Source organism: Euprymna scolopes, chromosome 16 (assembly GCF_053919585.1).
Source record: "Euprymna scolopes isolate OS-2025 chromosome 16, ASM5391958v1, whole genome shotgun sequence".
Taxonomy (NCBI): domain Eukaryota; kingdom Metazoa; phylum Mollusca; class Cephalopoda; order Sepiida; family Sepiolidae; genus Euprymna; species Euprymna scolopes.
In genome coordinates, this window is record NC_136497.1 from 108,084,211 (window position 1) to 108,228,389 (window position 144,179).

The following is a 144,179-nucleotide window of genomic DNA, read 5'->3' on the forward strand; positions in this document are numbered from 1 at the left end:
ACAATAAAACGACTTAGTCACAGTCATGATTATTTTATGGGCAAATACTTAAAAATTGGAGACTTTTTAAAACCCAGTGGGCCACTTTCTTTTAAAATCTTTGTAAAAAAAAGAAATACACAAGTTTATTGCTTAATTACTGAGAAAAAAAAAAAAAAAAAACGAAGTTAGTCACTCACAACTTTCAGCCAAGAGTATTTTTTTAATCAAATTTTACAAGTGACCTTTTTTTTTTATTGAACATAATAGCAATGTAACACTAGAAAATCTTTTAAAAAAAGTAGTATAAATTCCTGAAGACTGAAGCAATATTTCCAATCCTGCGTGCCTCTTTTGAGGGAACTGGGTTTCCCCACATTCAAAACATTATTGTCTAACTGCTCTCATGGGGAGGAAAGTAAATAACTATTTAAAAAAATTATTTTCAGTAGTAATACACACGGACAGAAAAAACGCTTTGGATAATCACAGTTTTCAAGGTAGTTCTACTAAAATGGCCATATTTTTTAAACCAAAGCACTTCAAGTCTTCAAATTATTACTGTTTTGTTCGGAAATGAATATATTTTTAAATGAATTAATAAATATGAATGTATATTATATATTTTAAGAGTTTTAAGCAAATAAAGTGATAAAAATGTGAACGTCATAAAATGGCGTTTTCGGTAAGGTTTTGTAATGACCCCCTCTGATTTCTAAAGGCCCGTACCGTGATTGTATGAAGAATTTCGTCATGAAATTTGGGAAACAATCAGAAGAGGTGTTAATCTTAAAACTGTCAAGTGTCCGAAATATTTTTGACCATTTCTTTTTTTTTATTGTGTTAAAAATAAGACTTTAATATGACGAGTATTGAACATTTTAAAAAACAATTTCTTCAGACACCCACTAGTGAGTAAATCAATCTTTTTACTATCTTTATCAATTAAAAGTATTACTGTATGTTGAGTAGGACCGCAGTAATTGATAATAATTTAAAAGGACCTACCCCCCAAAAAAAAAAAAAAAAAAAAAAAACGTTTCTAATATTCGAATTTGGACAAATGAAGTTAATATTAGTAGCAGCAGCTGTAGTATTAGCACAGTATAAACAACACATATTTTTTAATTTTTATTCAAGAACGAATTAAGAAAAACATGAAAATATGAACATAAATGTAGTAACTTATCTTGCTTTTGATAACATTTATTTGTTATATATTTGTTTTTTTAACAACTTTTTTGAATCTATGTGTATAGTAATACAAACCCTAAGAATCTATATCAATATTCTTGAAATTTTAAAAGCAGTTAGAAAACACATCAAACTACAATTAAGAAGCTTTTTATTTTGTTATTTTTTTTCCTACTTATTAAGGTATTTTTTTACAACCTGCTCCAGCGTAGTATAAACGGCCTATGGAATAAACACCTTCAACTTCGAAAATAGAAATCAACAAATTTATGGAATTTTCTTTAAAATTTCGTAATTAAATTAAAACTAAATATAACTTTTGCTGATTAAATTAAATTAAACCTGTTGAATACACACGCACACACTATATATATATATGTATATACTTTCTGTAAGATATTTATTTGAAATTGAAACGGCATTTTGCATTTAAGACAACAAAACAAAAATGAAGTAACAGTTCGTATTCCAATCCACAGAGGTACGAAAAAGTTGTCAAAAACAAATTTTATCAAAGGCAAGATAAGTTACTTTTCTACCTAACGGGATACTTTTTATTTTTAAATTTTTTTTTTTAAATGTTTATTCGGTTCTACAAGTACTTTAACGGTGAATGCTCTGACGAACTGCAAGCACTTGTGCCCCCTCAACGTAAATACCCCCGACAAACCCGCCAAATCCCACCTCTTCAGAGTAGAGATCCCTAGATGTAAGAAATCCTTCTACTCCAGTAGTTTTTTTCCCCAGGATAGCTAGACTTTGGAATTCCTTTCCGGGTCCCTGCTTCCCCAACTGTACTGACATGCAGAAGTTCAAATGCAACGTGAACCGACATCTTGCTGCCCAACTCCCTACACAGTACTCCTGATGCCTATGTCCCTGATAGTAGCCCTCTACAATAAAGTGGCAATGTGCCTTGTTTGGGGTGAAAATGTAATTTAAAAAAAAAAAAAAAAAAAAAAAAAAAGTAGTGTTGAACGAGCGTTACTGAAGAACAAGAAAAGTGTCCGCAATGTCTCTTTACATTTTTGAAGTCTCAAAGATTTCAAAATAAGAAATGAAACAAGGTATGGCAAGGGTCTACTTCACAAGATTTCCAGCTACGGTATAACTGAAAATGTTTTCTCAATCATTAAATCATTTCTCTCCGATAAGCTCATAAGAGTAGTGGTCGATGGACAAAAATCAGAGGCCTGCAGTATTAATGCTGGAGTCCCTCAGGGGTCAATCCTGGGCCCAACTCTGGCAACACATCAAAGGTTGTAAATGACAAAGTTCTCTCTGATTCTCTCTCCTCTGATCTCGAGCGCGTGGTTCAGTGGGGGAAGACGTGGCTGATTACCTTTAATGCATCTAAAACCAAACTCCTATCCTTACATCATAAACGCTCTGATCCCCATCTGGCATCAATTGGGATGGATGGCTCTCGTCTGGGAGAGGTCTCGTGTTTTGACAAGCTTCTGGGTTTGACCTTTACTCCTGATCTGAAATAGAACACGTACATCCAGTCTGTTGCCAAGGTCGCTGGAAAGATGGTGGGATCCTTCTACCGCTCCAGAAGATATCTCACGACTGATGCAATTCTCTATCTATATAAAAGCCAAGTACGTCCAAGGATGGAATACTGCTGCCATATCTGGGCAGGAGCTGCTAAAAACAGCCTATCCTGCCTTGACAGAGTACAAAATAGACTTTGTGGCTTAGTGGGGGATGCCCTTTTCTCTACCTTACAACCTCTCTCCCACAGAAGAGACGTTGCGAGCCTATCCTTGTTTTATCGTTATTTCCATGGCAGGTGCTCATCTGAACTCCAATCTCTGGTCCCCCCCTCACCAATCTTTCACAAAAAATACCCGTCTAGCCGAATCCACTGTGAAAAATTTCCCCCCCTCTTTATATGTGTCTAAATAAAAATGTGGATTCCATGAACAAAGCTTCTTCCTTAGAACTGCACGCCTGTGGAACTCTGTTCCGTCTGCCTGCTTCCCACCTGACTACAACTTGGATGTGTTCAAGTCCAACGTTAACAAATTCCTAATGAACCGCCCCTTAAGTAAACACTTCATCAAATCTCCACACTAACGCAATGTACTTGCAATAACCCTTATCCCTGAGTGGCTTCCGGGCCTTGATAAGTGGTGATCACTGTGTAAAAAAAAAAAAGAAAAAAAGAAACCCACCCAGTAAATGTCACAGTAACATTTTAAATAAATGTTACTGTGACATTTATTGGGTGGATTTCATTTCTTACCCCTCCAACAAAATACTTCTGTAAGCCACATACAAGCATCTAAAACAAACAAATAGGTCCTTACTTAAAGAAAAATGCACATGATTTATCTCCCATAAAAATTAACTGTCCTAGAATGCTAGAATAGCCTGGAAATGATGAATTATTTTACATTAAATTTTTGTGAAACTAACCACGCCCCCCCCCACCTCTAATATTGTTTTTCTTGGTTTTGTTTCTGTCAAGTCTTCAGTATGTTCACACATAATTTTCCTTATTCCTACAATTAATTCAAAGTCCGAATGGCAACCCTCCCCATATTCTCATTGCATAGAAACCCTCTTGAAACCACACATAATTGTCTTAACAAAACAAAAAGCATACAGGATTTATTTCCCATAGAAAAAAAACAGTTAACTGCCCTAAAATGCTAGAATGACCTGTAATGGGGGATTATTTTACAGTAAATTCTAAAATAATTTGTTTATCTTTCATTAAAGTTTTTCAGGGAATTTCATACATAATTGCCTAAAAAGGTAGAATCATTTGGTTGGGGTTGGGTGGGGTTAAACAGAGGTTTTAATCTACAATAATACCAAAGAAATATTGCAATATATTCATTTTTAAATGGTCCTATGTCTAGAGTTAAGTTTCTTGTACATAAAGCACATTACAATTCAACTTTGAGTTCTCCAACTTCTTTTCTGTTTATGGATATATGGCATTTTTAAGGAATTGCAGCATATTTATGCACATTTACTGCAGATTAGTTGGAAACCATGCACTTTGGGAGATTTTCAGTTGCATATTCTGATTCCTTGTACAAAAATACACTTATATTGTAAATTTTATTGCTTAGTCTTGTGTTTTAACAAAGATATGACATTTTTACTAAAAAAGTAGTGTAAAAAATGTGACAAAATGCATATGGTCTTAAAGAGGGGAAAATATCCAAACGTGTGAGGCACAAAAATAGTCATAACTTCCTTAATTTTAATCAGATTTAAAAAATTTAAAAAGATTCTTTCTTAGCTCATCAAACTCTTTCTATGTATACCAACATTGAAATATTTTAAGCTATTTCAATTTTTCATCTGTATTGCTATTTTCAGTTTTTTTTCTTTTCTTTTTTTAATAACATTGCATAAAGTTCCGGTTTATGATAATGTGACTGATTTATTTCTCAAAATTAAAAAAGTCAATGTACACTGCTTATCCAACCTGCAAAGGGTGTTTATTCTGAAAGTCATGCAGAGGTTGAAAATAAAATGCCTTTCGGAATTACCACCCCCAACCTCCCCATGTTAAGAACGGCTTTCGGAATAAACACCCCTAATCTCCCCATGTTAAGAATGGCTTTCAAAATAAACACACTTTGCACGTTGGATAAGCAGCGCCCATTGACCCCCCCCCCCCAATAAAAGCAAAGGAAATCATTTTTTAAAATTTTCTCAAATATTTTTTAATTAAAATTATCGACTACTGTTAGTTTTTGTTTTTTAAATTAATTAAACAGTAGTAAAAAAGTTCAAACTAAATCTTAAATAAACAGAAGTGACTTTTTTCTTTAACATTTTTTTTTGAACACAACGTATACTCTAAAACTTTGAAACGAAAATTTATAACAAAATTTGAAATATCTCGCAACACAAATAGTTGTATTTCTATTTTGTTTACTTTCTAGCTTAAGAGAGAATATTAAAAAAAAAAACGGAATAAAAGTAGCACACAGAATTAGAAAAAATAATATTAAAAAAAAAAAAACAAATGTGAATACTTTTTATATGAATCTAAAAATATATTTGCAAAAAGTAACATTGATTGAAATTTGTAAATTCATTTTATTGTTAATTTTATTGTTTTTGCGCTGACAAAGTTCATATGAAAGTTGCTTTAATAGTAAAACAACAGCAGGAGCAAAAAATCGTACATAATTAGTCGTACAATTTTAGTTAACCCTTTTATGTACAATCAAAACCTAATACGACTAATTGTTCCATTCAGTGGCTGCTGATTCAAGCAACTTTACACATTGTTTCTATATGATAAACAGCAGGAGCAGTCAGTCATACAATGATCGGGAATAATTTCATCATACATATTTAGTAAAATCGATAAATTAGTTTTAAAAAGAAATCATAGAAAAGTGCAATCTTTTTTTTATTTTACAAAATTACAGAAAATGGAAAATGCTTTGAATGTAGAAACAAAATTTATTTTCTTTGGTGTCTGTTATGGCCTGATTTATGAAAACCACCTCGATGCCCTCCACCTCCACGACCACCTCCCCGGTGACCACTTCCCCCTCCAGCCACACGTTTCTGAAACTGTGGCATTTCTCTTGGTATCTCATATTCCCATGCTCTTCCTCCTCGATCCGGAACATTCCCAATCAGGATCTTGTTAATGTCACACTTGGTAACCTCCCGGTCACGACCACTGCTAGTCTTCTGTAAGCATAAAAGGTCATTCCTGCTAGCCAAAAGTGATGCAATTGTCACATTTGACTTTGTTTTTAAACAACTGCGGTTACGTGTATAGACTTTAAGTATGTCGTTTGTATGCGCTTTAGACCACATGAACGACTGTACAGTCACATCAATTCGTTTAAGAAGCATTTCACGCCGAATCTCATACTCCTTGCACAGATCCTCATTAATTTGCTGAATTTTTAACCATTGTCCGTCTGATAGTGAATGGCTTAAAGCTGCTTTCCCAATTTTATCTGGATACTTTCCAATAAATGAACAGATTTCCTTTTCCAAATCAGAAAACAAAGATTCAGCAGTAACATCAACCATAATATTATTAGCCAATCCAAGGACAGTAACAGCTTGCTTTAAGAAAAATGCAACTTCAGATTCATCATCTTTCTTTGTCTCTTGGCCAATAATGAATGGTGTTGGCTTGTTAACACATATTATTCTTGCACTGGATAATTCGGTGGTTAAGAATTCTAACAATAAAATTCGATTCTCACTTGTGTTCAGACGCTCTTCTATGGAACCTGAAATGAGGGTTTTATATGGACAGGCCAATTCTCGCAGGAATGCACTTACTTCCATCAGAAAGGAATCATTCTCTTCAGAGTTACTGACAGCATTTATGTGTTCTTCAAGATTTGCAGATTCTTGCAGTTCGTTACTGAGCCAAGACACAACCTGAAAAAGACAAACAATTGTTATAAACAATTTATATATTTATATTTTTCTGCAACACTTGATTCAAACAACATTCTGAATATTTTTAAGGCAGAAAAAATATAAGAACTATTATCTTTCAAACAAATTACACTGATACAAGATTTGGTTGGTATATTGTTATCTTTGTCTCTTAGTGTAGATCAGAATAACATCACTATATTTGAGTGTGGAAAAAGAAAGACATTTAAATTTAAAAAAAAAATCAAATCTAAGTTATAAAAAATCTAAAATTACATACTTGATCCATATTAAAATTGTTTTATGGTATACTGTAAAAAATGTACTTGCTTAGCCATTTGCACATTAATTACATTACAGCACACGGAAGGAAGGACCCCAAACAAAGATCAAGCGAAGAATATTCCAGGGAGCCAGCCTCTCACCGCTCCTTTTCTTCCTCACAATGGATCCACTAAGTAAGCTACTTAAGCGATCCAATGCTGGATACAATCTCAGCATGAGCAGAAAGAAGGAAGAAAATAAAAGAGTAAACCATCTACTCTTTATGGACGACTTGAAACTCTATGCAGAATCCGAGAAACAACTTGTCTTTCTGATAGGCATTGTTAAAAATTATACAGAGGACATCTGCATGGAGTTTGGATTTGACAAATGCGCTAAGTGCACCATAAAGAAAGGAAGAAAGACAGCATCAGAACATCTTAATCTTGACAATGGCTCTATTGAAGACCTTGAAGAGGATGATATCTGGGAGTAGAGGAGAATGAGACACTTGAACATGGAAAGATGAGAGAAAAAGTGCAGGGAGAATACTTCAAGCGACTTTAAAAAATTCTCTCATCAGAACTATCACCAAAAAACAAAATTACTGCCATCAATCCATTGGCAATACCCGTTGTCTCTTATGGATTTGGCATAATCAATTGACCAAAAAACTGCATCAATACCCCTGACGTAAAACTCAGAAAATGCTGCCCCTTCATAAAGTCATTTACAAACATCAGCGCATGGACAGGCTGTACTTACCATTTTTTTTTTTTTTTTTTTTAATTTTTTTTATTACATTTTCACCCCAAACAAGGCAAATTGCCACTTTGGTGTAGGGGGCTACTATCAGGGGCAACAACTACTGGGGTACTATGTAGGGATTTGGGCAGCAAGATGTCGGTTCACGTTACACTTGAACTTCTGCACGTCAGTACTGTTGGGGAAGCAGGGACCTGGAATGGAATTCCAGAATCTAGCGGTTCTGGGGAAGAAACTATTGGAGTAAAAAGATCTTTTACATCTAGGGATCTCTACAGTGTGAGGGTGGGATTTAGCAGCCTGTCGGGTTTGTCGAGGGTGCTCACGTCGTGGGGGCACAAGTGATTGCAGTTCGTCAGAGCATTCACCATTAAAATACTTGTAGAAAAGGCAGAGGGATGCAACATTTCGTCGATGGGACAGAGGCTGAAGCTTAGATGCCAGTTCAGGGCCTATCAGGTTTGTGACTCTCTTTTGAACCTTGTCAAGGAGCAGATGCACCAGCCCAGATGTGACAGCAATACTCCATACATGGGCGAATGGTGGCCTTATAGAGGTACAGGATACTTTCGGGTGTTAGTAGTTGTCTAGCACGGTAGAGAGAGCCCACCTTTCTTGCAGCGGCCCTGGCAATGCCTTCAATGTAATTGTTCCAACTCATGTTTCCTGTGAACGTTAGGCCAAGGAGTTTGAAAGATGTACTCTCAGATAAAGAGTCGTTGGCCATTGCTATAGGTGGTAGAGAGGGTTTCTTGTAATTATTGAATGAAACTAGTTTAGTCTTGGCAGCATTGAACGCGACCAACCACTTTTGTCCCCATTCCACCACAGATTGGAGGTCTTCCTCTAGTGTTTCTGCCATTTCTTTAGAAATGTGTTTATTCGTCTTCCTGTCGTGCCTGCCATAGAGTGTAGTGTCATCAGCATATATACCCATCTCAGAGGCAATTTTGTCGGGGAGGTCATTTATGAATATCAGGAACAATAGAGGTCCAAGGATAGAACCCTGGGGCACCCCCGCATTTATATCATATTGTTTAGATGTACGACCGTCAAGGACAACCTGGATTTTTCTCTTATCTAAGAAGGATTTAATTATGTTAAGTATTCTACCAGTGAGGCCTCACTGAAATAAACCACGCATACCGAGCTTCAGTGGTAAGCAGAGGCCAATATATCAAATGTTCTTCTGACCCCAAAATAAAAATGGTGAATGAACATCACACTAAATGTTTGCCCCAGCAGATGTCAACTACAAAGCTCGGTGAAAATTTCAGTGGTAGCACACTGGACAACACAATAGAAGAATATAACAACCCAGCAACCCTAATCACCCGAAACAAGAGAAAGGAGTATACAAAAAGGGAACTGAAGACAAGACTAGAAGGATGGCAACAACATAAGAGAGCAGGCAGGTTCATGGAAGAACTGAACCAGAGCTACATTGACAAGGAGGCTTCACTACAATGGCTTGAAAGTGACAAATTTCCATTTGATGAAGAACGATTAATTATAGCTGCACAAGACCAAGGCTTACTCACAAATGGATTTAAAAAAAATGGCTGATCTACAAAAAACAGACCAATGCAGATTCTGTCACTATGCTGTTGAAAGCCCAAGCCACCTAATGTTTGGATGCAAGATCCTTCTAGTTGATGGTCATTACACTGCTCGCCACAACAAAGTATGTAGATACTTATATTGGAAGATCTGTGGAGAGATGTAACTAGATAGGTCGAACATCTGGGAACATGAACCACCACCGATAGCATCAAATGGAAAAGTGACAGTGTTCTACGACAAAGACATACAGGCAAACGACTTTGGCCTTAATAGAGCAGAACGAAAAAAGATAACAAAATATCAGGACCTTAAAAATAATCTAAAAGCAACATAGTCTCTGAAAGAAATAAACATCATACCAGTTGTGACAGGAGCAACTGGCCTAATAAAAAAGAACCTTCAAAAATACTTAGAAGCAATTCCTGGAAAACCAAGCTGTAAGGAAATATAGATAGCAGCCATAAAGGGAACAGTGTCTATTCTTAAAAGAGCCCTCAGATATAAATTTAAACTGTAATAGAATCAAGTGTTAGTCCCATGAAATGAGCCCCTTGACCTCTTCAGACTAACAAAATAAAAAAAAGACACACACACAAACGCTACTACTTCATATATATATAGGTTTAATGTAGAGTAATCTAATGTAATAATTTAATGTAAAATAATTGGTTAAATTGTTTTCTTTTCTTCTTTGAAAATAAATCCTGTGCATTGAAAATAAAAATAATTTCTTTTTAAGACAATTATGTGTGATTTGAAGAGGAGAGGAAGACTTAACACTGACTTCAGGTTAGTGGTGGGGTTAGGGGACATTTTGTGTGAATGTCCTGAAAAGTTGTCAAATCCTTGTGTTTATTTAATGGGCACAAGGTATTTTTTCATGTTGTTTTTTAAACAATTACATGTGCTTTTAAGTTTGTATGATGGGGAGGCTTGCCACTCAGACTTAAAGGTATGGAACAGTTTTTATTTTGAAGTGGTATCATTCAGATTTAGGGTTAGTGGTAGAAGTAAAGGAAATTTTTTCAGGGTTGAGTTTGTCACTCAGATTTAAGGTTAATGGTATGATAGGTTCAAGAGAGGCATTTTTAGGAGGTGGTCTTGTCATTCGGACCTAGATTTAGTGGTAGTGTATTTTATATATATATATATATACTAACTTTTCAAATTGAAAAGATATCAAACAAATTTGGAGTACTAACTGCTCTAAAAGGTAAGAATGACTAAGAAATGGGTGATCAATATAAATTAAATTTCTATGCAAAAATGATCCCTTTCTATTCTAAATTATTTTTGTCATTTTTTGTTTTTTAGAGTATTCACACATTTTGGCCTAAAAGAGTGGAACTTTTTTTTTCTTTTTTTTTTATTGGTAGCTATAAAGTCATTTATTACTACAATTAAAGTTTGAAAGTATATTTGAAAATCAATATTTCTTGAAGTAGGTATCCCAAACCAAAATTTTATTTTCATTAAATCTAAAAAAAAAAAATTAATCTGGTCATATAGATTTTTGTAAACCATAAACAAAAGTACCAAATTTATTTTGGTAGCTCAATTAGCCATCAAGTTACGATCGTTCAAAATTTGTTGGAAAGTTGAAAATTTGCTATCATGGTCCAGAAACCAAATTTCATAGTATATAACTAAAAATGTACTAACAAGTGAAAAATCCTTATAAATGTAATGTCATCTTGTGGTAAATGAAAATTAATACTAATGAAAGCAATAATTATTAGATGAAACCAATCTTAAACACTGGGCAAAATCCCACTACCAACGGGAAAAAGTGTAAATATGACACAGAAATCCAACTTTGACTGTTCGTATCATTTTTACTTCAATAGCTAATTTATTGAATCTTCTTAGTAAGATTCATAACACATTAGAGATCAAGATAATTTTTTCTTTTAATTATAAATTGATAAAACCACTCAATTGTGGACCATGTAAAAGCAGACGAACAGACAATTTGGTAAAAAGGGCCAAAAAGGGTTAAAAAAAAAAAGAGTCAAAAGTATACGTCATTGAAATTGTTATAAAAATGTAACCATTGAAGGTAGGAGCTTGAAACTTTGCAAATTTACTCATTTTTGGGGTGAGGAATTCAAAAATGTTTGTCTTGTTTCTAATAACAAAGCTTTTTACCACAGAAATATTTTTACTTTGGGGAAGGACCGGCAACAATAAGATTTAGAAACTTGTTATACAAAAAGTCACAAGTCATTTTTTTTTTCAAGCATTGAAAAACTTTCAACTTAAAAGACAAGTAAACAAGTAAGATATTTTCTAGGCAGAGGTCTTACTACAATTCCTTTCCTTATTAATTTTCTGTCAGAATTCTTTCATAAGCTTCTGCTATATGGTAGATATATCAAGAACACTCCAAATCCTGCCATCATTTGAAACCGACATTACCTCAAAACCCCATCTGTAAACAAATGCTGACTCTACCTGTGCAATGTCATCTGACAAAGGCCATCGAAAAAAAATCTTTTCTACCTTTGATTTGCGAAAATATAAAGAAAATACAGTTTATCGCCGAAAATGGAGATGCCATTTTTTTCGTCCACCTATTATTAAAATCCGAGGGAGAAATCAGTATTTTAAACTATGCTATTCATAATATAATATTCATTAAAATTATTTATTTGTTCGGGGAAAAAACAAAAACAAAACAAACTATTTCATAAAAATCCAATGTTGCTTTCATTACAAAATTGTTTTATTAAAATTATATTTTCTTACACAAACTTTTCAATAAATGTTTTTACAATTATATTTTGATAAATTTTTATACAGTAAATGTTTTGGTTTTCAAATGGTGCCCGTTAGTTTAGACAATTATGAATATGTCATTTTTATTTTCTGTCTAATAATTCTTTTCATTTTCTGTTTTTAATAAAAAAGAAAAATATACATGTTTCATGAAAAACTTTCCCGTTTTCGTTAATTAAATCGAAACATTTTCAATTAAACAATTACGGATATATGTTCTCTTTCATTTTATTTACTTTTTTCATAGTTCTTTCCGGATGTAATTAATATGTAGTTTAAATTTTTTTGTTATTTATTTCTAACTTCGGTCATAGTTCAAAACACTAATTTCTCCCTTGGATTTTAGTGACAGGTGCGAAAAAAAAAAAAAATGGCATCTTCATTTTCAGTGATAAACTGTAGCGTCTTGGGAATTATTAAATAAAAAAAAAAAAATGATTTTTACAGTGAAATTATTTTTTCATTTATGCACCACATGCATATAAAAAATAATAACTGAAAATATTAAGTTAAGTAATGTACAGTGTAATTAAAAAATAATTTAACAAAATCCTCAAATTTATCAAAAACACAAAAACAACAAAAGAAATGCACATTTTTATGTGAAATTAATTTTTTTAGTTACACATGACTTGGTGCACGTAACTTAAAACTTAGCTATATTTTGTTAATTTTTTTTTTTTTAAAGTAATGTAACTGCGTACATTTTAACCCCCCCCCCCAAAAAAAAAAACCGTTACTGTGACGGAAAAATGTTTTCATTTTAAAAAATATGCCTCATTTTTTTGTTTACTTATTTAATTCTCTTATGTTCTGTCGGGCGTTTTTGATACATCTAACATTTTGTGAAATTATTTTTTATTGGACTTAATAAAAAAATGTTATATATATCAAAAATTGGAAAGCAAAGCAAGATTTAGAAAGGTAGCAAGTAATTTCCACTCCAAGTGCATCAGCAGCAGAGAAATAGTTTGTGCCAGGTGCGAAAACGCACATGGCACATAGAGAGTTCTCGACTGTCGCATCACCAAGGGAGGCAAACAAGTACCACTACTTTTGCTCTCCAGATTGCACTGGTCTCTGGTCTTTCAACTTAAGACAAGTAAACAAGTAAGGTATTTTCTAGGCAGAGGTCTTACTACAATTCCTTGCCTTATTAATTTTCTCTCAGAATTCTTTCATAAGCTTCTGCTATATGGTAGATATATCAAGAACACTCCAAATCATTAATTAAATAGAAACATTTTCAATTAAACAATTACGGATATATGTTCTCTTTCACTTTATTTATTTTTTCATAGTTCTTTCCGGAAGTAATTAATATCTAGTTTAATTTTTTTTGTTATTTATTTCTAACTTCAGTCATAGTTTAAAATACTGATTTCTCCCTAGCATTTTAACGACAGGCGTTTCATTTTCGGTGATAAATTGTAGAAGTACCGTCTCAGGAATTATTAAATAAACAAACAAAAAAAAAGAAAAAAAAGAAGATTTTTACAGTGAAATTAATTTTTTCATTTATGCGCCACGTGCACATAATTATATTTTCAGTTATTATTTTTTAAATAATGTACAGTGTAATTAAAAAATAATTTAACAAAATCTTCAAATTTATCAAAAACACATGCACATTTTTACATGAAATTCATTTATTTACATATGACTTGTTGCACGTAACTTAAACTTAGCTATATTTTGTTAATTTTTTTTTAAGTAATGTAACTATACAGTCTATTAAAAAAATAATTTAATAAAATGTTAGATATATCAAAAACGCCTACAGAACATAAGAGACATAAGTAAAGAAAAAAAAAAAGTGGCACATTTTTTAAAATGAAAAAAAAATTTTCCGTCACAATTAAAAATCTCTTTTTGTTTTAAAATGCACCCAGTTTAATTTTTAAAAGATAATTTAACAATGCTGAAGTTTATCCAACCGAAAGAAGATAAAGCAAAGAACATATAAAAGTTTGAAAAAAGATATAGAAAATAAACAACCAACATTATTTTTTAAATTGTCAATTTTCATTTCTTTTATTGACGCACTAAAAATATTATTATAAATAACTTTCTATAACTTTTAAATAAACAAAAACAAACTCAGCTAAGAATTTTGATATATCCATAGTGAAACAAGTTGTTTGTTTATGTTTTGGCTCGTTTGTGCTAACAGTTGATTTTTGTGATGATAATGCCAACTGACGAAGTATGAAGTAAGTTGATGTGTAGGTACATTCGCTTTTATTAGTGGCACTCCTTGATTCATGAGCATAGTAATATGACACCCACAGATTATTAAAGAGAAGATATTTCTCTACAAAACATTGCCATATTCAGAATTTTTTCAATTGAATTTCCTCTATTTCTTTCACTGAAGTTTTCAAGTTGGATTTTTTTGTGAAAAACAACTTAAAACCCTTTTTTAAATTCACCATATTGATAAGTTACCTTTTTCCTTTAAAATGGTACTATTTTTTTTATATATAGAGACTCACAATATTGCGTGCACCAAATTTGAAAAACACCAACATTTTTTTTGTGTAAAAAAATAAAGCCGTGTTCACCAAAATTCGTGACATAACTTGAAGTAGCCTGGAAAAAAAAACAAACAAACACAAGAAAAAGAATTTATAAGCAAAAAGATTAAATTTTATTTAAATCAAAACTTTATCCAAATAACGCAAAAAGTAAACAAGATATTACAAATAGAAATATGAACGTTAAGGGAAATTTAACTTTATTTACTAGTTTTTGCATCCTAAACTAGGCTAGTTTGGGATACCTACTTAAAGGAAATTTTATAAAAGAACAACAAACCATATTTTTCATACAATTTTTTTTTCTTTTCAAAATAAACATAGTTCACAAAACTAATAATGACTGCAGCTGCTTCAGCTGATGACTAGCTTATTATATGGGGTGTATCGATTAATAATAATTGGTAATCAACCAATTAATTACTTTTCTCTTTCCTATTAAATTTAAATAGCATTACAAGTTGATTTTTTTTCTCTTTAGATAATTGCTATTTTATCAACTTGCATAAAAAGAGCTATGTAAAAGATGCTTAAAACCGTTTGAATTATGTAAATACCATCAGTAGTTCAAAAGTTATGAGAAATTTAAGTGCCAAAATTTATGCTTTTCCATGGACATTTTTCTTTAGAAAAGGTGGGCTAAATGAATTACGGACCCCAACATTTCAAGAAATTCGGTAATTTCGCCACCATTTATTTATTTTTCCAGCTATTCTCATGAAACTTGACAGTCTTATGTAAAATTACATGCTCTTCCTGATTATGCAGTCAAATTTGATGTATATCTTTACCATAAGTCATGAATTATAAATTCAGATGTACAAACTTCAATTTTTTTTTTTTTTTTACTACATGATACAGTGCGTGTCTATTCATAAACAAAATGGAGTATTATATTGGTATTCAAATATAGCTTTATTGAGAGTAGGTATTTTCCTGCCTCCTCACTAAAGGAGAGCTTAATCTCGAGTGTAGCCATTGAATGCCAAAAGAGCATTCAATGGCCGGTATTTACTACTCCCCTCAAAGAAAAAAAAAAATTGAGTAGATATGAATTAATCTCAGAAATAAATCGAAAATTTTTCATATAGATTTTGGATTTCTGTAAAAGATGGAAATTCCCATGGTTGACCAGAACTTATGCATTTTGGGACCAGTCCAATTTTCAATTTTGTCAATCTGGCCCAAAATATACCCCTAGTTTCTGAGATGCAACCATAAATCATACTCTACATGAATCCTTGATGTAGCTATCACAGTACCAGGATACCAGGAATCCTGATAAGTAACAACTATATGTTCACCAGTGATGGTAATTTTCAGCATTTCTATTCTGTTGCTTTACTGAAAATTCAACTATGTTTCTACCTTAACATTTAAAATGATTACTTTTATAGGTTTTAGGGTATGCTGAAATTCAATATCATATTTGAATTTTATGTAAATAAGTATTAAGCAATGTCATTTCTTATGTTATCGCTGGTGGCCATCTTGAGACACACAAACTTAACCCTGAGAAACTATGTGCAAACACGCATACCAAGATGGCCTCCAGCAATAACATAAGAAATGACATTGCTTAATATCCGGAAAGCTAATTATTTGCGGAAAATTTAAATGCAATATTCGTTTTCAGCATACCCGAAAACCTTTAGGGGTAGTCATTTTAAAGAAAAATGTGAAGGTGGAAACAAGATAAAAATTTACAAAATGCATCAAACAGCCTAATTATTTTTATTATCTATATATTAATACGATAGCGTGTAACCCCACGTGTGTCTCCCTCGACAGATCGCCGGACTCCCAACGTCGTGTACCGTGGATTTTTCGTTCGACTGTTCTTCTTATGGCTGGATCGTCCTTTTTCCTTTGGTGACTGTCGATGAGAATACACGCGGTTCACAAAATAGAAATATGAACAAAGAAAGGAAAACACAACGCCAATGTTCACATATAAATTGACTGTTGGACTTGTGAGTGTGTGTGTGTCTCCCCCCCCCCCACCCGTTTTATCGAGGTTACATTTGTCTATCTCTGTTTCACAATCAACTCCAAAACTGTCCACGTCTAGTTCACAGTCAACGCTATAACTGTTCAACTATCACTGTCCAACTTCCAACCGCTGTCTAGCGAATCTAGATCTCAACTGTCACTGTCCAATTTCCATCAGCTGCAACGGGCATCTGTCAACTGACTGTTCAACTTCCATCTGCTCTCGAGCGCATCTCGATCTCAACTATCACGGTCCAATTTCCATCCGCTGCGACGGGCATCTAACTGTCAACTGTCTGTCCCCTCTACGTTGGTATCACTCATCGCCCACCCCACCCTGGCTACCAGAAGCTACCCTTCCCTGTTTTATCAGTAGGTTTCTATTGTTATGGCTGATATTTCCTCTTTCTTTGTTTTTCTAAGCCATTTCCTATCCCTTTGTCTATTGTAGGATATTTCCGATTTTTTTGTTTATTCTTCCCCCCTCTAAGCACTTAGTGGCTCAAATCCACCCCAGGGCCACTTTATAGTATCACAAGCGTGTGTGCTCTTTTGTGTGTCACACTTACATCCGGGTCGTTTAATTGTTATGCTCTTTTATTTCTTGTCATAAATAATTTTACCAAACATTCAAGTTTTGATTTTGGTTTTGACTCTGTTTGCACTTAAATTATCTATTTTTCATAAATAATTTTATCCAAAATCCTTTATACGTTTTGGTTTCGGTTACGGCTGAAGGTACTCAAGTTTATATATATATATATATATATATATATATATATATATATTTTTCATAAGTTTTTATTTCGGTTTCGATTCAAGCACCTAAGTCATATGGATATATTTTTTGTTATTTTTGAAATCGAAATTTTATAATATATAAAAATCGATAGAACATTAACTCTTTAGTATATACAAAATCTGCAAGCATTGTGTGCTCTTTTGTGTGTCACACTTACATCCGGGTCGTTTAATTGTTATGCTCTTTTATTTCTTGTCATAAATAATTTTACCAAACATTCAAGTTTTGATTTTGGTTTATCATATTTAAGCGTACTTTACGACCGGGCTTTGCCGGGCGTTTGTGCTAGAGTAGATTAACTTTTGCAGTTTTAACAAAAAAGCTACACTAGCGTCTCCAATTACACTGAACATCTATAGAATGCCAACATCAATGAGTCCCCTGTGGAATTTCTACAGGTTCCGCTAGTTATTATTGTTATTATTTAGGTATCCTTAGTTTAAAAAAAAAAAAAAGTTTGTTTTACAAATTCGAAAAAAATGGTCTTGACAATGAGTTAAAATTATAAAAAAATTATACAAAATACTTTTTTTTTTTAAATTTTTATTTTATTACATTTTCATTCCAAACAAAGCACATTGCTACTTTGGTGTAGGGGGCTACTATCAGGGGCAACAACTACTGGGGTACTATGTTGGGATTTTGGTAGCAAGATGTCGGTTCACGTTATACTTGAATTTCTGCATGTCAGTACAGTTGGAGAAGCAGGAACCTGGAATGGAATTCCAGAGTCTAGCGGTTCTGGGGAAGAAACTACTGGAGTAGAAAGATCTTTTACATCTAGGGATCTCCACTGTGTGGGGGTGGGATTTAGCTGTCTGTCGGGTTGTCAAGGGGGTCTACGTCGTGGGGGCACAAGTGTCTGCAGTTCGTCAGAGCATTCACCATTAAAATACTTGTAGAACAGGCAGAGGGATGCAACATTTCGTCGATTTAATTCAGTTTTATTTGATAATACTTTAAAAATGGTCCATCAATGCAATTTTGCTATTATAAATGATGTTCTTTTTTTCACACCTCAAAAATGGAGGCCGAAATTGAATTAGAAATAATTGTACTTTTACTTCCTATTGTCTTCTTATACTAGGAATGATGAAAACATCTTTTGTGACATTTTTACTGATTTTGTCAGTTTCAAAGTTGCCATGTTGTAATTTACACTTGTTTGTGCTTCTTCATCCTCAGCAGGGTATCCTGCTGATTCTGCTTCATTATCATCAGTGGAAAGTAGATGTAGAATCCAATTTTAAATATGTTTTCTATAACAATCTTTTAAAATTAATATTTGAATCATGGGTCTAGGGGAGTAGACATAAACAAGCATTTAGGTAGGATAAAGTGAAACACTACATAAGATTATTTCATTTTCTTGAGGATACAGCTTAAGTACATCGTATAGTATTCTACAATATGTATTGATTATGCATGCAATATTCCAGATCTGTATATTTTAACAGTTTTTCTGATGTGTGATTTTGAAATTATATGTTTATGACATTTGGTACTTTTTTTTTTCGCCATCAAAATTGAACATATCAGGATTTTTATTAATCTATAATGAAGTTGCAGTTGGACTTGTTTAAAAAAAATAAGCATAATATTAATTTTGTATAGAATTATATTGAATGTTCATATTTACTGTCATTTAATTCAGTTTTATTTGATAATACTTTAAAAATTGTCCATCAATGCAATTTTACTATTATAAATGATTCTCACATTTCACACCTCAAAAATGAAGGCCGAAATTGAATTAGAAATAATTGTACTTTTACTTCCTATTGTCTTCTGATACTAGGAATGATGAAAACATCTTTTGTGACATTTTTACTGATTTTGTCAGTTTCAAAGTTGCCATGTTGTAATTTACACTTGTTTGTGCTTCTTCATCCTCAGTAGGGTATCCTGTTGATTCTGCTTCATTATCATCAGTGGAAAGTAGATGTAGAATCCAATTTTGAATATGTTTTCTATAACAATCTTTTAAAATTAATATTTGAATCATGGGTCTGGGAAAGTAGACATACACAAGTCTTTATCATTTAGATAGGATGAGAATCTTATTTCTATGGATAACCTGAATTGTTTAACAACAGTGAGAAGGATTCCACTCAGAAATACTAGAATTAGAATGGATAGCTTTGACAGAAATAACCTCACAGTTAAATTTGTAGGTATCATTGATATGGTTTCTGTGACTTGCTTCTTTTGTGATTTCTTCAACTTCAGGAACTGGATTTTTTTTTTTAACAAGTCCCCATTGGTAAGTTGTTAACAGCACACATTACAAGAGCTTTCTGTTGTTCTTATTTGTTATTATTATTTGTTGAATTCCACCATGTGGTTACATCTTGAATAAGTTTGTTTTCCAAATTAAGCTAATCCTGTATTTCAGTTAATTTACTAATTGCTAATAGAAAGCGATTCCAGTGAGATACTGTATTTCTGTTAAATGATGTAATGGTTGTCTTCACAGCCTGAGTTACAATGTATGTTAGTTATTTGGAATCACATTTCCTGACACCAGCAACCATATTTGCTTCTGAATCCTGCAAGATTGAGAAAACTTTATTGAAGATTTTATACTCATCCAGAACACTGTGCAATTCTTCACTTATTCTTGCATCTGTGTGTGCATGAGGGAATGGAACAACTCTAAGCACAGCTCTGCACAGTTCAAAACATTTGAAAGCCAATGACCTGTCAAATACTGAAAGGAGCATTATTAGTTGTAGCTGTCCAAATGCATGTAGTTCCTGAAATGCTACTAATTTCAGCAAGAGACAGTTGAATTTTTGTTTTACTTTTGTAAATATATCAAAAATTATTTTTGCAACAAGCCTATTAAATCCAATATCAGATGTTACAGAATATGGTTGAATATCCACAGCAATCCTGTCAGATAATGGATCTCTTGTAAGCTGTGGTCATTAATATCCCAAACTTTCTTTTTGACCTATATTGATTCTATAGTAGTTTGGTGTTTCGTTGGAGGCTCGTAGTTGCTATCACTTGTGCCTGGAATGCCTTTCATAATGTTTCCTTTTCTTATCTGCAACCCAATCTCATCCCGGTTGGGCTATTAAAAAAATGCTCCACCAAGGTTGCTCCAGTTCTCTCCAAACTTTACAACAAATGCCTTAACGAATCTTGCTTTCCTGACTGCTGGAAAACTACTTCTGTGGTATGTCTTTTCAAGAATTCTGGCGAAAGAATTGACACATTAAATTATCGCCCTATTAGTCTCTTCCCGCTTTTTGCCAAAATATTTGAGCCCTTAATTAACCAAGCTCTAGTCCATCACCTTTCAGCTACTAAACTTTTGACCGACTAACAATAAGGATTTAGGCAAGCCTGTTTTACAGCAGATATCCTAAATGTAATCTCTGAACGTATATACCATATACTGGACAAAGCAGGGGAGGGTAGAGCAGTAACCCTAGAATATCTAAGGCTTTTGACAGGGTATGGCATGATGGTCTTCTCAGGAAAATAAGATTATACAGTATCACTGGACGAATACTTAACATAATTAAATCCTTCTTAAGTAAGAGAAGAATCCAGGTTGTCTTTGATGGTCGTACATCCAAACAATATGATATAAATGCAGGAGTACCTCAAAGGTCGATCCTTGAACCTTTATTATTCCTGATATTCATAAATGAATAATGATAAAATATTCTCTGAGAGGGATATATTTGCTGATGACACCATGCTGTACAACAGGCAAGAGGGGAAAACAAATGAACATATATCTAACGAAATGGCAGAAACCCTAAAGGAAGACCTCCAATCTGTAGTGGAATGGGGGACATAAATGGATGGTCACATTCAATGCTGCCAAGATTAAGCTGGTTTCCTTCAATAATTACAAGAAACCTTCTCAATCACTAATAGCAATGGCTAAAGATATATTACCTGAAAGTATTCCTTGATCTAAAGTTCACAGGGAACATGAATTGGAACAGATACATTGGGGGCATTGCCAAGGCTGGTGCAAGGAAAGTGGGCTCTCTCTACCGAGCGAGAAAGTTACTTACACCTGAAAGTATCCTGTACCTCTATAAGGCCACCATTCGTCCACGTATGGAGTATTGTTGACACATTTGGGCTGGTCCATCCGCTTTTAGTCTCTCACTCCTGAACAGAGTTCAAAAAAGAGTCGCCAACCTGATAGGTCTTGAATTGTCATCTAAAAATGTTGCATCCTTCTGCCTGTTCTACAAGTATTTTAGCGATGAATGCTCCGACGAATTACAAGCACTTGTATCCCCTTAACGTGAATACCTCGACAGGTAGCAAGAAGCCACTCCTACACAGTAGAGATCCATAGATCTAAGAAAGCCTTCTACTCCAATAGTTTCTTCCCCAGAACTGCTAGACTTTGGAACTCCCTTCCAGGATTCTGCTTTCCCAACTGTACTGACATGCAGAAGTTCAAGTATAATGTGAAGACATCTTGCTACTTAACTCCTGGGTTATTCCAGCCCAATTCATCCAGCCCCGACACACCTCCTCTTGGATTTTTTTCATATTTACACCATACAAACTTTGGGTTAAAACTAAGAGAAATCTGCAATTTCAGCCCAGTTGGATTTGAGGAACATATTTTTTTTCACAGTCGGTTTCGCCCTGGAAATCAAAAATTGCTATCTCATGACGTAGAATTTTCGACCCCCAGCGTTTTACAAAATTTGCATTTTTGTTGCAAAGAATAAAGCTCTGGAGCTAAATATTCACACAGATAAGGTTTTGAGGGCAAGGAATCCAGAAATCATGGTTAGAAAGATGGCAAATGAGAGGAAGTACCTTATTTTTACCATTTTAGGTGGTACCGCAGCACTTTTTTAGAGCTTGTTTGGGGCGATATTTTGTTGAGAAAAAAACATAACTGTGGTGCTTTGCCAGACTTCTCCTTTGGATTTTTAAAGTGACTTTAGGTTGGAAATTACAAAATTCAAATAAAACCTTTCGGCATATTTGACATTTCAAGACACTAAAGCCTCAAAATTGGCATTTTTATAAAAAGTTAAGGACTTTTTGGTGAATTTGGCAACAATCTAATCTTAAGCTATCATCAATATCTAGAGCTGAAAAAGGACTTGGATCGACCCATTAGAGCCCATTTTCATGATAGAATGTCAAATTACATCATATAAAAGGATATGCACCCCTACTTCACAGTCAAAATGGACAAAAAATAGTCGAAAATAAAAGATTTTTGACACACATATGGACATTTGGACAGCAATTTTAATTATGTACAAGTTTTGGACATTTGAGTTTTTCAAAAAAACAACTTTTGGCCATTATCTTTTGATTTGCAGATAGCAACAGCTTAAAATTTAGAGGAAAGATGTAAGGTAACATTCAGATATGAATGAAGTCACATTTTCATTTGAAGCATAACATTCTGCTCATTATCATGCTGACCCTCTCTTTCCTTTTCTCTTTTATGATCTAATTGAAAATGTGCAGTAGAATAGTACTGATCATGATAACAGTATTCTTTAATTTGTATGTGTTCATGAATTGTGACTAGGGGTAGTGTAGAGTCGACTCAGTTTACCAAAAAGTCAGTGGGAATAAGATATTGTGCTTTTTATTTATACCTTCAGGCACACATCATACAATCGTGCCGTGCAGTTCATAATTTTTGGACAGTTGGATCATGGTTTCTAAACCATTAAATCAGCAAATCCTTTCAATCAATGCATTTAAGCTGTTCAGAATCATGTCCACCTGAGTAATCAAGTTTGAGTGTCAGAGCAAATTCCTCTATGATATGATACCTGAATAATGTCCTATGCTTCTTTTTTCAAATGTTGATTTCAATGTTTTTTTTCTTGTTCAGTTTCACTCAAAAGACACTACATTGACTTCTGATTGTTTCATGTTGATTCAAATCGGTATACTTTTTCTTGATCAGTTTCACTCAAAATGGCATTACTTTAGTTGTGAAGTAGAGAATTCATGCTATGATTTTTTGCTGTTATGTTTTTGATTGATCAATTTTGTTCTGTTTCTGGTGATACATTTTCAACACAGTTTGTTCAGAGTTATTACCTGAGCGTGATGTTAAATACTGTCAAAGACAAACAGGGAAGTCAACATTTGTGGCTCTCAAAAACATGATATATATTTGTAAAGGGTAATCTTCAGCATAGAAACACTTTCACATGAAACCCTTTTTGATAAATGGGTGTGTCTCTTTAGCTAGTTATGATAGTCTCATAGTTATATTTCATCGCTGCTATGATTAATTTTCTTCTCTTTCAGGCTATTTACTTGTTGCATTGATCTAATAATGCATTCTTTAGTGTGAACTTCTAAGTTTGTCAATAATCCAAGTTTGTTTCCTGTCACTTTTTTATGGTTTCTTACTAAATTATTACCTCAAGGCATAATAATGGTTAAAATAGAATTTCTTATACCCCAGAATTGCAGTTCTGTAGCACCTTGAAATACATACAGTTGAATTTCACACTTTAGAAATTCTTTTTTCATTATCAAATTTGAATGGTCAGAAACTAAGAAGATAGATATTACTTTTTGCAAATTTCATTTCTTTGATTACAGTGCCTTTGTTTCTGATCAAGAATGTGCTACTGTTACATTATTTGTGTATTATACTGTCTGTAAATCTCTTAATGTTGCAGTTGAGTATTGCATATTCTGCTCATTGTGAATTATTATAATTTTTATTATCAGATTGTAATAATTATTCCAGAGCAATAAATTAAGAATGTCTTCTGAATCAAGGAAACGAGAGGGAGGATATACATCATCCATGACAAGTGCTCCTCGATGTTCGTTTGGATTACTAATGAAGAGTGCATGTCACCACAATCTGAAGCCATTTTCAACACCAATAACTGCATTAGAGCATGATGTAGGAACTGTGCTCAAATTAAGAGCTGGTGTCACACTCACTGATGAAACTGTTGCTAACATTTGCAGGTATCACGAACCTCATTTGGGGCATTACTTTGAGAAAAAATATACAAAGTGCTGCAACATCTTTTTGAAGCACAAAAAGAAGATAGAGGGTGATCGTGCTATCAAGTTAGACATGGCTGAGATGCTAAAGCAGAAGGGCTACCATGTTGTTCCTGGCTGGAAGCTTTGCCGTCACTGTGAAGCAGCTGCCAAGAAGTTAGAAGATCCAAGTGAAACAGAAGAAAGTGACAATCAAGACCTTGAAAATGAGTCACAAATTGAGCAAAAGAGAGAGAAACTGAATGACATTTTAATGATGTTTGATATATCCCCTATAAAAACCGGTAGAATGCAGAAGCACACAAAAATCAATATTGTCAGAGAGACATTAGAAAGAAGCTATGAAATGCAAGTAGAGGCAGCTGCCAAAGTCCTTAACATCTCTAGCCCTGAATTAGGAAGCCCTATTAGCAGCCAAACGAGTCAAATGGATTTAGTGGCAAAGGCAAAGGATGATGATCGTTGGATGCAATGAAGGCCAAACTTGAGAATAAAGAAATGAAAACCAGTGAGAGGATCCAGTTGATGACTTTAGCTCCGGAAAGTTGGTCTCGAAAAAAGGTGTCTGAATATTTCAATGTCTCTGAATATATAGTACGTGAAGCACGGCAACTGAAAAAGGATCGAGGTATTCTTTCATTGCCACAGAAGAAGGGGAGAGGTCTCTCAAAAGAGGTTATCAATTCTGTCTTGGCTTTCTATGAGGACGATGAACTCTCACGGTTAATGCCTCGAGCGAAAGATTTTGTGAGCATCGGTAACAAAGTTCATGTCCAGAAACAGCTCCTATTATGCAATCTTAAAGAGCTTTATGTAGCTTACAAAGAAAGCTATCCTGAACACAAAATAGGTCTTTCAAAGTTCTGTGAGCTCCGTCTAAAATGGTGTGTCACCATCTTGACATCAGGTTCTCATTCAGTTTGTGTTTGCACCCACCATCAAAACAGCAAATTGCTTGTTGACTGCTTTGTTTTAACTGTCAAGACTCAGCTCAGAAGGAAAGCTGAAGAATCCAGAGATGAGAGTGCTGCTAATGTACCAACTGAAAGTCCCAATTCTAATATCACTTAAATAGATTTGATGGCCTTGGTAGTTTGCGACACCGATAGTCTTGAATGTATGGTCCACCGTTGTCCTAAAGGCCCAGGTTTCCCTGCTCTAGAGAAGTATATCAGAGATAAATTTACTGAATTGGAAATTGACAGTGAGATGTCATATAATCGGTGGGAGAGTGTGGATAGGACAATGCTATGGACACAGATGGCTGATGTAGATGACTTCATAGAGATATTGGTATACAATGTTGATAATCTAACGACCCATTCCTTCACAGCAAAGCGCCAAGCTCAGTATCTAAAAAAGAGAAGAAATAACTGAGACCGAATGTATCCTTCTCCTGGACTTTGCGGAAAATTATCACTACGTGGTGCAAGATGAGATCCAGGGATATCACTAGAACAAAGACCAGTGTACCATGCATCCAGTGGTAATTTATTACAAAGATAACAATGGAAAACTTCAACAGATCTCATTATGCATCATTTCAGATGACCTTGAGCATGACACCTGTTTTGTGCATGAACTACAAAGAATGGTGATGTTGTACATCAAAGAGAAATTTCCCTGGATCAAGAGTGTAGAGTACTTCAGCGCTGGCTGCGCTGGCCAATATAAAAACTTCAAAGCATTTCTTAACCTTTGCCATCACTCATCAGATTTTGGAATTGATGCAACTTGGGCATTTTTTGCAACTAGCCATGGCAAATCACCCTGTGATGGAATTGGTGGGGCTGTCAAACGCAAAGTTCTCCGTGCCAGCTTGCAAAGGCCAATAAAAGACCAAATACTCACCTTTCATGCTGTTGCAGATTTTTGCAGATCATCGATCACTGGTATCATGTTTCTAAAGATCGGCAAAGAAGACATGGTTTCAGTTCGAGAGAAACTTCAAATGAGATATAAACTGGGAGATACTGTGCCTGGTACAAGGAGCTGTCACTATTTCAAACCAGCTTCTCAGTTTAATATTCAGGGCAAGCAATTGAGTGCTGACACAACGATCTTTATCGATCATTCTTTTCTGGACATGCCTGTGCCATTAGATGAAACTCTGGAGTTGCTCAAATGCAATGACTACATTACTTCCATTTTTGATGGATATTGGTGGTTAGCATTGATTGAGAGTGACAACAGGGAAGAGAAAGATCTTACTTGCAACTTCCTGCATCCACATGGACCATCACATAAATTCCACTGGCCAACTAATAGGGATCGAGGCTATATTCCACTGAGCAAGGTCGTTATGAGAGTGCAGACCCCAAGTATTTCAGTGAATGGTAGAACATATTTCATCACCGAGGAGGAGAAAAATAAGACTCAGGACTATTTTGACAGATTAAGTCGATAGTTGGAGTTATAACAAATGTCTGTTTTATATTTGTTTGACAGTTTTTCTTACGATAAACTAGATTATGCATCAGTCTTTTATTTTCGACTATTTTTTGTCCATATCCTTTTATATGATATAATTTGACATTCTATCATGAAAATGGGCTCTAATGGGTCGATCCAAGTCCTTTTTCAGCTCTAGATATTGATGATAGCTTAAGATTAGATTGTTGCCAAATTCACCAAAAAGTCCTTAACTTTTTATAAAAATGCCAATTTTGAGGCTTTAGTGTCTTGAAATGTCAAATATGCCGAAAGGTTTTATTTGAATTTTGTAATTTCCAACCTAAAGTCACTTTAAAAATCCAAAGGAGAAGTCTGGCAAAGCACCACAGTTATGTTTTTTTCTCAACAAAATATCGCCCCAAACAAGCTCTAAAAAAGTGCTGCGGTACCACCTAAAATGGTAAAAATAAGGTACTTCCTCTCATTTGCCATCTTTCTAACCATGATTTCTGGATTCCTTGCCCTCAAAACCTTATCTGTGTGAATATTTAGCTCCAGAGCTTTATTCTTTGCAACAAAAATGCAAATTTTGTAAAACGCTGGGGGTCGAAAATTCTACGTCATGAGATAGCAATTTTTGATTTCCAGGGCGAAACCGACTGTGAAAAAAAATATGTTCCTCAAATCCAACTGGGCTGAAATTGCAGATTTCTCTTAGTTTTAACCCAAAGTTTGTATGGTGTAAATATGAAAAAAATCCAAGAGGGGGTGTGTCGGGGCTGGATGAATTGGGCTGGAATAACCCTCCTTACTGCAACGTATGTCCCTGATAGTAGCCCCTACATTAAAGTAGCAACTGGGCCTTGTTTGGAGTGAATATGGAATACAAAAGACTTTTGCTTCTTTTGAATAAACCTTTCTAATAACAATACCACACCATTTTTTTTTTTTAGATCGAAAAAAACTCAAATCAGGCATTATTGAAAAGAGTATTAAAAAAACAAAGAAATAATATCTTTAGTTTTTTAAAATTGGCCCATTAGAACTGGAGTTATGGCCATTCAAAGTATCAAAAAATATGTGGTTCACTGGAAATTTTTCCCTAAGTCAGTCCTATAAAAATGCATATAAACTTGTGGCTGAATAAGAAATTTGCGCAATTTACAAATTCATCTTAAAAAAAAACTGTATCTTCAGATCTTTTTAAGATATTATGAAATTTTGAACATAATACCATGAAGGTCCATTTGGCTTTATTTACAACCATCTCACTTGGTAATTTACGGACTACATACTAATTAGCATATTTCAGCTTTATTTTAACAGTTTTAATTATAAACATCATAAAGACAGCTAAGAAAAATAATAAGGCTTTATCATCATAGAAAGTATCATTCTGATGGACATTATCATTTCCCATTATAACACTATGAAATCCAAGATGGCAACTGAGAAATCCAAAATGACCACCATGACATGATTCAAAGAAATTATTAACAAAATATGGCTATCAAATTAAAGGAAATTTTGGCATATCAAATTAAAGGAAATTTTGTACAGATCAAAATTGTTTTAAAGTAAATTTAACTAATTAGTATACAAAATAGCATAATTACATTTCATTTTAACGGCTTTAAGTAGAAGCATCATAAAAAGTTTTAAAAAATGGGAGGTAAGGCTTTATTATGCAAAATATTATTCTGAAAAATCCAAGATGGCAACTAGAAAATCCAAGATGGCTACCACGGCACGATTCAAAGAAATTATGAACAAAATATGGCTTGTAGCAAATCAAACGAAAGGAAATTTTGTTCATATTACTAAATAGGATAATTAAATTTCATTTTTAATAGCTTCAAATTACCGTGACAGTTATTGAGTGGTTTTCTACCACTAATTTGTATAATTTTTTTATGTGTAAGTCATTGTTGAGACTTCAAGAAACATTGCGACCAAGAACAACAACAAAAATGTTCATTGTCAGTTATTCTTTTTTAAAAAAATATTCTTTTCCTGTCCATAATTAAAAATGGTACAACAGCAGTTTATCAACAAAAAATAGAGACGCCATTTTTTTTCGACACCTGTCGTCAAAATAGGAGGGAGCAATCACTATTCTAAACTATGACTGAATTATGAAATAAATAAATTTTTTTAATTAAACTAATTACTACATGCCTCAGCGGTACCAAACTTAAGCACCATGAGAGTAAAAAAAAAAAACATGCAAAAATGGCAGAAAAGTTTGTTTGGTATAATGGTGTGAAGAACCATATTTTGCAGAGAATAGAATTCTCTTCTATTCTAGCGAGTTGTGGTGAAATCTATTTTCAAAGAACTCACAGTATATGCTTTAACATTGCTAATAACTCCTGCAAACAATACAACTGCTGAAAAAAGTTTTCTTTAGTCACTGCTATCAAAGTTTCATGATAAGATTCCAATGAAATTACTGGATGCTTTAATAAGAATTCGATCTTACCTTTTATATAACAAATTTGTTGCCTAAGACAACTAAAACGATAAAGTTGCACAACAGTGACCATCTTTATAGTAAAGTAACAAATGATGAAATGAAGCATTTAGATGACATTCTCTACTATTTTCCATAAATTATGTAATAACTATCACCATTCAAAGAACTTTAAACTCATTTTATTTCCTCCTGATGTTAGACATTATCAGGAAGAACTGTTTACTATCATTGACCAAATTTGAAATATCATTTAACATGTGCCTTTTACACAAAGATATTTTACACCATTTTAAAATATTTCATAATTTATTCTACATATTTTCAATTCTACATTTTTCATGTGTATATAAAACCCATCAGAACTAAAGTTTCTGAACAAGTTATATGTTTGTTAGCTTTTTACCACATTTCCCTCTGCTCTCACACTATTCTGATTGACCATCACGAACGTCTACATGCATGGCTGCATTTCAATTCAATGTTTTTTATCTTGTTTTGATGTGATTGATATCTTCTAAAAATAAATGAAACCTCATTCATGTACAAACTCAATTCACTTTTTTGTTCTCTAATTTTTTGTGTTTGTGGAATCAACGAAAAGTATTTTGAACACAGTTTTCAATTATATTGAAGACTAGCAGGGCTACCCAGCATTGTTCAGGACTGTATAAAACATTGATAAAAATGAACTTAATTTTGGAACAGACCTACTATTCTTAGGATAGAGGAATTTTTTATGTCTATATGGGTAATTCCATCTCAAATCATCCAGAAAAAAACATCTTTGACACCTTTACCTCTCAGATTTTTTCCAAACTTTCACCATATGTTGGTATCATAAAAACTAGGGAATCCTGAAAATTTGAGCTTTTAACTCTAAGTGGTTCCGGAAATATAGCAATTTTGGTATTTTACATATATTGCGTCGAGGTGCAAATTCACAAAATTATGAAATTACGTTTTTAGGCATAAATCAATCTCTAGACTAGGTAGAACCTTGAGAATTTGCATAAACAATGTTTTCCACACGAGAAATCCATAAAGCATGCTTAAAACCTCTAAAAATGGATTGTTTCTGAGTTATTGAACTTTTAAGCTGAGATTTGGGTATTGGTCTAAGGCGACGCCAAAAAACATGTGGCACTATTGGAAATTGAATTTTTTTTTGTTTCTAGACATTCTTGACAGTCTGAACTTAAATTCCTCCAAAAATGATGTTTGTTTTTTTCCTTGTTAGCTCACAATCGAACCTTAAAGATGGGCAGTTTTACGGGCCTCACTTCTAGACAGCAGTGACTTGACTTCACCACAAACGGGAAATCCTGAATTTTATTTTGACTTCCTGTTCATTTAAGAAGTGGTATTGCTGCTTTCTGGTGTTTCTTTAAGTTGGCTGAAACTATTTTGTTTGTTTTTTGTTTGATGCAAGTAGTCGGTAAAGCCAAGTAACCGGATAGTTCACAATCGAACCTCCAAAATTGGCCAATCACAGTGGACAATCCCAAATAATAAACTGCATGTGGTGAGGATACAATGTGCTTGTGGCATTTATAAACCCCTAAAAATTCTCATAGCCCCCTGTGATTAACCCATTTTTTAGGTTTAATTGTGAACTAGTGAAGAAAGAACAAAAGCCCATTTTTCTAGTAATCAATGTGGTGGGTACAGATACTAAGAAATGGTACCTATGATGAGTGGGTACATGGTTTGGATTTTTTGGAACAATAGTCCATTAAAGTCAAAAACTATCAACACAACACAACATCTTATGCATGTAAGGCAACATATGTTGTCACGGTTTTATCGTAATCCTTGTCAGAAATAGTAAAGCTCCTTCCGCTTGAGTTTGTTTTAGGTATGTGGATGCTACAAATGATGTTTTTGAAAGGAACAGGACACAGGTCAGCACTGCGAGGCCAGCTGAAAGTTTTACGTGGGCCATGGGAGTGCATGAACTGAACATCAACATCACCTTCAATGAGGTTTACTTTCTGCACCAATCCGACCCACCAGAACGAGTTGTACACACATGTTATGTACGTCAAAGGAACAACATCCCCAATGTCAACATGAATGGGGATTTTAAAGTCGTGAATGTCAACAAATGAATTGTCCTCACTACAAAGTTTGTGTCCGATCTTGCATCCTGATTGTGGAACAAAATAATGACTACTTCTTGTCCCGGGTACTGTTTTCACATCCATAAACCTCTTCTCCATTCTATCCCTCACTTCAACCATGTCTTCCTTGTCGATTCCAAAGAACACAATGGACTTCATTTCGGCTTGGCACACTTCCAGTATTGTTTTGTAAGTTAGAATCTGGTTGTTCAAGGGTCTTTGCAAGCTTCGCTTTGCTGCATGCCGTTTAACGGCACCACCAATATCATCACAAGGAGATTTCCCATGGCTGGTTGCAAAAAATATCCACTCAGCATCGATACCGTCATCATCTTTGTGAAAGCACAGATTAAGAAAGTTTTTAAAGTTCTTATATTGGCCACCACAACCATCTGAAACATAGTAGATTTTGTTGATACCAGTGAGATGTTGTTTAATGAAATCTGTCACCATGCTCTGTATTTTGTGAACAAAGCAAGTGTCGTGTGTATTGTCGTCAGAGATAAAACATAGCGAGTGATGCTGTAGAACTCCCACTTCGTCTTTGTAGTATATTACAAGAGGGTGAAGTGTGCAGTACTCTTTGCTCCAGTGAAAACTTTGTATCTCATCCTGAATGAGAAACCGATAGTTTTCAGCGAAATCCCCCAATACCATGACCTCAGTTTTTCCCAAATTTTCTTTTTTTGCCTTCACATAACGTGCTTGGGCTTTGGTGAGGTATGAGTGTCGCGTCATTTCATTAATCTTCTCCACAAGAAGCTCCTTGTAATCCCCATATGTTGTTGTGTTAACTGGGCAGCTCGATCAGTTGTCTGCCATTGGCAGTAGTGGAATTCGGATTCCATATCCAGGTGTGACAGTTCATCGTCCAGGAACTGTTCCAGAGCTGCACTCCCAGGACATGATTCACAACGATGCATCATACAGACCCTGTTATCTGTGTCACAAACTAATTTCTCAATCAAGTCTTTGTATGTGCATTTCCAGTCAATTGCATCAACAAGCAACACTGCATCTTGATGGGTGCTGCACACAAACTGAATGGTTCCCTGATGAACCAGCGAGGACACACCACTTTGGCCTAAGAGAGCAGAACTTGGAGAAGCCAATTTTCAAATTTGGATATTTTTCTTTGAATGCAGCAAACATTTCTGACAGGTTACAAAGAACCAGACGCTTTTGTTTGTGCACATTCCGTCTGACACTTACATAATCCTTTTTACCTGGCATCTGGCGACTGTATTCGTCATCTTCATAAAAACTCAGTACCAGGTCAAGAGTTTCCTGAGGAAAAGATTTTCCTTTCTTTGGATCTGGTGTTGCTATAATGCCACCGACATTTTTCAGATCCTGGGCCATCCGAATCAGGTACTCACTCACTCCAAATTGTTGAGCAGCAAATTCACGTGACCACTTGTCCGGTACCAGAGTCAATATTTGGATCTTCTGAGGGTACGTAGCTGTTTTCAGTTTTTCTCGCACCAAATCATGCAGTCGATCCAACTCTGCAGCCTTCCACTGGACATCATTTTTCTCAAAATCAGAATCAGATGTATCGAGCATATCCCCTTCAACATCGTAGGCTTCTGCCAGGGTGGATTTGTATGTGTTCATCACTTTCTTGAGTTTCTGTTTGGCAGTGCTCACACAACTATGTTGGGCCACACTATGAAGCTTCACTGGAGAGACACCAACCATTTCTAGACCAGTGTTGAGCTGTTTTCTTGGTGTTTTGTACATTTCAAATGGTTCATCAGCTGGAGCATCTTCATTAAAATCATTTTGAAAATGAACTACATCACCTGAGGAGCTTGTGTCAGAGGAACTTTCATTGATGAGATATTGGTAGGATTTGTCACATTGTCGGCAAAGCATGAACCCTGGCGTAACTGTAGTCTTTGGCTTCTAAATATTGCGCCATCTCAAGAGTGATTCGTTTTCTTCCCTGAACTTTACGCTTGTGTGTTTTCAAGATGCCACAGCACTTGATTGTACGGCGTTCAAATGCATTACCAAATACCTGTTCATGATGGAGACAGATGGTTGTTACATTTTCCTGCTTACGTAAACCAGCACGCCACAGGTAGGTTTTTCGGGTTTCATCATCAAATTTGTCCATATTTCTCAAGCCAGTGGACCGGGTGTAATGGAGCTCATGGCATGGTGAGCCCAAAAGTTCACCAAAGCTGCATTGTTCTGCTTTTTCTGTCATTGTATTTTTGATTTGGAAAAAACAGATGAGATGTAATTAAATTTTCATTTTCCAGGCATAATCATAATCATAGGACTTGTCAATGTAATGCCTTTTGAGAAGGAAGATGAAAACGTTTAGGGGACAAACCACATTTTGTCTGTTGTTGGAACTAATCAGTAGTGTGTGCCAGTTATCTGCCAAGTCTGAGGCAAGAACATTACTCCAATATTTCAAATAGAAAACAAAATATTTCCTTGTACTCAGGAGAGCTTAAAATTTTTCATTTGGGCTTCTTTTGACAACTGTGGTGTCCAGAATAGGAGGCACAATATCGAAGAATTGGAAAGCACTTAGTTCCGTCACATTTTTAAAACAACCAGCTCATATTAAGTAGTTTTATTTCTTGGACCGAGCCAATACTACTATTGCTCTCTCTTCTTCTTCACAAAAATACCAGCCTTGGGTTCTTATAAAAATGTTCTAATAAAAAGTATAACTCACTCTAGACATCATGATTAGTATTATTTTTCAAAGGAATAAGAACTCATATCTTGATGCATTTCAATATGATCTGTAAATAATTGAAGAACAGTTTTCATTTGCATTCTTTGATCAACTATAGTCAGAGAAATTAACTTTCTGGTACATCAATTAAATTTCACTGTAAAAATTTTAAATACACTTATCTTTTCAGTGACTGTTTTTTCTCAGTAATTTTCCAAATACTAAGTGAAAAAGGCATTTTAACCGTGATAATTTTTTAAATAAAACAAGCAAAGTGAAATTATTTAAACAATAAAAGGTTTGATAGAACAAAATGCCTTTTCTTAGAACAATAAACTTTTTCTTAGAAAGCTTCCAAGAAATATCTTTAAAATGAAAGTATTGCGAATCAAGTAATCCATTTCACTTCTTTTGAAGTTTTCTTTCTTTAGATTTTTATAAAAATTTGTTATATTTTTTAAGTTGCTTTTTAAACAGGCTTCATTAATAAAGTGTATTGTTATATTATCTATTTTCTATACTATTAAACCTTTGTTTCTTTAAATAAATTTACTTTGCTCGTTTATTAAATTGTTGAAGTTGTCAATGAAAGAAAAATTGTTCTTCAATGTTTCACAAACTGATACACAGTAATAATTAAGTTAGAGTTTCTAAAAATAGCACAAAGAGTTTTGTAGATATTAAATAAACATTAATTACTTTTTTAAACTAATTACCATTTATTTAATTGAAAGAAAGAAAGAAAAAATAAATATACATAATTTTATTGCATATAAAACCATTTAAACTGCTTTTTAACTTCTATGGTATTATTGATCGAAATATTTTCAATTAATTTTAAAAAGTATTAGATACTTTTTAAACTAAATTCATTTTTTACAAAACGTTCTACAAAAATGCCAAAAAAATGTGAATAGGATTTTTCTTGAAAAAACATTTATTTTTTAAAATAAACTCCCCAACCTTCATAAAAAAATTCAGTGGATAAGAATTAAAAAAAAAAAATCTTTCTTCAATTTATGTTCTTCACATGAGGTAAAAATAATGCATGTATTAGTTTTTTCATTTTAAAATAATTTTAATTTATGGTGGGGTGAGTAGAAAAACAATTTCAACCCTGAGAAAAAAAAACAGGGCAACGAGAGTCTTTTTCCAAGGAAAATCCTGTTTTTGGATCAAAGAAAAAGTGAAGAATATTGGTTCTACAGTTGACATTACAATTAAAGAACTGAAGTCAAGATTTCAAAATCTGTTGGGAACAAACAAATGTGCAAATACTGAAGATGTGGTGAAAAGCTTCATTAATGTGTTTATGTATAATCATGACACACGACCAGAATGTAAAAGAGAACTGATTCATTTTGTAAATTATGAAATACTAACGGATGAAAAAAACGCTTTGGATAATTACAGATTTCAAGGTAGTTCTACAAAAATAGCCATATTTTTCAAACCAAAGCACTTCAAGTCTTCAAATTACTACTGTTTTGCTCGGAAATGATTATACTTTCAAATGAATTAATAAATATGAATGTACTTTATATATTTTAAGAGTTTTAAGCAAATAAAGTGATAAAATGTGAACGTCATAAAATGGCGTTTTTGGTAAGGTTTTATAATGACCCTCCCTGTTTTCTAAAGGCCCGTACCATGATTGTATGAAGAATTTTGTTATGAAATTTGGAAACCAATCAGAAGAGGTGTTAACTGTCAAGTGTCCGAAATATTTTTGACCATTTCTTTTTTTGTTGTGTTAAAAATAAGACTTTAATATGACGAGTATTGAACATTTTGAAAAAAAATTACATCGGACACCTACTAGTAAATAAATCATTCTTTTTACTATCTTTATCAATTAGAAGTATTATTTTATGTTGAGTAGGACCGCGGTAATTGATAATAATTTAAAAGGACCTACCCGAAAAAAATGTTTATTTTTCGAGTTTGGTCAAATTAAGTTAGTATTAGTAGCAGCAGCAGCAGCACTGCAGCAGTTGTAGTATTAGTCATAGCACAGTATAAACAACACGCGTTCTTTAATTTTTATTCACGAACAAATTAAGAAAAGCATGAAAATATGAATATAAATGGTCTGATATGTTTAATTAGAGAATGTTATCAGAATAACATTAGTTTAGAACTATTCGGTTTTCAGAATGTATAATAACAACAATCCCAACCAATTCGGCATTATGAATCCATTATAATTTCTCACATTTCTGGTCAAATTTAAAAACATGGTTAAAAAAACAAAGTAAACTTTTGTAGATATATAGCTTGCATGCACTTTTATTCATTGCATTAGTTTTGAACAGCGAATTAAAACAATGTTTTACTGTGAACAGCCACAAATGTTTTTTTTCAAAATCAAAAGATGTATGAAAATCTCGTTTGTATTACTATACACATAGATTTGAAAAAGTTGTCAAAAAACAAATATATAACAAATAAATGTTATCAAAGGCAAGATAAGTTACTTTTCTACCTAACTGGATATGTTTTTAGTGTTTATATTTAATGTAACATGTTTATTTAGCTCGAAAAACATAGTTTACCAATGTATTCGAAAATTTAAAATGGCGGCCGACTCTCTCTTTGAGGCGGTAAGTTTGGGAAAATGGGTTATAAATAAAAAAAAAATAGACAAAATACTGTTAGAAACTCGCTCAATATATGTTACCGTAACATAGGCGGATATATATTCGGCGGGTTTTTAACAGTATTTTATCTAGTTTTTTATTTTTAACTCATTTTCCCAAACTTACTGTGTGAAAGAGATAGTCGGTCGCCATTTTTAACTTTCCAATACATCGGTAAGCACTGTATGGTTTTCGAGCTGAATAAACATGTTACATTAATGCTTTGCATAACATTTATTTGTTATAATTTTATTTTTTTATTTTTTGGGACAACTTTTTCGACCTCTGTGGCAAGTAATACAAACGTACAAATAGTGTTGACTGTTGAGCATTTCCTGAGAACAAGACAAATGTCAGTTAGTTGACACTTAAATATTTGAAGTCTTGGTAATGACTTAAAAATAAATAGTAAAACAAAATACTGTTAGCAACCCACCTACTAAATTTATGTGTGGCAAGTCTCCTCCTAAAACACTCTTTAACCCTAACAATAACACTAAGTTCGAGTGGCAACCCCCCCCCCAACAAAATACCTCTGTAAGCCACATACAAGCGTCTAAAACAAACAAAAAATGGATCCTTCCTTAAAGAAAAATGCACATAAAAAATAAATTGGTTAACTGCCCTAAAATGCTGGAAATGGTGAATTATTTTACATTACATTTTTGTGAAACTAACCCCCCCTCTAATATTGTTTTTGTTTCTGTCAAGTCTTCAGTATGTTCCCACATAATTTTCCTTAGCCCTACAATTAATTCAAAGTCCGAATGGCAACCCTCCCCATATTCTCATTGCATAGAAACCCTCTTAAAACCACACATAATTGTCTTTAAAAAAATACAACAAAAAGCATACAGGATTTATCTCCCATTAAAAAAAAACAGTTAACTGCCCTAAAACGCTAGAATGACCTGTAATGGGGAATTATTTTGCATTAAATTCTAAAATAATTTGTTTATCTTTCATTAAAGTTTTTCAGGGAATTTCATACATAATTGCCTAAAAAGGTAGAAACACATTTTGGAGGGGTGGTCAGAAGGGGTTGGGTGGGGTTAAACAAAATTATCTACAATAATACCAAAGAAATATTGCAATATATTCATTTTTAAATGGTCCTTATGTTTAGATTTAAGTTTTTTGTACGTAAAGCACATTACAATTCAACTTTGAGTTCTCCAACTTCTTTTCTATTTATGGATACATGGCATTTTTAAAGAATTGCAGCATATTTATGCACATTTACTGCAGATTATTTGGAAACCATGAACTTTTGGATATTTTTAGTTGCATATTCTGATTCCTTGTACAAAAATACACTTATACGTTAAATTTCATTGTTTAGTCTTGTGTTTTAACAAAGATATGACATTTTTACTGAAAAAGTAGTGTAAAAAATGTGACAAAACGCATATGGTCTTAAAGAGGGGAAAATATCCAAACGTGTGAGGCACAAAAATAGTCATAACTCCCTTAATTTTAACCAGATTTAAAAAATTTAAAAAGATTCTTTCTTAGCTCATCAAGCTCTTTCTATGTATACCAATATTGAAATACTTTAAGCTATTTCAATTTTTCTCATGTGTATTGCTAATGAAATACATTATTTTTTAATGGTTCGGAAAACTTCTGGTAGTTTCAGGATGCAAAGTTGTTCATACAGAATGGAAACACATTGAATTCTTTGTTGCAAATAATTTCAGGGACAAATTTGAATATAATTAAAGATTAATTCTCTTTTATTACTGAACATATGCCTTTCTTCCCTATGCGGTTACTTGGCTTTACCTGCTACTTGCATCCTTGCATCAAACAAAAAACAAACAAAATAGTTTCAGCCAACTTAAAGAAACACCAGAAAGCAGCAATACCACTTTAATGAACAGGAAGTCAAGATAAAATTCAGGATTTCCCGTTTGTGGTGAAGTCAAGTGACTCCTTGTACATTGCTGTCTGGAAGTGAGGCCCGTAAAACTGCCCATCTTTAAGGTTCGATTGTGAGCTAACAAGAACAGAATCAAACACCTTTTTTGGAGGAATTTAAGTTCAGACTATCAAGAATGTCTAGGAACAAAAAAAAAATCAATTTTCAATAGTGCCACATGTTTTTTTGGGTCGCCTTAGACCAATACCCAAATCTCAGATTAAAAGTTCAATAACTCAGAAACAATCCATTTTTAGAGGTTTTAAGCATGATTTTTTGATTCCTCGTGCGGAAAACATTGTTTCTGCAAATTCTCAAGGTTCTACCTAGTTTAGAAATTGATTAATGCCCCAAAACGTAATTTCATAATTTCGCGAATTTGCGCCTCAACGTGATATATGTAAAATACCAAAATTGCTATATTTCCGGAACCGCTTAGAGTTAAAAGCTCAAATTTTCAGGATTCCCTAGTTTTTACAATACCAGCGGGTTTAGGTCGAGGAAGAGGAGGTCCAGTGAGGGCAGGGTACAAAGTCGTAGCACCTCTCCTAAAACCAAACCTGGGTCTATTTGGACTTGTGGATGTGTGCAGAGTCCTGATGTCACGCCCAGAGTTTGCCAGCGGTCACCTGAATGCACCAGGGGATCACCACACTATTCAGTATTTCCATGGACACTTTGGTATTGACATTCAAGCCGATTTAAAAAATGTGAGGGGGTATGGAAACATGATCAAAGCCAGCTTGATACGTGTGTGTTGTGAGTGTTTCTGTTTGTGTATTATGATGATGGAATTTCCACGGGTTCTGCTAGAAAAATGAATGTCAAAGTTAGTAACATATCCAACAATTATGAAAAATGAAGTAGAAAATCAATTATTAATGCAAAAAGATTTCGAACAACATTTCAGATTATGAATATTAAACAGAATTAACAAATGGGACCTACTTAATTGGTATGTCGAAATTAGAAACATATCCAACAATTATGAAAAATGATAAAGTAGAAAATTAGTTATTAATGAAAATATTTTTCGAATGGAAGGCTAGGAGTTGTCCAGGATTGAATGAGATGGATGGAAATATATACTAGCAGAAAGCCCCGCGTCTCCCGGGATTGAATAAGACTGGTAGAAATATATACTATCAAAAGGACCAGTGTCGTCCAGGATTGAATAAGATCAGTGGAAATATAAACTCGCAAAAAGGTTGGCATCGCTCGGGATTGAATGAGATGGGTGGAAATACATACTAGCAGGAGAACCGACGTGGCTCGGGATTGAATGAGAAAAATGGAAAAATATACTAGCAGAAGGCCAGACGTTGGAGATTGAATGAGAAGGGTGGAAGTATATACTTGCAGAGGGCCTGATGAGGCTCAGGATTGAATGAGACGGGTAGAAATATATACTAGCAGAAGACCCGGCATCGTCCAAGATTGAATAAGACAGGTGGAAATATATGCTAGCAGAAGGCCCAGCATTGCCCGGGTTTTTAAGAGAGAGGGAAATATATAGTTGCAGAGGGTCCATCGAGGCCCAGGATTGAATGAAACGGATGGAAAAATATACTAGTAAAAGGTCTGGCATAGCCTGGGATTGAATGAAATGGGTGGAAATATATACTAGCTAAAGGCCTGGTATCGCCCGAGATTGAATGAGATAGGTGGAAATATATATATTAGCAGAAGGCGTCACCCAGGATTAAATGAGATGGGTGGAAATATATACTACCAGAAGGCCCGGTGTTTCCCGGGATTAAATAAGACGGATAGTAATATATACTACCAGAAAGGCAGGAGTCGACCGGGATTGAAAGAGACATATGGAAATATATACTAGCAGAAGGCTTGACGTCGCCCGGGATTGAAGGAGACAGGTTGAAATATATACTAGCAGAAGACCCAGCATCGCCCGGGATTAGAGGGGACAAATGGAAATATATAGCAGAAGGCCCGGCGTTGCCTGAAATTGTATGAGACAAGTGGAAATATATACTAGCAGAAGGCCCAGCATCGCCCGAGATGGAATGAGATAGATCGAATGCTATATTAGCAGAAGACTCAATGTTACTTGGGATTGAACGAGATAGTTGGAAATATATACTAGCAGAAGACGCGATATCGCGCAGGATTAAATGACGGTTGTAGAGTATAAAGTCAGTCCCGGAAATAGCTTAAACAATTTTCGATCTCAAAATTATTTTATTTCCTGTATATATTTAATAGTGTTTTTGTGTGTGGGGTGGGTATGAAATTAGTTCCAGAAATGACTGAAACAATTTACGATCTCAAAATTACTTTATTACTTGTATATTTTTTATAGTGGCTGGGATATGGAATCAGTACTGGAAATGGCTGAAACAGTTTACAATCTCAAAATTACTTTAATTCATATGTTGGTGTTCTTATTGGTGAACTAGGCCAGTTTTCGGAGGGGTGATCCATATTTTTAAACGATACTGGTTTCATCACGTTCTGACGCGTCTGTCAGAAGTTTTTGCGAGTCATACAAACACACATGCATACAAACAAACACACACGGTTGTAGTGGTGGCTAGAAAGAAGCATGATTATGTTGCTTTTTAACGGGCTCTGAAATTCTCTAGGGATTACCAAACCTTCTATTTTGGGGTGGGGCTGAAGGGAGTAATGTCTGTTTTGTGGTCACAAAGCAATCTCCCACAATGTCATATTCCAAAAATATAGAATACCTGTGGAATCATATCCAGAAATGACATCATTTCTCTTACTATTATGTTGCGTGTGGTGGAGAGGGAAGAACTACATTAATATTGAAATTCATGGTAAAGTTGCCTAATCATCATCAGTGTTATGAATTTATAGGAGTTTATGTAACTACTAAACTACCCGTGACTCGTTGGGTCAGTATGTTATATTAGCTATGGAATTAATGTATGAGCGTGACACTTGTGACATAAAGAAAATAGTTTTTGTCACATAACAGAAACATTTCTATGAAAATATATTAAAATGAAAAATGAATATAGATAGATTTCTATGAGTTGTTCTGTTTATAATTGTTTATTTTTGAAAAAAAAAAAAAACTTACAGCCATTGAATTATAAGTTGTTTGCCATACATGTGCTCTTAACAGATACCATAATACTTAAAGTTAAATTCAAATTTTAATATATCTTTTAATTTAAACGCAAAAAAAAAAACAATTGGGACGCTGAAAACATACACCATAAAATGATACGTTTTATTGTCGTGTTGATTATTTATTTGTAATGCAAATTAAAAAAATATATATTTTCGGGGTTATTTATTCATGTTGGTAGTGCAGAACAAAAATGGATGAATGTTTTTTAAGAAAGGTGTATTAAAAATGGAGAATAAATTAAAAAAAAAAAAAAAAAAGAGGAAGGCAGTGGGTAAATCGCCATTGTAAAATGCTCTTATGGTTGTCAAAGAGTTAAAGTAGATTTATTTGTAAGAAAGTTGCGTTAAAATAACTTAAACATAATACAAAAATGAACAATGTAAAAAAAAAAATGCAGAAAGTATTAACAATTATTTATTTGGATAATTTAAACGCGAAAAAAAGCAATTGGGATGCTGAAAACGTACACAGTAAAACAATATACGTTTTATTATCGCGTTGATTATTTGTTTATGTACGCATGCGCAACCGGAAGTCGTAAACTGAATGTTGGGTTACCCGTTACAAGGTCATTTGAGTTTTATAACTATATGGAAAAACTGCGGAGTCATATTCAAGAAATGATATCATTTCACTTTAAATGATGCGAAAGGAAAGATCAAAATAATGTAGAATTTTTTTAGTGAAGCAAGGGTTGCTTAATCACTAAGCTGCTCAAAGTATTTTTGTATTTATTTGTAAAACCTGCTGAGTAATCTTCCCAAAATTACGTCTTTTTTCCAAAAAAAAATTTGGTGTCGTTAGGTGGAAAAGAAAATGAAATTTTATAATGAAGCAGGGTTGTCTAATCACTAACTTTGTCAATGTATTTATGCATTAATCTAAAAATCATGCTGAGATCTTCCAAAAATGACACAATTTTTCTGAACATTATAGTGCCAATATTGAGGAAAGAAAGAAACCCAGTAAAGTTGAAATTTATGGTGAAGCAAGGGTTGCCTAATCATTAACCAATACAATGTATTAATTTGGAAATCCTATTGATCTATCTACTAAAAATGATTTCATTTTTCTTAAAATTATTGGTGGGAAGAGAAAGTATTTCATATATTTTGTAAAATACCTGTCAAGAGTATGTTAAATTGTTTCATATATGTATTTACATTACCTGTCTGAAGGAAGGTAAAATTATTTTGAATGTGTTGTACATTAACTGTCCTAGAGAAGGTAAATTACCTATTCTAGGGAAGGTACAATTATTTCATACGTGTAATACCCGTTCTAGGGTAGGTAAAGTATTCTTTTGCTTGAGATAGCAAATGATATATGGGTAATTCCATCTCAAATCATCCAGACCATGACACCCTTACCTCTCAGATTTTTTTTGCAATAATTTAGAGTTTATTTCCTGCTATAATTTTCAACACTATTGCTTTATTTTCTGCCAGACCTCTCCCATCACTTAAACATTTATTAGATATTACACAATTTTTTTTTTCTCAGGGTTGAAATTGTTTTTCTACTCATCCCACCATAAATTAAAATTATTTTAAAATGAAAAAACTAATACATGCATTATTTTTACCTCATGATGAATTCATAAATTGAAGAAAGATTTTTTTTTAATTCTTATCCTACAGCCACTGAATTTTTTATGAAAGTTGGGGAGTTTATTTAAAAAAATAAATAAATATGTTTTTTCAAGAAAAATCCTATTCATATTTTTGGGGGCATTTTTGTAGAACGTTTTGTAAAAAATGAATTTAGTTTAAAAAGTATCTAATACTTTTTAAAATTAATTGAAAATATTTCGATCAATAATACCATAGAAGTTAAAAAGCAGTTTAAATGGTTTTATATGCAATAAAATTATGTATATTTATTTTTTTCTTTCTTTCTTTCAATTAAATAAATGGTAATTAGTTTAAAAAAGTAATTAATGTTTATTTAATATCTACAAAACTCTTTGTGCTATTTTTAGAAACTCTAACTTAATTATTACTGTGTATCAGTTTGTGAAACATTGAAGAACAATTTTTCTTTCATTGACAACTTCAACAATTTAATAAACGAGCAAAGTAAATTTATTTAAAGAAACAAAGGTTTAATAGTATAGAAAATAGATAATATAACAATACACTTTATTAATGAAGCCTGTTTAAAAAGCAACTTAAAAAATATAACAAATTTTTATAAAAATCTAAAGAAAGAAAACTTCAAAAGAAGTGAAATGGATTACTTGATTCGCAATACTTTCATTTTAAAGATATTTCTTGGAAGCTTTCTAAGAAAAAGTTTATTGTTCTAAGAAAAGGCATTTTGTTCTATCAAACCTTTTATTGTTTAAATAATTTCACTTTGCTTGTTTTATTTAAAAAATTATCACGGTTAAAATGCCTTTTTCACTTAGTATTTGGAAAATTACTGAGAAAAAAACAGTCACTGAAAAGATAAGTGTATTTAAAATTTTTACAGTGAAATTTAATTGATGTACCAGAAAGTTAATTTCTCTGACTATAGTTGATCAAAGAATGCAAATGAAAACTGTTCTTCAATTATTTACAGATCATATTGAAATGCATCAAGATATGAGTTCTTATTCCTTTGAAAAATAATACTAATCATGATGTCTAGAGTGAGTTATACTTTTTATTAGAACATTTTTATAAGAACCCAAGGCTGGTATTTTTGTGAAGAAGAAGAGAGAGATAAAGAGAGAGCAATAGTAGTATTGGCTCGGTCCAAGAAATAAAACTACTTAATATGAGCTGGTTGTTTTAAAAATGTGACGGAACTAAGTGCTTTCCAATTCTTCGATATTGTGCCTCCTATTCTGGACACCACAGTTGTCAAAAGAAGCCCAAATGAAAAATTTTAAGCTCTCCTGAGTACAAGGAAATATTTTGTTTTCTATTTGAAATATTGGAGTAATGTTCTTGCCTCAGACTTGGCAGATAACTGGCACACACTACTGATTAGTTCCAACAACAGACAAAACGTGGTTTGTCCCCTAAACGTTTTCATCTTCCTTCTCAAAAGGCATTACATTGACAAGTCCTATGATTATGATTATGCCTGGAAAATGAAAATTTAATTACATCTCATCTGTTTTTTCCAAATCAAAAATACAATGACAGAAAAAGCAGGACAATGCAGCTTTGGTGAACTTTTGGGCTCACCATGCCATGAGCTCCATTACACCCGGTCCACTGGCTTGAGAAATATGGACAAATTTGATGATGAAACCCGAAAAACCTACCTGTGGCGTGCTGGTTTATGTAAGCAGGAAAATGTAACAACCATCTGTCTCCATCATGAACAGGTATTTGGTAATGCATTTGAACGCCATACAATCAAGTGCTGTGGCGTCTTGAAAACACACAAGCGTAAAGTTCAGGGAAGAAAACGAATCACTCTTGAGATGGCGCAATATTTAGAAGCCAAAGACTACAGTTACGCCAAGGTTCATGCTTTGCCGACAATGTGACAAATCCTACCAATATCTCATCAATGAAAGTTCCTCTGACACAAGCTCCTCAGGTGATGTAGTTCATTTTCAAAATGATTTTAATGAAGATTCTCCAGCTGATGAACCATTTGAAATGTACAAAACACCAAGAAAACAGCTCAACACTGGTCTAGAAATGGTTGGTGTCTCTCCAGTGAAGCTTCATAGTGTGGCCCAACATAGTTGTGTGAGCACTGCCAAACAGAAACTCAAGAAAGTGATGAACACATACAAATCCACCCTGGCAGAAGCCTACGATGTTGAAGGGGATATGCTCGATACATCTGATTCTGATTTTGAGAAAAATGATGTCCAGTGGAAGGCTGCAGAGTTGGATCGACTGCATGATTTGGTGCGAGAAAAACTGAAAACAGCTACGTACCCTCAGAAGATCCAAATATTGACTCTGGTACCGGACAAGTGGTCACGTGAATTTGCTGCTCAACAATTTGGAGTGAGTGAGTACCTGATTCGGATGGCCCAGGATCTGAAAAATGTCGGTGGCATTATAGCAACACCAGATCCAAAGAAAGGAAAATCTTTTCCTCAGGAAACTCTTGACCTGGTACTGAGTTTTTATGAAGATGACGAATACAGATGCCAGGTAAAAAGGATTATGTAAGTGTCAGACAGAATGTGCACAAACAAAAGCGTCTGGTTCTTTGTAACCTGTCAGAAATGTTTGCTGCATTCAAAGAAAAATATCCAAATTTGAAAATTGGCTTCTCCAAGTTCTGCTCTCTTAGGCCAAAATGGTGTGTCCTTGATGGTTCATCAGGGACCCATTCAGTTTGTGTGTGCAGCACCCATCAAAATGCAGTGTTGCTTGTTGATGCAATTGACTGGAAATGCACATACAAAGACTTGATTGAGAAATTAGTTTGTGACACAGATAACAGGGTCTGTATGATGCATCGTTGTGAATCATGTCCTGGGAGTGCAGCTCTGGAACAGTTCCTGGACGATGAACTGTCACACCTGGATATGGAATCCGAATTCCACTACTGCCAATGGCAGACAACTGATCGAGCTGCCCAGTTAACACAACAACATATGGGGATTACAAGGAGCTTCTTGTGGAGAAGATTAATGAAATGACATGACACTCATACCTCACCAAAGCCCAAGCACGTTATGTGAAGGCAAAAAAAGAAAATTTGGGAAAAACTGAGGTCATGGTATTGGGGGATTTCGCTGAAAACTATCGGTTTCTCATTCAGGATGAGATACAAAGTTTTCACTGGAGCAAAGAGTACTGCACACTTCACCCTCTTTTAATATATTACAAAGACGAAGTGGGAGTTCTACAGCATCACTCGCTATGTTTTATCTCTGACGACAATACACACGGCACTTGCTTTGTTCACAAAATACAGAGCATGGTGACAGATTTCATTAAACAACATCTCACTGGTATCAACAAAATCTATGTTTCAGATGGTTGTGGTGGCCAATATAAGAACTTTAAAAACTTTCTTAATCTGTGCTTCCAGAAAATTGATTACGGTATCGACACTGAGTGGATATTTTTTGCAACCAGCCATGGGAAATCCCCTTGTGATGGTATTGGTGGTGCCGTTAAACGGCATGCAGCAAAGCGAAGCTTGCAGAGACCCTTGAACAACCAGATTCTAACTTACAAAGCAATACTGGAAGTGTGCCAAGCCGAAATGAAGTCCATTGTGTTCTTTGGAATCGACAAGGAAGACATGGTTGAAGTGAGGGATAGAATGGAGAAGAGGTTTATGGATGTGAAAATAGTACCCGGGACGAGAAGTAGTCATTATTTTGTTCCACAATCAGGATGCAAGATCGGACACAAACTTTGTAGTGAGGACAATTCATTTGTTGACATTCACGACTTTAAAATCCCCATTCATGTTGACATTGGGGATGTTGCTCCTTTGATGTAAATAACATGTGTGTACAACTCGTTCTGGTGGGTCGGATTGGTGCAGAAAGTAAACCTCATTGAAGGTGATGTTGATGTTCAGTTCATGCACCCCCATGGTCCACGTAAAACTTTCAACTGGCCTCGCAGTGCTGACCTGTGTCCTGTTCCTTTCAAAAACATCATTTGTAGCATCCACGTACCTAAAACAAACTCAAGCGGAAGGAGCTTTACTATTTCTGACAAGGATTACGATAAAACCGTGACAGCATATGTTGCCTTACATGCATAAGATGTTGTGTTGTGTTGATAGTTTTTGACTTTAATGGACTATTGTTCCAAAAAAAACAAACCATGTACCCACTCATCATAGGTACCATTTCTTAGTATCTGTACCCACCACATTGATTACTAGAAAAATGGGCTTTTGTTCTTTCTTCACTAGTTCACAATTAAACCTAAAAAATGGGTTAATCACAGGGGCCATGAGAATTTTTAGGGGTTTATAAATGCCACAAGCACATTGTATCCTCACCACATGCAGTTTATTATTTGGGATTGTCCACTGTGATTGGCCAATTTTGGAGGTTCGATTGTGAACTATCCGACTACTTGCATCAAACAAAAAACAAACAAAATAGTTTCAGCCAACTTAAAGAAACACCAGAAAGCAGCAATACCACTTCTTAAATGAACAGGAAGTCAAAATAAAATTCAGGATTTCCCGTTTGTGGTGAAGTCAAGTGACTCCTTGTACACTTCTGTCTAGAAGTGAGGCCCGTAAAACTGCCCATCTTTAAGGTTCGATTGTGAGCTAACCGAGGAAAGAACCAAACATCATTTTCGGAGGAATTTAAGTTCAGACTGTCAAGAATGTCTAGAAACAAAAAAAAATTCAATTTCCAATAGTGCCACATGTTTTTTTGGGTCGCCTTAGACCAATACCCAAATCTCAGCTTAAAAGTTCAATAACTCAGAAACAATCCATTTTTAGAGGTTTTAAGCATGCTTTTTGGATTTCTCATGTGGAAAACCTTGTTTATGCAAATTTTCAAGGTTCTACCTAGTCTAGAAATTGATTTATGCCTAAAAACGTAATTTCATAATTTTGTGAATTTGCGCCTCGACGCGATATATGTAAAATACCAAAATTGCTATATTTCCGGAACTGCTTAGAGTTAAAAGCTCAAATTTTCAGGATTCCCTAGTTTTTATGATACCAACATATGGTGAAAGTTTGGAAAAAATCTGAGAGGTAAGGGTGTCAAAGATGTTTTTTCTGGATGATTTGAGATGGAATTACTCGCATGGTATCATACAGTAGGTGTCTATTCATGAACAAAACTAAGTATTATAGTGGTATTTAAATATAGCTTTATTGAGAGCAGGCATTTTCCTGCCTCCTCACGAAAGGAGAGCTTAATCTGGGTGTAGCCATTGAATGCCTAAAGAGCATTCATGGCCGGTATTTACTACTCCCTCAAAGAAAAAAAATAATGAGTAGATTAATCTCAGAAATAATTCAAAGAAAATTTTTCATATAGATTTTGGATTTCTGTAAAAGATGGAAATTCCCATAGTCGACCAGTTTGGGACCAGTGCAATTTTCAATTTTGTAAATCCTCTATCTGGCCCAAAATATACCCCTATTTTCTGAGATGCAACCATAAATTGTACTCTACATGAATCCTTGATGTAGTTTTCACAGTACCAGGATACCAGGAATCCTGATAAGCAACAACTATATATTCACCAGTTGATGGTACTTTTTGTCATTTCTATTCTGTTGTTTTACTGAAAATTCAACTAAGAAAACGGTAATTTTTTACCTTGTTTCCACCTTAACATCTAAAATGATTACTTCTATAGGTTTTAAGGTATGCTGAAAACAGACATCGCATTTAAATTTTCTGCAAATAAGTAGTTTTCCGGATATTAAGCAATGTCATTTCTTATGTTATCGCTGATGGCCATCTTGGTATGCGCAAATGTAACTCTGAGAAACTATACGCAAACCAAGATGGCCACCAGCAATAACATAAGAAATGACATTGCTTAGACAGCTACTTATTTGCGGAAAATTTAAATGCAATATTCATTTTCAGCATACCCTAAAACCTTAAAAGGTACTCATTTTGAAGAAAAATGTTACGGTGGAAACAAGGTAAAAATTTACAAAATGCATGAAAATGAAATTCTTTATCGAACCGCCTAATTATTATTATTATTATTATTCAGATATCTTCAGTTTAAAAAAAAAAAAAGAAAAAAAAGGTTTGTTTTATAAATTCAAAAAAATGGTCTTGACAATGAGTTAAAAATAAATTCAAGTTTCACAATATATTTTATTTAATTGTTAGGTGAAAGTACAGAATAGTTAAGAAAACACCCTTTTTCCATCCATGTTAAGAAATGGTTTCTAAATAACGTTATTATTTCAGCATGGTAAGATAAGTGCACAGGTACCTTTTATTAGTTATATATTTGTTTTGTTTTTTTTTGTTTCTTTACCACTAAAAAACAAATGCATATACTTAGTACATTTTGTTTTTTTAACGCTTTTAGTACACATGTACTAAAAGTGTTAAAAACAACAAAATATTATTTGGAAATCAAATTTGAAAAACTTGATAATTTTTTTTTAAATTGACAAACTCAGAATAAAAAAATGAAACTTTTTTTCTGTTTTGATTTTGAAAGCAGAAAAAACACTTTTTAAGAGAATACAAACTCGTTAATATGCTGACAACAATGGTTAGTGCATAGGAAGCCGTTTCGCTTTCAGCAGATTTGAATTTCTATAAAAAGATAACATTTTAAAGAAATTTCTGCACAATTAATAATTACCAAATATTTACATATACATAAAATAAATCTGAAACTATTATCTATATGAAAATGGATGATATATACATATTTATCTTATCAATTTTGAAATATTCTTTGTCAACTTTGCTCAGTTGTAATTTTGCTTCCTGTGGTCGTAAAAATAAAAATCAAAAACCAGTACAGATGGACTTCTATGTTTATATAGCCTGTAAAATTTCAGCCACATCCAATCAAATGTAACCCCGTGCATATGTATTCAAATGTAATGTATGAAAAGTAAACATTGAAAAAACTGTTTCCTTTTTGTTGTCATCATTTTTTACCGTTTTTTTTTCATTTTTAACTTAGAGCAGAAAAACATTGAACACATAAAAGAAAAATAAACATCATTGCAATGCTTATTTTATTCTCTTTTCATCAATGTGATTCTTTTAAAAATTGACCAACAAATAAAGATATGACTCATTGAAGCACATTAGGTATGTAATATTGCCGATGTCCACGAAAATACAGCATACGCTTGTAATGCTATTATAATGTAAAAGGTTTCAGGTAAATCTTCCCCTTTTTTTATATTTACCAGATAGATAGCCTGGTTATAGTTAGCTAACATACTTCCTAACTTCCTGCATATCTGCTGCCGGAAGTAGTGACAAAACAAGTCAGTTCCTTCACTTTTATTGTTTTTCAGTATATCTATTGTGAAGTGATTTATTGAAATATAAGAAAAGGACATTATTGAAAAACATACAATAAAAATTACAAAATTATACAGATAAAAATACAATAAGTTTGTACTTGCACAAATTAAAAAATAAGTTTTTATTTTATTTGAAATTTTATAAGAAATGTTTATGAAATTATAAAAATACGTTTTTTTTTTAATAAATTTATAAAAATAAAATTATTGAAATCAAACTAATAAAATTAAAAAAAACAAAAAAAACAAACATATCCAATACATTGTAGGAAGACTATAAAAATATTCACTGGAAGAAAGGACAATGTTTATCCCACAGGAGAGGATGTGAGCCAAAGATTGGATTATACCTGGACAATATTATTGCATCTTGAAGCTCTGGGAAATTTTCGAAATGGGATGATTATTTCTTTTGGACATTTTATTTGCACAGCGCATGTTTCTATTCGCTATGTATTTTGCGTTTATTAGTCTTATCCCTCATCCAGATCCTTTTCATCTCCAACAGCTGAGTTAATTTCTTATAACATTTACATTTAAATATGTTTCTTATATTTGTGTTTGGACTCAAGTGATGATGATATTGTTTCATTTGCTGACTTCTTGTATTCACCTCACCTCCACTTATTGGATATTGTGTGAAGATTCTTTTGAGAAGATTGAACCCGGTTTTGTAATAAAAGCATTTTATATATATAAACCCTTGATTGCCGTGTTCTATCACATTTCGCTGTCTGTGTACCTCAGTTATTCCATGATGATGCTGATCTGAACCTGACACAATGCGTTATTGAGGCCATAACATCTCTCGCCTGACATTAGGATTATCAAATTGGCCGATTACTCAACATTTAATAATCAGCCGATTAATAGGTTTTCTAATGCTGATTTATCAGCAAATTTTGTTGTCATAAATGATACTAATATTAATTATATTGTAAACAAAGACATGCTAACTACTTTTGCTTGCCAGTGAAAATTCATCAAAGAGACATGCATCGTCTACACCATATTATCAAATAACAGACATGACGTGCTGTTAACATGTAAACTTTTACAACTGCATTGAATTTTAGGCAAATAGATGTAAACGTATGTAAAATTTCCCTCCTTTCTCTTCCTATAGAATTAACATTATTTTTTACTTTAAATCATTGTCAAAAATGATTCCTTCATCTTTCAGTTTTCATGTTGAGGAATTGTACAGTAAATTGCAACGATGTGTGAACCGAAAATAAAGCATTTTTCATTAGCCATACTATTGTTCCTCATTTTCAGCCTCTTGCTACCATTACATATATATTTTTACTTTTCTGGATTAGATTATGTATATTGTATTGAGATGAATTACTAATTAGCTATCAGACATAAGTAATTTAAATGCGTAAAAACTCAACTAAATATTGACAACCTTCAACCACTATGGCAACCAGTTTCTGCTGGAAGTATTTTGATATCAATCCCAAGAATAAGAACACAGCTGCTTGCAAGTAATGTCGAACCATCACATCAAAAGATGGCAAATCAGTAAAAACTGACTAATATGTTAAACCATCTTAAAAAGGTTAATTCAAAAGAAGCAAAAGTTGCAGATAAGAAAAGGAAGCACAATGAAATCTCCAGGGTCAGACAATCCAGAAACAAGTGGCAGCAACTATGAGCCTCCAACAGAACACCAAACTACTATAGAATCAATATTGGCCAAAAAGAAAGTTTGGGATATTAATAATCACAGGTCACAAGAGATCCATTATCTGATAAGAGAAATGCTGTTGATATTCAATCATATTCTGTAACACCTGACATTGGATCTAATAGGCTTATTGCAAAACGTAGTTAAGTACTTTTTAATAGACTGCTGTAATTTGAACAAAATATTTTTCAATATATTTATAAAAGTAAAACAAAAATTCAACTATCTCTTGCTAAAATTAGCAGCATTTCATGAACTAGACATTTGGACAGCTACAACAGATAATGCTCCCTTTCAATATTTGACAGGTCATTGGCTTTCTAATGACTTAGAGCTGTGCTTAGAGTGGTTCCATTCCCTGGTGCACGTTTGCACCAGAGAATTGAACTAAGGTGCAAGAATAAGTGAAAAATGGCAGTGTTCTGGATGGGTATAAAATCTTGAATAGTCTTGCAGGATTCAGTCACAAATAGTTATTGCTGGTGTCAGAGAATGTGATTTAGAATAACTATCCTACACTGTAACTCAGTCTGTGAAGACAACCATTACGTCTAACAGAAATATAGTTTCTCACTTTAATTGCTTTCTATTAGTAATTAGCAAATTAACAAATACAGGATTAGCTTGATTTGGAAAACCAAAATGATTCAAGATGTGACCATATGGTGTAATTTAACATACACATTGAGACATGATGGAGTATGTAAGTACATCTACTGGACCATCTCTAAAAAATTAAACATCCAATGTAGCAGCAAATTCTGGGAACATCAACCTGAAAGAACAGTTGGAAATGACTTATATGTATGTCATGTAATCCCTACAGCCACCTACCTTGAAAATGCTGCTGTAAAACCTGACATAGTTATATGGAATAAGTCAGAGAGAGTTGCAACCTTGGTTGAAGTGAGTGTCCCTAATGATAGAGGTCTGAACAGAGCTGAAAGGGAGAAACAGACCAAATATCAAGGTCTCATGTATGATATGAAAAGAAACTGGAATCTTAGAGAGATATCAATCATACCAGTTATTATAGGTGCCACAGGGCGTATGAAAAAGAACCTGAAGTCCTACCTAACTAATATTCCTGGTGAACCAAGTGCAAAAGAGATCCAGCCACTTGCACTTAAGGGAACAACAAGGATACTAAAATGAGCTCTCAGTTGGTTTCAATAAAAAGCAGGGTAATGTTGGCAGCTGCTTTAGCTGCCCCATACCCAGCGTTACACTCTTTAATTTAAAAAAAAAACAAAAAAACAATTCAGATTATCAATGAAAACAAGATTTTTATCCTATCTAAATGCTTGTGTATATCTACTCCCCTAGATCCATGATTCAAATATTAATTTTAAAAGATTGTTATAGAAAACATATTTAGAATTGTATTCTACATCTACTTTCCACTGATGATAATGAAGCAGAATCAACAGGATACCCTACTGAGGATGAAGAAGCACAAACAAGTGTAAATTACAACATGGCAACTTTGAAACTGACAAAATCAGTAAAAATGTCACAAAAGATGTTTTCATCATTCCTAGTATCAGAAGACAATAGGAAGTAAAAGTACAATTATTTCTAATTCAATTTCGGCCTTCATTTTTGAGGTGTGAAATGTGAGAATCATTTATAATAATAAAATTGCATTGATGGACAATTTTTAAAGTATTATCAAATAAAACTGAATTAAATGACAGTAAATATGAACATTCAATATAATTCTATACATAATTAATATTATGCTTATTTTTTTTTAAACAAGTCCAACTGCAACTTCATTATAGATTAATAAAAATCCTGATATGTTCAATTTTGGTGGCGAAAAAAAAAAAAAAGTACCAAATGTCATAAACATATAATTTCAAAATCACACATCAGAAAAACTATTAAAATATACAGATCTGGAATATTGCATGCATAATCAATACATATTGTAGAATACTATACGATGTACTTAAGCTGTATCCTCAAGAAAATGAAATAATCTTATGTAGTGTTTCACTTTATCATGGCTATGTAATTAAGTAAACGTAAACGTTCAACATCAATTTAATGTTAATAAAAAAGAGAGCTGCATGTTATCTAAGATGGAGTTTTTTTTATACAATTGGTATTTCTTTGCGATTCTGTTGAATTCTTTGTTGGGCACTGATCATATTTGTCCATTTGAGGTGGTTCCATCAACCCCCTTCTCCAGTTAAATACATACAGAGGAAAAACTTCAGTTATCCTTTTTCATTGCTTGTGACACAAATCACTTGTTTTGTATTGTTTATTAAATTGTTAGGTGAAAGTACAGACTAGTTAGAAAAACACCCTCTCCTCCACATGTTAAGAAATCGGTTCTCTGCATAAGTACTTGTTCTTTTTATTGTTTTAACATCTTTATTTTATTTTTGTATTGGCTTTGATCAAGTTAACTCTGTGATTGTTTCCAAATGATTTATTTCTGCTTTGTGCTGACCGTCCTGCTTTACATTGAATGCCCAAAAAAGGTCATTTCTGATTAATGTTTACAAGTTTTAAAATAAGCAAACGAACTTGGCTGTTTTTCAGAATAACAGAATATTTTTTTTTATCTGGTAAACATTAATCAGAAAGGACTTTTTCATGGAATATAAGTGAAGCAGAATAATTCACACAAACCGAATTTAACAGATCTGTTCAGTTTTTCATACAAGAATTTGTGACACTATAAGATTCCTACCTTAACAACTTACCAATGTGAACTTGTTCAAAAACTTGTCTAGTTATTGAGCCCATTTCAAGAAATCACCAAAGAAACAGGTTGCAGAACTTCAACATATCGATAATAATACCTACAATGTTAGCTTTGAGGTTATTTCTTTCAAAAGCTGTCCAATCTAATTTTCATATTTCTGACTTTTTTTTTTTTTTTTTTTACATAGGGATCACCACTTATCAAGGCCCATAACTCTTAAAATATATAATTTACATTCATATTTATTAATTCATTTGAACGTATATTCATTTCCGAACAAAACAGTAGTAATTTGAAGACTTGAAGTGCTTTGGTTTAAAAAATATGGCTATTTTAGTAGAACTACGTTGAAATCTGTGATTATCCAAAGCGTTTTTTCATCCGTGTGTATTATTACTATAAAGCTGTAAAGTGTTACTGCTTTAGCAATGGTGTATATTGCGGAGGGTGCCGCCATTTTTTTTCAACGTTTAGAAGTGTTTGTTTATGTATCAAATCGGTTCATTTTAGAATATGAGTATGGTCGGTTTCAGCCAACTGAAAACACCGGAACGTTGTCGGGGAGAAGTTATTTATTTTGATTTATAAGTCAGGAAGAGTATGTTATGTATATGTATGCAATCATCTAGTTACGAAGGGTGTAATAGTACTGTAGTAGAGCAATGCAGAATAGTACCCGGCGACGACTGGTAGCAGTGGTAGGACTAAATTTAGAAAACGAAAAGTATGGACTTCTTCCTCTTATAATGCTGCGATTGCAATGGTTGTTCTCCACAGATGGAATGTAGCAATTTAATAGCATGAGTAAATGTGTATGTAATGGCGTTAAAAAGTTACATAAGATGGTGGGTAATATTATAGATATAATAATTTTGTATATGGCATTTGTTATTGCAAACCTATGGTAATTTGGTACAGAGGGGAATTTCTGCAATCAAAATATTATATACAGGACAAGTAATAGAAAGTTTTGATCAAATTTTTATTTAGAAAATGTATATTTTACAAAAATAAAGAAATATTATTGTTTAACAGTTTTATGCAGTTTTGAATTTTGTGTTATAAAAATATATTTATGAAAAAAGAAAAAAATAGTGTTTTTTGTTATTGTTTCAGTCTTTTTTTTCACTGTTTTTATTTTATAAAAATAGGTAATACTTTATTTTTTCCTAAAATAAATAAAATGTTTAGTTTTTTTCATGTTTTGAATTTTGTTTTAATTTATAAAAATATATTTATGAAATATTTATTAATTTCCTTATTTAAAAAATAGAAAAAAGCTTTTTTATTATTGTTTCAGTTTGTTTGTGCTTTTTTCCAATTTGGAATGTGATTTTAAAAAAAGTTATTCTTAAAATATATTTTTGAAAACAAAAAACTCTTACAAGACATACAAATTTCATAAAAAATGTTGCTGAAGTAATTTTTTTAAACTCTGCTACGCCAGAGGAACTACTTACTTTTTATAAAATATATTTGCTAAAAATGAAAATTTAATGAAAACTTTTCCATTATATTTATTTTTTAACTAAAACATCCAACCCAGTCTGGTTGTGGTCTAATAACAGAACATTTTAAGGCCGATATAAGATTTTCACATTACACCAAACTTGCAACAGGATGGTTCTTCTCCCGTTACACCTTTTAAATAGCATTTTTAAGTTTAATTAAAGTTTTACGATATCTGTTTTTATTAAATTGTTACGTGAAAATACAGAATAGGTACACAACACCCTCCTGTCTGGCCAATAAAGAAAAAAATAGAAAATGTGTTTTTTTTTTGTTTTTTTTTCAAAGTTTTTTTGGGGCTGACATACATGAGTGCTACTCCTCTAGCGAAATACGCATGGGCTCCAATGTTGTACGCAATTCAACTTAGGGAGCAATTAATATTTTTACAAGGAAAGAATTTTTGCGTGTGTGGCCTATTTTTTTTTTTATTCATTTATTTTGGCTTGAACTTTGCGCTTTGTGAATTATTTTGTTCTTATGATTTTTTTTTTATGGATATTTGTTTTTGGCCAGAGATTATAGTTATAGATAATAATTAACAGGAAAATTGGTGCAAGTCCAAATTAGCACTTGTGGCGATAAACAAAAAATTTTAGCGTGTACCTACCTCTCATGTAATGTCGTCGATCGAAACAGTGAAATGTTATTTGGTTTTATTTTTAAATAGTATTTTCAAGTTTAAAGTTTTATGATACCTATTCTTATTAAATTGTTAGGTGAAAGTACAGAGTAGGTACACAACAGCCTCCCGTCCCCATGTTAAGAATGGCTTTCTAAATTATTTCATTATTTCAGCACGGCTCAATAAATGCATGAGTATCTTTTATTTTCTTGAATAAAATAAAAACTACCCGACGAGAACACTACTGTTTTTGTTTTAATAATTATTTTTTATTCAAAAGTAAAAAATAAAAATTTCAATTGTTCAAAACATGTTTTTTTCCTAAAGCTTATTGGGATTTTTTTTAATTACCATATTTTTGATGAACATGCTCTAAAAATGTTTCAAATTATCTATTATTTTTTCGGCAGTCTTGCAGTTAAGTACCGGCAAAGTTTGACAACTCTAGAAGGGTCACATCAGTATTTTACACCGTCAAATTACGAATTATTAGTTTTAAATTAAAAACTTATTAAAGTGTTAAAATAAAAAAACATATAATTAATATAAAAAAATATTGGAAGTAAGCACTAAGTGTGTCAGAATTTTGGGGGAATTTTTGACACCCCTAACACAAAACTGCAAATAAAATATAAAAAAAACTCATAATTTCTCTTAAGTTGTTTATTTTCTTTATGGAATATACTTCCAAAATAAACTATTAAAGTTGTTTAAAAAATAGAAATATTTTTATTTTTTTAAAAAACAGTGTTTACAAAGTGCCTGCGCGCATTCATGCAGCCATATTTTTTACGTAATGAAATCAATTGAATTTTACAAGTTAAATTTTTTTCAATTTTTAAACTTTAAAAATCTATCAAAATTTTTATAATGGTTTAAATTTTACGATATTTTCAGGTCCAATGTGAAATTTTATGCTCTTTCCAATAAACCGAATATAATATTCTAAACAAGCGTTTTGTTCTTTTTAATTCACCCCCATTTTGAAATGTCTATTCAAATGAAAATAATTAATTTTCTCACCTCAAATTTATATATCACAAATTGAAGATAAAAGATCAATAAATAAAATAAGCTAATTTAAAAAAAAAAAAGTTATTTGCAAATTTACCTGTAAAGTCCAAAATTTAAAACCTTTTTTTTTTTAAACCACATTGAACTTTTTTGTTTTTTTTTTCAAATGAAACCTTATAATCTTGTTATATTGTCCAGAAAATTTCGTAGAATTACAATTTTTTTCTATTTCATTCAATGCTTTTTTGGTGCTAATGCAGAGTGATCCGCGCTACTTTTTAAATCGTATTTCCACGTTTAATTAAAGTTTTACGATATGTTTTTTTATTCAATTGTAAGATTAAAGTACAAAATAGGTACAAAACACACTCCCCATATTAAGAATGGCTTTTTAAATAATATCATTTCAGCACAGATCACTCTCTGCATGAGTACCGTTTTTGGGGTGTTTTTTTTTTAGATATTTAAAAAAAAAAAAAATTCACTCCATAAAGAAGAAATAAAATATATTAACTCAAAAACTCATAATCAAAAATTTGTTGAGTGTTTTTTTTAAGGCAAAAACTAATAAGTAAAATGTGATTATTTTTTTACCTACAGTGACACATATTTCTTCACGCACACGGCTTCACAACTTATGCATATGTGTTGTTTTTACGTCCTTTTATCCATCCATATTTCAAAACAGGAAGAAACACTGCTTCGTTAACACCACTTAATGCTTACATAAGGGCGGTCTTTTCAAATAGTTGCATAAAAAATTCTTTTATTCAAAAAATACATGGAATATAAAATATAAATATGGATAAATTCTCATAAATGAAGAATGGAAGCATCTATTGATTAGTATTTTATATAGGCAAGTGATTTTTTTGAATATATATTTATTATATTTAGATAAAGTTAAAATTCATTGAATTTTGGTGAAATCTTTTTTAAATAAAACCGATTTTAAAAAATAATAATCTATCTATATATATAAAAATGTAAATTTGGTCGTTAAAAGTGAATAAAACCATATTTCTACGTTACCAATTTATTTGAAATTTTCAGACCACCCATCTTTAGAGTCGAGGGATGTTTTTATGTTATTAAAATAAATTTACCTCGCGAATTATTAAAATATTAAATAAAATAAATATATTTTTTTTAACCGTTAGTGCGAATCTGTTCTGTTGATAAACTGAACTTCCAGTTCGATTCATTTCACAGCCACGAATTGACGAAAGATTTCATTTTCTGTTTACTCGATAAGTAAAAAAAAACAAAAAAAAACATAATTCATTTGTTTATCGTCCAAATTTTTTAATTTACACATTTTTTCTTTATTATATAAGGCCAAAAAAATAGTTTGTCGCTTGCTTTTTGAGTTTTTTTTTGGTTTTTCAATATAAGATTGGTTAGTAAAGTACAGTTTTTTTTTGTCCGCGCTATTTTTTAAATCGTATTTCCAGGTTTAATTACAGTTTTATTATGTTTTTTTATTCAATTGTAAGGTTAAAATACACCCTCCCCTCCCCATGTTAAGAATGGCTTTTTAAATAATAACATTATTATTACAACACAGATCACTCTCTGCATGAGTACTGTACTTTCACCTAACAATTTAATAAACAAAACATGGTACTTATGCAGAGAAAGTACCATAATAATATAATAGAATAACAACGTTATTTAGAAAGCCATTCTTAACATGAGGAGGACGTTTTGTTACTATTCTATACTTTCACCTAACAATTTAATAAACAAAAGATGGTACTTATGCAGAGAAGGTACCGTGCTGAAATAACGCTATTAAGAAAGCCATTCTTAACATGGGAAAGGGAGAGTGTTCTGTAACTATTTTATATTTTCACCTAACAATTTAATAAACAAAAGATAGTACTTATGCAGAGAAGGTACCGTGTTGAAATAATACCGTTATTTAGAAAGCTATTCTTAACATGAGGAGGGAGTTTTGCATCTATTCTAAAATATGAATGCTTTTTCTTTATTAAAGAAATTGGGTACTTATTGATCCGTGCTGAAATAATGTTATTATTTAAAAAGCCATTCTTAACATGGGGAGAAGAGGGTGTTTTGTAACTATTCTGGACTTTCACCTAACAATTTAATAAACAAAAATTAAACTTAAGCAGACAAGGAACAGTACAGAAGCATTAACATTATTTAGAATACAATTGAATAATAAAAAAAACAAAAAAACTTTAATTAAACTTGGAAATACGATTTAAAAAATAGTACGGATCGGTAAGTGCATTAGCACCATAAATTTGTCTAATTCTTAATTTCTTATGTTATTGGAAAAAAAAAGAAAAAAAAAAAAAAAAAGAAGGTAAATATGAGGAATTACTCTACCCTCGAAAATTCCTTTAAAATTACCACTCCTATAGGTTTTCGGGGTCGCTGAAAACGAAAATAACCTTTATAATTAAGGCAAACGAGTAGTTTCCAAGATATGAAGAAATGTTAGTTTAAAAAAGTGAAGGATCACTTTTCCATAATAATTTAACGTAAAATGATAACCCACTTTCTGGCCACGATTTTTGGGGTGGGGGCTTTCTTTCTACCCTTGGAAAATCCTTTAAAATTACCTACTTAAATTGGTTGGAGGGGCGGAGGGTCGGCCGCCAAAACACCCCCCACACACACACACAGAAAAATGCCCTCTCTCAGGTGGCCAGAAAGTGGATGCTCATTCTAAGTTAAATTTAAATTGAAAAGTGATCACCCACTTTTCGAAAAAGTAATTTCTTCATACCATGAAAACTTTCTCTTTGCGACGGAAACGGTTTGCAGATTCGTTTTTAGTACACTGAAATCTACAATAAAATATTTCGTTATATACGAACATGAGACGGGCCTTAAAGTAAAATAATACCGGATTTTTGGGGCAGATTTGCCATTTAGTTGTATAATATCCTCAAACCAGGTAATCACTAAAAGGGACTCTTAAAAGTCGTTACCTGCATCGATCAAAATTTAAAACCACTGATTATATGTCAGCCTACATCACAGTAACATATATTGAGTGAGTTTCTAACAGTATTTTGTATAGTTTTTTTAGTTTAAACTCATTTTCCCAAAATTTCCCCAAACTTAACGTGTTCGATACAGTCTGCCGCCATTTGTATTTTTCAAATATACAGAAAAACACTGCATGTTTTTGAACTGATTAAACATTATACATTACATAAAAACACTACAATCTTATCCAGCTAGGTAGAACATTTACTTTTCTTGCCTTTGATAACATTTATTTGTTATATATTTATTTTTTGACAACTTCTTTGTATCTGCTAATACAAACCCTTTTCATTTAATGTAACGTTTAGTCAGCTCGAAAAACAGTGTTTATCGGTGTATTTGAAAGATACAAATGGTGGCAGACACTGTTGATTATGTTAAGTTTGAGAAAGTGAGTTAAAACTAAAAAACTATACAAAATACTGTCACAAACCCACCGATTATGTCAGCCTATGTCATGGTAACATATTCGGTGGGTTTTTGACACTATTGTATAGTTTTTAGTTTTCAACTTAATTTCCCAAACTTAACGTATTCAACAGTCTGCAACCATTTCTGTTTTTCCAGCCGATTAAACATTTTACCTTACATAAAAACACTAAACAATTATCCAGTTATGTAGAAATGTAACTTACCTTTGCTTTCATTTGTTTTTGGACAACTTTTTCGAATCTGTGTATAGTACCCCCCCCCCCCATCACTCAAATATTAATTACTAACTCACATTTTTGTATACAGAAAAAAAAAAAAAAAAAAATTTAGCGTTGCAACGTTAGCTTTATCCACTGATTTGTTGGTCGAGCCCAAGCCATGATTAACGGTAATCCTGAGGATCAGGATCCAATTCTGCAAGAGTACCATTTTTTTCATTTTTTTTTTTTTTTTTTTTTTTAGAGTGGATTGCTGTACTAAGAATATAAGAAACATGCATTTTCTCTTTTTATTAGAATTTTCCATTACACCAAATTGAGCCACAGCAACGTGTGGCAGGGTACAGCTAGTATATATATAAAAATGTAATTTTTGGTTCGTTCAAAGTCTATAGAACCATAATTTAATTGAAATTTTCAGAAAATCTATTTTTAAAGTCAAAGAATGTGTGCATGTTATTAAAATAATTTAACATTGCGAATTATAAAAATATTAAATTATAAATGAAAATATTTTTCGTAACTGCGAGATTGTCCCCATTTCATTTCCGGTAGAAATGAGCCTTTCACTTATTGAGATAAGTATTATTTGTATTAATTTTTATGATACTCATGCAGAGAGTGATCCGTGCTGAAATAATGTTATTATTTAAAAAGCCATTCTTAACATGGGAAGGGGAGGGTGTTTTGTACCTATTCTGTACTTTAACCTTACAATTGAATAAAAAAAACATATCGTAAAACTTTAATTAACCGTGGAAATACGATTTAAAAAATAGCGCAGATCACTCTCTGCATTTTTTCCTTTTATTGTTCTTAAAGAGTAAAACTTTTCTTATTCATGAAAAGAGTTAAGCCTACATAAATAAATAAATAAATGTTTGTACACGTGAAAAATTATCAATAAATGGTTTAGTTACTTTTTTTTTTTTTTAAATTATTTATGAAAATTATTTATGAAAAGAGTTAACGTAAATAATCTTTGTAAAAGTAAGTGCGAAAGTGTTGTAGTTGTACTCCCATGCGTAATTTCTATACTTATAGGTCTTTGGAAATTTTTTTCACTGGATTATTATTGATTAGACACTAATTAAACAGATTATAAAAAAAAAAAAAAAAAAAAAAAAAATTTTAAAAAGAAATCATTATTTCGACATTTGAAAGTGGTGCTCACTTTTTAGTTACAACGTTCTGATAAATCAGTCACCCATTTTGTAACCAATAAAAACGCGGTATATCAAAACCATAGAAAGTAAAAATAATATGAGACTCTACCGCATTTGTAAGTCAGAATATATTTGTTTCTCAAAGAAAAAAAAATAGATTGAACATGACTTTATTGTTTTTATGAAAATAAAGTTTCGAATTTAAAAAATTTTTTTTTTTTTTACTTATTTAGTTAAAAGTCAGTTTGTGGGTGCTTTTTTTTTTTTAAAAATAATTTGTTTTTAATGAAAGGTGAGGGTTTTTTTTGTTTTTTTTAAAAATTTTTTTAAGTATTATACATTTCTCCAGCATGTTAGTGAAATTTCACTAACATGCTGGAGAAATGTTGGTGCTAATGCAGAGAGTGATCCGCGCTATTTTTTTAAAATCGTATTTCCACGTTTAATTAAAGTTTTATGTTTTATTTTTATTCAACTGTAAGGTTAAAGTACAGAATAGGTACAAAACACCCTCCCCTCCCCATGTCAAGAATGGCTTTTAAAATAATAACATTATTATTTCAGCTTGGATCACTCTCTGCATGAGTACCGAAATGTTTAATAATTTGGTATTTTTGTTAGATTAGGTCCACCTCCATAATTTTTCTTTAAATGACGACATTTAAAGGTTTTCGAGTATGCTGAATACGGAAATCGCATTGAAATTTTGCGGAAATCAGTAGTTATCAAGATATAAAAAGTTGTATTATGCATTGTAATCTTTGGCGGCCATCTTTTTATGCACGCACGCGCCATAAACAAATGCACGCGCATAAAAAAGATGGCCGCCAAAGATTACAATGCATAATACAACTTTTTATATCTTGATAACTACTGATTTCTGCAAAATTTCAATGCGATTTTCGTATTCAGTATAGTCGAAAACCATTACAAGTCGCCATTTAAAAGAAAATTGAGGAGGTGGACCTAATCTAAAAATTTACCAATAATTTTCCATCCCGTACGCCTCCCGATACATTGCTTCTTCAAGATGCGACCATTTTATATCTCCCGAAGACACTTCCGTATTTAGCCAAAAAAAAAAAAAAAAAAAAAAAAAAAAAATGGGTGACCGATTTATCAGAACGTGGTAACTAAAAAGTGAGTACCCCTTTCAAATGTTGAAATATTTTTTTTTTTTTCATAATCTGGTTAGTGTTCAATCAATAATAATCCAGTGAAAAAATTTCAAAAAACCTATCAGTATAGAAATTCGCATGGGGGTGATGGTTGTATAACTCCGCCACGAAAGTAAATAAATAAAAAATGTTACGTGCACATGTGTTAGCCTTGACTGGGGGAGGGGGGGGGACTAAGAGAACGGCCATTAAATAGTTTTGCGGGTCGCCATGGAAATCAACGCCCAATGAGTACCAAAATAGTTTTCATGATATGAAGAAATTTATTTTCGAAAAGTGGGTGATCACTTTTTCATGTAAATTTAACTTAAAATGAGTACCCACTTTCTGGCCACCCGGGGAAGGGGCATTTATTTTCGTGTTTATTGGCTTAAAGGTTTTTTGACAAGGCAGTTTGGTACGCGAGTGCATATTTAACAGTTTTCGTTTATGCTCACGCGTAGCATAAACAAAGGCTACGTCTGTGAAATGGTAAATAGTCCCAGAGTTCAGGGGTTATTATCATGCAAAAGAAATCAAACAAAAAACTTTTTAGCCAAGAAACACACAGAAAAATTAAAAGAAACATAGCATCCATTTTTTTTCTATCGAATTCATTTGCTGTTTTAACTGAAAACTATTTTCCCATGGATTTTTGATATAATTTTTCATTAAGAGCCGTGTGTCTCACGTTCGTATATAACAAAAAGTTTTTTTGTAGACTTCGATGTGCTAAAAACGAATCTGCAAACCGTTTCCGTTGCAAAAAAATAGTTTTTATGATATGAAGAAATTACTTTTTCGAAAAGTGGGCGATCACTTTTCCATGAAAATTTAACTTAAAATGAGCACCCACTTTCTAGCCACCTGAGAGAGGGGGGATTTTTTCCCATATTTATTATTTTTTATATATCTAAACAGCTTTCGTTTATGCTCACGCATAGCGTAAACAAGGCTACGGCTGTGAAATGGAAAATAGTCCCAGAGTCCAGGGGTTATTACCAAGCAAAAGAAATCCAGCAAAAAAACTTTTTAGCCAAGAAACACACAGAAAAATGCCCCTCTCTCAAGTGGCCAGAAAGTGGGTAATCATTCTAAGTTAAATTTACATTGAAAAGTGATCACTCACTTTTCGAAAAAGTAATTTTATGAATATCATGAAAACTTTCTTTTTGCTACGGAAACGGTTTGCAGATTCGTTTTTAGCACACCAAAATCTACAATAATATATTTCGTTATATACGAACGTGAAACGGGCCTTAAAGTAAAATAATACCGGATTTTTTGGAACAGCTTTGTCGTTTAGTTGTACAAATACCCTCAAACCAAGTAATCACTAAAAGGGACTTTTAAAAGTCGTTACCTGTATCGAGCAAAAGTTTAAAACCACCGATTATATGCCAGCCTACGTCATGATAACATATATTGAGTGAGTTCCTAACAGTATTTTGTATAGTTTTTTTTTTTTAGTTTAAACTCATTTTCCCAAAATTTCCCCTAATTTAACGTGTTCGATACAGTCTGCCACCATTTGTATTTTTCAGATATACCGATAAACATTGAATGTTTTTGAACCGATTATACATTACATAAAAACACTACAATCTTATCCAGTTAGATAGAACATTTACTTTTCTTGCCTTTGTTATATATTTATTTTTTGACAACTTTTTGTATCTGTGTTTAGTAATATGAACCCTTTTCATTTAATGTAACTTGAAAAACAGTGTTTTTGAAAGCTACAAAGTTGAAAAACAGGTATTTGAAAGCTACAAATGGTGGCGGACACTGTTGATTACTTTAAGTTAGAGAAAGTGAGTTAAAACTAAAAAACTATACAAAATACTGTCACAAACCCACCGATTATGTCAGCCTATGTGATGGTAACATATTTGTGGGGTTTTTCAGACACTTTTGTATAGTTTTTAGTTTTCAACTTACTTTCCCAAACTTAACATATTCAACAGAGTCTGCGACCATTTCTGTTTTTTGAGCTGATTAAACGTTTTACATTGCATAAAAACACTAAACAATTATCCAGTTAGGTAGAAACTAACTTACCTTACCTTTGCTTTCATTTATTTGTTTTTGGACAACTTTTTCAAATCTGTGTATAGTAAACCCCCCTCCCCCCATCAACCAAATATTAATTACTAACTCACATTTTTGTATACAGAAAAAAAAAAAAAAAAAAAAAAAAAAAACATTTAGCGTTTCAACATTTTTGCTACGTTTGGCTACGTTCGGCTTTTGAGTCCAAACCATGAATGATTGACAGAAACTCCCGAGGATCCAGAGTACCATTTTTTTTCATTTTCGCCTTCTTTTTCACTTTTTGGAGTGGATTGCTGTACTAAGAATATAAGAAACATGCATTTTTCTCTTTTTATTAAATTTTTACATTACACCAAATTGAGCCACTGCAACGTGCAGCAGGGTACAGGTAGTATTGTATATTTTTCGATAAAACTTTTTATTTTAAAGTTTGGTCTTTGCTCCTTTTATTGAAAAAAAAATTAGGGTTTAAATTACATTATTCATATTGTTATAAGCTTCGAAAGATAGCGAGTCTACATAATCACTTTTTTAATGGCGAATTCTGACACTCCTAAGTAAGCACTTGATTAAATAAAGTAAACGAACAAAATATACATTTTTATATATTTATAACTATTTATTTAACAGAAAACTGAAACAATTTTTAGAAAGTGTATTAATAATACACTGTATTATTGTCTTAACAGAAAAATGAACAAAATAATATCTGTAGTAATGAACCACGTAACAAAATATAAATATAAATTTATCTCGTATACAAAATAAAACAACTTTGAAAATTAAACATGTTGTCTTATGCTTTGAATAATTCGTGGAAATGCGTATCCTTTCTCACACCGTCTATATTTTTATATTAATTACATATTTTTTATTTTAAAACTTTAATAATTTTTAGTTTTATTTTAAAACTAATAATTCGTAATATTCATGATTTGACGGTGTAAAATACTGATGTGACCCTTCTAGAGTTGTCAAACTTTGCCGGGACTCAACTGCAAGACTGACATTTTTTCTCTTTTCACGTTATAAGCTGTGAAAAAAAAAAGGGAGATTGATTGCTTAAGAGAGGGAGAGCGGTGTGCACTTACCTTGTTCACTACCCAAAAGAGATTGCCTTGCCTTCTCTGCCTTTTTAAAGGTTTTTTTTTTTCCCCCCAGGTCAGGTAACAGTTAATCACATGAACTTTTGGTTATTTAAAAGGAGATTCTCTCCAGTGGTTTAAGTTATTTTTAGATGTATTAGTGGCTGGTGCCAGAAAGCTACTCTTTGATTACCTCAGCTTTGCTGGCAAGAAATTGTTAACCGACTGTCACACCGTGGAAGGGAGGCAATTCTTCCACAACTTAAGATAAGTGCACATTGCTTCCTTTTCTCGATTGAGCAGTCATTGGATTTTAAGGGAAAATTAATTTTTTTCACAAAGCCTCTGTTTACATGGCCTCATCGACATGAGACCATTTCATTTCTTCTACTGATCCTGATATGTATTTAAAAAAATAATATAATAAAATAATTTGCAAAGTTTGAGCCAAAATAAAAAATATCAATAAAAAAAAAAAAAAAAAAAAAAAAAAAAAATCCGAACAAGCCAAAATAAAAATCCATAATAAATAAGGAAAACTAGCCGCTCCCTAAGTCGAACTTCGTACATCGGAGCCGATGCGTATTTCGCTATAGGGGTAGCACTCGTGTACGTCCACTTTTTTTAAAATTTGATTTTAGAATAATTCAATAAGATAGAAGCACTTAGTGTCAGAAAATGCCATTAAAAATGCATGATAAAAAATTGAATAATTCAACCTATCTTTCAAAGCTTATAACTACTTGAAAAATGTAATTCAAACCCTAATTTTTTTTTTAATTTAAGGAGCAAAGACCAAATTTTAAAAAAATAACAGGTTTAATAGCAAATTATGCAATATTTGTTTCTTTAAATCAGTTTTCTTTAAAAAGATTTAAAGAAAATCAATGAATTTTAACTTATTTCGATAAAATATATGTATATATACATTCCAAAAAAAAATAAATAAATAACCTATAAAAATACTAATCAATGGGTACTTCCATTCTTCATTGTTAAGAATTTATCCATATTTATATCCATGTCCTTTTTAAGTACAATACTTTTTTAAGCAAGGATTCTAAAAAAACACAGATGTTTTTCACAATTGAAATAAAGAAAGAAATGTCTGCTTTTCTTTGAGTATAATTCTCCGGTGGCTTTAAGCGTCAAAATTAATGTCTCTTTCTATTGCGTGCTGTAAACAAAAGTTAGTAAATATAGGCCACCATAGTTGAAAAATAATCCCATTTCACTTATCAGTTTTTGCCAATAAAAAAAAAAAAAGTCGACCGATTTGATTTTTTTTTTTTTTTATTCTCTATACATGAGTTTTTTTTATTTAATATATTTTATTTCTTTATGGAGTGAATTTTTTTTTTTAAATATCTAAAAAACTGAATGAAATAGAAAAAATTGTTGTAATTCTACGGAATTTTTTGAACAATATAACAAGATTATAAAGTTTCACTTAAAAACAAATTCAACGTGTTTTTTTTTTAAAAAAAGGTTTTAAACTTTGGACTTTACAGGTAAATTTGATAATAACTGTTTCTTTTTTGTTTTGTTTTTTTGAATTAGCTTATTTATTATTTTATTTATCTTCAATTTGTGATATATAAATTTGAGGTGAGAAAATTAATTTTCATTTTAATAGACATTTCAAAATGGAGGGGGTGGGTGAATTAAAAAAAAAAAAAACGCTTGTCTAGAATATTATATTCGGTTTATTGGAAAGAGCATAAAATTTCATATTGAACTTGAAAATATTGTACTCATGCAGTGCACTTATTGATCCGTGCTGAAATAACATTTAAAAAGCCATTCTTAACATGGGGAGAGGAGGGTGTTTTGTACCTATTCTGTACTTTAACCTTTCAATTGAATAAAAAAACAAAACTTTAATTAAACTTAGAAATACAATTTAAAAAATAGCGCGGATCAGTAAGTGCATTTGCACCGAAAATATCTTAAAAACTGGACTAATAAAAAAATTGGTGAAAGTGCACTGGGGGGACCACCCGAATATTTACCTATAAGGTCGTTTTTTTTAATATCCAACTGATTACAGCTCCAGTCGGGTCTGCTGCTTTAAAAAAAAAAACAACATTTAATAGTGTCGCAGACTAGAATTATGTACAATAATAACACAGAAAAAAAAAAAAATGTTTTCAGGTAATAATTTAATGGCCACCATGTTTCTTGCCATGCAAGACAGCCGGTAACACACTGCGCATTTTTTTTTTTTTTTTTCCAAGGAAGGTTTATTGTTTTTATTTCAGGGAAGGAAGTTTTTTTTTTTTTTTTAAAACAAGTTCCGACTTGGGTCTGTACAATGCAGCAGCCTATAAAAAAAAATTATGCAAAAGTTTCGTCTTGTCTGTCTCACTCCTTATAAATAAATACCTGGCTCGGAATTGTTGCATGGGTACTGGTCGCGATTAGAGTTCCCTGCCGAACACCCTAAAAAAACACCGACTTCTCCCCACGCATGAGCAAAGGACATGTTTTAGTTGCCATAATAACTAAACGATTATGAATTTTTATCAACTTTGTTTTACTGTTTATGAATGTTGAAATAAAAGACATTACTACACATTTATTAATAATATCTCACTTTTAATCACTTATCGACTTTTTTTTTTTACTGTTTTATTGTTTATGTGTCACTTTTATCGACTTTTTCTTTTCTTTTTTAAATAGCATTTTCTTTTTTAAATGACGTTTTACTGTTTATGTCTCACTTTTATCGACTTTTTCTTTTCTTTTTTAATAGCATTTTCTTAAAATGAATATTAAAATAATTTCCCAACTTTTCATTTCTATGTGTTTTTAGTTTTGTGTGTTGAATGAAACTTTTTTTTTCATTACAACAATAGTTATCGACCCCGGTTCTTTGGCTGACAAACGACATCTGTCGGCGGTTCTTGAAACTAAATTACATGCATTCGCTTCATGTTACTGACATGCAGAAGTGCCACAGGTGTTATTGTAAATTAACACTCTTAGCTAATTCCGTAAAATGAGATTCTAAGGCGAATTTTCACCCTCCCTATGTTAAGAATGGCTTTTTAAATAATAACGTTATTTCAGCACGGATCAATAAGTGCACTAGTACCACAAAATGGTGATAGAATAATAAATTTACTTACGTTTAATTAATGTTATTTTCGCACCATTCATCCACTTTTATCGACTTTTTCTTTTTTTTTAAATAGCATTTTCTTTTTTAAATGACTACGTTTTACTGTTTATGTCTCACTTTTATCGACTTTTTTCTTTTTTAATAGCATTTTCTTAAAATGAATATTAAAATAATTTCCCACTTGTATAAACATTTTTACATGCGCATATAAACAACTATTTTTTTTTTAATTTTTAACTTTTTTCATTTAATGAATAAAATAAATCATTTATCATTACTATGTGTTTTTAGTTTTGTGTGTTGAATGAAACTTTTTTTTTTCATTACAATAAACAAAGGCGATAAAAGTGAGATATTATGCAAATTCGCCTAAAAAAGTAGAATCTCATTTTACGGAATTAGCTAAGAGTGTTAATTTACAATAACACCGATGGCACCATTGGCACTTCTGCATGTCAGTAACATGAAGCGAATGCATGTAATTTAGTTTCAAGAACCGCCGACAGATGTCGTTTGTCAGTCAAAGAACCGGGGTCGATAACTATTGTTGTAATGAAAAAAAAAAGTTTCATTCAACACACAAAACTAAAAACACATAGAAATGAAAAAAGTTGGGAAATTATTTTAATATTCATTTTAAGAAAATGCTATTAAAAAAAGAAAAGAAAAAGTCGATAAAAGTGAGACATAAACAGTAAAACGTAGTCATTTAAAAAAGAAAATGCTATTTAAAAAAGAAAAGAAAAAGTCGATAAAAGTGACACATAAACAGTAAAAAAAAGTCGATAAAAGTGATTAAAAGTGAGATATCTCTATATAAATAAAATGAACTCATTTTTTCCCGTCGGATTTTGACCTTAATAGGATTAAAAATCAAGATATTTCATGCAAATATAATATGCACAAACGGCAGAACAATATCTGAGGTGTGTTATAGGCTTATTATTTCTCAAATTCCTCGATAATCTTAGATTTCTATACTTTTTCTGCTGAGAAGTCACGGCCAAAATCGGTTAAGATCAATGGAAGTGGTAAAATATTTTCTCTCTAATAAATTCCTCCTCCCCCTGCCACCACTTAACACCGTTTGGGGATCGTTCACAAGGAACAGTTGAGAAGAGAACACCGGTTTGGCTTCGTAGTTCTTTCATGTGAAGTTATTTAAAATCACTAAACTAAGCTGCAGTGGCTCTGTGGCGTAGTGGTTAGCGTGCTGGACAATTCACATTATATTTTCACGTTCGCGCCGACCTACCGTAGTCGTTTTTTTTTTTTTTTTTTTTTTTTTTCCTAAACAACTGGAATGGACTTTTCTTGGTGGCCGAACTGTTAAAGTTGCAGATGTTTTTTTTGATTTTTTTTTTCCACACTTTATTTTCCTACTTTTACTCATGACTCCGGGTTTGATCCTTCCTACTTACCTACTATAACATTTTTTAAAACTTCCCCCCCCCCCGTCCCGGAAACAAACACTCGGGCAACGCCGGGTACCCCCCCTAGTTATTAATAAATGTGTAGTAATCTTTTATTTCAATATTCATAAACAGTAAAACAAAGTCAATAAAAATTCATGATCGTTTAGTTACTATGGCAACTAAAACATGTCCTTTGCTCATGCGTGGGGAGAAGTCAGTGTTTTTTTAGGTGTTCGGCAGGGAACTCTAATCGCGACCAGTACCGTTGCATGAATTCTGCTTGAATACCAGGCCGCTTAATCCACTGTTTTACATTTTGTGTGTGGATGTTGGGATCCTGAGGGTCCACAAAATTTTCTGAGTGGTTTATGGTGTAGTGTGGAAAATGTCGGTCGAGGTTAGTATATGCCTTCCAACAATCACTGAAAATTATTGAGCCCGGAAGGATAAACTTGTGCACCAACGGAATCAGTTTTGGCGTCCCGTTTTTCATCTGGGCCAGTCAACGCGACGACAAAACTTTTTTTATAAATTCTTTCAATTCCGCCGAAAAGCCATATCTGACTAGCCATCCTTCCTCTATTATACTTTCGGCGCACGATAAGGGTTTCGTCGATTTCGACAGCTATCCGCCGGATAGCCTATCCGGTCGCCTCCAATGGGTTCCTGGTTGTTAAGCCAGTCCTCACAGACCTCGGAACAGAAGGACCGCCAATCAACTGAGGAGTGTGGTGCGAAATGTCCAGATTTTCGCGTACTGTCCGATGATTCCACATAGGGCTTAAAAAATGATTGACGAACATTATTACTTTCCACGCTGGCATCCGAGCAATGAATGTTCATGTGGTTTCGGCAACAGTGAAACCGCGATATTTTCTTTTTTTTGGGGGGGGATTTTCCTACTTTTGTGTAGTGCGTGCACCTCCAGATTCATTTACCTTCTCGAAACGAACACTCATTTTTGCAGGTAACGCTTGTCGACAAAACACCATGTTTTCGCAAAAATTGCCTGCTCGTGCCTTCTTTGTGAAATGCCTTTACTGTGTCGAAATATTTATTGCTACAACCGTAGCAGAAATCCACAGTATTGGTATTCATCTTTTTTTGGCACTTGAAGAAAATGTTAAAATAACTATTTACAGAAATAAAAAAATTTTTTTTTAAATAATGGAAAGAAATAAATCTATAAAGAGATAAATGTATGAAAAAAAAACTTCTTTGTCACAGAAAAGAGTAAGAAATTTTTTTTTTTTTTTTTTTTAGAATTTAATTTCGCGTGGTTTTTTGTTTGCAGTAAATGCTGAAACTGAAGAAAAAGAAATCGTCTGCTACAATCACTAACAATTTCTGCGCATGCACACCCTCTTCACCAGATAACAGGCAAAAAAAAAAAAAAAAAAAAAATGGCGGGCAGACATTACTATACTCGTAACCATGTGTCAGTTTTATTCATAATTCTAGTCCGCGACACTATTAAATGTTTTTTTTTTTTTTGTTTTTTTTAAAGCAGCAGACCTGACTGGAGCTGTAAACAGTTGGATATTAAAAAAACGACTTCTTAAAGGTAAATATTCGGGTGGTTCCCCAGTGCACTTTCACCAAAAATTGATAGATTTTTAAAGTTTAAAAATCGAAAAAATTAATTCGTAAAATTCAATTGATTTCATTACGTAAAAAATGGCTGTATGAACGCGCGCAGGAACTTTGTAAACAGTTTTTTAAAAAATAATATTTCTATTATTTTTTTAAACAACTTTAATAGTTTATTTTGGAAGTATATTCCATAAAGATAATAAACAAACCACTTTAAAAAGAGAAATGACGAGTTTTTTTTTAAATATTTTATTCGCAGTTTTGTGTTAGGGGTGTCAAATTCCCCAAAAATTCTGATACACCTAGAGGAGGAGCGAGGAGCGAGCACCGAGTTGTTTAATTTGAAATATGATACACGGAATTTTTTTTTAAATTAAATTAGAATTCAATATTTTTTCGTTATTATAAAATAGAAGCACCAACATTTAATATTAATTTTGATTTTTCTTGACATTCGGATCAAGATCAAAGTGTAGTATCATGTTTTTCAGATGCTACACTTCAATTTCTTGTTCTTCTCAGTGACTTGGACAATATTTAATTTTTGTTCATTTTCTCCACGTTAAAAAAAACAATCCTGGGGTCTAACTATGTCCCGTGGGGAGGCAAAGTAAATAAGAATTTGTAGAAAAGACAAACAAAACACGAATGTACAAAAAAAAAACGAAAAGACACGAAAAAGAATCATGAAATAAAAAGCTCAATATATACCTGTGTAAAGGTGATATTAAATGATGTTCCATGTAACATTTTCTTAAACTCTTCATCTTTCAACAATTCTTCAGGATATCCGAGATCATTCAGCGAATCCAAGATATCAGATTCCATTGAAACCGCCATTTGGAGAAATTGCTTTTCTTTTTCTAAAGAAGCCGGTGTCAATGAGCAAAATGTCCCATCTTACAATACGACCGGAAAACAAATCAATAGGGGGAAGAAAAAAAAAAAGGAAGCTAAGGATTTACTTTCACAGAAAGTAATTATGTGTGTACGTACGTAGATACGTACGTATAGTTAAATGTAAGAAACCACACAAGGTATACTTTACAATATGGGACTCAACATGACTGATCTGGTTACAGTAAAAACACAAAATCGGTAAACTTCAATGTAGATAAAGGAAATGCATGCAAAGTTTAAAGTAAAATTTAAATATAACAAAATTAACTTCTCAAGTTGAATAGTTTATTGGAAATGAAGGACGGACAAAAAAGCCATTAAAGAAAAATGCATGACTCATTGTTCGTTAGGGTTCACTTTTTCGTTATGTTTATAGTAATAAATGTTCGAAATTTCATTGAACATTTTCTTTCTTTAATTCTTTGAATTGCTTCTTTTTTCTTCTTTTTTTATTTTTAACTTGCTTTTATATTGTACTAGCGGGGGGGTATCCGGCGATACCCGGGTGTTTGGAGGTGTGTGTAGTCACTGTAGTGTTAAATAAAAAAGAACCGGAGAGGGGGGTCGAACCCGAAGCCCTGAGGCGAAGTTTGAAAATAAAATCGGCCAGCCAGAATGAGTTAGTGAAAGATGTTTGAATTTATTTAAGAACCAAATTGACAGGTGCGCGGCCGGAAGTCGTCGAGCGTTACGACGATGACGTAGGTTTATTATAAGCGAAGTAAAAAAAGAAAACAACTTAAGCGAGAAAAAAAAAACACAAAAAAACTAACGTAAGGTAAACGAACGATGAAAACAGAAAAACGAACACGTGAAAAATGGCTTAAATAAGCCTGTTTCGATATTAAAATTTAAAAAATCGAAAAAAAAAACCCATCTCACACCACGATTTGAACCAAAAACGTTTAGATAAGGAACCAAAGCTTTAACCAACTGAGCTAAGGCGATGTTCACGAAATTTGTTCGGTTTTTCAACTATTTAAAGTAAATCAGGTCACGAGAGGACCGTTTTTGTTGATCCCCTCCTCCTGTCGAAAATTGTCGATTTCGGGGTGAAAAAGTTAACGTTTTTGGCCAATTTTCCGAGCAAAGGATGGAGCTTCGATGTGATACCGAGTTTGTGAATTTTCGTCGCGTCTGTCGAAAGTTTTTAGCAGACATCCAAACATACACACAAACATACATACATACATTTTTGCTTTTATATATATAGATAGATAGAAGACTAGCAGTTCAGCCCGGCTTTGCTCGGGCCCTGTGCGAATACATTTTATGTCAGATTTCAAGTGTTTAGACTAACATTTGTCTGAGTAATTTCGTAGAGACCGCAGAGGTCAATTTTTTTTAACTTTGACCCCAATTTTATTGTTTTGGGCTCAAATCAAAATACAAAGTTTTACCCATGTCCAAGTTACCTACATCTAAAATTTAAAGTCTTTATACCCCAAATTGGCAGAGAAATTTGGTAGAATCTGCAAAGATCAACTCTTTCAACTTTGACCTTTAGAAGCTAAATTTTCGCCCCAAGCTCATTAAAATGCTTACCGCATGTCTGAATACCCGTTATGTATAAATTCCAAGTTTAGACACAAAATTGGCAGAGTAGTTTGCTAGACACCACAAACTTTTGAACTTTGACCCCTTCACAGCTCAAACTTTCGCCCCAAACTGATTAAAAAGCTTGCCCTACCTCTGAATACCCTTATGTAAAATTTCAAATGTTTAGACCAGAAATTGACCGAGTAATTTGGTAGAGACTGCAGAGGTCAATTTTTTTAAAACTTTGATCCTAATGTTGACTCCTTAACATATATTTTTTGGGGTTCAAATCAAATTAAAAAGTTTGATCCATGTCCAAGTAACCTACATTTAAAATTTCAAGTGTTTAGACCCAAAATTGGTGCAGGAGTTTTGTAAAGTTTTCAAAGGTTAAATTATTGAATTATTGAACTCCTTGACAACCAAATATCTGGCCGAAAACCAATTAAAGATTTTCCCAATCTTAATACTCCTTATGTCAAATCTCAAGTCTCTAGACCGAAAATTGACAGTTATTTGGTAGGGAAATGTACACACACACACACACACACACACACACACACACACACATTTTCACTTTTATAGCAGCTGAGCCTGGCTTTGCTTGGGCCCTATGTACTGTTCATAACTTTATGTGCATATGTATATATTAAAAAGTGTGCATATGTACGGTAATGCCTTGCTATATGATATACTTCCTTAACTACTATAGAGAAAAGTTAGTAGAGACTGCAGGAGTAAATTTTTTTTAAACTTTGAACCCAATTTTGACCTTAACATTTATTGTTTTGGGCTCACATCAAATTAAAATGTTTGACCCATGTCCAGGTAACCTATATCTAAAATTTAAAGTGTTTAGACCCAAAATTGGTGGAGGAGTTTGGTAGTCTGCAAAGGTCAACTATTTCAACCGTGTCCTCTTGGCAGCAAAACTTTCGCTCAAACACTGATTAAAAAGCTTGCTGCATGTCTGAGTACCCTTTATGTAAAATTTCAAATGTTTAGACCCAAAATTGGCTAAATAGTTTGCTAGAGACTGCAAAGGTCAAATCTTTAGAATTTTGACCCCTTGGTAGCCAAATTTTCGGCCAAAAACTGATTAAAAAGCTTGCTCTATGTCTCAATACACTTTATGTAAAATTTCAAATATTTAGACCAAAAATTGGCTGGGTAATTTGGTAGAGACTGCAGAAGTCAATTTTTTTTAAACTTTGACTCCAATTTTGACCCCTTAAGATTTATTGTTTTGGGCTCAAATAAATTATAAAGTTTGATCCATGTCCAAAGAACCTATATCTGAAATTTTAAGTGTTTAGACCCAAAATTGTCGGAGTTTGGTAGAGTTCTCAAAGGTCAAATCATTGAACTTTGACCCCTTAACAGCCAAATTTCTACCCGAAAACTGATCAAAACGATTTTCCAAAATCTCAGTACCCCTTATGTTAAATCTCGAGTCTGTAGACTGAAAATTGATAGAGTTCTTGTGTAAGGAAATGTACACACACAGACAGACAAATACATACACACACAGACATTTTCACTTTTATAGATATACTAGCAGGGGTTACCCGGCATTGCCTGGGTGATCGGCCCCCTTCACACTCCGAGGGGTAACAAAAAAAGTCACCCCTCTGGATTTACATGTTTGGTGCCGGCCTCCCCCCTTCAGGGAGAGATAATCCCCAACCCCACCTTCAGGGAGGAGGGTGCCTGGAGGCTTCTCCCCCCCCCCCAAGAAAAAAAGTCCCCTCCTCCTGGCCTCTTCGCCCCCCCCCCACCCTTGGGGGGGGACACCGGCTCCCTCCTTTGGAGGGAGAAACTGCCAAGCTCCCCCCTTTGGGGTGAGAAAATGCCAGGCTTCCCCTTTTGGTGGGGGGATGGTGGCCAGCTCCTCCTGCTTGCCCGTAGGTGGGTGGAGGATCGGACGCCCTTCCGTTAGGAACCCACCCTTGGGGGGAGGTGGAAGGAAAGGGTATAGCCCCTCCCCGCTTCGGATAGGATTTAATAAACAAATAGAATTAAAAAAAAAAGTAGAATCGATCAGGATCGAACACGCAAACTAACGGTTAACAGTTTAGTATGCATACCCGAATTACTCTCTTACCTTTAATAAATAAAAAAATAAATAAAACATGTTATTTTTTAAAAAGTTAATGGTATACTGTGTGTCTAGTCGTGTCACTGTTGAATGTGTCAGTGGGGGGGGGAGAAAATGCCCGAAGGGGGGAGAAAATGCTTGCTCCCCCGTTCGGGGGAAGGATGTCCAGAGGCCCCTCTGGGACAAACCAAAAAATGTTTTTAAATAAAAATTTTCTGGGTCAAAGCCAATAAAAAAAAGTTGTGTTATAATGTATGTAATCAGGTGTAAGATAAGAAAAATAAAATAGGTTGTTATTGACTAAACGGTAATTGTAAAGTGTTTGATTAAACGCAGGTTAAACAGAAATAATGAATGAAAGTGTTAACAGAAATAAAAATATTATCAATATGTTAAAATAAAAAAAAAATGTGCAGACTATAAGATGTAAGTAAGTGATAGTTAAAAATTTTTTGATAGAAAGGCAGACTATAAGATGTAAGTAAGTGATAGTTAAAAATTTGGAGGACAGCGTTTGTTTTCATGTTGTGTGTACGTGTGTGCGGCTTGCGCCAGAGTGTGTGTGTGTGTGCGCGGGTGATGGGAATATTAGCAGTACTAATAATCTGTCCTTTGGAGGACAGCATTTGTTTTCGTGTTGTGTACGTGTGTGCGGCTAGCGTCAGACGGCGCTTTAGTAATGTTGGATTGTGATGGCTGGTGTAAGTTTCGTAATTTTTTAATTTGTAAATGGCAAGTTAGGGAAAAAATAGACCCTCCCAAGATGGACAATAAATAAGGGCATAATATTTTATGGTAAAGTTAAGAACGTAGGAACCATAGTTTTTTAGGAGATGTGATTATTGGATTAACCAATCAGAAACCGTCTGTGGCACACACATCTCTGTTATTATAGATATATAGATAGATATAGATAGACTAGCATTTCAACCCGGCATTGCTCGGGTGTTTGGAGGTGTATGTTGAGCAAAATAAAAAAAGCATCGGTCAATTTTTTAAACTTTGACTCCTATTATGACCCCTTAACATTTATTGTTTTGGCTCAAATCAAGTTATTAAATTAGATTCATGTCTAAGGAACCTATATCTAAAATTTCAAGTGTTTAGACACAAAATTGGCAGAGAAGATTCGTAGAGTTCTAAAAGGTAAAATCGTTGAACTTTGGCCCTTAACAGCCAAATTTCTGGCCGAAAACGGATTGCAAAGATTTTCCCAAATCTCAGTACCCTGTATATCAAATTTGGAGTCTGTAGACTCACAATTGACAGTTATTGTGTAGGGAAATGTACACACACTCACACACACACACACGTAGGGAAATGTATACAGACACACACACATGCAGACACGTTCACTTTTATAGATATATAGACTAGCATGGGTGCCCACGTGTTTGAAAGTGTGTGTTGAGCAAAAAAATTAAAATAAAAACTGGTAATAGGAAGGCAGGCTCAGACCTGTACCACAAAAGAGGAAAAGAACAGGGAAAAAACCTGACGTCTTTTCTGTTACGACCACCGCCAAACCTGAAGTAACATAGGTTTAAATTCGAAAAGAGGGGATGACTTTCGAAAATATTGGTGCAAAAAGCGACCTCTCCCTGTAGAAAAGTGCCCTGTTGAAGGTGAAGAAATTAATGTCTTTAGCCAATTTTTCGGTATTTGTCGTCTGAAGGGTTGAGCTTCAAAACGATACTGATCTTGTCAAAATCCATTGACTCTGTCGAAAGTTTTAGGCAGACATGCAAATATACATAGATACATTTATATATTGGTAACTCAAATTTTCGACCCAAACTGATTAAAAAGCTTGTCCTATCTCTGAATACCCTTATGTAAAATTTCAAATGTTTAGACCAAAAATTGGCCGAGTAATTTGGTAGAGATCCAAAAGGTAATTTTTTTTAACTTTGACCCCTTAACATTTATTGTTTTGGGCTCAAATCAAGTTATTAAATTAGATCCATGTCCAAGTAACCTATATCTAAAATTTTCATTGTTTATACCCAAAATTTGCGGAGGGATGTGGTAGAGTTCTCAAAGGTCAAATCGTTGAACTTTGACCCCTTAACAGCCAAATTTCTGGCTGAAAACGGATTACAAAGATTTTCCCAAATCTTTATACCCTGTATATCAAATTTTGAGTCTGTAGACTGAAAATTGACAGTTATTGATACAGACAGACAGACAGACACTTTCACTTTTATAGATAGATATTTCACCATTTCATATTTTAGTAATAAATGCTCGTGTTGTTCAGTTTTGCTTGGAGCAAAGTGTTATGCTACACTTCACCTTTTCTGTCCTCAGTCATTGGAAGAGAAATCCTTCTAGACTAAGGCAATTTTTATTTTTTTTTCCAATCCAGAGTTTCCCATTTTGGGGAACTGGATTTCTCCACATTAAAAACCGACCTTGTATCTAACTCTGCCTTTGTGGGGAGGCAAGTAAATAGGAAGATATATGGCAGCTGAAAAACGTTTTTCGACCCCAATAAAAGCATTGCAATGCATTAATTTCCTCCCTGCGCACTTGTTGTTCTAATTATCAACTAGCCACTACTTGTGTTTTAAACTTTTAAAAAAGCGTTATAAAATAGTAAAAACACTAAAGCTTTTTCGGTTTGTTGTCTTTTTTGAAAGAGGGGTTAATCAAAAGAACCGGTATGTAAACACTTTGCAATATTTTTCAAGAATCATATACAAATGTGGAATAGTGGAGCAGTTTTTTGTCCTGCCTGGGAAGTATGAAGATTATATTTAGGTTCCACATAGACCCGCTATTAAGGAGGGAATTGAAGTGACAACAAAAATTCGTCCCATATTTAACTGCCCCCTGAAACGTCACGGGGGGACATCAATTAATGACGCTGCCTACATGGACGTGAACTTATCTGCTAAATTATTGGATTTATTGCCATGATTCAGTAAAAACGAACATGTCCTACTACGTGATATAAGGAAGGCCTTCTTACAAATTCAACTTAAATCAGAAGAGGATAAAAACAGATTTTGTTTTTACCTTAAAAAAGGTGACAAATTATGTACTTAGAGGTACAAAACAATTATATTTGGGTTGAATACTAGCCCCTTCACTCTGAACTTCATTTTGAAATTCCATGCAGAAAAATATGCAAAAGATGCAGCATCACATGCTATTTCCACCAATTTTTATGTGGATAATCTTGTCACTACCAGTTGTGACGGAGAGTCCCTACTTGCTATTTATAACAATGTTCATAGCAGATTGTTAGACGCAGGCTTCGATTTGTGATCCTGCAATTCTAACTGTTCTAAGATATGTTGGAAGATGAAACTATTTCTTCTCCCTTCCCAGCCTTTGAGAAGGTATTGGGATACTTATATGATCCTATTCAGGACTAAAGCCGTTTCACAAGTAAGTCGGATTCTACCTTTTTAGGCGACTACGTGTGAAAAGAAAGAAGAGGCTTGAAGTTTGGTTCCAAGTTCTGCAGAAGGGCAGGTCCTGTAGAATCAGCAGAAAAGAAAGTCCTGTAAAGTCAGCAGACGAGCAAGTCCCAAAAAATCACACACACACTAAGGTACTCTTAAAGCTGCAGCAGTTCACCGATACGATCACACTGACGTCGATCGTAGAAAAGACACCCCCATGCTCCAAACACACTCCCTTTATCCTTCCGGCGTTCATCCTCGGCCAATGGACGAGTGGGGGACCCGGCTTAGACACGGCAAAGAACGGTCGCGTGGGGCCCAGTGATGATCGCACAATCTACAAGATGAGGATGGCGCCATTTTGGAATTTCTCCCGGGTTTCGGCCATGCACGTACGCACACCATAGGAGCGTTCCAAGGTAAGGCATGACGCGCAGACACGTGGGCGCTTCCTCCCTTCATTTTCTTCGACTCTACACCCCCCCCCTGGTCTCAAGATCACACATGCGGCATTGCGGCCGCGGTCGTTTGATGCGGGCGCTCCTACGGAGGGGGATTAGCTGGGGCTTCTTCATCTCCACCAGTGCCACCCGGGTCAGTGTCCACAGTCCTACCATCCGTCTGCACTTCATCTTCCTCCGAGCTACCTGGGTCAGTGTCCACAGTCCTACCATCCGGCTGCGCTTCATCTTCATCTTCATCCGAGCTCTCAGAAGTGGTGCTGGAGCTATCGCCATCCGTGCTGAGGTTCTCAGCCATAGGCCGGATCCACATTTCATCACTGGATGATTCATTACTTTCACTGTTCACCATTTGGTTTATATCAAGGGCGGGCCGGACATCCCTTACATGGCGTGGGACACCATCAACCAGCACAGCCTGCTCACCGATTATGCCGGTGATCCGTCCCTGTCTGAACCTGGTCGTGCATCAGTTATTGGGAGGCCTTACCCAGACGGTGTCCCCTGACTTGTACCGTCCTTGCGTCTTCTTCTGATTAGGAGGCGGGTAGGCGTCAATGCCCTTAACACGCACTCGATAGCGATGTATCGCATTAGCAGGTGCACTTTCAGCAGTCGCGTCATCCTTTGGCGTTGTATTGTACCTATATACCGCCTTCGCAATCGTGCATTGCTTCCTTGCTGCTATCCGTTTCACACTTCGGTGGCACCGCTCTGCTATACCGTTGCCACTCGGCACATACGCACACCTGTGTCTAAGCCGGGTCCCCCACTCGTCCATGAAATGCCTGAATTCCCCGCTGCAAAAGGCTGTGTCGTTGTCCGTGAGAATCTCTTCGGGTGGCCCCCGCTCGTAAAATATAGACTCTAATTGGCGGATGACACTAGCCGAGTCCTGTCCTGTTAAGAGTCGCCAGATCGCAAACCTCGTCGGTCCGCAATCGATTAGTGTGAGGAAGTGCTGACCACCATAGTGGGTTATGTCCATGCCCAGCCGGCTCCAAGTCCCGTCGACTTCCAGCTGACCTTTCTGCCATTTGGTGGGAGCCGGGTCGATTGACTGGCATATTTGGCATTCCTTGACCACTGATTCTACTCTGTTTTTGGACACTGACGGGTTGGTTAAGTGTGCAAAATAATATGTCCGTCTCACTCCGGGGTGTCCAGTGTCGTGGTGTACCCTCTTGATTTCATCCGTCTCCTCAATAGAGGCAGCACATAACGATCCTGGTTCGGCTTCTTTCTTCATTGCGTCGAACCACCTCTGGGGCACACGGGTGAGTTTATCTGCAAGATTGCGGGTGGAGCGACAAGCACCGCGTTCACCGATAGGTTGTACTCTTCCACCAACTTCCTTAGTGTCTCTAACCTTCGTCTGATTAGACTTTCAGTAGCCGCCTTGGTATGCACTCTCGCTTTGCCTGTTAGTGTGTCAACTATCCAGTGGTACACGCACAGCGAATCTGTGTGTAAGCACAATTCTTTAACCTTCCACTGGAGTGCCATATTTACTCCCTTTATCGCCGCATCCAACTCCGCTAGGTTGATGTGAGTGGCATCATCCAGTGGTCGCAACCAGCAGGCGTCCTCAATCACAGACCCGTTCATTTCCAATAGTGCCCCGATCGCGAGGGAGCTCGCATCCACCCACACATTTAGTCTGTCTCCCTGACAAACTGCATCTGAGTATTCACCCAGACACCGAGTACATAATTCTAACTGTTTAACCCTTCAGCATTTCACCTCGAAGGAAGGAAATTTACTACAGTTCTTAATCGAATGGTCTGTAGCTTCGCACAGCTTACATAATAAAGTGGCCTTCACCTCACGTAGGGAAGAAAACACCATATTGGATTTCATCTTAGGTGAAGAAGGCACCAATTTTGGTGCGCAAAGATCCCGCCAAACATTGAGCGGGGCGGCTAATATTCCATAATTTCAAACACATGGGTGATATTATTCACTTCTACTCATCAATTCTCTTCTTATAACATTAGGAAATTTAGCAAATAATATGTGGGCTATCAATGGCCCTGAGGTTCCACCCTCAACAAAAAAAATCAGTCCCATAGGACTTGTCAAGTTTGGTCAAATCTCTTAACTTTTTCGAGAAACGACTTCAAAATTTTAAAATCTGTTATTAAGAGACGAAGGAGGAATAATTTCCTCAAAAACCCTGCTTTTAATCAAATCAGAATTTAAATATTTTTCCCTTAACAATTTTAGGGCTACATCATAATTATCTGATGTTACATCTAAAATAGACATTATATCAAATGCATTTGGATTTCAGCACTAACAGTCTGTCAGCTTTATTTAAACTATCAGTGCAAAATTCGAATTTGTTCAGAAATGTTCTGAACGAAAATTTATCATCTATGGGCATGCTGGAAAATCTTGGGCAGTCCAATTGCATTTTTACAGGCATAACCTTCGAAGCTTGCATAACTTGAGGTGCATCTAATTTTAATTTTAACGATAGCAATTTTTCTTCAATTTTTTAAGAAAACCTTTCCGAAACCTCGCAAAGCTGCAATTTTTCCTCTTCTAGAGTCTTGATTAGAATTTGGTCTATCAGATGGTCCAGATTTCTTAACCAATCTCTAATTACTACTTCTGGAGACCTGAAAAAATCTGAAGTGTTGTTAATTTCCAACCACTTTACCGCACTATAATTGCGAAACCATTTGGCCTCACATTTAGACTTTAGTTCCTTTAGGGCCATATTTCGTGCCTCAAGAACAATTAATAAAATAACAGAAATATAATTATCTGCAAAAATTAAGGTGGCGAAAACCACCAATATTATTCCAAAATGGAATTATGAATCACAAATAAGCACACTAACGAAATGGCCGCCAGCGATTAAGAAGCCAAAGCTCTAACGAATATAATCGAGTTACACATTTTTAACCAAATTCGAAATTCCCGAGCTACCAATGATACCTAACAAGTGGGGAGGGGGGATTAAACCCTTTCTTGTGCCCTAAAGATTTTTTTTAATAATAAAATTTCAACTCGCATTATCATTTTAAAACTGACAACAGCAGCACAACATAATTAATACATTAAACATGGCATCACGATTACAATCAACATTAGCAATCTCTATTTAAACACGCTAATTAAATGGCCGCCAGCAATTAATCTCAATTTTAATTAATCAATAATTTAAAATCAAATTAATATCCAATGCCTGTAATAAACACATTCAAAGTGTGACTTTTACAATTAACATTTAAATTGCGAAAAAAAAAAAATTAAAGGTTTCTTTTCGGTTTTTTTTTTTTAGATCAACAGAATTTGAACCAAAGCCTTTTTTTTTTTTTTTTTCAATTTAGTCACATACAAATGATCCACATGGGATCTTAATTCGAAAAATGCAACTATAATACGCTAGTAACTTATGACCCCAATTTCAAGGTCGAATTAAATTATTATCTAACACAATTTTAAACGTAAGAATTCCAAATGTTTTTTTCTTACTTACTTTTTTAAGAGTGCATATCGTCAATTAAAACTTACTAAGTCTTATTAGTTTTTTGTGACATAAGTTACATTAACAAAATAATTACCTTTCTGATTTAACGAAACAGAAAAAAAATATTTTATCTTTTAATCTGCTCAAATTATGAAAAAAAATTCTGCTTGTCTTAAATCAAGAATTTATACAAATTATAACTAATCATTATGTTAGCAAAAATATGAGATTTTATTACGCTTCACAAAAGAAACTGACAATATATTTAACTAGCCATTTTGCAAAAAATGAGAATCTAAACGTTTCCACAAAGAGAATCATTTTATTTTCGTCGTTTTTGCAACAAAGTGAGAATCTTTTTCTTTAACGTTTTGCAACAAAAGAGACTAAGCTAGCACGTTTTACAATAAAACGATAATTTTTTTTTTTTGCAAAAAAATGAGAATCTATTCATTTTGCAATAAAATAAGATGTGAGAAATTTCTTTCCTACACACTCAAATTTTGTCCTGCAGAAGCAAATGAATTCTACAAACAAAAGCCAAACTCAAAATTTATTCATAAATAACAGCAATGAAAGTTCTTCAGTTCCGGTATAGTCTGTCATAATATAGGCTAAGAGACTATTAGTCGCCTAGAGTTATGCCCCTTGGCCCGTGACGTATGAATCTCGTCCGCCATTGTTTCTCAGTGCAACGTTTACTACTAGACAATAAAGAACGCATTTTACACCACCTTCGAGTCTGTTTATCAATGCTTCCAAAGTATGTATTATCACGACATGGTGTCTGAAGTGGGATCCTCTAAAGAATCAAAGGAATAGTAACAATATTACCCTAAAAAAAAAACAAAAAAAAAAAACGAACATTTTCGGGATCTAAAAAAAAAAATTAATACAAAAACACACGTGGTGTCGGTATTTTTCTCGCAATCGACGATGAATACATATTCGCAACTACTACCTCCAACAATCGATTGGAACACTTCAAATTTGGCCAAATCAATGGACCGATTTATCAGGCAAGTTCATTTATATTTCGACGGCCCAATGAAAGACGTAGATTCAGACACAAAGTTAAATTACTTGCTAATATGGTCTGGTATCGAGGGCCAGGAAATAAGTGACACTTTTCCCTTTCGACAGGGAGAAGAAAGGACATTGGATAAATATATCCAATTTTTTAAGGAATATGCGAATCCACGATCGAACTTTCGTGTAGCTAGACACAACCTACTAAAATGTAAACAAAACGCGGATGAATCGGCACACGCATTTCTAAGTCGGCTGCGTCAGACAGCCAAACAGTGTGAATACGGTCGGACGGTGGAAGAGACCATTGTGTTGGACCTATTCATATTCGGTATTTATTTACAGTCTGCACAAAAGTCCCTAATAAGAGAAGGAAGCGATCTCACGATCGAGAAAGCACTCGGAATCGTTGAGACAGAAGAAGCCACGTGTAAACAAATGGAAGCATTACGTACAACAGCAGTAGAAGACAGCTCTACACTCGCAGTTAGAGCCAGACAGCCCAGTGGACCTACCACATGTGGTAATTGTGGCACAAAACACCATCAATATAAATGCCCAGCTAAAGGCAAATACTGCCTAAAATGCAATAAAAAGGGACACTTTGCTAAAGTTTGCCACTCTAAAATGGGAGACGAGGGGCACACACGCAGACAGTCATTCCAGCCACAGAGGAAATATAATAAGAATAAAATCCACATGGCAGCAGCACATATGGGTAGCAACGACGACAGTTCCACAGAGGAGCTGTACTTTCACACAGTAAAGGAATTACCGTTAGCGACCACAGAAGCTTTCACAAAACTGAAGATAGGCAACAGCAAAGCCCAAATAGAGGTTGACGCGAAAATCGACACAGGTGCAATGAGCAACCTGTTACCTAAACAGGTATTCAAGGAACTGAAAGGAGTACCACTGGAAAAATCAGCTATAAGGCTAATTGCGTTTGGAGGCTCAACGATAGACCAAGAAGGGACCTGCCGTTTAGGGGTCAGATCCCGCGACAAGTTCGTTAAAGCGACCTTTCACGTGGTGAAATCAAGAGACCCTATACTAATAGGACTCCAAACATCAAGAGAATTAGGGCTAGTCACCCTTAACTTGGCTATAAAAACGGACACAACTCATGTGACGGACAAAGCATCCCGGCCTACTCCCCCGCACGACATGAAACCGGTCCCCGTGCAGGAACCATGTACGATGGGAAACCTTGGAGAAAGGAGGAAAATCATTGAGGAATTTCCAGACGTATTCGACTCCATTGGTTGTCTGCCAGGTGAACACACCATCCATTTAAACCCCGAAGTACCACCAGTTGTCCACCCACCACGGCGAGTCCCAATATCCCTAAAAGGAAAGTTGAAATTGGAGTTGGACTCCTTAGAGGCCCAGGGAATAATTTCCCCTGTAAAGGACCCAACGCCCTGGGTAAACTCATTCGTCTGTACCACTAAAAGGAACGGATCGGTCAGGCTATGCCTCGACCCCCGAGACTTAAATAAAGCAGTGCACAGACCACACTATGCGACTCCGACATTCGAAGACATCACTGCGGAACTAGACAACGCTAGATGGTTCACAAAAGTCGATATCAAGTCCGGCTACTGGCATTTGAAACTGGACGAAAAGTCGAGACGTCTCACAACATTCATTACCCCACATGGCAGATACATGTACAACAGGTACCCCATGGGAGTCAAATCTGCCCAAGATGAGTTCCAAAGAGCCATGCAGGAAAACTTCGGAGACCTCGAAAATGTCCTATCCATATGCGACGACATAGTAGTGTACGGATTCGAGGAAGACGGCAGTGACCATGACAAGGCACTGAGGCAGCTAATGTTTAGAGCAAGGGAAAGAAACTGCAGGTTTAATTCAGAGAAATTTGTGGTGAAAACCTCCAAAATCCCTTTCTACGGCCACATAATCTCAAGAGACGGTGTCAAGCCAGATCCCCGGAAAATAGAGGCGATCACACAGATGCAACCCCCCGAGGATGCAAAGCAGCTCACCAGCTTCCTAGGCCTGGTGAACTACTTGAACAAATTCTCTCCACGACTCGCGACACTGACAAAACCCCTACGTGAGTTAACATCGAAGAAGAATGACTTCACATGGTCTTCACAGGAGCAACAGGCATTCGAAGAAATCAAAAAAGAGATCGGAAATCATACGACACTCCGATACTTCGACCCTAAAGAACCAATAGTGCTACAGGTAGATGCGTTTTCAATGGGTATAGGCGCGGCTCTGCTACAAAACGACAGACCAGTAGCATTCGCGAGCAAAGCACTTTCCGGACCAGAAACACGCTACTCAAACATAGAGAGGGAGATGTTGGCTATCGTCTTTGGCCTGGAGAAATTTCACAGTTACGTTTGGGGCCACAAAACGACAATTCATACGGATCACAAGCCATTGGAGTCGATAGCATTGAAAAATCTAGCACAAGCACCCCCAAGACTGGCTAGAATGTTATTGAAGGTCGAGGGATATGATTTTACTGTAAAATATACCCCAGGAAAAACAGTTCCAATTGCAGACTGCTTGTCACGAGTAGCACCCAGACCCAGTGGGCACATTGAAGGGATCGATCTCAACGTCCATAGCATGATCTCATACCTCAACTTTGCGCCGACGAGAGTTGAAGATATAAGAGTGGAAACATCCCAGGATCCACTCCTAAAGCAACTTGTAAGCATGGTATTGACCGGCTGGCCTTCCAACCGGGCTGACTGCCCAGGAATTCTCCTGCCATTCTGGAATTTCAGAGATGAGATTGGGGTCCAGGATGGAATTCTACTCAAGAGCCAGAGAATCATTATCCCAGCCTCGTTGCAAAGAGGCATACTGGAAGAGCTGCATGCTTCACACCAAGGAGTAGAGAGAACGAGGTTACGAGCGCGTTCAGCGGTGTACTGGATAGGGTTAAATAAGGACATAGAAGATATAGTCCGAGAGTGCCACACATGCCAGAAATACCAAGCCAGTATCCCGCCCGAATCAATACTCCAGCACGAAACCCCTACGTACCCCTGGCAGTACGTCAGCACAGACTTGTTCACATTGGCAGGGAAAGAATATCTGCTTGTGGCAGATCAGTACAGCCGAAACCCCTTCGTACGACGCCTTCCGTCCGCCTCATCAATATCCGTTATTAGAAGTATTAAGACGATATTTGAGGAACAAGGAGTGCCGGAAATCTTGTACTCGGACAATGGTCCACAATTTACAAGTAAAGATTTCAAGGATTTCGCCAGGACGTACAGCTTCCAACACAGGACATCGTCCCCACATTACCCCAAGTCTAACGGATTCGCCGAAAGAATGGTGGGAACATGCAAGAAAATTTTGACAAAGGCAGGGGAAACTGGTCAAGACAGCTACCTAGCAATGATGGCTTACAGAGCCACCCCACTGTCATCAGACATTAAGTCCCCGGCAGAGTTACTCAACGGACGAAAAATATGGACACCCCTAGTATCCAAGCAACAACTTGGCGATGAGCAGACTAGGACAGCCATACAGAAACAGAAAGATCATTCTAAGGTCTGCTATGACAGGAAACATAACAGACACCACTCCCACCTACATGCAGGACAGAATGTCTATGTCCAGCAGGAAAAAGCAAAGATATGGGAGCCTGGAAAAATTCAGCGCTCCAGCGTGACACCCAGATCCTACATAGTTGAATCTGAGAACGGTAACACCTATAGAAGGAACAGGCAGTTCCTCAGACCAGCTGGGAGGAGACCAACAACCGCAAATAGATCCGACCAACCTTGCCCCAGCGACTCTCCACCGGATCCCACCCAGAAGGAAGGTCCCCCCCCTAAACAAATCGAACAGCCAACCACCGAACAACACTCCAGCGGCACGCCTCACACCCGAACTGAGAAACTCACCCCCGAATTAAGAAGATCTCAGAGACGAGTGAATGCTCCTCAGAAACTGAACTTATAGGTTACACTATCCTAAAAAAAGAGACAATACCATTACCCCAGAACAATGGAGACAAGCTAAATAATATATTAGAGACTATGTTATCCCTTAATCAGATAAAGGCTAAATATCGCCCTTGGACTATATACATATATATGGAAGGGAAGGGATGTCATAATATAGGCTAAGAGACTATTAGTCGCCTAGAGTTATGCCCCTTGGCCCGTGACGTATGAATCTCGTCCGCCATTGTTTCTCAGTGCAACGTTTACTACTAGACAATAAAGAACGCATTTTACACCACCTTCGAGTCTGTTTATCAATGCTTCCAAAGTATGTATTATCACGACATAGTCCTTTTGCAAAACGGTGGCCCGATTTGCCCCCATACGTATGGAGCCTTTAGTATGAATTCCTATTGTTGGAATGTTAGTTCATTGTTTCTTTGGAAGGATCCATGAATGTACACAGTAGATTTGGCTGGAATGTTGGCGCTTATAATTAGGCATATGTGAGACATGCCGGTCTCTAGATAAATTGAGATAAGATTCATTATTTGGTGAATAAACCGTGAAGAAATAATCTTTAATGCCATCCTGTAATTAGGATAATTTCCGCCTTATAAAATTGTCTCTGCTTGTAGAGATGTGATCCTTAGTTCACCAACAGTTTGGTGATACATCATGAAGGAATTGGCGTAGCTCCCTTCTTTCCTGGCAGCTACAGGAAGCGAGTCTGTTACATACCGAATCTTTCTGCAGACTGAAAAATAAACACATGAATACAAAAGAGGCGCCAAGTCAAATTACTTGACACATTCAAATTTAAACCAATCACAGACTGGCTAGAAAACTGTGTAGGCGGCCTTAAAGGAAACATGGCGGTTGAATGTGGAATTTCTCACATTATCTGAAAATCAAAATTTTATGGGTTTTTTTTTCGTTTGTGGATAAAATAGAAAAAATCGACATAACATCCACCCACACAAAACGCCCACATGCATTGGTGCATGTGAGTTGCACGTGAAAGTTGTGTGGCTGACGTTTTTTGAACAAAACTACTGCTATTGCGTTTTTTCCTTATTTGAGTGGAAAAATACTGGTGTTCTGAAATGCATCGCAACAAGTGTATTCAGCTCTTATAGTGAGGGCAGATTTTTCTATCTACCGATTTCTACATTCTCTCTCTCTCTCTCTCTCTCTCTGGTTCACAAATAAGCACCTCTAGGCTCGAAAAAAAGGTTAACTGTCCATTTTATTATTTTGAGTGTAAAAACGATTAAATTTATAATTATTTTTCTTTGTGACTGAAAAAGTGTCAACTATTCTAAACTTATGCTGATGGAATAATTTCTGCTGTCAAAACTTGCTATTTCAAATTTAACACAAAAACTCGCTACTCCAAAACTCGACACACTGCTGTAAAAACTTGCTACTCCAATGTCCAAATCCAAATCAAGTGAGTCTTTGAAAAATCAGATTTTTTATTTAAACTGAAAAAGCATCTCATTTGCATATTAGGTGATAAGATCGCCATTATATAAAGAGAAGCAGCAGCCATATTTATTTCATTTCTGCATTCTTTTTATCTGCACTAGACACTACTGACTGCACAGCAACAGGTTTATACCAATTTTTAAGGCCCCCTTGATCTTCATATCAATAATTGGTTCCATCATCCAAGCTGAGTGTCTTTGTTCATGGTTCTTCTTTAGGGACTTCATTGATTTCCTGTTCTGGTGGTAAGGAAACTCTCGGTATATATAAGATGTGATGTGGCACACCATCAACTGCCACTTTTGTAGCGTCTACCCCGGAACTAAAATTTGACAGGGACCTTTTGATGTGTCACCGTTTCCGGAGAGTTCCCATAAAGAGGACAAAAAAAACATGTGGCCCCAAACTTGAGTTGTCTCTCTTCCTCTTTTCTGCTGGAATCTCGGTGAAATGAGATGTGTTCTTCACCGCTGCATCTTTTTGCATGCACTCTTACTACATCAAAAACACTAAATGGAACAAAAATAATTCTCCTTATCTCTCCACTCCACGTTCTACACAAACTAGTTTCACCAAAGAGACATTTAATCTTCATGTTTTTTCTTCAAATTTACCAAAAAAAATATTTACCCAGTCAAGAAGGATTTCTTCGTTTCATTCTACCAACCAATGGACACTAAAAACAATATGAGTGTAACACATAAAAAAAATGGCAAATAAATTTACACTTTCCTTTTTTTATGCCATGTCTGATTATTTTTATTTATTTTTCTAAAAATTATTTTACGGGAGGTGCCCGTCATTTTGTCTGGCGACACTAACACCACGCGGTGGCCGATGAATGACGAGAGCTCTAGCAGTATCAGAATTTTGGGGGAATTTTTGACACCCCTAACAGAAAACTGCGATTAAAATATAGAAAACTCGTAATTTCTCTTTCTAAAGTGGGTTATTTATTTTCTTTATAGAATATGCTTCCAAAATAAACTATTTAAGTTGTTTAAAAAATAATAGAAATATTATTTTTCATTGTTTAAAAAACATTGTTTACAAAGTGCGTGCGTGCGCTCTGGGAAGCCCTTTTGTTACGTAGTGAAATCAATTGATTTTTATGAGATGAATATTTTTCAATTTTTAAACTTTAAAAATCTATCAAAATTTTCCTATTCGTTCAATTGTTACGTTTTTTTCAGGGTGAATGTAAAATTTTATGCTCTTTTCGATAAACTAAATATAATATTTTAGACAAACGTTGTTTTATAAATTCACCCCCCCCATTTTGGAATGTCTATGAGAATTTTAATAATTAATTTTGTTCGGCACGTTTTATATATGACAAATTGAAGATAAAACATGAATAAATAAAATACTCAAATTTAAAACAACAAAAAATATCACTTATCTGTAAATTTACCGGTAAAGTCCAAAATTTAAATCCTTCTTTTTTCGATAACCACGTGTGTTTTTTTTTTTTTTTTTTTTTTTTACGTGGAAGCTTAATTTTTGTTTAGAATGTTCCAGTAATTAATGGTCGATCAGTTTATATTTTTATATTTAATTCCTGGTTTCCTTTTTTTCGATATAAAAAAAAAAGACGAAATCGGATAATGCAGATTTATAGTATAATAAAAAAAAAAATTCAGGTATTTCTTTAAGATATTAAAAAAAAAAAAATAACATTGCATATCTGCGTCATATCGTAATTCGTGTTAATGAAAAAATGAAAACTCCCAGTTTTTTATTTACGATAGCGTAAAGGCACAAAAATAAAAAAAAGGACAAGTTATCTCCCTTAAATCTGTTCATTGCAATGTGGCCATAAAGTGGGTGCCCATTTGACGTCACATCATTATAGAAAAGTGACCCCCCACTTTGTGACCATTTGTAAAATTTTTTATCTTGGAAACTACTAGTTTCGTTTGCCGTATATATAAATGGTTATTTCCGTTTTCAGCGCCTCCGAAAACCTTTAAAAGTGGAAAATTTGAAGGAATATAATCCAATATCGAGATTATTAAGGTTTCTGAATTAGTGTTTTTTTTTACACTTATAGGCCTCCGTACATAAGTAAGAGATAATTTTTCACTTCCGGTGTCGTTACAAGTTGCTTGAAAGCCACGCGTGGTCGTGATGTGTGTTGGAAAAATCCTTCCATTTAAAAAATACATGGATTATAATACATAAATATGAATAAATTCTCATACAGGAAGATTAAAAGAAAGCATATCTTACTCATTAACCAGGTAAGTTCTTTATTTTGCCGTTAAAATAATTATCGTAAGATTCAAGTAATGTTATTGTTCAACAATCCGTGTAATGTTAAGTGAAGAAATCGAAGGAAAAATAAATAAAATTGTTTATTTCTCTATTAAAGCTTTTATGATATTAAAATTTGGTCTTTGCTCGTTTTATTGAAATAAAATTTACGGGTTTAAATTACGTTTTACTATTATTAAAATCTGATAGAAATATAGGTGTATATTCAAAATGGCGACTCGCCTGAAAATTTCCCCAAAATTCTGATACTGCTAGAGCAGCTCTCTTCACTGGTGACCCCTTTCATCAGACTTTGGTAGAACACGCGATGAGCTAACATTTCTAATTTGGCAGTTTAAAGACCTCCAAACTACTTAACAGTTTCTCTCAACACAGGCCAGGGCGGCTTTGAAAGAATACCACTCATCGGATCTATGTGAGGCTTTTCTTCAAGTTGATTTACAGATATAGAACTAACCTTCACCTATTGGCATTACCTTGTACCGTTCGACAACTAGTGATACCCTATCGGCAACAACGGCAATACAGGCCATTCTCAAAATTCCGTCTTTTTGGACACACGACCTGACATTGTGGTTTGCCCACGTGGAAGCACACTTTTTCACTCAGCGAATTCACGGCAAATTGACTAAACTGAACCACATGGTGGCCGCACTCATGCACGAGATGATGGCAGAAGTCCATGACTTGATTATGGCACTCCCAGGATCTATTTCTTATGACACCTTTAAGTCAGAGTTAATCATCAGAAGAACAACCAACTCCCAACAAAAGCGTCTCTGGCAACTGCTGATCGAGGAGGAACTCGTTGACTGAAAACCATCCCAACTACTGAGACAGAGGTAACAATTAATGGGCAAAAGCGTTTTACAGCTGGACATCCTCAAACAATAATTTATTAGCAGGCTGCCGTCCAGTATTCAGATGATACTAGTGTCTTCCAAAGACACCACCTTGGTCGAGGAATTGGCGAAGTTGGCGGACAAAATCATGGAAGTAACAGTTTCTGTATCCCCGGTGCATGCACAGGCCCCAAAGGATTTCTTTACCGAAACCTCAGTCATCTCCACAGATATCCATGAAGAACTGAAGAGACAGGTCCAACTAATCCAAAACCTGAGTGACTAGATTCGTGATATGGAGCTCGGACCAAGTAGATACCCGCATCCGAGCGGACAGGACCATTCCCGACGACAAAGTAACAGCCGAAATTGTGGCAGGCTGTATCAATTCCATGCGCGTTACGGCGAAAAAGCTTTCTGATGCCACAAGCCTTGCTCTTTCGTGAAAAACGATAAGCAAGCAGGAAACGGCCAGGCCAGGCAGTAGGGGTGGCCGATACCCCTGGCAGAAACCACATTTGTCGCAACTGTGTAGTCACTCACACAAGCGCACACACATGCGCAAATAACGAACCATTATACATTGCAATTTTCCCGGCACATTTTGAAAAAAAACATAATTTCTCAGCAACAGCACAATTTCAAATACGCCCACACACTTTTCTCAAACAACAAAAATAAAAATAACATGTTTGGCAGACGTAGATGAAAGCACCATCACGTGACACAACCAGCCAATGAGAAAATTAAGTAGATAATCTTTTTAACAAATTTCCAAACACCAAAATATCAGCAGAAGCTAATGCTCTCTGGAGCCGGTCTGGATCTATAAAAAGAGCATTTTGCGCCCAAATGAGTCAGTCGACCTTTTGAGCAACATGGCGTAGACATCAAAGTCGACCCGTCCACGCTGGGTGGTACGCCCGACAATTAATTCCTCCACATGCTACCCTAATGGACGTTTTACCTTTTTCTATCTCCTCGCTAAGTAAGTGAGGGGCTTATATATTGATTAATTCTTCCTTAAAAAGAACTGCTTTCTTCTTTACATAAAAAAACATTTAATTACTGTGATGCTGTGTTGTGCATGGATGTGTAAGAATAAGACTGGAACACATGTGTTTGGTTGGTAAGAAGGGAACTGAATAATGGCGCCCCGCTTTATTAATTGCTATGCACATGCGTGAGTGCATACAAAAGTTAGATCATGAAACCGAAACGAAAGAGTCTATATAAAAGTTACTGAAACGAAAGAGCAGAGCGCTATTATTACATCTCCCTTTCTCTGAAAACAAAGATGACTTAGGTATGTAAAACAAAACCAAGAAAATGGAAAAGCTGATTCAGGGTAGACTGCCTGAACAGCTACAGCGAAGCAGGAGATTATTCTGCCCCATGAGTATTTGCTCATCATAAGTTCATTTTTGATGGTGGTCGTATCACCCTACCACTACGAGTACGTTTTTGAGTGTCATTTGGTATGTTTGGGGATGCACACTGTTGAAAGTCCGATAACTCTTGTATCTCTATTACCTCCCTTTCCCTGTACATATCGCATAATCCCTTTTTGTTCTTTCCCTTAATAAAGAGTTCTTCTCATCAGTCAACGCGTGTGTTTATTTTCCTCCTATGAATTCCTGTTCATTTTTATCTCTATTCCACTAACATCCACCACTCAACATACACACAAGTGGATCCACAGACGTCGCACATTTTTGTGGAGCTGTGTTGGGGAGGTCTTGCAACATTTGTGGGGTAGGCGTCACTGAAATACTTCTTATGTGTTGTCGGTTTCTTCCCAGCACATGCCCATTGACATTCTCCAGGAGATAGGAGCGATGACCATCTACCTGGGATACTACAGTCGCTGGGTCCCAGCTTCCAGACACAAGATTCTGTACCTTTACGCATTGACCATGGTATAGGGGTGGTAGATCTTCCTTAAGTGCATGTCGGTCAAAATACCTCTTTTGGTTCTGCTGGCATTGTTGGAATGTGCTGTATATCTGATCCTGCTCATGGTTATCGTTTCTGATTTTGGTGATCAGTGGAGATTGGATTCATCTACCCATGAGTAGTTGTGCAGGGCTTGGTATGACGCTTGAAATTGGAGTGTAGCGCCAGTGCAGCAGTGCGATCTCAGGAGTTGTTCCCGACTGTTCGGCTTTCTTGAGAATATTCTTGATAGTCCTTATTTGACATTCTATGAAGCCATTCCCTTGTGGTCTCCGAGGTGACATGGTCTCATGATGGAAGCCCCATTCATGGTAGAGATGACTTGGAAAGTGTGGTCCTTTATTGCTGACTATCTTGGATGGTATGCCAAACTCTGAGAAGATTTGGCATGTGATATTCACTATGACACTGCTTGGTGAATGATCAGATAGGCGTTTGACTATAGGATACTTTCAGTAATAGTTAGACCATTGACTTCTGTGGAGATCAAACAGGTCTGTGCCAACTACGTCCCATGGCTTTGTTGGGATGTCATGTTGCATTAGCGGCTCTTGCAATTTGGAGGGCTGATGCTGTTGACAGATACTGCATGACTTTGTGAACGGTTCAATGTCTTTGTTTATGTTTACTCAATGAACAGTGTCCTTAGCAAGGAGTTTTGTTTTCTCTTGTCCTAAATAAGCAGCATGTAGTTGTTCTAATATGTCTTTTTGAAGTGTCTGGGGGATGACGATTTGTTGTCCTTTGAGGATAAGATCACCATCAATTGAGAGCTGATCTCTTAGGCGCCAGAATACTCTAATGTCAGTGGGCAGCTGCTTGATTGTCTCTGGCTATCCCGTGATGATGGTCTCTCTCTCAACTGGTTAAGCAGAGGATCCACTGTCGTACACTGTCTTAGCTGTCCGATGTAATTAGTGGAAAAACGAACTGTATCAACCCGGACATCAAGTTCAATAGCGTCCGCATTACAAGGTAGTGGTAGGTGCGATAATCCATCAGCCAAGATCCCTTGTTATATATGAGCCTGAAGTTGTATACTTGGAGTTTTATTAGCATTCTTTGCAGACGTGCCGGGGCTGAGGTGAGCGGTTTGTCGATGATCATAGTGAGGGGTTTATGGTCAGTGACAATTTGAAAATGGTGGTAATAGAGGTATGTGTGGAACCACTGTGTGCCAAATATGATGGCCAGTAGCTCACATTTGATACATGCGTATCTCTGTTCTGTCTATGTGAGGCTCTTGCTAGCATATGTGACAGGCGATAGATTACCCTCCTCATCTGGTTGTAGCAGAGCTGCACCGATTCTATGTAAACTCGCATCACAGTGCATGTATATCGGTTTTTTAGGGTCAAAATAGTGGAGCAGGGACATTTCAGATACTTCACTTTTTATCTTTTTGAAAACTTCCTGATGGTGTGATTCCCAATGGAAAGCAGAGTCCTTGCGTAATAGGTCATGCAACACTGCTGTCTTGGAACTGAAGTCCTGACAAAACGAGACAGGTATGTCATCATACCCAAGAATTGTTGTAGCTCCGTCTTGTTATGTGGTTCAGGCATTTTCTGTAGGTCACGTACCTTCGCCGGGTCTGGTTTTAGTCTGGTGTGTGTGTGTACAGGTTTCCAAAAAAGGATATTTCATGGCATTTGATCTTGCACTTCTCCGAGTTCAAGGTAAGGCCTTCTTCGGTAGCGACTTCCACGAAGCGTCTTAGGTTTTCATCATGTTCCTGCTCTGTCGACCCATATATGGCGATATCGTCAGCTATACCACAAGCAGTAGTGCATTTCTCAAGTATTCTGTCCATCTCAAGTTGGTAGATGTCCTGACGGACACACAAACCGAATGGCAGTTGTTCAAAACAATACTTTCCAAATGGTGTTTGGAAAGTTGTTAGTAGCTGACTTTCAGGGTCGAGCTTTATAGACCAATACCCAGACTTAGCGTCCAACTTTGAGAAGAATTTTGCTCCTGCAAACCAGTGGTTGAGCTCCTCGACAGTTGGAATTTGGTGGTATGGCCGTATGAGAGCTTTGTTTAGCGCTCGTGGGTCTAAGCAACCCTTAATTGTGTTGTCACATTTGGTGACATACGTGAGAGAGCTTACCCAGTTTGTGGGTCCATTGATGCGGTGAATGACTCCTTGCGATTCCATCTTGTCGAGTTCCGATTTGATTTTTCCGCGCATGGCTATAGGTGTCCTTCTCGGTGGGTTTATGTGGCATGGTACATTGGGGTTGACAACAAGCTTGTGAGTGTTCCGAAATTCACCAATACGGTCAAATCTCTCAGGGTATAGATGCATTAGGTCAGCTACACTATTGATGGGTTGGTGCTGGGCTGAGATAGCACAGTTCATTGTCACTACCCTAAGAGCCACTGATGTTGGTATGCCCAATATGGCTGCTCCTGGTACATCAATCACATAGAATTGGGTATCCAGCCATGGGGATTTTTTATACTTCCACCTAAAAGTTGTGGTGCCATAACAGTTTATCCTGGTATTGTTGTAAGCTGGTAACAGACATTGTGTTTATTGGATTGTGTAGTGGACTTTCGGTCAGCGTTCAAGTTGTGGATAACTTGGCAAAGACTAAAGTTACCTCTCATGAAAGAGGAGAACTATTTTATGGCACAATGGGAGATTTCATTGTGCACACATGGGTTAGTCTATTCTTTGGATTATGATTGGCTGAATCACCTGATTGGATATGCTTGTACATAAATACAAGCCCTCAGTCCAGCTCAATCTGGTGTCAGTCTTGTGCATAAGCTGGACCCTTGGTAAGTGTTGCTGCTATTATTACTATTGTTGTTGTTGTGTGTTATTGACTACTACAGTTCTTTTGATTATTCTACATCTCCCCTCTTCCCCCCCCACGAGTAGGCTGGGTTGTATGAGAGGTGTATCTCTCTTTTAGGCCTAGCTTGTTGTGTGGTAGTAACCTAGAAAGAGCTCGGGGAATCCTTGATGATCGAAAGCGTGGGGATATATGTGTGGTTTGTTGTTGGGGTTTGGTTGCTGTGTATGTGCTATTACAGGGAGACAGTGGGAGATGCAATAATGTAGTATCTCTTGAGGGAATTGTTGGTCCTAGTGTTGCACTTGGTATTGGTGCAGGCTTGAGTTCACATTTTCTGAGGAAACGGTGGTTCCTAAGTGTGATCCTTCCGGATCCGTTAACCCTGATTCGGTATTGTCGATCTGGTAGGGAACTGATGATTTTGCCCGTTGTGTTCCATCTGCGATTGACTGGATTTTGGATGGCTACGGTGTCACCAGCTTGTAACCGTGGAAGGTTGTGGGTATATTGTATCTTTCTACTATTTTTGCATTGCGGTGGTGGAGCATTTGATCGAATGTGATATGGGCCATGAGTGTATTCATGGGAGCTTCTTGGTCTTCAAAACTTTTTATCACTGCCAGGCGATATTTCTTTGTCCGGCACACTGCTGAGAAATAGTTAACAAGTGTTGCACATTTGATTCCATGCTGGACATGTTAAATGGCAGGCACTTGTCCTTGGAGTACCGTGTTGGTAACTATTGCAACCTATGCAGGTTTGACGGCGTTCTTTATCAGCAATGTTATCGTTGTGAGTAGCAGTAGAGCTAGTGCGAATATTGCCTCTGCTAGTCTGTACAGCACTGTTTTTTTTTTTGCCTGCAATATATTGACATCCGGACTGTAGCTATGTCTGAGGTATCAGTCATTGCGGTTTGGTCCCATAGTGCAGACTCAAATGCCTCAGCATGACAAATATTTTGGTTGAGAGTTCTTAGTAACCCGGCTTTTGCCAGTAGATCGGTCTGAAGCGTATCATTCAATATCCCTTTGATAAATTGGTCCTTGATGTAAATGTCGGACAGGTCGTGATCGCAGTTGGGGCATGAGAAATTACAGTCTATGGCCGTGGACCTAAGACGAACAAGGTATTGTTGGATGGGTTCATCTTCATGCTGTGATATAGCTGCAAATGTCATCCGATGGACCATGGGATTTGATTTTTTAGTTACCAATGCTTCTGTCATCTCTAGCAGCTTGTCTGGGTTGGTGGTGAAGAACTTAGGGTATGTATTTATGATTGCATTTTGGACGGGTTCATCAGCGCAACTATAACTGGATATTGGCCTGAGAAGTTGGCATGTCCGTTATTCTGGTGAATACTTCCCAATCAATCCAAAATTTTCTGAATTGTTGAGGGGTCATTTCGAGATGAAGTTGGGGAGGCCTGGCAGCTGGTGCCTTAGCATAGGTGGTCTGGGTAGCGGGCTCCTTGGCTTGTCAAAGGATAGACAGAGCTTCTCCCATTGTTGTGATTCCCAATTCTCTTAGCATGGCTCGATCCATTACTTGAAGGTTTTCTTTCCTCAGTTTTTCCTTCACAAAAGTTGCAGTGTAGCTCTTGGCGGAATCGGCAGCAATGCCTGCTTTGAGGAAATAGTCTTCCCAATCTTCTGTCTCGAATCCTGTTTGTAGCGCCATATTGGATTGTGTAGTGGACTTTCAGTCAGCGTTCAAGTTGTGGATAACTTGGCAAAGACTAAAGTTACCTCTCATGAAAGAGGAGAACTATTTATGGCACAATGGGAGATTCCATTGTGCACACATGGGCCAGTCTATTCTTTGGATTATGATTGGCTGAATCACCTGATTGGATATGCTTGTACATAAATACAAGCCCTCAGTCCAGCTCAATCTGGTGTCAGTCTTGTGCATAAGCTGGACCCTTGGTAAGTGTTGCTGCTATTATTATTATTATTATTATTGTTGTTGTGTGTTATTGACTACTACAGTTCTTTTGATTATTCTACAGTGTTGAGGTGAGTGATCCGGGCATTGGGTTTCCAGCTTCGTCTATACTGCTAGGGTACATGTTGCGGAATATGCAGATAGGCAATGTATTTGCTTGTGCCCCTGTATCTACTTTCAGGTTGAAGGTATGAGTGCCTGGGTGGTCCTTTAGCTTGATGCTTAGATCAACAAAAGCCTCATTTCGAGGATCTTTCATGTTTGCTGACTTTCCACTGTTAGTTGTGATGGAGCTAAAGGTGAGGTTCTCCATTGCCGTGCCTATGTCAGTCATGGCTTGGTCATCATGTTTGGTGATGCTGTTTATTTTCTTGTCAAACTCCCATTGTTGGTTATGACTGTTATGCCAGGGCCTTCCTTGTTTTCTCTTGGTTTTGTGCTTCCCTGAGATGCAAACTGTAGCCCAGTGACCTGTTTTGCCACATGTGTGGCATATATTATTTTTGGCAAGGCAGTGTTCATGCCAAAGCGGTGACTGCATTCCCAATTTTTGGAGGTTTGTCTGCGTTTTCGGTCAATCCCTTGCCACTGGTGTGTACCACGGCTTATTGCAGCTGTCTGTGGTGATTCCTGTAACTGGTGGAGCTGGTTGATATAAACTGCTGAAGCCTCGTGTGAACAGGCTAATCTAACAGCTTCCTCGATTCTGTAACCCTTCAGTTTGCTTAACAGTTCCTTTTGCAGTTCGGGTATTGGTGTGCTGGCAGTTAGTAACTCGATGAGGCGTTCGTTTAATTCATCGGCACTGAAATCACATTTCTTTGCCAACAGTCAACATCTGTTGATGAAGATGTCTGTTGTTTCATTTCGTCTCTGCTGGTATTTTCCGAGTTCCAGTCTACAAACGCGGTGATTTGTTGCCGGTTCTAGATGCTCCAAAAATGCAGCAAATATTATTTGTGGATCCTTGCGATCATCATCCGACATTGACCAACTATTATACCGGCGTAAACCTTCTTCGCCAGTCGCGAGAAGTATTAGAGGAACTTTATCCTCGTGTTTCGTCGCTTTGACGGTGAAGTAAAGTTCCATTCATTGTCAAAATAGTTTGAATGATTCGGCAATACATGTCGAGCCCCAATCAAAACTAGGGACTTGTAATGAAATTGTGGCCATTACGATAAGAAAGTGTGAAGAAAAAAGGTACAGACAATTTGTGTGGTGTGGGAGGTTAGAAAAAAAATATGTTCAGTGAGAGATTAAAAAAAATCGTTTTTTTGTTTGTTTTTGTTTTTTTTACTCGCTGTTTTACCTTTTTTTTAATTGTTTGTGACGTTATAAGATTGTGTGTTTCATCATAATACCGCTTGCCACCATGTCATGCTGTGTTGTGCATGGATGTGTAAGAATAAGACTGGAACACGTGTGTTTGGTTGGTATGAAGGGAACTGAATAATGGCGCCTCGCTTTATTGATTAATTGCTATGCGCATGCATGAGTGCATACAAAAGTTAGATCACGAAGCCTGAACGAAAGAGTCTATATTAAAGTTACTGAAACGAAAGAGCAGCGCTATCATTACAATTACCTCAAGAAAACAACCCTGTCTGTTCATTTATTTACCTTTGTGTATAAAATAAATGTGGTTCAATTAAATCAGAAGGAGGTGTTGTTTGTTTCATTCTCATTCTTTTTTTTATTATTTGTTTGGAGCGAGGAAATTTAATCTCGCTTAAATTTCTGACCCCCACTACACACCTTTTATGTCATGGACAAGAACACTGGTATACGATTCCTCATTAATACCAGTGCAAAGTCAGCATAATCCCCAAGGAACTGGTGAAAGAGAAATGACCCCAGTCAACTTTTTGTCTACACTCATCTATTCCAACCTTCAATCACTCATCTATTCCGACCTACGGAGAGAAATCGTTAACATTAAACCTGGGATTCCAACGCACTTCCATTGGATTTTTACTATCGCGAAGCTGCCTGTTCCAATTTTGGGAGCAGATTTCTTGCATCATTTTGGTATACTTGTGGATGTCAAGCATGGCAAATTAATCGACACTAGACTTACCATGCAAGAGAAGATTAATAGAATGATGGAGATAAGCCCGGTCATATTGAAGGATGATACGGACTCATACACAGACCTCTTAAAAGGTTTTCCTGATATAAATCGTCCTGTTTTTAGCAACGATAGGGTTACACATGATGTTACCAATCCCATCCAGACCAGAGGACCTTCTGTGAGCGCGCGCCTGCACAGACTCAAACCTGATCGTTTGAAAGCCGCCAAGCAAGAATTTCAGCACATGTTGGACTTAGGTATTATACAATCTTCCGACAGTAATTGGTCATCACTACTCCACATGGTGCCCAAAAAGTCAGCAGGCAACTGGTGCCCTTGCGGGGATTATCAAGCACTCAAGTCGCACCACTCTGGATAATTACCCCATTCCTCACCTCCAGGATTTTTCAAACTCTGTCCATGGTAAATCGATATTTTCCAAGATTGATCTCGTCCATGCATACAATCAGATTCCTGTGGACCCTGAAGATATCCCCAAAATTGCTATAACTACCCCATCCGGACTATTCAAGTTTCTATGAATGCCCTTTGGACTGAGAAATGCTGGCCAGTCTTTCCAGCGATTTATAGACGCAGTCTTACGTGGATTATCATTTATGCATACATTGATGATTTACTCGTAGCGAGTTCATCCGAGAGCGAACGCGTGCAACATCTACAGCAATTGTTCCACAGATTGTCGGAATATGGTGTTATCATCAACCCCAGCAAGTGTGAGTTTGGAGTCTCTTCACTTCCTTTCCTGGGAAATTTAATTGATTCGAATGGTATCCGCCCTCTCCTGGAAAAAATCCCATCCATTGTTGATTACCCGCCTCCCACTCCCCTTCGTAAACTTCGAGAATTCCTCGGGTTAATAAATTTTTACAGGCGTTTTGTTCCTCACTGTGCCAAAATTGCACAGTCTTTAACGGATGTACTCAGGAACAAAAAGAAAAAAATTGAGATGACCACCTTGACGGACCGGAATTACACTCCTTCAGCAAAGTAAAAGAAGTGTTAACAGCTGTGACAATGTTGGTTTTTCCCCATCCACACACACCCCTACCCTTGTCAGTAGACGCATCTGATGTGGGCAGTTCGTAAATAACACGTGGCAACCACTATCTTTATTTCTCCAGGTGACTTCACATGACCAAATATAGTACCTTTGGCAAAGAACTTTATGTCGCTTATTGTGCGGGACCTTCTGTGAGCGTGCACCCGCGTTACATGCTGGAAGGCTCCGACTTCACGCTCTTTATGAACCATAAACCGCTATCGCATGCCTTACTCGCCAAACCCAGCGAGCATTCACCCAGAGAAGCTCATCATTTGGACTACATTCCTCAGTTCACTTCAGATACATCAAATTTCTCAGTTCACTTCAGATACATCAAAGGCACTGAGGACATTGTTGCCGACACATTATCGTGCATGCACATTGATGCCATTCAGCCTACTGATAGTATCGATCTTAAACAGATCGCTGCCGACCAAAGGAATGATGAGGAGTTGAATAATGTGCTACATACTGAAAACCTATCATTCAAATAGGTTCCCTTACCCTTTTCTAGTGAAGTGATTTGGTGTGATACCTCAACTGGACACGAGCATCCATATGTCCCTTTCAAACATAGGCAAGTCGTTTTCTCTCAGCTCCACAACCTATCTCATCCTGGCATCCGCTCTACACGGAAGTTGGTGATGTCTCGTTTTATATGGACAGCCATCAATGGAAATATACGTGAATGAACCAGGAGTTGCATTCCTTGCCAAAAGTCTAAAATTCATAGGCACGTTAAAAGCCCACTTGACTTTCTCAACCTCTGAAGCTCATTTTCAGCACGTCCGTATAGACTTAGTGTGCCCATTCCCACCCTCCAGAGACTGTACACATCTGTTGATTTGCATTGACAGGTTTTCGAGATGGCTTGAAGCCATACCCATTAGAGATACTTTTGCCGAAACTGTGGCCCAAGCACTTATCACACACTGGATAGCTCGTTACGGGGTGCCTAACACCATTACAACTGACAGAGGTAGACAATTCGACTCTTACCTCTTTTCAGAAGTGTCTCACCTGTTCGGATGTAAACATATACGCACTACTTCATACCATCTGGTGGCAAATGGCATGATTGAGCATTTTCACAGGCAATTGAAAGCATCCTTGAAGGTATACTCCAACCCTAAAAGATGGATGGAATACCTTCCCTTTGTTCTTCTGGGTATTAGGTCCACCATCAAAACAGACATCAGTCTGACCCCAGCTGAAATGGTCTACAGAGCCTCACTAACCTTGCCTGGACAGATGGTCGCACTAACCACCCCCAAACACATACCAGACCCGGTGAGTTACACCTCCCGTGTGAAGGAGTATATGTCAAAATCTCTCAACCTCGCACCAAGAGCACAAGATGTAAACACACCTGTTCCCAAGGACATGAACACATTGACCCACGTATTTGTCCCGAATAGTGGCGTGACTACCTGTCTTTAGTTGCTGTATGCCGGCCCTTACAAGGTACTGAAGAGATACCCAAAGTTCTTCATAATGGAGATTAACAGCAGATATGACTCAGTCAGTATTGATCGCCTAAAGAGAGCGATTTTTGACGATGATGTCATACATGCAGAAACCAAAGACTACGGTCTTTTTTAACAACCCTGACTCATCGAACGCGACCATTTCTACCAGATCAGATAGACGCAGCCAGCACCCACACCGATTTGCTGTTTACACTCACTGACATTCTGTTGTCTCCTTATCGGCATACTGTCTAGTAGGGGGTAATATAGTCTCTATCCCGGAACTAAAATTTGACAGAGACCTTTTGATGTGTCACCGTTTCTGGAGAGTTCCCATGAAGAGGACAAAAAAGACATATGGCGCCAAACTTGAGTTGTCTCTCTTCCTCTTTTCTGCCGGAATCTCGAGGAAGTGAGACATGTTCTTCACCGCTACGTCTTTTTGCATGTGCTGTAACTACATCAAAAACACTACGAGAGAGTAGATAGTTCTCCCAAATGGAATAAAAATAATCCTCCTTATCTCTCCACTCCACATTCTACATAAACTGCCTTCACCAAAGAGACATTTAATTAGCTATCCCAAACTGGCCTAGTTTAGGTGCGAAAACTAGTAAATAAAGTAAAATTTCCCTTAACTTCAACTTGCGATATCTCGTTTGTTTTTTGGGTTATTTTGATATGGTTTTGATTTAAATAAAATTTAATCTTTTGTCTTTATAGATATATAATTCTTTTTCTTGTGTCTTTAATAGTTTTTTTTTCAGGAATTTTCAAGTTATGCCTCTAATTTTGGTAAATGTCGCTTTATTTTTTACACAAAAAAAATGTTGATGTTTTTCAAATTTGTTGCGCTTCATTGTGAGTCTCTAGGTATATAAAAATGGTATCATTTTAAAGAAAAAAGGTCACTTAATAATATGGTGAGGTTATTAAAAGGTTAAGTGGTTTTTCTAAAAAAAAATCCAACTTGAAAACTTCAGTGAAAGAAATTTTATAGTAAGAATTCCGAAAAAGGCATCGTTTTGTAGAGGAATATCTCCTCTTTAATAATCTGTTTGTGTCATGTTTATGGCCCCATAAATCAAGGAGCGCACACTAATAAAAGTTAGGGTACCTACAGAGATTTTCAATTTAATGTCAGAGAGACCAATTATCAACTGTCAGCTAGCCAGTAGCCACCCACACAGCAGCACAACGTACTGACTGACTGAACGGAAAAACATAAACAAACAACTCGTTTCCACTATGGACTTATCAAAGTTCGGGTTTGTATTACTGTACACATAGATTCGAAAAAGTTGTCAAAAAACAAATATAGAACAAATAAATGTTATCGAAGGCAAAATAAGTTACTTTTCTACCAGACTGGATATATTTTTTGTGTTTTTATTCAGTGTAACATGTTTATTCAGCTCGAAAAACATGCAGTGTTTACCGATGTATTGGAAAATTCAAAATGGCAGCCGACTCTCTCTCGGTGAGGGTACGTTTGGGAAAAGGTATTATAAATAATAAACTAGACAAAATACTGTTAGAAAACAACCGAATACATGTCAAGTTATGTCACGGTAACATATATTGAGCGAATTTCTAACAGTATTTTGTCTAGTTTATTATTTATAATACCTTTTCCCAAACGTACCCTCTCCGAGAGAAAGTCGGCTGCCATTTTGAATTTTCCAATACATCGGTAAACACTGCATGTTTTTCGAGCTGAATAAACATGTTACACTGATTAAAAACACAAAAAATATATCCAGTTAGGTAGAAAAGTAACTTATCTTGCCTTTGATAACATTTATTTGTTCTATATTTGTTTTTTGACAACTTTTTCGAATCTATGTGTACAGTAATACAAACCCGAATTCCCCATTAAATACACCTTTACAGTCAGATTTTAATAACAACTGGGGTTGTTGATCCAGCATTCTAAACTTAGAGCCATTTTCTTGATATAGTGATGGAAGTCAACATACTGAACAGTGCTGTTAACAAGTTTCCAGAAAGGTTTGGTCAAATTAATGTTCAGCAAACCAACTGCAGCAAGTAGGGAATGTAGTCTCTCATCAGAAATGTCAGCCAAAACACTCTGTAATTTCATATTGCAAGATGTTGCAAACACAGATAAAAATAATTTTATGTGCTCTTTATGGTGATATATTGCCAGGGCATTTTCAAATAGAGAATTAAACCTATTTGCCCGATAACTTGTGATTTGAGATTAGTACCCTTCTTTGCTGCAGAATGCCAGCCATTCTGTCCTGCAACCACTTTTATTGTTTATGAGTGTATGTACGGGTGACGCCAAAAAAAAAATTAATATGCGTTCTGTCACAATTTCTGTTAATGCTGACATAAAAAGTTTTTATGTAATTATTTTCAAATTTTAGGACAAAATAATTTAATATATTTGCTAATATATAGCCTTAGAACTGAGTTTTTATATTAGTCAGTTTTTTTCTACAAAGCATAAATGTTGACATGTTTTACGAATCCGAAACAAAAAATAATAAATAAATAATGCTTATTTTAAGTAATTTATTTTAAATAATTTTTTTTTAATTCTCTTTTTTTTTTCATAATTAAAAAAACTTATGTTTCTGAACAATAACAAAAACATATACTTTATCGTCATAAGTCACTAGCCGAACGTTTTGTTTATGGAATTTAATTAAAATTAACCCGGGAATTCTTTGAGGAAGGCAATGTGTCTCTCTGTATTAGTCTCACAGCGCCTGAACTTGTTTTAGAATGTTTGCGCAAGATACTCAGTAAGTTCCTCATTGTCACTAAGCACCAGTTGCATGACTTTTTAGAAGGAGGTGCTTTTGGAAAAGATGTAGATCAGGAGACGAGAGATGCCTTGAAGAGCTGCCCTTTAACAAATCTGTCAGGTGAGCATGCCTTTGGAGATTTAGATTTTAGCATGCAAACAAAACGACATGCATCACTACATAATCGATCATCTTCAAATATGCTTACGCGCAATCGGACAACAGCTTGGTTGGAAGTAATACCATCAACAAAGAGGCAATCCATTCTGAGCATCTCCAGAAAACATGCAAAACATTTGCGACAAAAACATGCACAACAAGAAGCCCTTGTGAAACTTCGTGTCCAAGAAAAAATTGCACAAAATGAAAGATTAAAGAAGAAAAAAGAACGTCAAGCTGGTGCTGAGAAAGAGAGAATTATTAACTCTGTTATTAAGTATGGTGGTCCAGTGAAGTCTGATAAACAGATAAAAAAAATTTCAGAAAGTGGTTTGGAAGCACTCAAAGACCAATTGAGATACCTCAAGGTTGTTTTAGGTGTCAAAATCAACACCAGTGGAAATAAAGTTCAACTGGAAGCTGCTCTCTCTGACTACTTGAAAAGAAATCCAATTGATTCATCTCCACCTCCACCAAAGCAACAAAAAATGTCTTCCCTAAGTGAATCTGCTGAACATTCAGATAACTCCTGCAGTTGTGATGAAGATCCATCTCAGGATATCTTCAGTTATGAACATCAAGGACAATGGGTAGCTGTCTATTATGACACCAACTTTTACATTGGCCAAGTCATTGATATTATATCTGCATCCAGCGCTGTAGTAAAATTTTTAATGCAAACAAAAAGTAGAAAAGATTATTTTCGATGGCCTTTATCAGATGACGTTACACAAGTAGAGTCAGCATTTGTCTACAGATGGGATTTTGAGGTAATGCCAGTTTCAAGTGATGGTAGGATTTGGAGGGTTCCTGAGATATCTACCATAGCAGAAGCCTATGAAAGAATTCTGAGAGAACATCGATAAGAAAGGAATTGTAGTAAGACCTAAAATATCTTTTTTACTTGTTTTTTAAGTTGAAAGTTTTTCAATGTTTAAAAAAAATGATTTGTGCCTTTTTTTTGTATAAAAAATTTCTAAATATTATTGTCGTCGGTGCTTTTTTGGCGAGTTTAAATTTCCCAAAGTAAAAGTATTTCTGTGGCAAAAAGTTTTGTTATTAGAAACAAGGCAACCATTTTTTTAATTCCTCACCCCAAAATTAGTAAAATTGCAAAGTTTCAAGCTTCTAACTTCAATGGTTACATTTTTACAGCAATTTCAGTAACGTATACTTTTGACTCATTTTTTTTTACCTTTTTTGCCCTTTTTACAAAATTGCCTGTTTGACTGCTTTTACATGGTCCACAATTGAGTGGTTTTATCAATTTTTAATTAAAAGAAAGAATTATCTTGATCTCTAATGTGTTTTGAATCATACTAAGAAGATTCAATACATTAGCTATTAAAATGAAATTGATATGAACAGTTAAATTTGCCTTTCCGTGTCGTATTTTCACTGTTTTCGCGTTGATAGAGGGATTTTGCCTAGTGTTTAAGTTGTTTTCATCTAATATTTATTGCCTAAATTTGTATTAATTTTCATCTACTACAAGATGACATTACATTTATAAGGATTTTTCACTTGTTAGTAGCTTACATTTTTAGTTATAGACTATGAAATTTGGCTTCTCGGCCACGATAGCAAATTTCAACTTTCCGACAAACTTTGAATGATCATAACTTGATGGCTAATTGACCTACCAAAATAAATTTGGTATTTTTGTAAATGGTTTACAAAAATCTACATGCCCACATTACTTTTTTTTAGATATGATAAAAATAAAATTTTGGTTTGGGATACCTAATTTAATTATTCACTTTTTCTCTTCAAAGTTAACACAAAAAACATTTACCCAGTCAAGAAGAATTTCTTTGTTTTACTCTACCCGACCAATGGACACTAAAAACAATGAGTCTAACACATAAAAAAAATGGCAAATAAATTTACACTTTCCTTTTTTATGCCAAGTCTGACTATTTATTTTTATTTATTTTTCTAAAAAAGGGAGCTGTCCGTCATTTTGTCTGGCAACACTTACACCACACCGTGGCCAATGAATAGTGAGCAGCTCTCTTCACTTTCTTCTTGGAGAATACTTCTGTTACTGTCTCTCTTCTCCAGTACAATGGGAATTGTATGCTTTCAACCACACTCCTTCACCATCGTCATCTCCAATTGTTCCGTTCTCTCCATTATAACCAGCAGATGTTGCCATTCGTAAATAAAGCAGATTAATGTGGCATGTGGCACTGAAATTTCATCTTGGCCAGTCTTGGGTGTCATGTTATACCAAAAAAACACTTCCTGGGGCGAAATTTGGCTTATTGCTGCTACAACTTTCATGATCTTCCATTGACGCAAATCTCAAATAATGCCTAACACCCTACTTCTCACAGCAATCACTTTAAAGGAGTGGAAAGACATATCTCTTCCACTAACTCCTTTTCTATGAACATGTCTTTAGTAACTTTCTTTACCTCTTCTGCTGTTTCTGCTCTAATGTTTCCTCATATCGATATTCTTCCAGGTCCACAGTCAATCATAGTTGAATACAGTTCAGGTTGATAATGTGTGATATCAATAGCCAATCACTGTTAATTCTGTTTTGTATATCATTGAGATAAGAGCAGGTAGCTCTTTTTGCTGCATCATTCAGCTCTCATGGTGAAAGCAGATTTTTCTGTCTACTGATTTCAAAACAGTCTTAGGCACTGCTGTTAAAATTTTTTATGTGAAATTTTAGACAAATCTCAATCTGGTCAGACAATAAATCTGACCTTTATACTCAACCAATTTGTCCTGCCACAGTTTATTGTCCACATGAATTTGAAGGTAAGCCAATTTGAGGTCCACGCTTTTGGTTGTTCATTCCATTCTCTTCCACTTCCTCATGACTTCTTCACATACATCAATTCCATCTTTGGTGTGGCACATGACATACTTGTTCAACACTGGCCTGACTCCTGGAAGTCCAACACTGGCCTGACTTTAGGTTGAACCACTGCTATAAGTGGCAGAATTTCTTCAACCTACCATGACTATGGTATTAGAATTCCTTTGTTAATGCAGTTCTCAACTTCCTTCTCAAACTGAAGTTTTATCTTTCTTCTTAGGGTACTTTTGTAGCAGTTAATCTGGTTTGTCAACACAGGTGGCCCTCTGATCCATTGCCACTCTACTTGTCTACTTGTCAAATAGGTTCAAAAGTCTCCGTTTACAATCTGACATGGCCTAACTTTTGTTGGTTGTTATTAGTCACATTTTGCTATAACTATGTACTGATTGACAAAGTTCATCTGGCCCTGAGCAATTGTAGCTCCTCCCAACCAATCTATAACATCCAGGCCCAGAATCTCATCAATTCTCATGATGTCTATTAAGCATGCTTCAAATTTTCCTCTACGTCCGTGGTTTTGATATCAGTCAATCGTTGCAGTTCTATAGAGATGTAATCAGGAAAACAACTCGCAGAAGCCAGTTTAACAGCTTCAGCCAGAGATTTTTATCCTCAACCCCAAAATCAAGAGATTAGACCATTCCTGTAATAACCTGTTCTCTGTTGATTGCAGTGTAGTGTTGGTTCTGTAAAGTCCCTCTCAGGCTTTGCTTTCTCTCTTTGAGGAGGTAGTTTATTGCTAATCGCCTGAGACACCCTGCTGTAATGCTGACAGGACTGCAGAGTCAGTTTAACAGTCTTCTCAAGGTTTTGTCTCATTTATTCAGTTAATCCTGTTTATCACCTTATTTCTGCTGCATATATGCTCACTAATTCTCCAATCCAGGTAACTCTTCTGAGCTTATTTTCACCCTCAAAAGCATCCTTCAAAAATGCTGTCTTTGATCTTTTCTCAATGCTTTCAGCATAGGTCTGGTAATCTTTCCCATTTACAGATAGACTGCTAATGCATTCTCCATCTAGATACAGCAAAATCAATGTTGCTATATCATCAATAGTTTTGCAGCTTTGCAACCAGCTTCATCTTATCATATCAAATGGTTTCAGAATGTTACTGTTTCTAAATTGTTCGCTCATTTTTTCCATTTTAACTTGATGTTGAATTAACTATTTTACACTTGCCTTAGTAGATCGTTAACTATACTGCACTTCCAACTAATAATTTCCACTACTACATAATTTCAACACTGTCAAAAACTTGCTACTCCAAAACTTGCAACTTCAAATCTCAATGCACTTGCTACTCCAACGTCAAAATCCAAATCAAATAAGTTTCTGAAAATTCAGGTTTTTTATTTAAACTGGAAGCAGCTCATTTGCATATGAGGTGACAAAATCGCCAGCATATAAAGAGAAGCAGCAGCCATTTTTTCTTTTCTCATTCTTTTTATCTGTACTAGACACTACAGGCTGCACATTAACAGGTTTGTACCAAATTTTAATGACAAACACAGATGATCAGTTAAAGATATTGTTTTCTTATTTAACAAGAGAAAATCTTAAATTTGTGTGGTAATGGAGATCATGAACAAGGATTGTTTAGAGTTAGTTTTTGAAATTTTATACCAAGGTATCATTAAAAACAATGTGGCATGAAGCTAAAAGAGAATGGAGGTGGAAGAGGAGTGTTGGGTTAGGGTTATTCACTTTGGTCATTCCTAAGCTAGCTGCACTCATTTATTTAAAGCAAGGTGATTGCTATATTGTACAGAAAAGCGCCTAATACTAGATTTACTGTCACTGCCATCATGAAATCCTTCTGAATATATTCTAGCTTTTCCCTAAAGTCAGATATCTTCAATAAGGAGGTATTTAACTTCTAGTATCTAGCTAGACTAGCGTTCCTACTAGCGTTAGAATTTGGCCATAAGTAACATGATCAGAGTGCCCTTAACCAGTGGAATGTTGGACAGAAAAATTTTGCTCCCCAATAGTTTTCTCAACTTCTTAGTTTGTCTCCTCAGAAAGTTGTACTTCACTATTTTGCTCCATCTAGTCTTTAAGCATCTTTAAACAACTTTTTGTGGCAGAGAAAGACTTTAAAGTACTTTGTCTTATCAAGTTATTAGAAAAGGAAATATTTTTTAATTAAAACATTTTTTGCCATATTTCATATTAAGGTGCCATCGACCCTCCACCTCCAAGAAATGGTGCCAATAGTTTTTCAACTAATTGTACCTTGAAGAAACTGCTGAAATAACAAAGAACTTTTTACCTTAAATAAAAACTTTTTTGCTCATGGCCAAAGTTCTGTAAGTAGTAAAAGAATTCACTTGACAATGATGTTTTTCAAAAAACACGTTCACTTTTCTTACTCTTTCCTGGCCATATAAAATATATTTATTACTTTTATTTTTATTTTATTTTTTGCTCTTAAAACATTTTTCGTTTTGTTTATTTCTCTATGGACAATGTCTTTCTATTCTCAGATATTTGAGCTTTTATTTTATTTTCTCTAAATGTATATATATATATATATATATATATATATATATATATTTTTAGTAATGTGATTGATAATTTAAAATTAAAATTAAAAATCTGTTTCATAAGAAGGAACACAATAAAGTCAATAATTTGTACGATAGTTTTGGAAACAATGTTTTTATTGCGATAGACATTAAGCCACGGACAATAATTTTGACATATAGTTTTTTTGGGAAACAAAGTCTCCTCATCAGCAAGAGTATTGGGTGGGTTTTTTATATATATAAAAAAAACACCATAAATAAACCTAGCATTTTTTAAGTAAGGCAGATGTATCCTTTAATTGTTCGCCTTTTGAAAACCGTAATTATCATCAAAGCATTCATTTGGATGTTGATTGTAGCTTATAAATGCAAGTATATATATATAAAGTGCCAGCAAAAAGAAAGTCTGCACTTGTAATTTTTTCAAAAACCGCAAGTTTAAGCTAAATTGGGTGCATATAGTTTAAACAACCTATACCTCATTTGATTCGCCTTTTATTCCTCTATAATTTTACTTGTTCATATTTGACTTTTAATTGAAATATTCTAGTGTTCATGTTGATTTAAAAAATTAACTTCAAATTGAGAAGGCCAAAAGAAACTCCGCACATTGGAAAATTGTTATTTAAATGAAACTTTAGAACCTTAATCCAACACAAATACAACAGAAACACAATGAACTTAGTAGCATAACCCTTCTGCAATTTGACAGCCTACAAATTTTGAGGAATTCTCTTGAATTAGTCTGCAGCAATATTCTCTTTAATTTTTGTCCAAAGTTCTTCCAGATTTGAAATTTTACCATTGCATAGTTGTTGCTTGATGTAATGCCATACGTTTTTGATAGGATTGAGGTCTGAAGATTGTGAAGACCAATCCAAACATGGAATATCATTCTCTTCAAGGAACCTCTTGACATTGGCAGCTGCATGAAAATGGGATTATCATCCAGATTCCTACCAAAGTAGGGTAGAAAATGCTCAGTACATATTAATGCTCAGTACATATTAATGAACTTTGTCAAATTAATTTGACCTTGCAAGCGATCAATAAGCCCTGGACCATTGGCACTAATAATGCCCCACACCAAAACTGAACCTCCACCATTGATTCGACTTGAACTTGTTTTCATCACTAAAAATCATTTTCAATCAATATGAAGAGTCATAATCTTCATTGCATCTGACGAAGTCCAGACAGTGCTTTCTGTTCTTTACAGAAATCATTGGCTTGTGTCTTCGCAAATTAAATTCCTTCAATCTGAAAGAGAGCACTTTTTTTTGTTGGATTTGGGGAGCCGTTTCAAATGTTTCTGAGGCTGTGGATCCCTATAAAAAGTAACTCTAGGACGATCAGACTTAGGGATATCACAAACACTGGCGCTATTTGGTGCACAGTCATTTTTCTCATCCCCTTTCAATCTGCCATTGATTTCTCGATTGGATAAACCAGAAAGGTGGAGATTAATGAGGTCCTGACAATCACTAAGAGAGACTTGAAGTTAAATGTTACTTTGTATATCCTAGAAACAACAACAGTTAGAATTAGAGGTGCTTCTGGATATTTTAAGCTGGTTTTAAGCTCATTTGTTGCTGCAGAATTTCCTTTTACCTTCTCGATTTTAAGCTAATTTTTTAAATTGACGTGAACAATTAAGTCAACAATCTTCACTCTTCAATCCTGCAGTCCAATGCACTTCTGACAGCAATTGCTTCTGCCAAACAAAAAAGACACCCTCTCTCCCAAATACAGGCTTTTTATAGGACAAAACCGTCCAAAGTTATTTGCATACTCTTCCCATGATCTCTAGTCTATAAATAGACGCAGTGGCCATTCTCTTCTTCTTCTTTCTTCTTTCACTCTCTGAAGCGGGCGTTTGCCAGTGGTAAAAGGTTTGCACGATTTTTTTTTTTTTATTTTTTTTTACTACACGCCCCCATGATCATTAAAGATCATTCACATCTCATAATCCCGTGTCCAGATCGGCGCATTGCGTTCTCTTTGCGGTCTCTGCATCGGCACCGGTTCATCTTCATCACTCCCTGGCTCAGTACCACCATCCTCATCACCTAAATGGACCACACACCTTAAATCTAAAACATGTCGTGGCATTCCATTGACACTTAAGTTGTTTGGGGATTGCACTCCTGTTATCACTCCTCTTCCCCACTGCGTTGTGCATCGGGCATTAGGCGGTTTCACCCAAACTTCTTCTCCTATTTGGATTCTGGCTGGTCCTTGATCATTAATTTCCGGTGACATGTCTCTAGGATGCCTCCATTCGTAATTAAAGATTGCTCTATGTGGTACTGTGTCATCTCTTTGCCCGACCTTAGGGGACATGTTGTACCAAAATGTGGCCTCTTCAGGCGATATTCTTCCTCTCTCAGCTATTGCTTTCACGGTCCGATGATGTCGCTCCACAATGCCATTTCCTAATGCCCTGTAATAACTTTTAATCTTCCATTTTTTTAGCATCGTCTGAAAGATTTCTGATCGAAAAACAGTGCCGTTGTCCATTATCACCTCCCTTACTAGACCTCGTTCAAGCATCACCTTTTCTAATTCAGTTGCAACTGCAGATGCGGCTTCCACTCGCAGTTCCTTCCATATCGCCAGTCTACTTGGCCCACAATCAATTATTGATAAGTACGCTCCCCCTCGGTAATGTGCTATGTCAATAGCTAGTCTCGTCCAGTTCGTTAAAACTCCAATTTCCCCAGGATTTGGGGCAGGATCGATCGATTGACACCGAACACAGTTCTTTACTATCATCTGAATTTCTTCCCGTTTTACATTCGGATCCACTTGCCTCACCAAATATAATGTTCTCTCCACTCCCATGTGATGCATGTCATGCAACTCTTTAATTTCTCCAATTCCAAGACAGCATATCGGCGCCTCCTCTTTCTCAATTAACCACTGTTTTTTTATCCGTGTTAGCGCATCTGCCTTGTTTCTTTCAGAAGGCACAAACACTGCTTTTATTTGCAGTTTCAATTCAGACATCAACTCTCTAAGCATCCCTAATCTCCGCTTTATTATCACTTCTCCGGCACCCTTTGTTCGTATTCTGCCACTCTCCTCCACAGTAGAGTTCACCCAACTGAGTACAGTGGCTGAATCAGTTCTTATTTCAATATTTGTCAGTCTTCATTTGATAGCTAAATTGACACCCTTTAGAACAGCATCTAATTCAGCTATGTTAATGTGATTAAAGTCATCACTTTTCCTCAGCCAAGTTGCATCTTCCGCCACCACACCGCCAATCTCGACAACCACGCCAGTTGCAACATTGCTTGCATCACACCACACGACTCCTGTGCTCACTTCAGGTATGTGCCAAGCGCCATTAACAGGGTCTTCTTTTTTGACCTCAGCTAGAACCTCCTGCATCACTTTCATGGTTCTGCAATCAATTTCTTCTTCCCAATCCATTCCATTTGCTCTTCTTTTCACATAACTGCATGCTAATCGCAGCCATCCAGCAATTGGATAGTGCCCCAATAATTTACCACAGATCGAAAATAGCTCCCGCCTACTAATTTCTCCTCCCATCTCTGGGATCTCGTTGCCTCTCCTGAACATTAGTGCACCCATCTTATTTTTCATAAGCTTAATGCCCAGTGCCGCTCCTCCGTCCAGGGATTCTGGAGATTTTGCTGCTAACCCAAACCCCTTCAAATGTTCCACAACTTCCTGTGTCGATATTTTCGTTACGTCTACCATTATATCATCAATGTATAAATCAGTGGCCTCTTTCGTCCTACTTCCTTTCTTTAATACTGTTTTTAAAATGGCTGCCATAATCTTTGGTGCGACATTAAGTCCGAATCCTAATCGTGTTAGACAATAGGTTTTTCCTTTATAACAGACCAGCTGGTACTGCCATAGTTCCTTTGCCACAGGTAGGCAGACTTAAGGTCCACTATTGCGGTCCCTCCTACCAACTGTCTCCACTTTCTTATCTTTTCATCACATACATCTATTATGTCGCTCCCTGTATGACACGCCACAAAACGGTTCAACTCACGAAAGTCGAACTTTCCCTTTTGTGGCCTGAAATACTTTCTCATTTCCATGGTAACAGAATACCATCTGATATCCATCTTTCCACCTCTTTCTCGAATTCTAATTTCTTATCGCCTTCCAGAGAGTTTTTATAATATTGGACTTTGTTCTGCAATACTTCCATGTCCATCTTACTGTCCATTTATCTCCATCGAAGTTTGCTTCAAAGTCTTTATCCTCGATTTTGCAAACATTCAGCTGATGGGCAGCCACGGCACATTGTATATCTCCAAACTTCACTTTGGCTTTCTTTATAGTTACACCTCCCAGCTCATTAATCACGTCCATACCAATTATGACGTCGATCCCATCTACGATGTGATTCATCAAGATTGCCCTCACCTTTACGTGCATTCCACAGACTTTTATCTCCATTTGTCTGGCTCCTTTACATTCTATATTCCTCCCATCAACTGCTTTCACTGTACCGCTCCTTCCATATCCCTTCAAAAGTTTGGAATTGATTAAAGTAGTGGTGCACCCAGTATCGACAAGTGCAGTCATTACAGAATCATTCACCTCTACTTCTATTATAGGAAGAGGCCAGTATCGCGCCTTCATTTCATTGCTAGGGTAGCTTGCGGCGCAGAAGCTCCCCCTTGCCAGTTTCCCTGAATCTGAGGACAATATCTCGCAATGTGGCCAAATTTTCCACAATTGTAGCATGTTGCCCTGGCCCTAGGGATCTCTGTGCAATCTTTTTTTAGGTGCGGTCCTTGACATCTAAAGCACTGAAGGCTTGATTCTTTCTTTCCCTTATTAGTCTCATTAGTTTGCGCACTTGCGGCCAATGTCCGAGTTTCTGCGACCCTTTTGCTGACTAAAAGCCGTGCAGTCGGTATCAGTTTGCTGACATCCATTCTCTCTATGTTCGGTAGCTGCTGTAATGCCACAGATACATCGTCTGGGAATCCAGTTATGAATGCCAGTTTGGCTGTATGTTTCAGCCCTCTTCCCAGATATCCTGCCAGTCCAGCCAATCTTTTGATTTTATTAGCATAAACATCCACCAATTCTCCTGTCTACTTGAATCGTTGCAGTTTTTCGTATGCCGCAAAAGGCCCCTCAGTGAAGGCGGTCACGAGTCTCATCTCTATCAGTTCTGCATCTTCTTGTTCTGCATTATTCATCTCAAGATAGAGAGCGAGTACATCTCCCTGCAAAAAAAGTGGAATAAAACTGGCAAGGTCTGGCACATGTTGAAGCTTAGCCACCAGTTTTACTTTCTTTATCCATCCGACTACATCACCTTCTCCACTAAAAGGTGGTATCACATCTTTTCCCAATCTCAACATCCCAGATTCCATGATCTGTTCTTAGCCGAAATAGCTTGTGGTTAAATACAATGACCCCACAACTCAATCTTCACTCTTCAATCCTGCAGTCCAATGCAATTGCTTCTGCCAAACAAAAAAGACACCCTCTCTCCCAAATACAGGCTTTTTATAGGACAAAACCGTCCAAAGTTATTTGCATACTTTTCCCATGATCTCTAGTCTATAAATAGACGCAGTGGCCATTCTCAATCCTGCAGTCCAATGCAATTGCTTCTGCCAAACAAAAAAGACACCCTCTCTCCCAAATACAGGCTTTTTATAGGACAAAACCGTCCAAAGTTATTTGCATACTTTTCCCATGATCTCTAGTCTATAAATAGACGCATTCTCTTCTTCTTTCTTCTTTCACTCTCTGAATAATACAGTGACATTAGCAAAGAAAAAGTCACCTATGAAAACGAACCTCCTAAATTAAAACCTTGAATAATTATCTAAACTCAAATGTAAATGTAAGCCGACTTCACAAATTGATAAAAGTTAATTATTGGATTTTAATTATAAGGTGAAGCTCCAGTGATTCAAACTCGAGATAGACAATGCCAAAAACATCCACCTATTAATATGGGAGGGGAGATTATCATCAAGTGTCCTGAATTTAGCACCGGACTTAGATATTAAGTCCCTTGTACCCATTCCCCTCCTCCCCGTTTTTTTTTTTTTTTTTAATGGAGAGTAGATAATACAGTGGATGTGTTATCGGCAGCTCCAGTAACTCTCGCTTCTCCTTTTTTGTCCCTCAGTGATTTTTTTGACAAAGGGTGAAGAAAAAGCTGCTTTAAAGATCAGTAGTACTTGGTGAACAGTAGTTTGAGATGTCGGAAATTTTTCTGTCTATCCTTGTCACTAGTAAGGGTGCTGGAGGTAAACGTTTTGTCTGGGCTGACATGATCCGCCAGAACCTTGAATTAACCACTAAGGAGGCTGTCCTATCAGCAGGCGCAAAGTACTGGGACTGCTGTATTGCCATTTGGTGAATGGATTCTGGACCATGTAGTAGTCTCTGGTGGGTGGGGCCTTTCGATGCCATACTAGTGGGTAATTGTTACGGCTTTACCTTTTCATGTGCCACACAAAAAAAAATTTCCTGTCTTTTTCTCTCTTACTTTCCGTCTCTATCCTGCTCTAACCAAGTATGCCGACCTGTTCCACAAATCCCAAAACCTCAACATGAAATATCTCCAGAAAAAAACTCGAATAAACCTAGAACCACATCAGGAGTCTACATTCCAACCTTCCGGAGGAGACGAAACCGGACATACTCTTTCTAAGCAAAACTGGAATACGGCCGACCTACGAACTACAACTAAGACCAAATTCTCTATCTCGACTCTATGGCTGACTGGGATAGCTTCCGTACATTCATATCTGATTTAAAAAGCATGTATCAGATCTGACCGAATGGTTAATGGTAGGCATAGACCGATTTATACCATCTAAAAAGTTCCAACAAAAACCTTACAGCCAGCCATGGTTCTCCCCAGAATGTGCTGCTGCTATCGCACACAGAAATCACTTTTTCCATAACTACCAACGTAATAGATGCACTGAGACTAAAGCTGCTTTCAGGAACGCCAGCAACCACTGTAAAAGAGTAATAAAAAATGCAAGAGAGTCTGTTAAATCCAAAGTAGCTGATCAGCGGCTTGGTTCCCACCAGCAAATAACAAATAGGATCCTGAACAGAAGTGTGCGTTCTATCCCAACAATTATCAATGGACCAGAGGTCATCTCGTCAGCATCAGACAAGGCCAGACTATTTGCAAAGAACTTTACAACTAATTCTAGTTGAAGGCCATCAACTCCCCATATTTCCTCCTATAACACAGAACACGCTAGGTAACATACAAATATCTGTGCATGAGGTCGCCAAGCTAATAAAGCCGTGACTGCATCCCAATTATAGTGTTAAAAAAGCTTCAACCAGAACTTGCTCCCATACTTACGAAACTGTTTAAGGAGAAGTGCTTTCCGACTCCCTGGAAAACCTCATCAGTATTTAAGAATTCAGGTGATAAGTCATCTCCCTCTCAGTACAGACCAATAAGTCTTCTGTGTGTGATGAGTAAGTTGCTGGAATCCATATTAAATAGAGAAATAGTCAAACACCTCAGCAGAAATAATCTTCTTAGTGACACACAATATGGTTTCCGTTCTGTAAGATCTACCGCAGATAGATTACAGGATTAGTGAATCTCTTGAAAAAGGCTTCGTTTCTAGGATAATTGCTCTTGACATATCAAAGGCCTTCGACAAGGTAGGGCACAAGATTTCCAGCTATGGTATAACTGGAAATGTTTTCTCAATCATTAAATCATTTCTCTCCGATAGACTCAAAAGAGTAGTGGTCGATGGACAAAAATCAGAGGCTGGAGTGCTTCAGGGGTCAATCCTGGGCCCAACTCTCTTCCTGATCTACATCAATGCTCTCCCTAAACACATACTTAAATCATTTGTTGACATCTATGCTGATGACACGACCATCTACGGCAACACATCATCGGCAAAGTTCTCTCTAATGCATCTAAAGAACAACTTTTATCTCTACATCATCAATGCTCTGATCCCCATCTGGCATCAATTGAAATGGATGGCTCTCGTCTAGGAGAAGCCCCATGTTTTGACAAGCTTCTGGGTTTGTCCTTTACTTCTGATCTAAAATGGAACACGTACATCAAGTCTGTTGCCAAGTTCGCTGGAAAGATGGTGGGATCCTTCTACCGCTCCAGAAGATATCTCACTACTGATGCAATTCTCTATCTATATAATAGCCAAGTACGTCCAAGGATGGAATACTGCTGCCATATTGTAGCAGAAGTAGCAATAACTAAAATGGGAAAAAGAGCTTACCTCGGGTACGTCTGTTGCGTCACCGGTTGGGGGAAAAAGAGAATTCCAAGATGGCTTCCGGGGGTTTTTATTTCGGAAAATCACGTTTCTTTCATGTGATTATGCAAATGGATAATTCCCGGCCACTATAAAAGCCTTCTCTGGCGAGGGAGACGTTGTAGCGTGGCTGAAAAAAGTGAGACTTGTCGCACAACTTCAGTAGGTGGATGACGTAGCGAGTCTGCTACCTTTATGCGCTGGCCCTCTACATAGAAATGGAGGAGGACGATCAAAAGAAAATAGACCAGATTGAGACTTGATTAAAGGAGGCATTTACTGATGACGCGTTTGCAGCATATAGAAAAATAACTATGGTTAGATGAGCTGGTGAACGTGTGAATGTGTATGCCAACAAAATCAGGTTGGATTGGCCGGATTCACAGGAGCAAGCTTACAAAATTACAAAATTAATTTTTGTCACTTACACCATCTCAATTGCTCTTCAACAGGTGCCGAACATCAAAGCATGGGGGAGCTAATGTCGAGAGCGAGAATTTTGACGACGACTGGCGAACAAAATCAGGATGTGGTTGCGGCCACACGCTCACCCAACAACAGAATAATCCTGTTAACGTGATCTGTTTCAAATGCAAGGGACTGTCGAAAACGTGGAACACGGTGTTACCATTGCGGAACTGCTCGGGAAACGAGCAAGGGGAGGACGCATAAGCGCCAGTCTCCTTCCCAACGAAGATGTGAACACGACGCTCCCGGCGCCAAACATCGCGTCCCGTCAACATGGATGCTAAGCATCCATGTTGACGGGACGCGATGTTTGGCGCTTATTGATACAGGACAATTTATCATGCAGACCGGTGCCGGTCTTGGAGAAAAACAACAACACAATTTGACCAAACGTGGACCGCATTCTGAAAGGCTGCATAATCGAGCGTCAGAGTACCCAGTGCCAGCTCCTGCGTGTATTCGTGAAGAATACACGCAGGAGCTCCACACACAGATAATACCCAGAGGATAAATTGGGACCCCCCAAAGGTCTAATTCCCCTGATGGCTGTGATACAGCAGAACAAAGCCAAAGTGCGCCCGGTGATGGACTACCGGGATCTAAAATCATTACGTAGACGCATTTACGGCGAACAATTTACTGTCTGACCCGTCTGGGGTTTGGTTTGAATGTGGCTCCCTTGATAATGAGAGCAATTGTCAGCGATGTACTATCTCAGGAAGAAGTTATAAGCCACGCAGCATCTGCTTACATTGATGACATTTTTGTCAATGAAGACAACCCGTGTGAGAGAACACCTCGCGCAGTTCGGGTTGGAGCAGTTGAAGGACGGTGCAGTCAGGATGGAACGCAATGAATTGCGGTGGAAGCGAGGAAATTGCATTCCGGAGGCTCCCAGTATGCGACGAACAATCTTTTCCCTGTGTGGTCGACTTGTCGGGCACTTTCCGGTGTGCGGTTGGCTTCGTGTGGCTTGCGGGATACTCAGAAGGAGAGTAAGTTCGGTAACGAAGGGCTGGGATGATGAAGCAAGGGACGCCGTACATGTTCAACATGTTAAACTCTGCGCAGCAGAACGATCCGGCACAGGGAAATTGGTGTGTGGACGGCAAAGAGCTGAATGTATGGGTCGATGCTAGCTCCCTAGCAATTGGGGCAGCCTTGGAGATGTGTGAAACTGTGTTGGAAGATGCATGTTGGCTGCGACCTGAAGATGACTCTCAACATATCAACTTGGCTGAACTGGATGCCGTATTGAAAGGCATCAATTTGGCTCTCCAGTGGCAGAGCAAGGTGCTACACATAAAGACAGATTCTGTTTGCGTATACCATTGGGTCTCGGACATGCTAACTGGAAAGGCGCGAGTACGCACCAAACCAGCAAGCAAGGAGGCGATTAAGCACTCTTAAGGAGCTCGTGAAAGAGTACGGGCTGTGACGCTGGTTCCATCAGCACGAAACATTGCTGACCGACTGACACGAGTGCCACAGCGGTGGTTTGAGGCAATGAAAAAGAAAAACGGTCTTGACCCAGTGATAGGCGCGGTCCACACAGACGAGCTGGATGAGAGTCAAATCATGGCTATTCACAAAGATAGTGGACATCCAAGGGTGCGACGCACTACCTACTTTGTCAGGAGAAGATGTCCAACCACGACAAAAGCAACTGTCAGAACGGTCACAGAAATGCGAGGAATGTTAATCCATTGACCCAGCGCCAGGTGGGAAAAGGGAAAGCTGGAAGTTAACGAGAATTGGCAGAGAATTGGAATGGATATCACGCATTATGGCACCTTCCATTTTTTAACTTTAACAGACTGTGGTCCATCGCGTTTCTCCATTTGGAGGAAATTGGCAAGGCAGGACTCGGCAAGCGTGATTCATCAGTTGGAGGCAGTGTTCCTCGAGCGTGGCGCGCCGCATGAACTCCTTTTAGACAATGACACAGCTTTTTGCATGTAAATGGGGAGTTCACTTGCGATTCCGTTGTGCATACGCTCCAGCCGGGAATGGCATAGCGGAGCGATGTCACCGTACAGTGAAACGAATAGCGGCTAGAATGTGTTGTCCCATACAGGAGGCTGTCTACTGGTATAACACACACCAAGAGACGACACATCTCCTTTCACTGCGCCTGCCAACAGGATTTATCAATACGAAGTTCGAGTAAAGGAGACCAATCTCGCAACTGTCCCAAGAACAGCTTTTACCAGGTTGGAGATCGCGTATGGGTCAAAAGACCGCAAAATCGATGTACCACGAGGTTCGGCAAGGGTGAGGTGACCAAGGTGATCAGCCCTTAGTCGATTTTGGTGGACGGTGTGTCTCGTCACGTGAAGGATTTGCGCTCTCGCCATTATGCTGTTACATCGGAGGAAGAGGGAGACTCAGACAGTATGATGTCTTCTGAAAAGACAGAGAGTATGATGTAGGACGACGGAGAGGATTTTGATGTACATACTGAAGAAGCGGAGGAAGGACCACCCGTCTTGCCTTTACGAAGGAGTACCCGACAGAGACGAATACTGCCCCCCTACCCTGATTGTGAAACAACTATAATGGCGATGAGGAGGATGGCAGGGAGGAAGTGCTGCCTCCGGTTCTTCGGAGAAGTACCAGACAGAGACGACTGCTCCCCTGCCCCATTTGTGATCATGAGATCAGGGGATAGTGTAGCAGAAGTAGCAATAACTTAAATGAGGGGAAAAAGAGCTTACCTTGGGTACGTCTGTTGCGTCACCGGTTGGGGGGAAAAGAGAATTCCAAGATGGCGTCCGGTTTTTATTAGCGTTTACCCCATGCAACTCTCGGAAAATCACGTTTCTTTCTCATGCAAACCACTATAAAAGCTAGAGACGAGTCGGCAGTGTCCTGCAAATTGTGTGTGGGTGTTTCTGGCGATTGGAGTGTGTCTTCTTTTACCACGGTTATCACGGACAGGAATTCCCTCTCTTCTCCAGGTGGGCATATCGCCATATTGACTATTTTGAAGTTGTACTGACAGAACATTTATTTTTGTTTTTGCCTACTACATTTTTGTTCCTGGGCAGGAGCTGCTAAAAACAGCCTATTCTGCCTTGACAGAATACAAAATAGACTTCGTGGCTTAGTGGGGGATGCCCTTTTCTCTACCCTGCAAGCTCTCTCCCACAGAAGAGACATTGTGAGCCTATCCTTGTTTTATCGTTATTTCCATGGCGAGTGCTCATCTGAACTCCAATCTCTGGTTCTCCCTCGCCAATCCTTCACGAAAAACACCCGTCTAGCTGAATCCACTGTGAAAAATTTCCCCCAAAATTTTGCCTAAATCAAAATATTCCATGAACAAAGCTTCTTTCTCTGAACTGCACGCCTGCTTCCCACCTGACTACAACTTCGATGTCCAATTCATAATGAACCGCCCTCTTAAGTAAACACTTCATTAAATCTCCACACTAACGTACTGTACTTGCAATAACCCTTATCCCTGAGTGGCTTCTTGGCCTTGATAAGTGGTGACCACCGTAAAAAAAAAAAAGACATTGTCCAAGGGTGATTAGGAGGAAATTGTAAGTAGTAGATTAGAAAACATTGCATTGACACGCTCTTCCTAGTGGTAGAGAGCTTGTCAATGTTAAATATTACCAAGGTGGAGTTAGCCACAAATTTTCCAAGTGCAGCTATTGAAAGGAAAAGTTACTAATATGACACAACAGCAAAACTGCAAGAACTAGACATACTCCCAATAACGGGTAGAGTACACCAGATGGAACAGTCGTTGATGTTACTCTTAGAGCCTGTGCTTGCATAGTTGGATACGTCATCATTGGAACACCAGTACAGTAGCTCTGGTAAGGTTGAAAGAAATGTTGTTGAAGCTAGTGCATAATTTAAGGTTGACTGCACCACGGAAGTCCATTCTCGTGTTGGACCATGATAGTGCACTTGAAATATATCAGGTAGAATAAAGTAGAGATAGAATTTGTGACATGGCAAGAATTTATGCTGTTAAAAAATGAAGAAAAATAGCCAATTCTTTGGGAACATGTGGATCGATGAGCCCAATTTATGTGACAAGCGCTTGTGTGTTAAAATTAAAATAAAACAAAGAAAAGAAATGAAAAACTGCCGTGTTGTTGATTTTGGCGGTAGCTGTGTCTGAGGGAGTAGTCACCCAAGAAGAAATTGAGTTATCAAGAGTCTGTGAAAGCAAGGGACAAAATAGCCTCTCACCAAATGTGAGGGAATATTACCTTAAATGCCTGAATTGTTGAAACCTGTGGGGAAAATCAGCTTCGAGCAATTAATGGCGCTTGTAGGTGGGGAAAACCTAAGAGAGAGTGGTATTAGAAGGCGTAGGAAAAATATAAACATGGACAGCAGAAGAATGGATATCCGAGGTACAACAAAAGAATTGTATCCGAGGTACAACAGAATTGTATCCGAGATACACTGGAACAACAAGATACGAGGTACAACAAGATACAAGGTACAACAAGATACGAGGTACAAGATACAAGGTACAACAGAATTGTATCCGAGATACACTGGAACAACAGAATTGTATCTGAGATACACTGGAACACTGAAATTTGCTGTTAACTTGTAAGGAAATGAAAAAAAGAAATTAAACAAACAAAACAAAAGATAGGAGAATGGAATGCTGAGAACTGAGGAACTTAAAAACTTTCCATTGCAAAGTTTAGCAAAATAGATATTGACCTGATCCAAACTTATCTGTGTCTATGGCCAGATTAGCCCAACTTTGATTTAGCCGTCTCTCACAAGTATGAGTTTAGCAATTTTTACTTTTTTGATATTGACCTGCTTCAAACTTGTATCTGTCAACAAATTTTTACACTATTGTGAATGAATCGAACAAAATTATTTTGCATGTGTGTATGGCTAATAGGACATTTTTTTTTCTGCACAAATTAAGCAAATATATTTAAGAGTTGACCCTCCAATCTGTTGTGGAATGGGGACAAAAATGGATGGTAACTACCATCTTTGCATGCGGATTCCCATTAATGAAAACAACACAACGCGTACGGTTTACTGGCATCTTATTTTATTCTCGTTGGCGGTGACAGACTTGTATTGTAGATAGTAATCTACAATACAAGTCTGTCACCGCCAAGGGATGTTACTCTAGCGGTGTAACCTGAGATTAGTTGCAACATCTTCCCCCTTTTAAGAATAACAACAAAGAAAAAAGATCCAATAACAAAAACACAAAATAACTAAAATACAAAAACAAGACAATGCTTTGTCCTTGTGACCTAGGCCTTCACTGGGCTGACTACCCTCTGGCCTAACAGGGATTATTCTGCCCTGAGTAGGCCCTCTCTGGTTGGAAGAAGTGTCTTTGTTTGTGTTGACATTAGCTTCTGTGCAGGTGATAAGTGACCCTTGGCTGGCATATTCCTGTGATCCAGCATCACTAGGTATGGATCAGCCTTATCTTCCATTGATTTCCGGAAAAGGTTCTTTGCCATCTTTACAGCAAATTCTACTTTTCCATTTGTCTTGCTTGCAAAGGTGGAGAATTCTTGACTACTAAATTGTGGTCCATTATCTGATCTGGTATCCCATGTCGTGCAAAATGCTGCTTAAGCTTGTGTAGTCGGAAGATGGTCAATTTCCCAGAAATTACTCATATAATCAACGGTGCACTTTTGACCAGGGTCTCTCCGGAATTTCATAAACCAAAGGCTCTGCAGGATTGGCTTACCTCATATTTCCTGCACGTTTGGCATCTTGAGACAGTCTCTGATGTCACTATTTATTTCTCTTGCTCTTCTGCAACATCCTTCGACCCGTGGAATGCAATTTTTCTTTTAACACTGCTGTTGGTACTACTACTCGGTTTCCTCTGAATATTAATATATCTTGTACCGTCATTTCATTCCGCATGCTGAAATATGGTCTCCCCTCTGGGTCAAGATGTACTTTGTCTTCTGACCATCCTTCCACAATTACTTGCTGTAACATCTGCATACATCTGTCTTCTTTTGTGGCTGAGCGCAATTCGAGCAACCTTCCCTCTGTCACTGGAATATATTCTGTTTCCTGGCCATCATCATCATCATCATCATCATCGATACATTCATTACTCACTCCATGAATGCATGCCCTTGATAATGTGTCTGCTAGGAACATCTTACCAGGATGGTTGTAAACTTGCAGTCACTTTGATGGTTGCAGTAAATTTTGCAGTCACTTTGGGCGTCTCCCCAATTCCTTTTTCATTATTGTTTCTAATGGTTTATGATCAGTCAGTACTGTTGACCAAATGTGTATTGGTGAAACTGTTCACAGGCATAAACCACTACTAATAGTTCTTTCTCAATCTGTGCATATCGGCTAATATATGCTAAGGGTTGACCTTCTTGTAGCAATGCAGCCCCCATTCCTTTCTCACTTGCATCACATTGAACGACCAATAGTTTGTTAGGGTCATGGTATCTCAATACTGGTGCTTCACTCATGTGGTTTGAGTTGTCCCGCTTTGCAAATTGGCTGTTTGGAGAAATGAAAAACTAGATGGCTCTGTGTGCATCCCTCGACACATCCTTGATGTGCGGCCGGTAGTGGTGTCATCAGAGGAAAACAGTGACGGCAAGTGAAGTAGCGACGTTCACGAAGAGGCTCCGTGCCATATTGGTCAAGCGACTACGTGATGGGTTGACATGTGATGATCGTGTAGATCAAGGGGGCGTGTGGTTTGAGTTGTCCCCCTTGGCAAATTGGCTGTTTGGAGAAATGGAAAACTAGATGGCTCTGGTTGATAGTCAATTTGCATAAGTGGAGAAATAGACAGCATATAAACGGTACAGAGAGTGAAAGAAGTAGGCAAATTCTTTTTGTGATGGTGAATTATTTTTGGACGTTGAAGAGCTCGACCTTTTGAAAGGAACAGCTGTGTCTTATATATATTTTTTTTAATTTCTTTTTTCCTACAACTCACCAACTTTTTTCCACTACAACTCACCAACTTTTTGATTCTCTCAAAAGCTTCTTCATGGATCTGAGACCGCGAATTGGAGCCATCACGTCAGAGATGTGGGGCAGAAACTTTGCCAAGTAATTCACGAATCCTTCCAATCGTGTCACTCCCTTAATGTCTGTTGGCCGTGGCATATCTTTTATAACTTTTATTTTCTCAGGATCTCGAAGTAAACCCTCACTGTGACCCAGGAATGATACAGATGTTTGCCGTAAATTCATTTTCTCAGCATTCAATCGCATCCCACGATCACGATATCTTTGCAACAACCTTCTGAGTTTTCTATCATGGTCCTCTGTTGTTTCTTCCATTGTTTTACCAATCCCGACCACCAGAAGATCGTCTGCTTTGTTGATGATTCCTTTCGAATCGGCCACATGGTAAAATCTTTCATCAAAACCGACCACATGGAGTGGCAAAAGTTGTCAAGCGATTGCTGGCTTCATCTAACTTCAGGTGCCAAAATCCATCCCTTAGATCAAAGAAAACTTTGCTATCAGCAAGTTTTGAGAGGAGATTGGGAGTACCGGTAATTGGAAGTGCTCCCGTTTTAAGAGCTTTATTTAATCTTCTGGGGTCAACTTTCCATTTTTTTGATTACCATGGTGTTGGCTCGTTCACTGGTTCAATTAACATCTAATTCGGCTTTCACTTTCATCTCAATAGCCGCTCCAACATGTGGTGTTACGTTGGAGTTCACCACAAAATGAACCTCTCTAGGTAACGTACCCAATTCTTCCTGGAATACATCCATTTGGATATGATGCTCTCCGGGTGCTGGCTGCTGTCTTTTTGAAATCTCAACCCTCTTAAATTAGTCATTGTTCACACATTTGCTGGATGGTATTCACTCCAAGTAGTGGATGGAAGTCTTCCTTTACAATGACAAACTTCGCTGCATACTTGAGTCCGGTTTTTGGGTTTATCATTTTTATCCAACATTCTTCTAACGGTTTCATTTGTGACCCATTCCGCATGACAAGGGTCTTATTGGACTGCTCAAGTGTTTTTCCCGCCACATGTTTCTCATTCAGGAGAAGGCTCCACTATCTAGCTGAAAGACAACCGGCTGTCCTTTGACCATCATTTTTGCCTTTATCACTTCAGGTCTGATGAAATTGATTCTTTCTTTAATGGTCACACTGTCTGAACAACCACTACTGCTATCGCTATCATCTTGTTTTCCAACAAACCGAATATTCTTTTTTCTTGATTTATATCTTTTTGCTTTCCATTGTATTTGAAACACGTCTTAAAAGCTGGACAAAACTCTTTTCCAGGTTCATGTCGCAATGCACACATGTTACTTTCTGTGGTTGTTGGTAGGTTTCAAGTCCACTCTGTTAACTGCCTCGGATATCAGAATTCTGGACTGTAGCGTTGCATTTTCCGATAGTTTGCATATGTCTATGCATCTCTATAAGTCCAACTGTCTCATTTTAAACAGTTCCGCTTGCGTGTGGGGGTTGTGTACTCCAAGAATTATCTGGTCTAATAGTATAGAAGAGACGCAATTCTCAGAAATTTATCAAGGAGTGCCTTCATAAATGCTACCACTGTTCCACCTTCCCCCTGTTTTCTTGTGTGGAAGATATATCGTTCGTATGTCTCATTAATTTCTCCAATGGCATACTTATCGAACGCTTGGAGAATTTCATTGGGTGTTCTCTCTTCTTCCGGAGTCAGAAATTGAAACCCATAATATACTTCTAATGCTTCGTCTCCAAGTGCAATATCGCTGTTTGGTATGGTACTAGCTGTCTCATAGCATAGTTATTCCATCTTAATTTAAACAGCTTCCAGTTCGCTGACAGATTATTTTCTATACACAGGGGGTTGTGGGGATCGTATTTATCTCTTCCATGTTAAGTTCGGACACTTTTTTTTTTCAATACAATCTTGTGTTTTACGGACGATTAAATTGGTTTAAACTTTTTCGTTCATATTATTTAAACGCAACTAGATCACAATGACCAGATAATGCAAAACAAACTTTTTTCTTGTGTGTGTGTGCAATGTAACTTAATAAATCAAACATTACTTCGTTTATTTTTCTTACAATACATTTTCCATTTTGTATTCTTCCTTGGAACTCTGTTCATCCCACCGCTGCCACCATGTTTCATTTATCTTTGCATGCAGATTCCCATTAATGAAAACAACACGTGTACACTTGGTTTACTGGCATCTTATTTTATTCTCGTGCCAATACAAGTCTGTCACCAGCAAGGAACGTTACTCTAGATTAGTTCCTCATGCAACAAGCATGGCAAAACTAGTCACTTCTTCAGCAGTCATCAGTTCCAAAAACACTGGCATTGTGGTTTCATGCCCGAAGAAATGCCACTCGAGAGCAAGAGATCTGCAGAGGACACGTCATAATCTATCTAGGTGGACACGTAGAGAAAGAGAGGTTGGGAAAGCAGGTGGGAGGCCACAATGTTCAAGAGGGCGAAAACAATGAAATGGAAGAAAAGAGCCCAGGTGATTTCTCTGCTGACTGAGGTGAAGGTGCTGATCAACACTGTAACATCAACCTACCTCATAGACACAAAGGCCTGGGAGAAAAAAATCTGTCAAGGAGGCTGCAAACGCAAAATCTGTCAAGGAGGCTGCAAACGCAAAATCTGTCAAGGAGGCTGCAAACGCAAAATCTGTCAAGGAGGCTGGTTGCCTTTGCAAGTGGAGCAAAGAGGAAATTCCTCCTCTACAGATCAGAAGGAGCTGAGTTTGACCCAGGGTAAGGAAGCTTGCTCCAAGGACAACTATGTCCTGTAGATGGACTTTGGCAAGGATTTTCCAGATTGACCCTGTAGAGGGTGACCCCAAAAAAAAAACAGGACATTCAATTGTTTTTCTGAGCATTTTAGAGTCAACAGAGAAAAAAAGGCCAAAGACTCTCGTGTTTTCATGTGATGTTTTAAATATAATAAACTAGTTATGACCAAAATTTCATTTCATTCAGACAAATCACTAATTTCATTTTGATTCAGACAAATAGGGACTAATTAGAGTTGGGGCCCGTTTTTTTTTTTTGGGGGGGGGTCACCCTATATTCCTCTACAGGTGAATTGGTAGTTTGAGTCATGTTAACTATGCACCCATCTCCGGTGGGCTTTCCAAGGCTGTTTTGCATGTTTGGTATTCTGCTTGCACCCTAAACCTGAAACTCTTAAAAAAAAATAAAATGGCAGTTCAATCAAAAATTTACCTCCTCCTTGAGGTTTGCACTCGAATATAGCTTGGATGATGTTGAATCATTTTTCCTAGCATTTTTCCTTGGTATACAAGGGGCGTAAGTAATGCCCCTCTAGAAGTGTAAGCCATGTTTAGTTTTAGAACAATTTCCGATGGTTCGTTGAGAGGTGACTGATTTGCAGTAGACAGAACAGTTTCCGATGGTTCGTTGTTCTACACAAGTCCTGAGAGGTTTGCAGTAGAGCAAAAGATTCTTACCGTGTCGAGACGGAAAAAACATGCAAAATTACTACAGAAAAGATTTAATTCTGGTTTCTGATTGGTTGGAACGTGAATTAATTCGATTCGTCAGTTCCTAGCATTATATAAATATTATAAATAGAATCGCCCGACTGTGTGTGATCATACCCCATTATGAATAAAAAATATTGCAACATCCTCCCTATTTTTTATAATGGGGAACTTCCTTGTGTTTGTTTTGCTCAAAAATAAATATATATTTTTTTATATTCAATTAGACAAACAACAATTAGAAATCATTTGGATCTTAAAATTTTAACATGTAAAAAGACGCCATTTTTAATTGTGTCAAATGTCAAAAAAGATATATATATGTGTACTTAGAAGAGAAATAAAAGAAATGGAAGGTATTTTTAACTTAAACGGGGTAGGTATGTAGGTATGCGAAAAAGGAGCCATTTCTTAAATTTGATTATGCAGTTTTGTAAAAAAAAAAAAAAAGAAAAAACGCATACATATATACATATAAATAAATATACATAAAAATAAACATACATGCAATATGTACACGTTTAAAGAGTTTGTTTTGTTTTGTTTCTTTTTTTGTTTTTTTTTGTTAATTAAAACATAGGATATTTTTAAATATCCTATTAAAAATAGGATATTTTTGAAAAATAAGAAAGAAAACACAAAAAATGTGCACAAAAAATAAATAAATAAAAGTCAATTGTAATTAATGCGCACCTTAAAATAAGCATGCACAAAGTATTTGTCGAAAAGGAAAATTACAAAGTAGAGGTTTTTAAAAAAATTTTTTGTTTTATTTCAGCAAAAGTATTAGTTACGCATTAGTAGATTAAAGTGTTAATACTAATAAAATGGATATAATTTAACGTCTTATTTTTTTTTATATAGAAATTTATATACATACAGGGCCGTGAAAAAAATTTAAAAAAATTATTCAGTCGAATCCCCCAACAAGTTTTGAGAAAAAACGCTTTAACATTATTCTTGTTGCGGGTTTTATGAATACATCAGCGATATTTTCTTCTGATGATATGTAATTCAAAATAATGGATTCCTTTTTCACTTCGTTTTTTATGAAATGGTATTTTATATCTTTGGTTGATTATCACAATTAATTACTACGATAGGATATTTTTAAGGTAAAGTGCTTCCTGGGTCGTGTGTGTAATCACGATAAATTCTGCTTCACAAACAGAGATACAATCTGTTGCTTTTTAGATTTCCATGGCCCAATTCTGGTAGTCTGAAACAATATCCAGATATACTTTTTCGATCTTCGTCGTTTCCCCAATCTGAATCTGAAAATCCTTCTAATTTTAGGGGATTTTTTTGATTTTCTGTTCTTTAGTTCCTTGTTTAGCTCTGTTTAAATCCTTCATTGTCGGTCGTGATAATTTTTGTGACAGTTTTTTTACTGTATAGCATATGTCGGGTCTGGTCGCAATCATTAAATATACAAGACTACCTATAATTTTGCGGTATAGTTTATTATTTATTATTTCAGATTCTGTGTATATTTTTATTAATATCATTTTCGACCGGTGTAGAGCGTTTCTTGCACTCTCCCATTCCAAATTTGAATAGTATTTTGTCGATGTATCTCGATTGATTCATCGTAATGTCCTTTGCTTTGAGTTAGAATTTACTCAAAGCAAAGGACTTATTACGATGAATCAATCGAGATACATGGATATTTTGCCAAGACTGGTCATTTTGAATCTTTTACTTAATTTGTTCTTAACATTATGTTCAACATTATGTCACAGTTTGATGCGATTAAAATATCATTGACCCACAAAACCAAAATCAGTAGTTTATCGTCTTTGTGTTGGGTATATAAACAGGGGTCTACAGCGCATTGTCTAAATTGTTGTTTAATAATAAATAATATAAAAATGTAAATTTGGTTCCTTAAAAGTGAGTAAAACCATATTTCTACGTCACTAATTTATTTGAAATTTTCAGACAACCCATCTTTAGAGTCAAGGGATGTTTTTATGTTATTAAAATAAATTTACCTCACGAATTATTAAAATATTAAATAAAATAAATATATTATTTTAACCGTTAGTGCGAATTTGTTCTGTTGATAAAACTGAACTTCCGGTTCGATTCATTTCACAGCCACGTTTTGAACGAAAGATTTCATTATCTGTTTACTCGATGTTTCGCCATTTTCTTCGATCAGCAGCAGCATGTTCGATGGCGTTGGATTCTATGCCACACTTTTTCAATGATGTTTTTAGTTAGTCCTTGAAACATTTACGTGGACCCCCAGGTTTGCGTCTGCAGAGGCAAGTTCCCCGTAGAGGACCTTGCGTGGGAGCCTTTCTGCTGGCATCTGGATGGTGTGTTCAAGCCACCTAAGTTGTCTATTAGTTAGAATCATTTCAAGTGGGTCCATTTGAGTGCACCTGCGTATCTCATTATGTGGCACCCTATGCCACCATTTTAAACCTAGTAAGCAGTTGGTATGAAATACTTCTAGCTTTTTCAGGTGCCTCGCTGCCATACAAGAGGATGGAGAGACAGAATTTTTCAGGTGACTCGCTGCCATACAAGAGGATGGAGAGACAGATTGCTCTATAGACAGAAACCTTGGTGGTGGTGGTGAGGTTACGGTGCGAGAGTCTACCAAAGGCTGCAGCAGCCAGACCAATGCGCTGTTGGACCTCACTTGTTAGGTCACAGGAGTCAGTGAGCACTGAGCTAAGATAAAGAACTCTTGAGTGTTTTTCAGTGGCTGTTGGTTGATTGTGAACATTGGTGGTTCCTGACGGTGTTCACATGTTAAGTGCCTCTGTTTTGTTGATGTTGATGGGAGTAAATGTTGAAGATAGTGTTGATGGTGCGCTGAAGACCCTCTTCAGATGAGCTCACCAGAGCTGTGTCGTCAGCGTATTGCAATTCATGGATTGCTTCTTCTGTCACACGTGATCTGGCATGGAGGCGACGCAGATTGAAGAGGTTGCCATCCAACCGGTATGAGAGGCGGATCCCATCAGCAGGATGGATTTGCTGTTTGGCAACATTGGAAACCGTAGCAAGAAAAAGATTAAACAAGATGGGCGCAATGACGCATCCCTGCTTCACACCCGATTCTACCAGGAAGGGCTCAGATTTTAGTCCTGAACTGGAGACGCGAGCCATAGATCCATTATGGAAAGCCTTCAGGACACCCAGGAATATTGGTGGGCAGCCAAATTTGACGAGTACCTCCCAGAGCAAAGGACGGTTCACAGTGTCAAAGGCCTTGGCGAGATCTACAAAAACCATATATAGATTTTGGTGTTGCTCGACGCTTTTCTCCTGGAGCTGTCTTGCAACAAAAATCGTGCTGCGCTTCTGTCTGAAGCCACACTGCGATTCAGGTATGTGAGGTGTGTGAGTGTATGTAGGTGTGTGAGGGTGTTATGAAGCGTCTAATGTGGTTATTGGGCTCTGCATGCTCCTTAGTATAAGTTGCATGCTTTGCTTGTGCTTTCTCGCTTTCAGTGCTTACCGCTGGCTAGCCCTGTGTGAATAGGGAAGCCGAGTGCGTAAGTCTTCCCCTGCCAGTACACAGCCTTTCTAACACCAAGACCTCTGCTGTGCCTCCTCGTGGCCACACACGGTAACTGGTTGCCTCGCGGCTCCAGGCTGAACAGCAAGGGACCTCGGAGCAGCAGGGGGCCCCAGAGATGTGAGTCCATGGCCCACCGACGTGTGGACACGCCCTGGTCTCATCGCCTTGTCCGCTCTATTTTCCTTCTTAAGATCCGGCCTCCAGCTCGCCGTCAAGCTCCCAGAAAACATCTTGACCTCAAAGCTCTCAACAACATTACAACACGAGCTGCTCTACAAAACGAACTGGCTGAATGTCTTACCTTAGCAGATCCCATAACAACAGCTTTCTTAACTGAAAAATGCTCGTCAACTTGAGAATCCCAAAATGTCCTTGGCAGTATTGAGGAGGACCTCAATACTGCCAAGGACATTTTGGGATTCTCAAGTTGACGAGCAGTCTGATGGAATTCATCAACTAATTGAAGAAAAAAATCGGCAACAGCAAGCAATGACTGCAAATCCAACTCCAGCATCACGTGCCAAGCTAGCCGAGCTTCGGTCAAAAGTCCAAGAGGAAACCCGAAGAATGCAAAATGAATGGTGGACCAATCTTGCAACTGAGATCCAAGGTTTAGCTGATATGGGGACCAACATCAATTTTATAATGCCCTTAAGACAATAGCCTCTGCCCAGTCCGTAGTGCTGATGGCTCCATACTCTATACTGAGAAGACTGCCATACTCAATCGGTGGGCTGAACACTACCAAGACTTACTGAACAGGCAGAACCCTATCGACCCTACTTTTCTTGACCATCTTCCTGACCTTCCTGTAATTCAAGAACTGGATGTAATACCAACTATCCATGAAGTTAGCCGTGCAATAAATAACAATAATAAAGCCACTGGCCCTGAGGCATACCAGCTGAGCTTCTTAAGCACGGCGGAGATGCCATTACCACTTGTCTCCATAACATCATCAAAGATGTCTGGGAGTAAGGCTGCTGCCCACAACAATATAAGGATGCAGATATCATCAGCATATATAAAAAGAAAGGTGACAGAAATATTTGTGGCAATAGTCGAGGCATTTTTCTCCTGTCAACCTCAGGGAAAGTTGTCACTAGAATTTTACTGTCTCGTATTATCCAACACATTGTCAATCAAGTCTTACCTGAATCGATTGACATGGTACCGTGCTGAAATAACGCTATTAAGAAAGCCATTCTTAACATGTTCTGTAACTATTTTATATTTTCATTTAATAAACAAAATGTAGAGAAGGTACCGTGTTGAAATAATACCGCTATTTAGAAAGCTTATGTTAAGACATGGGGAGGGAGTTTTGCATCTATTCTAAAATATGAATGCTTTTTCTTTATTAAAGAAATTGGGTACTCGTGCTGAAATAATAACGTTATTATTTAAAAAGCCATTCTTAACATGGGGAGAAGAGGGTGTTTTGTAACTATTCTGGACTTTTAATAAACAAAAACTAAACTTAAGCAGACAAGTACATTAACATTATTAGAATACAATTGAACAATAAAAAAAAAACTTTAATTAAACTTGGAAATACGATTTAAAAAATAGTACGGATCGGTATTAGCACCATAAATTTGTCTAATTCTTAATTTCTTATGTTATTGGAAAAAAAAAAAAAAAAAAGAAAAAAAAAAAAGGTAAACATGAACACCCTCGAAAATTCCTTTAAAATTACCACTCCTATAGGTTTTCGGGGTCGCTGAAAACGAAAATAACCTTTATAATTAAGGCAAACGAGTAGTTTCCAAGATATGAAGAAATGTTAGTTTAAAAAAAGTGAAGGATCACTTTTCCATAATAATTTAACGTAAAATGATCACCCACTTTCTGGCCACGATTTTTGGGGTGGGGGCTTGGAAAATCCTTTAAAATTACCTGCTTAAATTGGTTGGGGGGGCGGGGGGTCGGCCGCCCCCCCCCACACACACAGGAAAATGCCCCTCTCTCAGGTGGCCAGAAAGTGGGTGCTCATTTTAAGTTAAATTTAAATTGAAGTGATCACCCACTTTTCGAAAAAGTAATTTCTTCATATCATGAAACTTTCTTTTTGCGACGGAAACAGTTTGCAGATTCGTTTTTAGTACACTGAAATCTACAATAAAATATTTCGTTATATACGAACATGAGACGGGCCTTAAAGTAAAATAATACCGGATTTTTGGGACAGATTTGCCATTTAGTTGTAAACCAGGTAATCACTAAAAGGGACTCTTAAAAGTCGTTACCTGTATCGATCAAGATTTAAAACCACTGATTATATGTCACAGTAACATATATTGAGTGACATTTAAGCTTGAAAAACAGTGTTTATCGGTGTATTTGAAAGATACAAATGGTGGCGGACACTGTTGATTATGTTAAGTTTGAGAAAGTGAGTTAAAACTAAAAAACTATACAAAATACTGTCACAAACCCACCGATTATGTCAGCCTATGTCATGGTAACATATTCGGTGGGTTTTTGACACTATTGTATAGTTTTTAGTTTTCAACTTAATTTCCCAAACTTGACGTAGTCAACAGTCTGCAATCATTTCTGTTTTTCTCGCCGATTAAACATTTTACCTTACACTAAACAATTATCCAGTTACCTAACTGGATAATTGTAACTTACCTTACCTTTAAACAATTATCCAGTTACCTAACTGGATAATTGTAACTTACCTTACTTTTGCTTTCATTTGTTTTTGGACAACTTTTTCGAATCTATGTATAATAACCCCCCATCACTCAAATATTAATTACTAACTCACATTTTTGTATACAGAAAAAAAAAAAAAAAAATTAGCGTTTCAACGTTAGCTTTATCCACTGGTCGAGCCCAAGCCATGATTGACGGTAATCATGAGGATCAGGATCCAATTCTGCAAGAGTACCATTTTTTTTCATTTTTTTCTTTAGAGTGGAATTTTCTCTTTTTATTAGAATTTTTTATTAGAATTTTCCATTACACCAAATTGAGCCACAGCAACGCGTGGCAGGGTACAGCAAGTATAAATCATAAAATACTGTATTCCAACATTGAGCACTCTGCTTTAGACCATATAATGACTTGTTAAGTCGCCACACGCTATTTTTATTTTTCATTATAAATCCCTCTAGAGGGTAATATAAATTTCACAGTCTATTGGGGAATTCAAATTTTTTACATCGATTTGATGGATGTTTAGGTCATATTGCGATGCGATTTGCCGTAAAATTCTGATTGTTGTTAGGTTTGTGGTCGGTGAAAATGTAGAAAAATATTCTCTACCGTAAATCTGAGAGTAGCCTGTAGCTTTGTGCTGTTCTAAGCCTGATGCTGTAGTCTTTTGATAAAGACCCATCTTGTTTATCGTATAGATATCATTTTTTGGTTAAGGCATCTATTTTTTTTTATGGCAATTTTCCATCCATCACAATGTTCTGAATTAATTGCTTTGTTAAAGTTTTTGGCGCATTTTCCATTGAATAGCAATAGTCGATTTGATAATCTTTTATACTGTCGACCACAAAAAAAATTGGGTCACCTTCTATTTCTTTTGGGATATCTTTCGACTTTATCATCATCATCATTGTCTCCGTCATTTTTATTTTCTTCGTTTGTTTTAATTTGAGGAAATATAATTTCATCTTCATATGACGGGTTTTCGTCTTTAAAATTAAACGTGTCTGTGAATGGTTGGATTCTTTTTACTCTCTCTGGAAAAAATACTAAATTAGCTGGACTGTTTTTATGGTATCCAAGAAATATACCTCTATCTATTCAATTTACTCTTGCTTAAATTTGTTTTTTTAGATTCATATGGAGTTTTAGATAGTGTTTTGTTAAAACACCTGTTGCGTATATAGGCTGCCGCCATAAGTGCATACGTCCAGAGGTTTTTGGGGAGTTTTCATTCAATGAAAGCCATTTCAGAAAGGGAGTTTTCATTCAATGAAGCCATTTCAAAAAGTGTCCGCACACTCTTTCAGCCGTCCTGCTTTGGTGTTGATTTTCATGCTTGATATGATGTAAAAGTTCAAAGTCTTTATTGGTGAATTCCGTACCATTGTCATCCAGGGCTTCTCTCATTACTAGAGACTTCGGTCATCTAAACACTATTAATTCCACAAAGACAGTTGTGTTCTTTTCAATGAAATCGGGGTCGTTTCTGTTTTCAGGTTGTGTAGCTTTTGTATTCGTAGATATCCTAGAAATTTAACTTGCCACAATTCAAATTTTGATTTGGATCCATCAAAATAAAGACGGACGCTGGGCGCAGAACAGTTTTTGATGGTTTGTTGTTCTAAACATGTCTTGAGAGGTTTGCAGTAGACAGTTCCACAGAGCGAAAGATTCTTACCGTGTCGAGACGGAAAAAACATGCGAAATTGCTACAGAAAAGGTTTAATATTTATGGAGCAATTCTGGTTTCTGATTGGTTGGTGAACGTGAATTAATTCGATTCGTCAGTTCCTAGCAGCATCGTTTATAAATAGAATCGCCCGACTGTGTGAATGAATAAAAAATATTGCAACAACCCCTGACCCACTTCCCATAGCAGTAGAGCAACGAAACTTGGCACAGAAGACTGTGAGCATGAACTTGCCAGTGGAGGGCTGCACCCTTGCCTTCTTTGGAGGTGGTGAGTCCAAGCGTATTGAATGGGCTTTGGTCTCTGGATCATAGTGATGGACCCAGGTTTCATCCTGTGTAATCAGTCTTGAAAAACTTTGACTCATCCTCGAGAAGTCGACGCGTTCTCGCTTCTGGAATGGAATCCATCTGACACCTTATGCAAATGGTCATGAATGATAGTTTCCACAGACTCTGTACTAATCTTAACATCTTGGGCTATTTGGCGAATAGTAATGCGCCGATCTTCCAAAATGGCAGCCTTGTATGGGAGGGTGGTCATTCCTTCCAAGCGCAATTTCGTTTTATTCGCTTGGGTTAGCTTGGGTTAGCTGCAGGTCGACGGGATGCAGAGGGCGCCTGTCCGTCAGACGTCGATACGCCCCCAAGCTGATTAGGGACACAGTTGCCGACGGAGTACGGGCAAGGTAAGGGCGGCATTTTCAGACATCTTCCGCCCTATAAATCTCGAGACTGGTCCTTCGGCCGTCTCATAGGCCAGCAGAACAGTCTCTGCATCCTGCAAGCCCTTTTTATGTATAGATTGCAGCTATTCGACCAAATCCCCCGGATTCCCTTTGAAGTGATGAATCCGTAAGTTTCCGAGCAAAGCCCGGAAATTCTCCGTCACTTTCGGACACGTTGACTGATTCTCCTCCCCCGACCTGGAGTCACTTAGCCGCTCATGGATTTTCTCCAACCACTGTGCTCAGCCGTCACCCTCTCTACTCCCCCCAAAGCCTCACTCTTATTCTCACCCAACTCAGTCATTCTCTCTTTCTTTTTTCAAAATTAAGGCCCCAAACCACTATGAGAAAAACCTCAAGTCAAATATCACAAAAATAAGATCAGATCCAGAGGGTTGTGTGTGATGATGGCTGGTTCCTTCTTTTCATTCAACGTTGTTGTGCCGTGGTTGGTTGATGTATCGTATTTCTTTGATGATGGCTGGTTCCTTCTTTTCATTCAACAATGTTGTGCCGTGGATTTTTTCTTTCTCTCTGCCGTAGCGACCATTCAGGGTCGAATCCTGGTCATGCAGCACCAATTATGAAACCTTGGAGTATGGCCGTCGCGTCACCCAGTAAGCCTTATTCAGTGTGTTGGTGGAATCGTCTTTGCTGCGATGTCCACAAGGCCGGATCTTCTGTGATCGTCTAGAATTTTCGTCTTCGGAGATACTGGAGATATTGGTTCCATCCATCAACGGATGGAAGCAATTTCACAAGTAAAAGAAAATAATAATAAGGAAACATCAGCACATCAAAGAATTTTGAATAACAAAGACTCCGAAGATTGGGTATTGAAAGAAAACCATAAAAGAAATATATACAAACAATTTGGAGTATAAGTTTGTAAGCATAGGGGCTTCCACTTGCTGGAATTTACAACTTATGCCTTTTTAGTTATCGGGCAATAGGCGAGGGGGGGGGAGAAAGAGAGAGAGGTGAGGTGGCCTGACTCTCGGACTTGCTCTGTTTTTCTCCGAGTCTTTCTCAATCTCAATCTGATTTAATTCTGACAATTACCAATTCCTTCCTGACCAATTCTGACAATTACCAATTCCTTCCTGACCAATCAGAATGCTCAATAACCAAATCGTCTGATTCTCTCTTATTGGATAATTTGACTGATGACCAAAAATTGGCCACCTCCCACAATCCAAGAATTCTAACTCCTCCCCGATCAACCAAAAACGCCCCATGGAAAATAACCAGTTTTCTCTCATTGGATAATTCGGAAACTGCGTAATACGCGATAACCATGTATTACTGCGTCCAGAAAAAAAAATGCTTTGTGAATTCTGCCCTTAGATGTGACACTTGTTCCTTATCAAAGGAAATTGTTATGTCAACATCTCGATGTTATTGAAAATTGAAAAATCTCTTGATCTAAATTTCAAATGGCTTTATATTTAATTTTATTTAATTAGTTATATTTAACTATTATATTAATATTTGATTCGAACAAACATTCTTTGAAGCCGACAAATGCGTGTGTTAAATTTTAACCCCAAAAAATTTATTTATGTTTTGTTTTGATCTTGTCACAAATATATTTTGTGACGGCAACAATTACGTGTGTGTGTGTGTGTGTGTGTGTGTGGTTTTTAGTTCAAAGCAATCAAAGGAAAAAATATTTCCTTTTTTTTTGCACTGGATATGACTGTATCGAATTTGTCACCGTCGCTCGACTTAAAACACAACATATGTTTTTTTTGAAGTTATCATTCTGTCCATTTTGGCATTTATTATTGTTTTGCTTTAAAGAAAGG

At 36.2% G+C, this 144,179-nt stretch overlaps 1 protein-coding gene across 1 annotated transcript; it reads right to left on the bottom strand.

The window, feature by feature from the left end:
- Positions 1-5,544: 5,544 nt before the first annotated feature.
- Positions 5,545-74,247, bottom strand: LOC145296044 (protein FAM98A-like). The gene is made up of 2 exons (XM_080142089.1): positions 74,114-74,247; positions 5,545-6,564 (listed from the first exon to the last, which is right to left on the bottom strand). The coding sequence occupies exons 1-2, from the start codon at positions 74,240-74,242 to the stop codon at positions 5,617-5,619; spliced, it is 1,077 nt and encodes a 358-aa protein (XP_079998215.1). The 5' UTR covers positions 74,243-74,247; the 3' UTR covers positions 5,545-5,616.
- Positions 74,248-144,179: the final 69,932 nt, after the last annotated feature.

What these genes read in the sequence shown, in the direction of transcription:
- LOC145296044 (XM_080142089.1), bottom strand. Translation starts at nt 74,242, where the DNA reads ATGGCGGTTTCAATGGAATCTGATATCTTGGATTCGCTGAATGATCTC. An exon ending in TTAATATCACCTTTACACAG is followed by an intron (nt 6,565 to 74,113) that starts GTATATATTGAG and finishes TGTCTTTTTCAG; the next exon opens with GTTGTGTCTTGGCTCAGTAA.